This window comes from Podarcis melisellensis (assembly GCF_964234715.1).
Source record: "Podarcis melisellensis genome assembly, chromosome: 1".
Taxonomy (NCBI): domain Eukaryota; kingdom Metazoa; phylum Chordata; class Lepidosauria; order Squamata; family Lacertidae; genus Podarcis; species Podarcis melisellensis.
The window spans coordinates 38,504,238-38,636,082 of NC_138528.1; the positions used below are offsets into that span (position 1 = coordinate 38,504,238).

A 131,845-nucleotide genomic window follows, 5' to 3' on the forward strand; every position below is an offset into this window, starting at 1 on the left:
ATGGGGTGGGGAATGGAATACAATTAAATCTCTTTGAGAATCTGAGTTTTGTGGCCTCAGGAGGTAGGGGGGTGGGGAGACCTCAGGCAATTTTACTTGCTTTGTAAGAGGTTTCTGATTGGAAAAGTTTGTTTTTTTACTGAAATCAGAAGTGTTTTGTAAGGAGAAATGGAAGTAGGGGCAAGAGAGCTAAATAGGGGCATCAAAATAAGACCTGGGAACTAAGAGAACTTACAGAGCTTTGCAGGTAGTAGAAGCTCTAGTGATCATGCTTGGGATGGTGGGATTGTTTAATTTGGATTGGTAAAAAATATATATAAACAAACTCTCAAGAAGCACAAAACTCTTTTACCTATAAGACTGAGTACTCTTTTCTTTTTATGCTACCCATAGTCAAACCTTCCCTTCTGACTTACCTGTTTTGAGATTCTTAGACGCTTGCATCTTATTCTCAGCATAATACACAGACTCAAACACAGAAAGGTCTTTTAAATATTAAGAAAAGTTGATTAATGAAGGAAATTCAAAGAGTGAGTACCAGTATCATTCCTTCCTGGCTGGTCCCAGTCTCCAAGCTTGTTTATTTAGTGTCACCCATAGTCTGTCATGGCTGACCTAAAACTATCAGAAACAGCCACAATTGCAGCCAAGCATAAACAAAAATCTGAACTGAAGGTGCAGAGGGACTGCCGTTCTACAGATAAGATCTATTGCCGTAATAGCCCTTGATTATCATGACCAAAGGAAAAAAACACCAAATATACAGACACATTTCTGTTTATTTACACAGGAAGGGAGGGAAGCAAATCATTTACAAAGAGGAAGACATACAGGGAATAAGGTTGCAGTATATGTCACGGTTTCTCAAGAGTTTATAAAACAAGATTTTGTTAAGGATTGCTTTTGATTGTCGTTGGTCATCTTTTGACATTTTACAATGTGCTAAAATCACATATTATAAATAGAGATGTGGGGTGGGGGGAGAAAGTGGATAATAAAAGGGTTGTGTGTAGGTAGATTTTGGAGTGTGTATGTGTATATATAAAACCTACAATCACTTACAGAACAGAAGTTTTTCATAATGTACCGGTATATGGAGTTATATTATGTTAAACCTCACATTATGCTTGTTTCCCAGGTGTTTTTGAAGATGTGAATATACCAATTTTGAAAATCTTAATGCCAATAGTAGGCTGTTTGCATGGAAGGAGCAGTTTGCCTAAGAGCTGGTTTTGCCCCTAGTTTTCATAAAAGCCAATAAAGACTGGTTGCATTTAGATCATACAATTTTACATGTATGGTGAAAACACTGTGGAAGCTTTGATAAAGAGATGAAAACAAAGAAATAAAGCTGTGCTAAAAACTAAGGGGGGGGAAAATAAAGTTTGCATGAAAAATATGAATTAAAACTCCTCATAATTCATAAACATTTCAATGGACATAATACTTATCTATATTAAACTTGTAAAATGTTGCTCTTATTTTGAATGTTCAGGTATTGTGTGGAGTATGTTTGAATTGCATTGTAAGCTTCATAAACTTCGCAGGTTGAGAGCAAGTTAGCATAAAAACAAGTGGATTAGAAGTGGATTTTCATCATTTGGGGGTCAACATACCATGGTAAGGAATGGATTAAAAAATTTCACATAGGAATCAATAGAAATTGTCAGTTCATTATGCAAATGCTTGCCTAACACACAATTTCCTAAGAATGCATTGTGTTTGGATAGCAAGACCTGTGTGTATTAGCCTCAACCACCCATCAGCTTTGCCCATTGGCTGACTGGGGCTGATGGTAGCTGACATCCAACAACTTCTGGAGGGCATATGTGAATTCTGTGGCCAATCAACAGTGGCAGACAAACTCCTCTGGCTTGCTGCATCATTGAATAGCCCCCCCCCCCAATTTTCTTAGAGAATTCATGGGAAATTTCTTGCCTTCTTGAGGTTTTCCCTTTTCCTGAAAAAGAAGCCTCAGATAGCTTGTCTCCAGCATTCACCTACTCCTGTTTCTCCATGCAACTTTATTGTTTTTTCAATGAGGTGAAAGACTAGGTCCGTGATAGACCACATTCTTTGCATGCAGAAAATCCTAGGTTCAATCCATGGTATCTCCAGGTAGATTCCCTGAAACCCTGGAGAGCGGCTGCCAATCAGTTTAGACAATAATGAGGCAGATGGACCCATCATCTGATAAAGGAACTTGTGAAGAAATTGACCAGCCTGAGAGTTTTAGTTTTCTCTGCCTAGACTGGTCCAGTTCATTGAATTTGGAGGCATAGGAAAGTAAAACTCCTATGCATCGTAGCAGGAAATTATATTCCTGAATAATATGCTCAGGAACATCTAAGCCTTAAGGATGAGACTTACAAGGCTACATACATCTGCAGCAACCCTCCACCCCCACTGGTATCTCCCCTTATATACAAGGGTATCTAAGCTGATGTAGTGGTTGTGCTGGAGGAACAGACAAGAAAGATGGACTGGTGGCAAACTCAAAATGAGCTGGGCCCCAAGGTTGGAGCATTGGTGTGTGTATGTGTGTGTGTGTGTGAGTCCCCACATGTGAAATATTTGAACATTATTACCAATCACAGCTTTAAGAAGGTACCCACAAAGATAGTTATCTATGCACAGGAATGTTTCAGAATTGCATTGAACTGACAGCTTCAAACACAATATAGCTTACACAGTTTTCAAAGTATAAGATTGTTTCTATCTGTTGTAAAAATTGCGAACAGAGTTTATAATTTAAATACAGCATGGGGAAAATGCCTCAGGAACCAAGAAGAACATGTTATTTGAAACTGACACCATTATTTAGGGTAGATACCATCACCAAGACAAATTGTTGCTTGCAGTTCTCAGCAGGCATTTTAACATCACATTTCCCGGTGGATTCTTATGGCTAGTCAGAAAGCAGAGTTGAGAAGCAAAGGAACTGCCTACTCAGGAATAGCAGTGATGCAGATACTAGATGTGCTAATGCTCAGGTACATTATAAGGCTGGGGGCTGGACTCATCTACAGCCCTTGGTAACCCCAGTTCCTAATAGATGGACATCCTCAGGCCCGGGTCTCTATCTTGCCCTCAGGACTCTCCTCACATCACAGCCTCTCCTCAGCTGCATCCCCTATTCCCAGCCATGTCCTCACCAACCCACCTTTGCACCTTCTTTGAGTGTTTTTGTCTAACTGGAATGTGTCCCTCAACTCCAGTAATGCCTTTTGCTTGCCTGGACTGAGGCTAGTAAGATGTGTATAGAAAGTAGCCAACAGCAGAAAGGGGAAAATTGTATTTGTTGCTCCATCCACTTTTGCCTATGACCCCAGCTCTCCACTGGCCTGTGGCTTCTCAGAAGGTTACCCAGAAGGGAATGCTGCTCTTGGGGAAGAAGAAGAAGAAGAAGAAGAAGAAGAAGAAGAAGAAGAAGAAGAAGAAGAAGAAGAAGAAGAAGAAGAAGAAGAAGTAGTTCCCCATCCCTGCTTTAAAAGAACTGTCCACTTTCCTCCTCATATATACTTGGTGCGATTTAGTCCCACTAGGTGTGATGGTTCTCATCGGCTTCATCTGTGTATGTGTGTGTGTGCTTGTGCCAGTGAAGGGAAGGTTGCATGTGGCTGTTGTGCCTCACGGCAGTAGTCATGTTCATAGAAGCATAGAACTGTAGAGTTGAAGGGACCCCGAGGACCAACTAGTGCAACCCACTGGATTGCAGGAATCACAGCTAAAACAGCCCTTACAGATGGCCATCCAACTGAGGGAGCCTACTCCACTACCAAATAGCTCTCATCCTCGGAAAGTTCTTCCTAATGTTCAGTTGGAATCTCCTTTCTGGTAATTTGTTTTCTCTGTTCCAGGCTAAATATACCCAGCTCCCTCAACTGTTCCTAATAAGGTTTGGTTTCCAGACCCTTGATCATCTTGGTCGCCCTCCTCTGCACATGTTCCAGGTTGTCCATATCCTTCTTAAACTGTGGTGCCCAAAACTGGATATGGTATTTCAGGTGTGGTCTGACCAAGGCAAAATAGAGTGGGACTATTCCTTCACTTGGTTTTGAACACTATACTACTGTTGATGTGGCTTAGAGTTGCATTAGCTTTTCTTAACCTTGTGGTCTACAAAGACCCCATATGCTTTTTCACTTGCACTGCTGTCAAGCCAGGTGCCCCTCATCCTATATCTGTGCATCTGATTTTTCTTGCCTAAGTGTAGAACCTTATATTTGTCCCCAGCTACAAATCCATCTAAGAGTAACATTGTCCAACCCACCTATTACCATCTCCGCTGCAATAATATTATAGGGGACTTTGACCAAAGTTTTACTGAAATAATAATAATAATAATAATAATAATAATAATAATAATAATTTTTAATATCCCGCCCTCCCCAGCCGAAGCCGGGCTCAGGGCGGCTAACAACATTAAAACAGTACAAAGGTACAGCACAAACAACACTCTAAAATCATTCATTATAAAATTGATTCAAATCAAGCCACTGGCAACCATTGTGCCAGAGCTCCATGAAGATTGTCGATGGAGGGAGTCAGGCTGTGCCCTGGCCAAAGGCCTGGTGGAACAGCTCTGTCTTGCAGGCCTTGCGGAAAGATGTCAAGTCCCGCAGGGCCCTAGTCTCTAGTGACAGAGCGTTCCACCAGATCGGAGCCACAGCCGAAAAAGCCCTGGCTCTAGTTGAGGCCAGCCTAACTTCTCTGTGGCCTGGGACCTTCAAGATGTTTTTATTTGAAGACCGTAAGTTTCTCTGTGGGGCATACCCGAGAAACTTAGACATGATACATCCACAGCATTATGCGGATCCACTAAGCTTGTAACTCTATCAAAAAAGAAATAAGATTAGTCTGGCATGACTTGTTTTTGAGAAACCCATGCTGGCTCTAAGTAACCACAGCGTCCTTTTTAAGGCATTGCTCCCAATCAACAGAAAGCTGAACTTACTTGTCTCCACTGAATGCTGAGGTGAAGCAGCACCCATGAGGGAATGGAAGTTTGAGTATTCCACCCTTAGAGCCCACAATAATTGAAAATATACAGAGGAGGCACTGCCTTTGCTCCTCCCCAATCAGACAATTTAGTCCGTCTTGTGGAACTATATTGAGTCATAACAAATTTGCTCTCATGTGCACACCCCTATCCATCTGTTGCAGTTCAATTTCTTATCTAAGCTAGTATGTGACAAAGAGACAGCTTTTTGAGAACTGGATGTTAAAGACATAGAAAATGCATATTGTGATTTAACAGTTTAGTCTGCTATTATATAATATGCTTCTATATTCCTTATTTTGTTTACCCTCACACCAACTTTGTGAGGCAGGCATACCATTGTTTGCCTTTTTTCCAGAGACTGACAATGAAAACTGATAGGTGAATTACACAAGTATCTTTAGGGATGAACAATTATTTGATTGACACCAGATATCTGAGGTCGAAATCCAAATCCATAGTTGAGATTCCTGCATGGGGGGTGGTGGAGTAGATGACCCTCAGAGTCCCTTCTAACTCTACAATTCTATGATTCTATGTTTCAGATTGAACCTGGGATATTTAGCAACTCAAGTATGTGCTCTGTAGCCCAATGAATGCAGGTTATTTATCAGGGTGATCAAGGCCACCTTTTCCAAATCCCAACTGGAAGCCCAAATGAAAGATATCCAGACAATTAAAATTGATAATTCACTCAATGATTTCATAGAGTCATAGAGTTGGAAGGGACCATGAAGGCTATCTAGTCCAACCCCTGCAATGCAGGAATCTTTCGCCCAACATGGGACTTGAACCCACGACCCTAAGATTAAGAGTCTCATGCTCTACTGACTGAGCTATTCAGGGGTTGATGCATTAATAAAATCCTTACCTGACTAGCTTTCACTAGCCAACAAGGATGGAGCAGTAGACACTAAAGAGTTGTGTGTGTGTATGTGTTTGTGTGCCAAGTACTTTGTTCATATCATCAGCCTAAACTCATCCAATGAGGCTGTGGATGCTCCTCTTATACCTTCTGTCCCCAAAGTGTAGCCTGGTCAGTGTGCTGAGAATGGAGGGGAAGAGCTGTGGCTCAGTGGAAGAGCATCTGCTTTGCACACAGACGGTCCCAGGTTCAATTCCTGGCATCTCCAGGGAGGACTGAAAGACCCTCCTGTCCGATACATTGGAGAGCCAGTCAGTGTAGATGATTCTGAGCAAGATAGATGAATGGTCTGACTCAGTTATAAGGCAGATGCCTAAAAAAACACTTATTCTGTGCATTGGGCATTCTCCTGATGTCTTGGGGAAATGCTTGAGGGAGGGAAAGGGGAAAATGTATAACAGAATAATATTGCAGACAATTTAGGCAGACAGCCCTGCTGTCACTAGTCCATTGTAAGCTGTAGGAAGGGCCCTTCCAAGAAAGCCACCTCCAAGAGGGGGATGGTCTGCCATTCAGAGTGGATTCTTGCTGCTTTGCTATTTAGCATGCTTAAAACAGTTGGCAACTTGTACTAGCTAATGGCACACACTGCTCCTTTTCATAGCAGCGCTGAAATGAAACCAGCAGCGATTCCTTCCAGTTCATCCCATGGAATCTTGCCCTGACCAGCACAGTTCCTGGAGCAAAACATACATCTTCCAGCTTCCCTGCTGCCCTTGGCAATTCTGACTCCAGCAGTATTTGGCTTTAGTGTTCCAGCATATTCAAAAGCTCAAGAGGAATTTAGCAGGCGAGGTATTTAACATCAATGCTTCCATATTTTTTTTGTGCGCGCTGAGAATGCCGACGAGTACATAGAGATTTCAACAAATCACAGCCACACTATTAAGAATTTTCATTTGCTCCTCGAGTGTTAGAAACAGCAGGTTTAATTCAGTTAAGGCAAAATGCAATTAGAGGAAAGGATTGCCAGACCCTTCGGAGAAATGAATGGATGAACCCTTAAGTTGCTTTAGCTTCCAACTCTGGCAAACATTTCCCCTTTGGACATGTGTGGAATGAAAAGGGTCCAAGAAAACAAAACACACACACAAGTAAAAATGATAAATGGTGCCAGGACAAAAAAATATTTCTGCAAAGTGGTTTAGTGCAAGGCCCAGCTATTATTGTGCAGCCCTGGCAGTTTCAGCAAGGTCAGCTCACATCACCTCGGGGACATGTAGGTGATAGGCTTGCCTCCAGTCCCTGTTTTGAAACGGTCGTCTTTCAACTCAAGGGGCCGAGGTTGAATTAGTCAGAATGCATTAGGATCATAAGAAAATAGCCTTTCTAACAATCCAATTATTATGGAAGATCCTTTGAAGTCACTGTGATCTGGAATATTAGGGCCAAACTTGACATGAAGATAAATGAGTCACTTGCAACCACACCAGTGAAAAAATAATAAAAACAGCAGGTGAGGGAAGTTTTTTATTGAGAAAACAGTAAGAAGGGAAAGGGTTAAACTTCCCCTCCACACACATTGTGAACTTCATCAAAATCAGTTGCTCCCCATGACTGCTGCATGTGTGTGTGTGTGTGTGTGTGTGTTTATTTGTGTGTTTAGGATTGTTTTTGCTAGTATAGTTAGGCTCTAAATTAACAAGTTAGATGTCGGTGTTGCACCTTTGCCTCATCTGTAATGCTTATACAGAGGAAAGAGGAGCCATGTTGCTTAGGTGAAGATGTTTTCTTCCTGTACTAGCATGGCCTGTGGCAATATTGGCTTGGACCATACGGAAGTAACCTCCATGGTTTCCCATATCTGCCTAACTTTGAATGGTAAATGATTCCTACAACAACACACAGGTTGAAACAACTTAGGCAAAGGAAAATCGGGGGGGGGGGGGGACATATTTAGAGATCCACCTCAGCCCATCTCCTTCTCTCAGAGGCAGAGGAAGAAGGGGGATAATTGCAATAGGACTGAGAAAAGGAAGTAGGTTAGACTGGAAGAGGTGATGGTGGCTTATTCTTCCACTTAGGCCCTTACTGAATGCAAGTGAAGCCAAAGATACAAGGTAGGAGCCCACAAATGTTGGGAAGGGAAAGTGGAAGCTCAGGGAAAGAAGGACTGGAGGGGAGAAGGGTGCAGCTCAAGAGACCAAAAGAGAGAATTGCTGGTGTGTGCAAGCGGTTATAGACTTGAGGAGTTTGCAAAAGAAGGAGGAGAGTCTGTGGATGGGACTTCCCAGGCTAAATTAAAGAAACACCTTTGTCTTGGAGAGATGCGTAGGTGAGTCTACAAAGGAGTTCTGTTCTATTTAGGGTGTTGGGTTCAGAATTGTATGCAGTGCAAAGGGGTTGTGTGTACACCTTTTTGAGTGTGGGTCTTTGACCTTAATAGATGCTAATACATTCATGGTCCTGTTCTAGCTTCACTATGATTCCTATATGGTTTCTTCAACCTCTGGAAAAATACAACAGAGGTGCTGTGTGGCAATTAGATTGGAACTGAGGAAAGAGAGGGGGGAGTTCAACACATTCCAGAGTTCCCAAGCCTGCTGAATTAAAAGTGGAAAGGTCTAAAAGAGAGAAGCCCATGTATTCTTGCAATGCCTTCTGCCCCTGTTGATCAATGCTAGATTCAATCACATTCCCAAGTAGACTTCTTGCCACAAGTTGCCGCAATAACACACAAAGTAGCAAGGAAATGTGCTTCCTTGGCAACACCTGGCAGACTACACCGCGACTGATGCAGCAAATAAATAGTTATGCTTAAAGAGAAACCCTGATCCAGACCTTGCGATTCTGTTTCAGCTCTCTCCTTCTCTCCCCTATTCCTGTTGGTCTCTTGTTAGAAACTTAGGACATTCGTATCTATTTAAAGAAGATGGATTAAATGAGCAAATTAAGTTAATTAGGATATGCAGAAGATATTAAAAATAAATGTAAGGAAGTGCAGAAAGAAATGTTAAAATGATTGTGAAATTAGTGAAATGTATAAACCTGAAAAGTATAAATAATTTTTTTAAAAAAGAAAAGGAAAAAGAAACTTAGGACATTCTTTGCCTGCTCAGGAGCACCTCTTCCTCCTATAACTACCGCTTCAGTACCTTTCAGAAATCTAGCAAGCAGGAAGGGGGCATAGCTTGTGTGTGGGGTTGCAATACAATTTCCATTTGTGGACTCAGCTGGCTGCAGTATCCTTTTGATTCTTCTTCTGTTGCCTGGACTATTGCAGATCAGCACACACACACACACACACGAGGGAATCACTAAACCATCCCTATCAGCAAAAATCCTGCACAAGCATTTTCACCGGAGAAATGGGAATTTCCTTCCTACTCCCCTTGTGTCTCCCTGGAATCGTCTCAGGGTGTGGGGTTCAGGAGAAACCCCAGAAGAGCGCATAGGGAGAGGAGAGTGGGGACCATTCCATCTGGCAAGCTGCAATGCTTGAACATATCTGAAGAGCTCAGCATAGAATTCTACCCCCTGTGTCATGCATTGAATGTGTGGAATGGTCACGTTCAAGCCCTGGCAAAACCTCCATATACGGTACATATTTTCTGTTAAAGGCTATTCCACATATGCCTCTGCCAGCTCAACTGAAGTGAAACAGAACTGGAGGATCAAAGCTGTGGTTTTCTAATGGACTGAGTTTAGCAAGATGAGCGAGCACGTAAAGCAAGGAACTCATATATGACTTATCCATCCTGTCCTATGTCTACATTATATTTCGATAATCTGAGAGCCAGCTTTAGCCTGAGGAAAACTAGCTCCCCTTCTAGTTTTCATTTTTGCACTGTTTGGCACATTTATAGTTGTAAACAAGATAAACATATGGTTACATTTCTCATATGTGGTTTGTGGTTCATCAGATCAAGCCGGGAGAAAATCATTTTCGAAAAACAACAACAACCGAACAAAACTTGTGCTTTCCATTATAACCCTCTATTTGCAGGGGTTTATTACTCATCTGCAGGAGATGGGGGAAGATAGGGGAAGGCTTGAGGCTGAAACTCTGTAGACAAAGTCTCAGGCTAGGGGCAAACATTCTGTATGATATTTCAAACACATGGATAGCGTTGTCATAATCAAACGGTATCGTAAATCGTAAATAGAACCCACTTAGATTGAAATTCCTTGTCACACTGACATATTACTGCAAGAGTGTAATATAGTGGGAAAGTAATAACTTGATCCTCTGTCATGAATGGGGAATTGGTAGGTTTAAACTTCCTCCCTGTGTTTTAAAGCTGGGCACAGGCATGTCTAGGAAACAAGGATTAATCAGAGACTCGACTTATCAGAGCTTAGCCTTGGAACCTTTTCCTAGTGAAAGAGTTCAGTCTGCAGCTTCTGAAACCAACAGAGCTCTGGGACACTGCTTGTCGACACTTCTGCTTGTCCCATGCCTAGAAAGCTTGGGTCCAAGAGGTTTTCCACTCATCACATGCTTTCTAGGCATGGTCTGAGAGGTTTTGCCTTTGCCTCCCGCTGCTTTCCCCCGAGAATCCCATTCTTTAGGGCTAAATCGGAGCAAACGTCAATCTGGAGAAAACCCAATTGACCTTTGCTCTGATTCAGTGGTAAACAGCAGGTTTCCTTGAGGGAAAGCTGTGGGGAAAGTGAAGTATGGATGGCCCTAGAGTGTGTGCAGATGGCTCTCAGCTATTCTGAAACATTAGACAATAGAAAAATTGATTGCGATACATCAAACACACTAGTACTGCCACAGTCTACTCTGGAAATAGGTAAGGAAAATGGTTTATTTTACTTAAGTTCTGGATGTTTGGAACATGATCCAATCTCCAAATTGTTTCCAGAGCAGATCAGACCCTGAAATCTGCAGCAGCTGTTTCAGGGAGACATTCCTGCCACTTTGCCCCCACCCCAAATTTTCTCAAAATAAGCAAAGTAGAGGAGAGAATGGCTTTGGGGGAACTGCTGCTGTAGGGCTGAAGTCCCCCCAAAAATGCGTGCAGCTGATGGACCTACGTCATTTTTTGTTTTTCTGTGTTCTGCATAGAGGTGCATTGGGAATATGGGTAGAGAATTGATCCCTTTTGCACACATTCGAGTGTGCTTATGAGTGGAATGGGGGAGCTGCTGCAAATACATGCATTCAAGCGAGCATGGATGCATGCAAAGAGGCACAAGGCGTCAGTGTGTCTTGCTGTTAACCAGAAAGTTGGTGGTTTGAGCCAAACCAGGGATGGCAGTGGGCAGGATTCCTGCACTGCAGGGAGATGGACTAAATGACCGTTGGGGTCCCTTCCAACTCTACAATTCTATGTGTTGCCTCAAAATGGGTGTGTGTGTGTGTGTGTGTGCGCGCGTGCAGAAGCCCTGCCCTCAGTGTCCCTACACTTGCTCCACAACTGGGGACCCTGGAAGCATAGGAGGGTCACTGATAAAGCCAGCATTCACTGGGATGTTTGTGTGCTTGCCCCTACCTCACTTTAAGCTTACATCCATTTTCCAGAATGCCTCCATAAGGCTTTGGGCTTTTTACTAACTTGGGGGTTGGGGAGAAGAAATCACCATAGTTTGGGATTGTTGAGTGAACCAGCAGAGCTGCTGTTGTCGCATGCTGATCATGCGCTTTGTTGGTGCATATGGAAAAGAGACTGAATTGCCTTCTCATGCTCATTTCATGTCTCTTAGCTATTGGTTTTTGGTATATTGTCCACTACCAATTTGAAGTCCATATCATGATATCAGTTGCATAATTTTTGACCTGGTAATATATCGTGAATCATGATGTGTGTGCAAAAAACAATGACACAGGGGAAAACATGAAGCCAGCCAATGCATCTGCCTAACTCCATCCTTATTTCAGACATTGTGATATATCAGTATATTGTGATGTTTAGCTGGTGATATATCACCCCCGAGGATGTAGACAGGCTGCTTGGACGCGTGAAACCAACCACCTGTCTCCTTGATCCTTGCCCATCCTGGCTAATAAAAGCAAGCCGGGAAGGGCTGGGCGATGGGCTCTGCGGGGTGGTGAATGCTTCCCTCTGTGAGGGAACATTCCCAGATCCGCTGAAAGAGGCAGTGATTAAACCGCTTCTTAAAAAACCATCTTTAGACCCGGCCAGTATGGCCAACTATCGCCCAGTCTCAAATCTTCCATTCTTGGGCAAGGTGATTGAGCGTGTGGTTGCTGAACAACTCCAGGCACGCCTGGAGGATGCGGACCATTTGGATCCCTTCCAATCGGGGTTCAGGCCTCATCATGGGACTGAAACTGCCTTGGTCGCACTGGTTGATGATCTCCGGCGAGCTAGGGACAAAGGTGAGAGTTGTTTCCTAGTTCTGCTGGATCTCTCAGCGGCCTTTGATACAATCGACCATAACATCCTTCTGGACCGTCTAGAGGGGCTGGGAGCTGGGGGCACTGTTATACAGTGGTTTCGCTCCTTCCTCCTGGGCCGTGTTCAGAAAGTGGTGGTGGGGGATGAGTGTTCAGACCCTTGGGCCCTCACTTGTGGGGTACCTCAGGGTTCCGTCCTCTCCCCCATGCTTTTTAACATCTATATGAAGCCGCTGGGAGAGATCATCAGGGGGTTTGGACTGGGTGTCCATCAATATGCAGATGATACCCAGCTCTACCTCTCTTTCAAATCAGAACCAGTGAAGGCGGTGAAGGTCCTGTGTGAGTGCCTGGAGGCGGTTGGAGGATGGATGGCGGCTAATGGATTGAGCCTGAATCCTGACAAGACAGAAGTACTGTTTTGGGGGGACAGGGGGCGGGCTGGTGTGGAGGACTCCCTGGTCCTGAATAGGGTAACTGTGCCCCTGAAGGACCAGGTGCGTAGCCTGGGAGTCATTTTGGACTCACAGCTGTCCATGGAGGCGCAAGTCAATTCTGTATCCAGGGCAGCTGTCTACCAACTCCACCTGGTACGCAGGCTGAGACCCTACCTGCCCGTGGACTGTCTCGCCAGAGTGGTGCAGGCTCTAGTTATCTCCCGCTTGGACTACTGCAATGCGCTCTACGTGGGGCTACCTTTGAAGGTGACTCGGAAACTACAGCTAATCCAGAATGCGGCAGCTAGACTGGTGACTGGGGGCGGCCGCCGAGACCACATAACACCGGTCTTGAAAGACCTACATTGGCTCCCAGTACGTTTCCGAGCACAATTCAAAGTGTTGGTGTTGACCTTTAAAGCCCTAAACGGCCTCGGCCCAGTATACCTGAAGGAGCGTCTCCACCCCCATCGTTCTGCCCGGACGCTGAGGTCCAGTGCCGAGGGCCTTCTGGCGGTTCCCTCATTGCGAGAAGCAAAGCTACAGGGAACCAGGCAGAGGGCCTTTTCGGTAGTGGCGCCCGCCCTGTGGAACGCCCTCCCATCAGATGTCAAAACGATAAACAACTACTTGACATTCAGAAGACATCTTAAGGCAGCCCTGTTCAGGGAAGTTTTTAATGTATGATATTTTAGTGTTTTCTGGTTTCTATGGAAGCCGCCCAGAGTGGCTGGGGAAACCCAGCCAGATGGGCGGGGTACAAATAATAAATTATTATTATTATTATTATATCATGGTGTTGAAAACCAGTGCCAAATTTAGCAACATCTTAGTACAAATCTGCTGAAACACACTTTTTTGCAGATCTGTTCCCTCTAATATAATGCATTTTATTTTCACGAATATATGCATTTTTATGCGCATTTTATTCCAATAGATGCCTGTTTGTACACATTGTGTGCCTGCAAAATTCAAAGAAAAGCAAAGATAAGAAACCTGGATGTGCTTTAGTTTGTGTACTATTTTGGAAAGTGCACATTAGGTAGGTTCTCTTTAGATGCAAACTGAACCTAATGTCTCCCTTGTCCCTGTAGCTTGACGAACCTTATTGCTGCTCCATAGCAGTGAACACAGGTGTCCCCTCAGAAAGGACTGTCATGACGGAGCTCATCCATACTTCTGCTTTTCCCACACTTTCTAGGCACAGGTCTGAGAGGTTTATCATTTGCCCTGCTGTTCCCCCTGGGCAAACTCACTGTTTACCACTGAATTGCTAACTAACGCTAATTAGGTTTTCTGTGAATTGCAGTTTGTTCCAATTCAGCAGTAAACAGTGGGTTTTCCCAGGAAAGCAGACACATGCCTAGAAAGCATGGGGCAAGCAGAAGGAAGCATGGGGCAATCAGAAGTGTGAATGAGCCCTTGGCTAGGTTCAGTTATGCACCCACACATCTTGGCAGGGGGTTGGACTCGATGGCCTTTGTGGTTTCTTCCAACTCTATGATTCTATGATCTCTTACTGAGCATGTCTACACACACAGACGCAGACACTCTATTCTACTGGGGGGAGGGGAGAAATCCCTCTCACCCCTTCATAACTAGCTTAAAAATAATCATTCACCACCATTTAATAATCTTTTCATATCTATCCCCCACCCCTCCAAATTTTATGCTGCAGGCTGCTGTTTTGTTATAAATGCGTGTTTCCACAGCTTTCTATGATACTGTATCATTGTGAGGTAAAATGTCAATATGGGTAATGACACAGCACAGTGAAAACACAATTTAATATTCAAAGGATTTGTGTAATTGTAAATTAGGCAGTGCCACCCGATATCATAACGTATTTCATGAGAAAAAGATGCTAAATTTACTTGACCTACTTTCATCTACATGTTTAGGAAACAGGGTATGATAAGTAAACAAAGTAGTTGAGCCTCATATACGAAATGATTATTGTTTGAATTTATGATTCATGCCTTGAGCAAAATTTTGTTTGTGGCCTCATTTGCAACCCTAATTTACAACTTTTCTAGGGATAGGCTGTGTACTTGGGAGGCTATATATTAGACATGCTTTGTACTGGAACTGTTTTCTAGCTTTGGGTGTAGTATATTCTGTGTTTCTGTTAGCTATAAAAATTCTTGGCATAACATTTATTGTAGTAAATATGGAAATTCTTTTTAAAAATTGCATTCCCCTTAGGAATGTCCTATTGTATTTACATCAGCGTGCTTATTATGGCTAAATCTAACTGGTATTTAAAGGGATTGTTAATCCTATAAAAATCTGTGCACGAATGCAAGAAAAATAACCATTTCAGTATCTCCAGAAGTACCTGACACATGGATACTTAGTAAAAATCACTTTTTACATCATGAACTATCTGTATTTTAGGCTGTAGATGGCAATAGTAAACTATTATATATACATTAAAATCAAAGGATGTACTAGATACCTTTGGCTGATCCCTGCTTTAGAAAACTAGACAAAATAATAAATCTGGAAAGACAAACACTTGCAGAACATAGCACTTACACTTTTTAATACACGATATAGACTTATCCCTTGCATTTAAAACACTTCTCTTAAAACCACAAATTCATGTTGTCTCCCAATCACTTGTACTTCATTACGTGCTGATCGTGTGCAATCCCTGCCATGCACTAAATTGTATTAGTGTCTTCTGTTACACAACTGGAAATGGTTCTATGCATGGTTCAATGATTGAGGAATAAAAGATAGGTATAGCACATGTTTGGTGCATGCTGAAGGGGATTCATCATGGACTGGAACTTTCCCATGATCAACAGGCACTGAAATGCTCGCAAAAACCAGACTTAAGAACAGAAGTGATGCGCCAAATGTATTACAGGGTGTTGCACAGTAATAAAATAATATGAACTTGGGTCAAAAGTTTGTAGCATCTAATTAAAGCATCTAATTAAAGTTTGAGTCCCACATTGGGTGAAAGGTTCCTGTATTGCAGGGGGTTGGAATAGATGACCCCTGTGGTCCCTGACAACTCTACAAGTCTGCCTGTCTATCTGAAATATTTCACAGCTGAGAATAGGGATCATATCCTGGACCCCTGCTATCACACGTAGAAAGCTGCCTCATACCAGGTGAGGCTATTTATCCATCTGGCTAAGTGTTGTCGCCACATTCTCAGGCAGAGGACTTTCTACCTGTTATTCTTTTGAGTGGCTTACCAGGCAGTGGCACTGTGTGGGGGAAGGGCACAAAGGTGGTTGCCCCGGCTGCAAAATTATTAGGGGTGCAAAATATCAACACCCGTACTGCCTCAAGCTGTGTTCTTCTGTCATTGGGCTCCATTGAAAATGGCTTCTCCATGAGAACCAGGAAGTGACCTCCCCAGACATCAGAAGAACTCTTCTTATTTCTGTGGCTGCGATCTCCTGGGTGACACCAATGCCGTTGGGCAGTTGAATGCGCATGCGTACTCCGTCCATTCTCCTCTCTCCCCATGTCCCCTCCATGCAGCCCTGGGCACTGGCAACCCACTGGCATCTCAGAATAGAGTGATACCTGGAAAGAAGCACCATTGAAGTCAGTGGGACATGTATAGCATTCCTCTGTACATTTCTGTAGAGATTAGGTTGGGGGCTGAAATTTGGGAAATGGCAAATCTAGTGATCTGCATTAATAACATTTTAATAAGGGTAATGACAGCATTAGGAGAAAGATATAGTAGGGGAGATGGGCCAGAAAACAGGGACCAGTCCCTGGTAAGTAAGAATGTTGTGAAAGTTTTATCATCTAACTGCAGCCCCATACTCAGGACCATCCCACAGTTGTTCATCTTTTAACCATCTGTAACCCCTCTTTATTCCTGCCAACCTAGCAGTTCGAAAGCACGTCAAAGTGTAAGTAGATAAATAGGTACCACTCTGGCGGGAAGGTAAACGGCGTTTCCGTGCACTGCTCTGGTTCGCCAGAAGCGGCTTAGTCATGCTGGCCACATGACCCGGAAGCTGTCTGCGGTCAAACGCCGGCTCCCTTGGCCTATAGAGCGAGATGAGCACACAACCCCAGAGTCGGTCACGACTGGACCTAATGGTCAGGAGTCCCTTTACCTTTACCTTAACCCCCCTTTATATTGGGGCATGGGTGGTGCTGTGGTCTAAACCACTGAGCCTAGGGCTTCCCAATCAGAAGGTTGGCGGTTCAAATCCCCGCGGCGGGGTGAGCTCCATTGCTCAGTTGCAGCTCCTGCCAACCTAGCAGTTCGAAAGCACGTCAAAGTGCAAGTAGATAAATAGGTACCACTCTGGTGGGAAGTTAAACAGCATTTCCGTGTGCTGCTCTGGTTTCGCCACATGACCCAGAAAAACTGCGGACAAACGTCAGCTCCTTCGACCAGTAAAGTGAGATGAGCACTGCAACACAAGAGTCATTCACGACTAGACTTAACTGTCAGGGGTCCTTTACCTTTACCTTTTTAACCCCCTTTAATTAATTTAATTAATTAGCATGGAATATAAGGTCATGGTTTGGTGCATAGTGTGCATATAGCCGAGAGAAAGAACTGAAAGAACTTGAGATATTAAAAGGGCTAGCAAGTTGATAAACAGTGCATGTTGTCTACGATCCAAATGAGAGGCCCTTCTTTGTATTCCATTGGCCTCAAAATGGACAAGAGATGACTGCCCACAAACTCATTGGCACTAGTCACAACCAGCAAGTGCATCTGGTCTATGAAATAACCACTGTGGATATGCAAAAGATGATACGGTGATACTGTTGCAAGGATGTTTGCCCTTTCCTCTCCAACTCGCCACTAGGTAACAGATATTTAGAATGGTAACAGATATTTAGAATGGGAAGAAGTGGGTCATTTTACAGCAAGACCAAGGATGTTATATTTGGAACTCAACCTGTCCCAAGAGCCCAGAGTAAACTACAATGCAAGTCAGAGTAAATTACAATACAATGCTGCCTATCTTGGTATTCTTTTTTAAAAAATAAATAAATAAAATGGCTATAAATTCAGTTAGCATTGTGTTTGCACTGAAAGCAAAATGCCAGAATTATTTACAAAGAAAAGCATTTGCATTTTTTAACAAATACGTTTCTCGAAAGGGCGAATATGAGGAAACAGCAACATAACAATCAAAAGCATTAGATATAATCGCTGCCATTTCCTTTTAACAAAAGGAAATTGTGGCATTACCTTCAAAATGACAAGTATAACAGCTCAAGGTCAAAATATAAAATCCTGACTTTAGCAGAGAGCATAGTTGGCATCATACATGAAAGGCAGTTGCTGGTTCTGTGCCTTGGTCATGCAAGGAACTGGAAACTGGCAGAGGGACTGGGCTCTGATGGTTAATTTGCATCTCCAATATGGAACTTGCTGCAAACAGCATCTGTAGGTGTCAGGGTGAGTCTTAATGTTGTGTCAGCCACATGGGAACTGGCTAAAATAGATTCAGTGTGATGGCGACCAGCCATGCTCAGTACATGTAAGCCTAGCCATGTGCACCTTCTGTAGTGAGGTGAATAAAACTTTGCATGGTGTAGAGAAAGTGATCAGACAGAAGTTTTTCTCTGTGTCTCATAATACTAGAATCGGAGTCTTCCAATGAAGCTGAAGATTCAAGGCCAGGCAAAAGGAAGCTATAATCTTGATAGCTACAGACCCTCCAAGTGCCCCTAATTCCCAAGGATGTCCCTGATTAAGAGAAGTCGTCCCAGTTTCTGATTTGGTCCTGGAAGGTCCCACTTTTCCTTAGGATGTCCCTATTTTCATTGGAGAAATGTTGGAGGGTATGGAGTTATTTGGTCCCTGAGCCAGCTGAAGGCAATCCTGTATAGGGAAGTTTTGTTTTTTTTAATGTTTAATGTTTTATTATGTTTTTATATACATTGGAAGCTGCCCAGGGTGGCTGGGGCAACCTAGTCAGATGAGTGGGGTATAAATAGTAAAATTATCATTATGGATGGGACGTCCCTATTTTCATCGGGCAAATGTTGGAGGGTATGTGGCCATATTGCCTCCAGTATCACGACACATTGTGCCTCCAAGAATTAGTTGCTGGGCATTGTGCTGTTGCACTCAAGCTCCAGTTGTGGACTTTGCAGAAGCATCTGGTTGGCTACTGAGATAGGATGCTAGATGAACATAAGAGGCTCTTTATCTGTCTTGCACCTATTACATATGTATTGATTTATAATACCTGGAGAGGGCTATTGCTGAGAGAGATGCTGAGCAGGAGGAAGAGGATCTCATTCCTAGTTCATTAGATGCCGCAAAATCTCAAAGACATGACATGCCCAGTCCTGATGTAAGAACAATTTTGAAACTTGGTCCGGTGAAGAGGAAAGAGCTCCTCAGTACGGCTCTGTCAGTGACTGGGCAGAGGAGGAATGCTGGAGACCACCTCCCCAGCCTGACCCTTCCAGAGAAGAAGAAGACAGTTCAGAATTACAACAGGGGGTTGAGGGACACCACAGCTCAGAGGAAGATGAGGAAGTTGGGAAAAGGAGGAGGAGGCAGAGCCTGAGCAGCTGGCTGACACATTATCATTAGAAAGCATTTCAGACCCACCATCTCCCAGAACCTGGCCAGCCTTAAAAATAGGAGAGCAAAGGGCTCAGAAGCAAAGGGCCCTCAGTGCCAACTGTAGAAGGGATGACACATGAGAAGGGGAGGGGAGATTTACTAGGAGCAACACCATTACTCCAAGTGGCTGCATTCTAAGCCTCTCTCTGTGAATACTGAATAAAAAGCTTTGGTAAGAATTTTCCTTGTCTTATCCTTCCTGGCAACCTGCTGTGGGGGTTGGATCCTCTGATGCCTGACAGGTTCAGTCCCAAGAAGAAGAGGAGGAGGAGGAGGAGGAGGAGGAGGAAGAAGAAGAGGAGTTTGGATTTGATATCCTGCTTTATCACTACCCTAAGGAGTCTCAAAGCGGCTAACAGTCTCCTTTCCCTTCCTCCCCCACAACAAACACTCTGTGAGGTGAGTGAGGCTGAGAGACTTCAGAGAAGTGTGACTAGCCCAAGGTCACCCAACAGCTGCATGTGGAGGAGCGGGGAAGCGAACCCAGTTCACCAGATTACGAGTCCATCGCTCTTAACCACTACACCACACTGGCTCTCTAGACTCTCTAGACTCTGGCCAGGTAGATGATATACCCTTCCCAAGTATTCTACCTTCCTTGGGGCTTTGTGCTGGTTTCAGAACACGTTTCTTGCACCCTTATGTGGAAATGCAAGCAAACGGACTCACTGACTGTTCCAATGGATAACGTTGCAAATGGTCGCCCAGATATTATCTTGTGGCATTTCATCCATGAAGGATGGACAATAGAGTGACTAATAACATTGGCCAGTGCTCTGCTTTTCAGATGTATGAAACACTCACACGTGAAGTTAATAGTCTAGTCTGGGGGAAGCCTAGAGATAGGAGTGCATTAAAATAATACAGTTATGGAAGAGGCTGCTTAAGTGTGAGAATTCCTGTGCTTGGATCCTCTTCTCTTCTGACTAGGCTGTTCCTTCTGCCCCTACCCAGCTACAATTGTGACATTTTTCTTCTGAAAGGTTTTCCCTGCTGGACAAATGAGTCGGTGTGTTGGGTATCCAATTTGTATTTTTTTTTAAAAAAACACATCTGTTTTCATTGTACCTCTCCTTGAGATGCATGTGTGGAAGGCGAGAAATAAACACATGCAAACACATGCAGCTTTGTCTACTCTTTCATTAAGGCAGAAATGGCTTCAAAGCTGGGACTGGGCAGGACTCTTCTCTTGTCGTCTCTTTTTTGAAATGCCTACTACAAACACATGGCGGGAGGCTGGGCGAGTGGCACATTGAATGCCCCATGATCCATGGCTTCCAGGGAGAATGCACTCAACGGTGAGCCCCAGTTGGAGACAGGGCAGGTGAAATGTGGAAATTCCAGATTTATTGAGCTTTAGTTGTAGGTAGAGGCTCAGGCTGCCAATCTTGTCCTCCCTTCCTTAGGCAGTACAGTCCCAATGTCCCACGAGCTATTAGAGCAATAGCTATGTTCCTTCTCAGAAAGTTTACCTTGCCCATCAGTGCCTAGTTTCTCTCTGGTGACATTCACTATAGGATCCAAGAGAGGAGTGGTTCCCTGCAGCCTCTGTTCCCCTCTTTTCTTCTCCAGCAGCCCAGTTTCCTTCCTTCCCCTGCTTACTGCCTCATGGCTATTTAAGTTCTTGATGCCTTAGTGGTAGAATCTGCTCCCTGGCTTCTCTTCCTCTTTGCTGGCCTGACTGGGTTGCAGCAGCACTGGCTCCTGCCCAGGCAGATTGGGACTTTCTGAAAGGAGGATCTCCACATGGGAAGAAAGGTTCGCTCCCTCTTCTACATGCAGTAACACCCACTTTCCCAGCCACAATCATCTGAAGCACAAAAGTTTGTGCATCTTAAATCATCTGCATGAGACTAGGCATCTTATGCACCGATGCCAATTATGTTCTCTGGGGAGAGAAGAGGGAGGGAAAGAAAGAAAGGGGGAGATTGCATCAGTGATGGGGGCAATTTTCTATAGAAAGAATCTGCTTAATTGGACAAAAAGATCGATGAGTGATCTGGAATCATACAGCTCATAATTTCTATGGACTGCTATTTCATGATCATAATTAAATTATAGATGAGAGTCAAAGACCAAAACAGGCACTTCTCTTGGTTCACCTGATGAATTAACTGTTTACAAGCAAGCACCTGTATCTGTGAAGTCAATGCCGTTCTGTGCTTTTGTGTGTCAATGAAGGATGCACGACCGAAATATACATCGCTGTCCTTGCAGCATTTTCCCTACAGGTGGCAGCATTGTAAGGTTTTGCAGTTTGAAAACTAATGATTTTCCTCTGCTTCCAAGCCTCTCCTTCCTGCTCTCCCCCAATTGCTACATCATCAGGTCTTAGTTAACATCATTACATGACTGTCAGGTAACATAAAATGTATTAAAATATCATAACACTCGTGCTCACTTCAAATTAGTTTCTGTTCTCTTTAGCTTGCTTCTGATTATATTTTTGATAATCTGATATGTTTGCTATTCTGACCTGTGTGAGTCTGGCATTAAGGAGATCTTTCTGGCCGCGGTGTTAATCCGGTGGAAACCAGGGCTCTTCACAAAGACGACAAGGCATGGTATCAAATTTACACTTTGGGGGTCATGCAGTTCTTTTCAGAACAGTGCAGCCAGAAGCTTGCTTTCAGAAAGCAAGCATGAGTACACGCCGCAGAATTAATCTCATTTACTAAGCATGTACTGTATGCACAATCTGAATTAATTATAATTTTTGCTTAAAGCAGGTCAGGGCACATTGCTTCCACGTGCTGCTTAGTCCAGATTTTGCTGTGGACAGTCATTTCTGCATCTAGCTGTGGTTTGGCTCCTTGTGCCTTTTCCTATAGCAGATATGGTGTCAACAGAGAGTGGGAAGCAATGAATCTCCAGACATTGCTGGACTACAGCTCCCATCATTCCTGAACATTTTGATTGGGGCTGATGGGAGCTGCAGTCCAATAATATATTGATGGCCAAGGATTCTCCAGCCAGGGCTGGCCCAACTGTTAGCCAGAGTGAGGCAGCTGCTTCAGGCGGCTGGTTTTGAGTGTCACAAAAGGGCAGCAAACTATTGGTTATTATTGTTGTATTTTACTGTTCGGACGCGGGTGGTGCTGTGGTGTAAACCACTGAGCCTTGGGCTTGCTGATCGGAAAGTCGGCGGTTCAATTCCCCGCGACGGGGTGAGCTCCCATTAATGGTTCAGTCCCAGCTCCTGCCAACCTAGCAGTTTGAAAGCACGTCAAAGTGCAAGTAGATAAATAGGTACCGCTCCAGCGGGAAGGTAAACAGGGTTTCGTGTGCTGCTCTGGTTTTGCCAGAAGCGGCTTAGTCATGCTGGCCACATGACCTGGAAAAACTGTCTGCGGACAACAAACATTGGCTCTCTCAGCCAGTAAAATGAGATGAGCGCTGCAACCCCAGAGTCGTGCACGACTGGACTTAACTGTCAGGGGTCCTTTACTTTTACCTTTATTTTACTGTTATGGTGGAGATTTTGTGCCTTAGGTTTCAGAAAAACTTGACTGGCCATTTTATGCTTGACTTGCCCCAGCCCTGATCTGAACTTATATTTCATACCCTCCAACATTTGTCTGATGAAAATAGGGATGTTCAAAGGAAAAGCGAGACATTCTGGAATCAAATCAGGAAGCAGGATGCCTTCTGTAAATCTGGGACTGTCCCTGTAAAATGGGGAACATTGGAGGGTCTGATATTGGTGACTATAAGTAGGTGGAGAGGTATAGGATATTTTCAGGCATGGGTCCCCCAATGTAAAACTCCCTTCTTAGTATAGCTTGCCTGTTCTGTTCCTTTTTAATTTTCAGGAAAACAAGAATTTTAAATGTAATTTTAACTGAGAAGCCATTCTTTCTTGCAGTTTTTTTTATTATTAGTTTTCAATTTGCACTTTCATATTACTGGTTTATGCTGTATTTCTGTTATGCTGGCATACCAGAGTTATGCACCAAAGCTATGCACACGTACATGAAAGTCCCATTGAACCAATGGAGTTTAATTCCAAGTAGACATGAATAGGGCCTTTAGAGTGAATCGTGGGTTTTCTCCAGTCCTGTCCACCAACCACTTCAATCAGGTTTTATACCACATATAATAATCAGGCACTGCTGCTATTGTACATCTGACAACAGGTGCTGTTGCAGGATTGGCGGGCCTAGGGCGCTACTAGATGGGTGTTTAATATGAGACAGTTGCCTCTCCTGTGTGCAAGGTCTGGGGTCTCTCTCTCTCTCTCTCTCTCTCTCTCTCTCTCTCTCTCTCTCTCTTTGCAGTGCCCATGCAACATCATTAGCATCAAAACACTAGTCCATATTCCCCCATCCTCAGTTTTATTTGGATTTGTCCTCATCAGGAAAGATCTGATGAATGAATGAATGAATGAATAAATAAATAAATAACTGTTGCCAACTATATCTGAATGACCGCTATATCTGAATGATCGCTTCTCGGCCTTTTGGCTAAGATCAAGTGTAGTATCTGAATGACCCTTTGCAATATTAATAAGCACAAATAATGTGCACAATATCTGGAAACACACTCAGACCCTCCAAGTGTCCCTATTTTCCAGGGATGTCCCTGATGTAGAGAAGGCATCCTGGATTCTGATTTGATCCTTAGAATGTCCCTATTTTCACTAGAGAAATGTTGGAGGGTATGGCGTTATCCAACCCCTGAGCTGTCTGAAAGCAATCCTATATAGGGAAGGTTTCTTTTTAATGTTTAATGTTTTATTAAGTTTTTATACATGTTGGAAGCTGCCCAGAGTGGCGGGGGCAACCTAGTCAGATGTGTGGGATATAAATAGTAAAATTACCATTATGGAATGGGATGTCCCTATTTTCATCAGAGAAATGTTGGAGGGTATGCACACTTAATTTGTGCTTTTGCACGGGTTCAATGCTCTGGGTCAGTTTCTGATGCCCCAAGTTGTAACACATGCTGGTGCAGCAATCTTTGTGTTTAATCCAGGTGTTCCCAAGCTGTGGTCCTACCACCAGAGCTCCACAAAGTTCATTCAGCATTTCTGTCAAAATATAATTTAAAAATCATATAGCACCTAGCACAGTGCATTATAACTGCTACAACTGGCGCGGGGGGGGGGGGAATGAAGTGGTCTACCAGGACCCTCAGCATTTTCAAGTGGTCTGAGGAGGGGGAAGGAGTTAGGGAACCACTGGTTTAAACCTACATGCTGATTTGCTTGTGCAGCAACTTGTAAAATTTTGCCAATTTACTGAACTAGAGTAAAGTAGAGTTCAGTAAATTTATATAGTTTGCATTCTCAAACCGAAATCTGATCGAAGAAATAGATTACAAATGTCTCCAATTCTTGAAATAGAAACCTTTTGTCTCTTTTACTTCTTGGTTTTAGGACGAGAAACCCTGTGTACTTAATGCAAGTGGCAGTAACATTTGATAAACAATATAAATAAAGTGATTCTGTGAGTGAGGCTGTAACCTTATCTAGTCTTCCCTGCAAGTAAGCCCCACTGAACTCGGAGTTACACACACGGAGTACAAGATTGCTCTGTAAGTAAATGCTGCTGCCTACAGTGATGCATCGTTGCTGGTTTTGCTACGTTTATGATATCATAGACTTCATTGCCTCTTTTGTGATGTCATAAATAAAGACACCATGAGGTCACGTGCCTTCTGATACCCAGGGAGAAGCCAATCCTGAGGTAAGGAATTGACAAAATTGTTTAAGGATTATTGAAAATATAAACTAAAATTGTTTCCTCGATAAATATAATTAGCTGCATATATTGCATTTTCGAGTGGAAGCAGCGATGTTGGGACCAGCTCTTTAAATAAAATAGGACCTCAGTGGTCTCCAGAGAGAACATGCATAAAGCAAAGTAAATGATTTTCTGTCAACACTAAGTAGACAGGTGCTTACATTGAACAGCATTCTAATATGTCTCTGAATATTTATGTCTTCTTTTTCAAATGCATTGCCCATGAATGTCATAGCTGTCAAACGTCTGTATACAAGAAGATAAAAAATGAAATTAATAAAAGGCAGATCAACATTTTGTTTGTTTAGAACACTTTTTCTCCCTGCTGCCTCTTCCTTTTTCTTTTTTTCTTTTTAGGTTAGCAATATTTGGGTTTCTTAGTTTGTTACTCTGAAGGGGGAACATTTCCGACTATTCAATAACAGCAAGGAAAGTACAGTTAGTGTGGTAAGCAAAGGATGCCTGTAGTGCTAAACTGGTATGATCCAAATTCTCTGGTTTAACAGGTTTGTCACTTATTTAGCAGATGGCAAAAATCAGTGGCATCTCACATCAATCTAGGACCTCATGTTATTTCTGTGGTTTTACTTTGGGTTTGTTGTAATTCAGCCTTGTATTTAAGCACACCCACGATAGTCACTGGTGAAAAGAAATTGCATGCAAGTGAATGTCTCTCCCCTCACCTAAATGAAGAAACCAGGTGAGCTGCTAGAGGAAGGAAGTTCTTGTCTTTGCACCAGCTCTCTCCATCCCTTACCTGCCAACCCCAGCAGGCTAGTAGATATTTTTTTTTACAGGTTATTAACTTCTATGAGTTTGTTTTAAGGCCATTAGAATTGGATTACATATTTTATGTAAACTGATTTGAGTGTTTTGGAAAGGTAGCCTAGAAATGTTTAAAACCAGCAAATAATATAATGCAGTCAACGCCCTAGATCTCTTGAACATCTATCTTCCTTGACAATAGTTAAGGATATAACGCTACCTGCTCCTTGCTTCTGATAGGGAAGGTGACAATAACCCCTCTGCTGGGGCTCGCTCACCAAAGAGCACTTGTCCCAGACTTGAGTCTTGGCTGCCAGGATTCCAACACAAAACCTCAAATGTTGCAACTTCCTCATGCAAGAGCTGCTCCATGCCCTTGATCATTTCCCTTGCCCTGTTCTGAACCTTTTCTAGCTCTGCAGTGTCCTTTTGGAGGTGAGGCAACCAGAATTGTACACAGTATTCCAGGTGTGGTTGCAAGCACTGAAATGACATCACAGCCAATGCCCGCCTTATTTGAAAGCCAACTCGTTTGGCTTGGATGTAACTGAGAAACAGAGTTGGGATGTCAGCAATGTACTAATGACACCATTCTCCAAGTCCTGTAGGGGATTCTCCCAACAACTTCACGCAGATTATCATGATTATTTATTAAATTTGCAGATCCCAGAACGGTTCACAACACAATGATACAATATATAAAAGCCGCCCCCCCACAAAATACATAATAAAAACTGGAATAATTAAGTGAGAAAGATTTTTTTGGGGGGGGAGCAGGGCATGGTTGGTTACTTTCAGTTGACTGCAGTGAGTTTTGTTTGTGTGTGGGGAGAGGTGTTGTTGGGTCAAGTTAGCCATATTGATTTGTATGCTGTCGGTGGGTTCTTGTCTTGTTGCGCTGTAATAAAAACAAATGAAATGAAATGAAATGAAAGTACACAGTATGCTTCATGCATAGTGGTTTTGGTAAAGTAACTACAGCCACAAACTGCCCACTCAAAATTGTGCTCCCAGCCCCACCGACATGACTGCAAAGTTTAGAAAATTGTTCCCATTGGTTCCAATGCCATTCAGGGGGCAAGAATCGGAGGAGGGGTGTGTGGCTGGGCTAGGAAGGAAAAAAACCTCTCCCTGTGCCCTGAAATCCTAATAATAATTGGACACACATGCACATACACACAGAGCGGTAATTTAACAAAACTGAGACATATTTGTACCCGATGGATTAAGCAGAATGCGTAGTTTGTACTTGAATTCTCTGTCTGGATACAGTAGAGCACCTGGGGATTCTAGCACATGGGTCCGAAGAGCATCCTAGAAACAAAACAAAATTCGACTTCCAGTGTTGTTGTTTTTTAACTTTAGTCTTTGGCTAAATATGCTGTCACATTGGGACTGCTGAGTTTGCATTACCTACAGCCAAATACCAAACAAAGAGTAGTTTGTGTTCCGAAAGTGCTCCAAAGTTATACATGTTTATTTTTCATCCTTTTTCTTCACAACTACATGCCAAAAACTGGCTTCTGCATTAATAGGCACAGTGTAGTTTTTGAGGAAATTAGTCATAAGAACCCAATGAACCTTCTGCTATTCAACACTGAGGAAACTACGGAAATGGAAATTCCATCAAAGAGCAGAAAGAAGGGAGAAGAGTCAGCTCAATGTTATTTGTCCACTTTTAAAAACATGTCTCTTTTGTATGTCCATCCTGGGCAAACAACAACAACAACAAAAACCCTTTGAATCCTGTATCACAGAAACTCCATGCAAAATATTCCCCAAACGCCAAGTTCCTCTTTATTTGTGGCTATTGTGGTCATTCATAAATGTAACACTTCCTGGCAGCAACAAGAACTAAATCTCTCCATCACAAGGCAATTGCTTCCACACTTATAAGCCTGAACAGCAGTTTTCAACCATGTTTTTATTTAAATAGAAGCAGGAAATAATAGCATAGAGTTTCAACTGATTTTGTAGAATGATCTGCATCTACAAACGTGAAAAGGCCAGCATAGGTTTCTGTTTTGTTTTTAATGAACGACAACAGATCTTGTGGCACCTTAAAATGCTCACAAATTTGTTGTGGCATAAGCTTAAGGAGCCCCAAGAGTCTTTGTTGTTTTTGCTTCAACAGAGTCACAGCGCTACCCCTTTGGTACTTTCCGTACTGAACCTAAGCTTAGACTTCGTAAGGAGAAATTGCTCCTAGGCACACAGTTGATATGCAGCCTCTGATTATTTGGATTGCTGTTTGTACAGCCAAAGGGAAAAGGCATAGACTGGGGCCAAGGGACTCTGTTTTCACTACCAAAATACCTGGGGGTGAAGGAAGGCCTTGTGAGTCAATTTGAGATCTTTTATTTTGTTTGTGGCAGAGCCAAATACTGCTGTCTAAAGCACACACACACACACAGAGAGAGAGAGAGAGAGAGAGAGAGAGAGAGAGAGAGAGAGAGAGAGAGAGAGAGAGAGACTAGTCCTTCAACTGGTAGGTTCCCAGGGCATCAAACAAAGACTTAACTCTAAGAAAAAGTAGAAGTGTCCTGAGAACTTCTTGGATCTCAGCTCATGAATGACAGCTTGGGAGGGACAAAATTCTAAGTCAACTTGGATTTTTTTTTGTAGTAGGAAACAAGCAAATGCAATGCAATGCAATGCAATACAATACAATACAATACAATACAATACAATACAATACAATAAACAAGTAGACTTAGTAACATGTATTGCAGGAACAGAGAGGATCATGCAGTTGTAACAGAGTGTTGCCATTGAGCAAGACTACCTGCAAGGGAGGAAGGATGAAAGGGTGTAGTCTGGTGGCTGAAGAAGAGCACCCACTGGTAGGGGGCACTAAGTGGTGGTGAGTGCTGGGTCTGAGGCCAACACTGGGTGAGTTTGTACTTGTATTTCATTTGAATGATTCCTTAGAACACCCACATGTGAGAGAATGACAATGCTGCTGCTAACTCGCACCACAACTATTTACCCCCCCCTTCTTAGAGGTTAAGGAAGATAAGAGAATAAATTGCAGAAAGCTTTGCATATCCAGTTCCCGTTCTGCCATTTTCTCTCTTCCTGAAGCTGGGATGATGAGATTCTAGGATTTTCAGTATAAATTGGCCAAGATGAAAAAGCAGATGTTGGCGATGTTTGGCTATGATTAGGACTGGCTCGTGAATTCTAAGGTTCATAAGTTCATTTCAATTCAGACAAACATCCACATGTTTTGTTGCTTATTCAAATGTAACTATTCCTCTTTAAGTTGGATATATGGCTGGAAACATCATACTTCTTGATACGAGCCATGTCAGTAACACTCTTGCGAAGAGAAGTTCATCTGCTTCTGATTAACAAAACCAGAAAATACAGAAATGCATAAAAATGAGAGACTTCTCTGGATGGGCCTTATTATTTAATCCCTTTTTTCAATGCGGCGGCATATATGATTTTCCTTTTGATCCAAAAAATATGGCTATAGTTTGCAAAATGTGTTTGCCATATTAGGAGAACTGAAATGTAGAGGTAATGGGAAGGGTTTCTTTCCTTCTTTCTTTTTTAAAAAGATCCCTATAGACTCTTTGCCACAAACAATCCCTTGCTGTTAAGTGTAAATAGAAAGCTTTTGTGTGGTTTCTAACAGAACACAGCATAAAAATTAGGATTCCATTCTGTTCTTTGTTTCTACAGTATGTAAAAGTAATTCAGCAGAAATACTGATAGCTTGTTCCAACCCTAGGTAAAATCCCATTTGGCCTGAGCAAATTCCCCTGCAGGTGAATTTAAACCTAAATATAGGTTATGTGAAAATACTCTTAGATGACTATTTAAGAAGTTCTAGACATGGGTCTGCTGCCAAAAACACAGCACAGCTCTGTGTCTCATTCTCTCTCGAAAATATCTAGGTCTTACTTTTACCCCTAAGATATAAAGGGGGAGCCTGTGTTGCCCAGATGTTGTCACATTGCCCACTCCCATCATGCCTGACCTTTGATCATACTGGCTGAAGCTGAAGGGAGTTGGAGTCCCACAACATCTGGAAGACCACAGATTCTCCATCCCTGCCCTAAGATCTACTGCAACGTATTGTTTGACGTGACACTGTCATAGTGTGGACATTGTCACACTGGAGGGAACCTCCCACAGTGATAGTTTCATGCAAAGAGGTGGACTGTAGAAGATGTTACAATGGACAACCAAGACGAGGACAGCCTTGTGTAGTGGCAACCATACTTTGTTCTTCACACTTGAAAAAGGGAGGTGAGAAATGCAGCCTTTCTTCTCTGTGCTGGCATATCGCTGGATAATCGTGTTTCACTGACTTCTCATATATGTGTGTACAAGAATATGAGGAGTCTTGTATCTCGTTCAGAGGCCCTTGGCTCTCTGAAATGTGTGAGTCTCTCACCAGTGGCAACACTGCCTTGGGGGGGGGGCAGAAAGACGATGCCAGGGCAATATAAAGGCAAAGCTAAAATGATTGAGTCTAAGTGGCAGAACCTATATGTGTCTTTTAAGACATCTGACAGCCAAACTGCGCATCCCAAGTTATACTCAGGCACATAATTAGAGATGACAGAGAGGTTCTTTAGAGCCAGTCTAAGAGATCAACTCTGAGGGATGGTAAAGCCCCTATCAAACAAGAGAGAAACTTTTAAAGCCCTCAAATTATTTGCCTTCTCAGATCAAAATCTGAGCCGAAGAATTCTGAGTGTCATACCTATTGGATATTCTGTGTGTGAGACAATTATTTGTTCCCAAAACAGAGAAGAACAGAGAAGAAGTTTCAAGAAGCAGCAAAAGGCTGAGGTTGTTTTGTCTATGCAAGGACATTTCTGTGGGAACCGTTCTTTGGACATGCGCAGTGTGACAGGAAGTACTGATATCAGTGGTTCTGTGTAACTTGTTGCAGCTTGTTGTGAGTCTCTTGCTTGTGAGAGAAGCAGAGAGAGAGAGAGAGTCTTGGACTCTTGTTGGACTCTAAGCATGCCTTGACCATGACAGTCTGTATATATTTGCTTCCAATATGCTTTTGTGCTTGTCAAGTAAACCTCTACACTTGACTGAATCTTCATGGTGTCCATGAGTGTTTATTGCCTACTGCGTGTACCTTCAACCCCAAAGACCCTTCCAAGGAAGGAGCTGCATTGAGATGTAACTATGCTGAGTAGGGATACTGGCACACACACACACACAGCAAAAGTGACGCCAGACCCAATCCTTCTAAATCACCCACCAGAGGTTGATGGATTGATCCAGCAATACCACTCCCTGTTTGCTAGTCCTCACTATTCCCCCCAAACCCCCCACCCATGACCTCCAAAACACACTCTCCCCCCATACTTACATGAAAAGCAGTAATTGTGGGAATAGCTGTTGGTAGTGAATGGTGAGAGGAAGTAGATTTCTTTCCTTCCCACCCTTTTTATTTGTTGCCCTTATGCTCCTGATAGTACAGTACACAGGAAAACCTTCTGAGGACCATGGAATAACTCCATAGTTCCTAGACTTTGGGTTCTAGGGTTCTGTTACCAGTGCATGAGAGTTGCAGAGAGTGAGGGGGGGGAGAGAACAAACCTACCTTTTTGCTCTATGTGCTCCTAGCAAAACAACAACAAACAAACCTATGGTCACGTAAAGCATACTCAATAAACACACAAGACGTAACCGGCTGTGTTCTTAGATAAATAAGGTATACTATTCATAGTATCAAATCATAAATTTCAACAGAAGTAACGCATAAAAGTTCAACAAACGAACAAAGCAGAAGACTCAGATCATTCTCCAGTCAGTTCATGCATAAGGTCAATCCGTATAATAGTGTCTATTCCACCTGTCAGTTCATAAGGTCCTAACAAACCACATGTTGTTACAGTTCCACAGAATCCTTTCGCAGCCACTACTTCCAGGGAAGGGAGAATCTTCCTGATTCTCAATTTTCCTGATTCCCCCACCCCTGTAATCCCCCCCCCGAGTTAATCTAGTGAGAGATTTGGGGAGCTCACTCAGCTTTACACACATTGTACCTCCTTCCAATGGCTTCTATTGTTGGTAGGGATCATTAGGGCTGTACTTCCATTGGGAAACCACATATTGTGAAACTATGTGTGATGGCAGAGAGACTTCTGATTTACAGTACTTTATTTTTATTTTTATTTTATTAAATTTCTATGCTGCTTTTCATTCACGGATCATAACGCTCCATACCAAGGGTCATATTCAGATGTAAAACAGCCATGGTTTGGTGTGTTTTATTAATTTTTATTTATTTCACAAAATTTATATACCACTTGATAAAGCGGTTTGTAAACTGTGTTATCATTAAACTGCTAGTACCTTCAAAACCAATATTTGTCTTAAAAAATTTACGGTAATTTCAGTCTCTATATTGTAGGAGTCAGAGGATTGAGTGTGTGTGTGTGTGTGTCCCCGACTAGTGTAAAATACAAATGTGCTGAAAGGAAGCAAAGTTTGCAATATTTAGGAAATACTATAATTAATGCTGTCCCACCAGAGATCATGATGCAGTCTGTGTTTTGTCTTTTGTAAGACACCTTCTCTCTTCTGTGCACAGGAAGGACAAACAGGGAAGCAGAAGGTTGCACGGGCAACTATAAATCTGACATTTCCTGACTCAATCTGCAACCTAAACAACATCCTTTTAAAATAGGTGTGGAGCGTTTTATTTAACAGTAATAATATGTACCGCTTCCCCCTCCCCCCCCCGTTTTAATGGAACTCTGCCAGTTAATACCAGCTGATATGCCGGTCTTTTGATTTTTATTCCCAGAGGCCTCAACTATACACCAAAATTACTTCACCTGCCCCTGAACTGTGGACATTTCTGGTGTTGAATGAACATGGCACCTCTTTAACAGAGCATTTTGATGAATGTGGTCTATATGCTGTTCAATAGGTCAGGGGAGGAAAAGGAAGAGACGAGGTAGCCAAAACTACAGGGAAAATGTTATTACGTAGAATAGATCAACTCAGATTGGAATTCGTCCAGCATGCTGGGGACGGAGGCTGTTAAAACTATTAGCAGAATTGGTAAACTTCAGAAGTTGTAACATTATGTTGTTTATGTGCAGCCAGTTTTTAAACCATCATGTCCTTTCTTGTGCCCTTTTCTTCTATTGATGCTAAGTATTGTCCTTTGGTTTTGAAAGGTTTTCTTTAAGCTGTTTCTTTTTCCTGAAGAGTCAGCTTCCTCTCCTTATGGAAGAATTTAGCTCTCCTCCTTCACTGGTATAGTTGCCTTTGCCTTTTACAATTTGTTTATCCAGTGCATATAATAAACATGGACTTCATGGCTTTGCCATATGTGTCAATGCACTGCAGCAGCAGTTCATGGGATCTAGCATTCAACATGTTAAGCTAAAACTGACTAAAAGTTTGAAACTTGGCATTCATCCATACTTTAATATGGTGTCCATAAGCAATGCCCCTTCAAGGGCCAGCAAGGACAGTTAAGCCTAAAATTGCACATTTAAACAATTTTGGTATGGATCACAATAAGTAATGCTGCCTGGGCTGAGAGTGACATGTGCACATTTTTGTTCTTTGCTCACTATGCTTCAAGCCTGCGATGAACCTCTTGGTCTGCAGCGGCCGCTGCTATCTTTACACCACAGCCTTCAGCCTGCTATACACCACCTCCTCCTATCTGTATCCTGTTACAGTGATACCTCGGGTTAAGTACTTAATTCATTCCGGAAGTCCGTTCTTAACCTGAAACTGTTCTTAACCTGAAGCACCACTTTAGCTAATGGGGCCTCCTGCTGCCGCTGCGCTGCTAGAGCATGATTTCTGTTCTCATCCTGAAACAAAGTTCTTAACCTGAAGCACTATTTCTGGGTTAGCAGAGTCTGTAACCAAAAGCGTATGTAACCTGAAGCGTATGTAACTTGAGGTACCACTGTACTCTCAGCTGCAGCTCTTGTGCTCCACACATTGTAAAAGAGTCGAGATACAGGGCTGTGCTGAGTCCTCCTTTAGGAATGGTTTTGTGTTGCCTTCAGGGGTGTTTTCTATGAAAGAAGGTGCAGAAAGGGAAGGTGTTGGCCACACACCAAGAATTCTGCTTTGGGTGGTTTGTGGTGCACAAAACAAAGTACCCATTCTCTACAATACAAAATCAGGCCCATGAACAAGGAAACACCTTGTACACCTTGTTCATCTCTGGGAAAGACAAAAAGTGAGCTTGGGATGCATGGAACATCACAGATGCATTTCTGACATGGACAGAAGCACCAACATGCATGCTTGACAATACTATGATGCCTCTTGAAAGGTCTGTAGTCCTTCTGCATGATAGAACCAATGGATTGTGCAAAGTCAATGAGGCAAGGCACCATCTGTTTTCAAGAAGGTCACAATCCCCAGAGACTATTCCGCAGGTGGCTCTCAAATAGCACACACTGCATACAATCTGTTGAAGAGATCTAGGTTACCAAGTCTTGCAGTCTGGGGTTGGGAAAGGAAAGATGGATCTCAGGGGCTGGCAACCAAAGTGGACAATTCTTTTTTTTTATATATAAATATTTATTAGAGTTTTTAGAAAAAAAATACAATAGTAATAAACATTATTGCTTTGTTTTAACAAAATTTCATGATGTCCTTGAACTTCCTCACGTCTCCCGCTCCCATTTACATCTTTAATAAATTTTTGTCAAGCAAATTATCATCTTATTTCCAAATCTATAACCACTTGCTTAAATACCATAAGATAATTCTCGTACTAATTGTTTCTCTTAATCTCTCTTATCATCAATTCTTAATCTATTTTAATGTTGGCCAATTATTTATAACCAAGCATCCTTCTTAACATTCCACTAAGTCACAATATTTCTGCAGGTAGGTCTTGAATTTCTTCCAATCTTCTTCAATCCTTTCTTCTCCCAGGTCTTGGATTCTGCCAGTCATCTCCGCCAGTTGCATATAGTCCATCAGTCGCATCTGCCATTCTTCCAGTGTGGGTAAATCCTGAGTTTTCCAGTTCTTAGCAAGTAGTATCCTTGCTGCTGTTGTTGCGTACATGAAAAATGTTCTATCTTTCTTTGGCACCTTCTGGTCGACAATGCCCAGAAGAAAGGCCTCTGGTTTCTTGGTAAAGGTATACTTAAACACCTTTTTCAACTCATTATATATCATTTCCCAGAAGGCCTTCACTTTGGGGCAAGTCCACCAGAGGTGGAAGAATGTTCCTTCATTTTCTTTACATTTCCAACATTTATTATCAGACGAATGGTATATTTTGGCAAGTTTAACTGGGGTCATGTACCATCTGTATATCATTTTCATTACATTTTCTTTCAAAGCATTACATGCAGTGAAATTCAACCCAGTGGTCCACAACCTTTCCCAGTCCTCAAACATAATGTTATGCCCAATGTCCTGTGCCCATTTTATCATAGCCGACTTAACCATTTCGTCTTGCGTATTCCATTTCAGCAGCAAATTATACATTCTTGAAAGTACCTTAGTCTTAGGTTCTAACAGTTCTGTTTCCAACTTCGATTTCTCCACCTGGAATCCTAGCTTTTTGTCACTTTTAAAAATTTCCTTAATCTGAGCGTAATGTAACCAGTCTCGCACTTTATCCTTCATTTTCTCCATACTCTGCAATTTCCAATTATCCCCATCTTTTTCTAACAGTTCCCAATATTTTGGCCAGTAGGCTTCCATATTGGGTCTTTGCCAAGCCTTAGCTTCCAAGGGTGAAAGCCACCTCGGAGTTTTATTTTCCAATAAGTCTTTATATTTTGTCCAGACATTAAACACTGCTTTTCTGACAATATGGTTCTTAAAGGCCTTGTTTATCTTAGCTTTGTCATACCACAAATATGCGTGCCAACCAAAAGCGTTGTTATAACCTTCCAGATCTAACACGTCAGTGTCTTCGAGAAGTAGCCAATCTTTTAGCCAACAGAAAGCTGCGGCTTCATAGTACAGCCTTAAGCCCCCTCTTTCCTTTGCATCTGTTAATATCTTAAACTTGATTCAGGGCTTTTTGCCCTGCCAGACAAATTTAGAAATATCTCTCTGCCACCTCCGAAAACACTCCGTTTTGTCCACAATTTGCAATGTTTGAAACAAGAACAACATCTTTGGCAGCACATTCATCTTAATGGCAGCAATTCGGCCTAACAAAGAAAGTTTCAATTTTGCCCAACTTTCCAAGTCTCTCTTAATTTCAGACCAACATTTTTCATAATTGTCCTTAAATAGACTCAGATTCCTGGCTGTTATATTAACCCCTAGGTACTTTACCTTTTTCACCAATGATAATTCTGTTTCTCTCTGAAACCGTTCTGACTCTGTATCTGTCATATTTTTCCCTAACACCTTTGTTTTTTGTTTATTTAGCTTAAATCCTGCGACCTGTCCAAAATCATGTATCAGTTGTAAGACTCTTTTCGTACTAGATTCTGGCTCCTGCAATGTCAAAACTAGGTCATCTGCAAAAGCTTTAAGTTTATATTGTTTCGCTCCGACCTCAATCCCCTGCACCAGCCGGTCACCTCTAATCAAGTTCAGGAGCACCTCCAGGACTGAAATAAATAACAGAGGGGAAATCGGGCAGCCTTTTCGTGTTCCTTTTTCAATTTTAAATTCTTCCATTACCACATTGTTAACTATCAATTTGGCTTTTTGTTCTGAATATATTGTGCCAATCCCATTTTGAAAACCCCGCCCCGCTCCCATTTCTTTTAAATTTCCCTTCATGAATTTCCAAGAGATGTTGTCAAAGGCCTTCTCCGCGTCTATGAAGATCAAAACTGCTTTAGTGTTTATATTTGTTTGCAAAAGTTCCAAAATGTCTATAATGTTCCTTGTGTTTGCAAACATGTGTCTTCCTGGGAGAAAGCCAGCCTGATCCTTGTGAATTACTTCATTCAAAGCTCTTTTAAGTCTGCTTGCTAAAACATCAGCAAATATTTTGTAATCCACATTTAAAAGGGAGATGGGGCGGTAGTTCTTCAGTTGTGTCTTTTCAGTTTCTGATTTTGGTATCAGCGTGATAAAAGCTTCCTTCCACGATTCCGGCGCCTTCTTTCCCTCCAAAATTTCATTGCTGACCTCCATCAAAGGTTGAATCAGATAGTCACTCATTGTCTTATAATACTTGGAGGTCAGACCGTCTGGTCCTGGAGATTTGCCCAGCTTCATGTTCTGAATGGCATGTTCAATTTCTTGTCGTGTTATTTGACTATTCAGGAGTAGTCTATTTTCTTGTGTAAATTTTTTAAGACTATGTTTTTTCAAAAATTGTTCAATCTCAACTTCATTTTGCGGCCCTTGGGTATATAGTTTCTTGAAATATTTCTGGAAGGATTTTCTAATTTCCACAGGGTTCTGCATATTTCTTCCTTCAATTTCTAGATTTCTTACTATGTTCAACTTTTGTCTCTTCTTCAACTGCCAAGCCAGCAGTTTCCCACATTTATTTGCCGATTCAAATGTTTTTTGTTTCATTAACTTAATCTTCCATTCTATTTCCTGATTTATCAATTTAGAATATTGTGCCTGGTGAAGTTTAATTTCTCTCAAGATCGGCTGCGATTTCGGATTTACTCTTAACTTCCTTTCTAATTCTTTTATTTTTTCCAGGATCTTGTCTTTCTTTTCATTTTGTTTCCTTTTCTTAATAGCATTCTGTTGTATTAAGAACCCTCTCATCACAGCTTTACTTGCGTCCCAAATTATTCTTTTTTCCACCGTTGTATTCAGATTTATCTCAAAATAATCTTTCAATACTTTTTGGGCCTTTTTAATAATCTCCTGATCTCTGAATAAGTTGTCATTCATCTTCCATCGAAAGGAGCCGGTTGGTAACAATGTCAAGTCCATTTTCAAAGCGTTATGGTCGGAGCAGGTCTTTGGGCAGATTTCCACTTTTCTGACCTTAGGTGCCAGACCTCTAGTGATCCATATTTGGTCAATTCTTGTCCAAGTCAGATGGGCTTCAGAGAAGAATGTTCCTTCTTTTCCCAAGGGGTTTCTCATTCTCCAAATGTCAATCCAGTCCATATTGTCTGTCATTTCAAAAAAGGTCTTTGGTAGTCTGCCATCCTTGGTAACCTTTTGACCTTGCGACTTATCCATGTTAGTTGATACAATCCCATTCATATCTCCCATCATAATGATGTTATCAAAGTCCAGATGTTCCAGCATGCTCTCGTGCAACTTCTTATAAAATTCCGATTTCCCTTCATTTGGTGCATAAATTCCTAATAACATAATTTTTTCTCCTTGATATTGTATTTCAACTGCCAAAATTCTGCCATGTTCATCTTTGAATAATAATTTAGGTGAAAGGCTCTCCTTTGCATATATCACCACCCCTCTCTTCTTTACTTTGTCTGAAGATATAAATTCCTGGCCGAGTCTTTTGTTTACCAAAACTTTTCTATGGAGCCTAGTCACGTGTGTTTCTTGCAAGCAAATAATGTCCAATTGTTCCTTTTTTAATATATGAAAGATTTTCTTCCTTTTCTCGGGAATGTTGCAGCCATTTATGTTCCAGCTCAGAAGTTGGAGAGACATCCTGTAGAAATCTGGTTATTTTTCAGGGGGTGGTACTTTGTCCTCCGAGGGTGCCGGTTCCCTTGGTGCTCCAGGCTCCGGCAATGATCCAAGTCCTTTATGAAGGTCTTCTCCGTACTGGTTCAAAAATTTGTCTCTGTCTTCCAATGTTCTGATTTTGATCTTCCTCCCTCTAAAAGTAAACGATAATCCTTGGGGAAATTCCCACCTAAAGATAATTGAGTTGCTCCTCAATAGTTTTGCTAGTTCCAAATATTCTGATCTCAAATCCAGAAGCTGTCTAGGGATATCCTTATAAAATTCGATTCTTTTGTCCAAAATGTCCAGTGGGTTTTTGTAGTGTAGGCCCAAGATTCTATCCCTTTCCTCCTTTGATCTCACTGTAATCAGGCAATCTCTGGGCTTGTCTTTTCTTGTCAATCTTCCCAGCCTGAAGGCTGATGTAATTTTGAAATCTTTTTCTTCAAGTTTCCACTGCACGGAAAATATTTTAGTCAGGAACTCAGCCAGTTTATCTTCTTCCACCTCGGGTACAGATCTTATCCTTAAATTGGTCTCCCTATTTTTCAGTTCAATCATCGAAAGGTAGGTCTGGTGTTCACCTACTTGTTTGTTGAGTGGTCTTACCTCTTTTTCCAACTGTCCAAGTCTTTGGCTAGTGTCTTCAACCAATTTCCTGTTTTCCCCTGAAGCCTCCTCCAGCTTTGCAATCGATTGGGTGTTCTGTGCCACTTGCCCAGTTATTCTATTTAGGCATTCTGTGTTCTGGTCTATTTTCGCAGTTTGCTCATCAGCCTTTTTGTCCAAAGATTCCACTCTCTTGTCCAGAGATTCCAATTTTTCATAGATTTTTTCTAAAATAGAAGAAGCTGATCCTGAGGCCATATCCTCCAGTTGTAAATCCTCTGTCTCTCCACCCCCTGCCTGTGGCAAGGAGGCAGCTTCTTCCTCAGAGTGCGAAAGAGGCACAGACGATCTACGTTGCTGTAAAGTTGAGGCTAGAGTTGTTTGTCTCGTTCTTGGTCTTTGTTCTTTTTGCTCTTTTTCCTTGGTCTCTTTTTTCTTTGCGCCACTCATTCCAAACTTATCTAATAGTCAAGGTCAAGCTGAGTTGTTCCCATGAGAAAGAGACGGCCCAGGTGCAGCACTTCGCCAGCAGGCCGAGAAATAGAAAGTAAAACAATATCCCTGTTGCTAAGTCCAAAAACCTCTAGGGGGAGCCTAAAATGTCTTTCAGGAAGGATTACCACAAAATAAAAGTTAAAGTCCCAAAAACCTTCAAATGTTAAATCTTTAGCAGAGTTGGTGTTATAAAAACACAATGTCTCAGAACAGTGCTTACTGGTACTTCAGTTAATGTTATAAAGTAACCAAGTCCAAACCTCTCAAATTTTCCCAGTTTATGTATCCAAATGCTTGGGTCTGCAAGCTGATTGCTACTGTTGCCAGGCAGTTCCAGCCCTGGTTTCCTTCTTTAAATTGTAACTTCAGCAGAAGAAAGTTTCAAAGTCCATGCTAACACATAAATCCAATGCTTAAACTCCTTTTCTGTCTTTAAATACAGTTCAGTAGATGCTCAGATCCAAACAGTAAAAAAGTTACTTACAGCCTCCACTCCTCCAGCTCTTTGCGTTCAAGTTCAATGGCAGCGGAAGACAGACTTCCTTTTTCTTTTCGTCCTCCGCTTTCCGCCAAATTCAGTTTCTTTGGTCTCAAATTGGTCTCCAATTGATTAAAAGTCTCTGTTACTCACGGGTTGTTGTGTTTTAGATGCCAAATCCAGGAAGAAAGGTCGGCGCTCACCGGCAACGGCTTCGCGGCTTCTCTCCGCCGATTGCGGAACGACCCTCAGCGCCGCTGCCTCCTCCGCGATCCAGAGCCCCTTACGGGGTCCCTTCAACGTTTCGGGGGCAGCTTCTGGCGCCCGCCGGGTCCCAAGGCTGCAGGCTTCTGCCGCCTGCAGTTTTCCGGTGTGGGTCTCCGCTTCGCCGTAGCGGACGACCCGTTTTCGGACGGAGATCCCTTCCCAGTTAGGAAAGGGCAGCCATTACCCTTCGCGCCGCCTCCGGAAGTCCAAAGTGGACAATTCTTGACCAAGCTCAGAAAAGGTGGTATGAACTAATATTTCTTTATATATTGCTTGATTGTAATAAAACCTCTAAGCAGTTTATGATAAATATTAACATTATCAATAAAAGCAGCTAAACATAATTAAAAACGGAGGTAATTAAAATTAGCAGCAAAAAAGATTAAAACACTTTAACACCTGCATGTCTGGATAGACTTGCCTAAAACACTAATAATAATAATAATAATAATAATAATAATAATAATAATAATAATTTATACCTCTCTCATCTGGTTGGGTTTCTCAGCCACTCTGGGCAGCTTCCAACAAAATATTAAAAATACAATGAAACATCAAACATTAAAAACTTCTCTAAACAGGACTGCCTTCAGATGTTTTCTCAAAGTCAGATAGTTGTTTATTTCCTTGACAAGCCCTCTACCTGGTTCCCTGTAACCTCACTTCTCACAGTGAGGGAACCTCCAGAAGGCCCTCAGAACTGGACCACTGTGTCTGTGCTGAATGATGGGGGTGGAGACGCTCCTTCAGGTATACTTAAAATACTTTAAGCAGACAGCAAAATGATGAAAGCAAAGGCACCTGCCTGGTGTAACCAGGCAGGGAGTTTCAAAGAGTAGGTGCAACCACACTAAAATATGTATTTTTGGCTCCCGAAATGGGCCCAGTTCTGCAGATCAAAGTGCTCAGGTGTGCATAGATGTGGTAAGACTATCTCACAAGTAAACTTAACCAAGCTATTAAGGGCTTCATATACTACAGGTAACATCTTGAACTTGGCACAGTGCAGCTCTCAGATCAGAGGTGTTATATGCTGACAGGGTTTCCTGTTGGAGATTGTGCTGCAGGATTCTATACTAACTGCAGCATCCAGATCAAACACAAAGGTAGCTCCGTGCAGAGCGCATTACAGTAATACAATCTGGATGCTATAACGGCAGGAATAAGTGCTACAAGGCCAGCCTTAATTGCACTGCTCTTTATCACTGTGAACGAAACCATTTTCAGGAACGATTCAAGTTGAATCCACAGCAGCTACACATTCTTCACAAGAGTGTGCATTTGGCATAAACAGAACACATTTCTAGGTTTCTAGTCGATAAAATAGGTAAATGACTATATTTATATCATATTACACGGTATCGATCTATACACACAAAAAGTTTGTAAATTTATTTTTGGATTATGAATCTTTGGTATTAATATTAGCTTGGTGTTTAATATAAACTGGTTTTTCAGAAACGGTATCCAACCCGGTTTAGCCGTTTGTGTATATTTATTGTCTATGCACATCCATTTTGTATTTGTCATCCAAATATTTTCAGTCATGACTGATCACTGTTGGAGACATGTTCTTGGCACAGGGGATATTTGTTTATAAGTGAATTAAAACTCATATATGTCATGGTGGATCCATATCAGGAAACGTTTGGGCATTATCACGGCATGTCCATGATGCCCTATTTGATCAGAAATCCCAGCTGATCAGCTGCACTATATGTGCTAAATACAGACCAGCATTAGGATCCCACACTAGGAAGCAGTCGTTGACCTTGCTGTGCTGTGGTACAGGAGGGCCGCGCAAAAACTATTGCATCATACCATGAAAGCAAGTCATGTTGATTCCAGAGGTTTATAGATCTGGTTGTCACCAATTGCTTTGGCATTTGAGTACCTATGGACCTAACACTGTGATCTGAAAGAAACATCTGCGACCAAGAAAAGCCCAGTTTGGCTGAAATGGAAAATCTGTGGCTGATCTACAGACAGCAGATAGGGACTAATAAAATGGAGAATTTTGAGAGATCATTTGCTCACAACTCTGGTTTAGGATTAAATGTGTGCTGTTTAGGAGAAGGGGAGAAATGTGGATTGCTGTGCATTTTCATGTAAACGTACTGAATTTGAACTTAATGAAGCAATATGCAAAGCGAAACAAAATTATCTGAATTTCTGAGTGCTGTTCTGCTGCCAAAAATGTGTACCAGAATGAGTATATTAGAAGAAAGCATGCATACCAATGCATATATAAGGGGAAATAACACACAAAACTGCATTATATTTGACCAAATTGCAAAAATGTGCATGGTAAGAGGAATAGACACTAAATTGATGAATTTTCATGAGCAGTTAAAACATTGTAAACTGATGCAGAAAAGTGGAAAACTTAACTTAAGGTTTGGAAACTGAGAAACTAGAACTGAAAGATTTGTCCATCTCCAGCTACACTTATGGTATATTGGAGGCATCTATGTTTTCAGCAGATCTGGCTTAGAAACATATATTTATATAGTGAATTTCTACTTAAACAAAGTATGAGTTTTATGACATATATAATATATATGTCATAAATATAGTGAAAATATTGGAATCTATGAGAAGGATTAAAGTTGCCTAAGAAACAGGGCTGAAATTACACATTTTGTTAGCTCAGTCATCTTTAAGGTCTTCTGGTTTTGCCCAGCCACCTCCTGCCCCTTCGGCTGATAGTAAATATGAAGATAAACATTAATGCATTAATACAAATCAAAGGAAAATCCCCCCCCCCATTCTGATAAATATAGTATGATAGTTTTGTGACTGCCCTTTCTAGCATTTGTAAAACAACCAGACAAATCTAAATGATTTTAGCAAAGGTATTTCAGATGTAATATTTCTGTGTGGATGTAATATTTCTGTATGGATAATACCTGCTCGTTTTGTAATTATCATCAGATAATATGAAAATTACATTTTAAGAAACTCAACATGTTCTCAGTAAAAGGGCTGAATAAGGATGGTTTTTTTTTTTAAAAAAAAAAATCTTGACATCAAGCTAATTTGCATGGATTTTGTCTAATTCTCATCTTAAATCTCCCTCACCTGTTTCTGCTAAAAATATTCACCACGCTCTCATATTATATGCTTATTATTCTTATAATATTATATGCGTATTATACACATACACACCAGTTTTCCTAAAATAACAATCACATTAAGAGATACAACAATGCAGATATCTTTTAAAAAATACTTAATTATGCTGTGGAAATATAGCAGAGCATGGGGCATTGCTCTTTTATATGTATTATATGTATAAGTATAATATATGTAATTTTGCATGGTTAGATTTTTTTAAACCCCACAGCCAACAATGTACAAGTGGCTCCACATAAGTGGGTCCTTGAATAGTGATGATGATGATATTATTGTTGTTGTTGTTGTTGTTGTTGTTATCCCCAAGTATTGGCCATGCTGGCTGGGGCGGATGGAAGTTGGAGTCTAAGAACATCTGCAGGGCACCGGGTTGGGGAATGCTGCTTTGAATGATATCACAAGTCATTATGGGACTTGGATGCCATCACTGAAAGAAAAGAAGCTTGTGTTGTTATAAATTTAACAGGAAGTTTCCCTAAAGAAGAGTATACCAGAGACTCCTGTTCCAAGTATAGTAAGAAAATGGTAGGAGGATATATTGGAAAACAGTTGCTAGTTCCATTAATTCATTTATGTTGCTTGGCCTAGTTTACTTTTCAGTTTACTTTTCCTTAGGACTATTCTTTTAAAAATGCAGTACTTGTATCCTGGAAAGGTAGCAAACTAATATTGGACTTCCAGTTGGTAGAGCTAAAACCATATACCTTATACTCTTTCCTGCAATGTAAAGGTGGGGCAAAATTATTGTCACCTGAACTAGTGGTGTTTGCAGTTCCATGTTCTGAAGTATGATGAAAGAGCCATCTAGAGATCTGCTCCTAGGCTCATAAAAGAAATCCAGCTTCATGGAGCTTGGCTCCTTCAGTCTTAAAAGAAATCCCAATCACAAGTATTAGCTCCATTTCTCAGAAAATGGGCCAGGTGGCTGGGATTTCTAGGAGTCCTGGGGGATTGTAAGTCATCTGTAGCAACTAGGGAAAAGCATTGAGTCAGTGATCCATTTGGGATAAGAGAGTTCCCCCAGCCTGATAAGATGTGTCCCTCTTATTTGGTATAGAGCGGCAAGCAGTGGCTAACATGTAGTGCTTGTTAGTCATATGCTCATTTTAGAAATTACTACTATTTCTGAAGTGCTGTACAGGGAAAATAGCAGCAGATTGCTTAGCAATTTCTAAAAGAAAATCATGCAGTTAAAAATGAAACCTGAAAAGCAAAACGTATTATCTATTTAGTAAGTATTCCTGATTGTGCCTGTAGATGAAAAACCATTCAACTACAGTAACCAGCTGGCAAAACTCTGTATTTAATACTCTATAAAAAGTATCAAATGTCTCACAGACTGGATCTTCCACTAAGTAAATAAATGAATTTATATTTTCTCCCCATCTGCTTTATTTAACCCAAATGGCCATAACGTTTCAGTTGACCAGTCAGTCCAGCACTGCTCAGAAGAGCACTTTGAATTTCTTTCTTATTGAAATCAATGCAGTCTTTAATAGTGAACGCTATCTCTGAAAAATTTTGATATTGGATTGTATCCAAAGTTAGCCATTCTCAGAGTGGACCCGTTCAAATTAATGGACATGGCTAATTTAGGTCTATTAATCTCAGTGGGACTGCTTTAACTTAGTTGGATATAGCCATTGACACCCTCGTTTGACATTTTCACGCAAAGTGTTAGTGAGAGGAGCATGTAATAACCACCATTAAAAAAAATCCATTGAAAATATACATCTCTGTTTGAACAATGTAGGATAGCAGTAATGTAGAAAGGCAGTAATTCTTCCAAATATTGGAGACCACAGGAAGGGAGAGTGCCGTTGTGCTCAGATCATGCATATAAATGGCCTCGGTCCAGTATACCGGAAGGAGCATCTCCACCCCCATCGTTCTGCCCGGACACTGAGGTCCAGTGCTGAGGGCCTTCTGGCAGTTCCCTTGCTGCGAGAAGCCAAGTTACAGGGAACCAGGCAGAGGGCCTTCTGGGTAGTGGCACCCGCCCTGTGGAACACCCTCCCAAATGTCAAAGAGAAAAACAACTACCAGACTTTTAGAAGACATCTGAAGGCAGCCCTGTTTAGGGAAGCTTTTAATGTTTAATAGGTTATTGTATTTTAGTGTTCTGTTGGAAGCCACCCAGAGTGGCTGGGGAAACCCAGCCAGATGGGCAGGGTATAAATAAAAAATTATTATTATTATTATTATTATTATTATTATTATTATTATTATTATTATTATGCATCTAGTTGCCCACCCTGAGAACAGGATGCTGGACTAGATGGGCCATTGGCCTGATCCAGCTGGCTCATCTTAAGTTAAGTAACTTTCAACGACACGGTCCATTAAGAAATGGTTGGGGTGTCAAGATTTTCACTCTCCCCCTTATTGCAGAGTGTGTGTGTGACTACAAGATCACATGCTCTGTGTGTTGGCATTCCATTCTTTGGAAGCGTGGGAATGGAAGGAACTGTGCACCACTTCCGTCTTCTTTGTCCTTTGTTCTGTTCTGTTGTTCTGTCACGGAGGAGAAGAGACACGCCATAATGGCTCTGTTCTTTATTTCGATCCTGTAAATAAATCACCACACCCAGATAGTACATATCCTCAGTCTCACCTTCTACTAAGCTCTGCTGCTTGCTTGAATGTCTGGAAGAGTGAATGCTGTGTTATGCTTTCTGGATCGGTGCCGGGAGAAGGCCGTCTCCCACTGAGAAGCACCAACATGGATGGGTGGGTGGGAATATTGGAATTTGCCTCAGTGGACAAGCTGATATGCTACCTCAGAATGCAAAGCAAAGACAAGATACTTTTTTTGTAAGATAGATAGTTTATTAATTATAGTTGCAGAAAAAGGCTTGTACCAAACACAGGATATGGATTTGCAATTCTTTAAAAAAAAAAAAACTACTTAAGATGTAAATGTGGCTAATAAGATAAGATACTTCTAGGAATACCCTTATGTTTTCACATGTGAAGTATAAATTATCATTAGAATATGTTGAATTGTTACCTTGGGTTAAATACTTAATTTGTTCTGGAGATTGGTACTTAACCTGAAACTGTTCTTAACCTGAAGCACACTTTAGTTAATGGGACCTCCTGCTGCGCCGCCGGAGCACGATTTCTGTCCTCATCCTGAAGCAAAGTTCTTAACCTGAAGCACTATTTCTGGGTTAGCGGAGTCTGTAATCTGAAGCGTATGTAACCTGAAGCGTATGTAACCCGAGGTACCACTGTATTATGAGATTTTATGCTCAAACGTACAACCAACATTTCAATCTAATGCTTGTAGGTCAAAACTGTGTGGCTGTTCCACCTGATTTATTCATTTATTTTAGCAATTGACCATACAGTTTTTACCTAGGCACATTGGTAAAATGTACATGTGTAGGCCATATCAAGACACACTTCTTTGAAGTCTCTCAGCCCCACTTACCTCACAGAGTGTTTGTTGTGGGGGAGGAGGGGAAAGGAGAATATTAGCCGCTTTGAGACTCCTTCGGGTAGTGATAAATCTGGATATCAAATCCAAACAACAACAACAACAACAACAACAACAACAACTCTTCTTCTTCTTCTTCTTCTTCTTCTTCTTCTTCTTCTTCTTCTTCTTCTTCTTCTTCTTCTTCTTCTTCTGCAGCCTAAGCTGAACAGGATCCAGTAGGTTCTCTCTGCGATCTTGGTGTTATCAGCGCCATGCTCTAACCAACTGAGCTGTCCAGCTGTTCCCAGTGTTGCGTGACATGGTGAAGCCTTTGAACCATGCTAACTAAGGATGTTTCTACATATGCCTGGGAAGATGCAGAAGCTGCCTCAGACCAGTAATCTAGACTCTAGAACATGGCAGAAGGTTTAGAATGGAAAATATTGGAAAGCCCCCAAACTTTCTGCAGAGCAGCACTGCTGGTATTGCCCAACAATAGTTAATGTCCTTGGCTGTGTATAACAGAGGCAACCTGAAGGCTATTGAACACATGCTATGGGAACCTACAGGTATGTGTTTTAAAATAAATTTGTGTACATTGCTTCGTTTTAAACAGCTGTGTATTTCCAGATAAAAGCCACACACACCCATCCAGTCAAGCCTGCATACTTTTCATTATCTGCCTAAAACACTAACAAAATAATGTATCTTCTCCTCAGGACTTATATTGATTCATCCTGCTGTGAATACAAATTATGGGGCTTGACAATAAGATAATAAAACCGAGAGAGAGAGAGAGAGAGAGAGAGAGAGAGAGAGAAGGAGGAGGAGGAGGAGGAAAGTAGCATATATATATATATATATATATATATATATATATATATATATATATTTTCTTTGTTTGCAAATGTGGAGCATTAATTGCATTCCTGTGCGGCAATCTGGACTGAGCTTCTGCTAGGCAAATTAGATATAAACTGAAGGTGAGGGCAAAAGGGTCACCACAGCAAGGGAGCATCGAGTGACAGGCACAGGGACCTCCGATGCATGGCTTGCAGAGCAGATGTTCACAAGGATGCAGTGATTATTGAACTGGTAATAAAAAAGCATCAGCTTACAGGCAGCCACGATGGATGCTGGTAATTATAAAGCATCCCCTGGGAGGAAAATGACACAAGTCAGCCGCATCTCTGCAATCACAGGGGCATAATTAAAGCTCCAGTAACAGTTGTTAATAGGGTGCAAATAAAACAGGGGAAAAATTTGAACGCAGTCTTTTTTTAGACAGACGGCAAAGGGCAATGTAATTACAGGGACTGCACATTTTATAATTTTACTATAGGTAGTAAAACAAAGAGTTTTAATATATATTATGGATACGGCGATAGCAACACGTACAAACACACACATGCACAGTGTATAAACAATGCCAAAAGCATTTTGCTCTATGTCGTTTGGATGTAGAGAACAGATTTTTAAACAGAATGTTTATGTTTTTAATTCTTAGAATGAACTAAACAAAAACATAAAGAAAATAGAACATTCATAAATATTTGGCCATTGTATCTTCCAAGGAAGATCCATAAAGGTGCAATGTGCCAAGAGACATGAGCGCTGGCCATATAAATGAGCAGCCTTTGCTTAGGCCTTATTTAAATACGATGCAGAGAAAGCAGGAAGACTATACCCATTGCACAAGCCCCATTTAATCAATTGCTTTGCATGTGGGTACACTGCTGTCATAGCCAGGGTGGGCTGTGGCAACAGAATTATTGATAGCATGGGATGTTGTGTATGATATCATTTTTAATGTCAATAAATACTTCATTTTCTAACCTCAAGTAAGGAAATCAGCCCTGAGTGCTCACTGGAAGGACAGATCCTGAAGCTGAGACTCTAATACTTTGGCCACCTCATGAGAAGAGAAGACTCCCTGGAAAAGACCCTGATGCTGGGAAAGATGGAGGGCACAAGGAGAAGGGGATGACGGAGGACGAGATGGCTGGACGGTGTTCTTGAAGCTGCCAGCATGAGTCTGACCAAACTGTGGGAGGCAGTGGAAGACAGGGGTGCCTGGCGTACTCTGGTCCATAGGGTCACAAAGAGTCGGACACGACTAAACGACTGAACAACAACAACAAGAAGAAGTTAGAAAAGGTGGTGGTTCTTCCTTCATTAGAAGTTTTTAGTGGCCACCTTTCCGTGATGCTGTAGTAGTGGGCTTCCTGCATCAACAGGGGCTGGATTAGATCATAGAATAATAGAATTGTAGAGTTGGAAGGTACCCTGAGTGTCATCTAGTCCAACCCCTTGCAGTGAAGGAATTTTAACTAAAGCATCCATAACAGATGGCCATCCAAGCTCCGCTTAAAAACCTCCAAGGAAGGAGAGTCCACCACTTCTCATGGAAGTCTGTTCCACTGTCAAACAGCTCTTACCATCGGAAGGTTCTTCCTGATGTTTTGTCGGAATCCCCCCCTTTTGTAACTTGAATCCATTGGTTAGTGTCCTGCCCTACAGATCAGGAGAAAACTTGCGGGCTCCATCTTTCTTGTGACAGCCCTTTAGGTATTTGAAGATGGCTATCATATCTCCTATCTGTCTCATCTTTTGCAGGCGAAACATACCCAACACCCTCAGTAATTCCTCATAAAGCTTTCTTTCTAGACCCTTGATCAATTGGTTGGCCTCCTCTGTACACATTCATTGTCAATATACTTCTTAAATTGTGGCACCCCAAACTGGACACAATACTCCAGGTGTGGTCTGACCAAAGCAGAACAGAGTGGGTCTATTAATTCTATACTTTTGTTGATGCAATTTAGAATAACATTAGCTTTTTTTTGGCTGCTTGATCACACTATTGACCCATGTTAAGCTTGTGGTCCACTAAGATCCCTAGATCCTTTTCATATGTACTACTAAGCAAGCCAGGTGTCCCCCATCTTATATTTGTGCAACTGGTTCTTCCTACCTAAGTACATAACTTTACATTTGTCTCTTTTTTAAAAAAATAAATAAATTATACAATTTTATCCAAATTTTTAATAAATTAAATCTTTATGGACTTCCTTCAGCTGTTCTGGTAATCATCCATAGTTATTCTTCAGTACGCATTCCCTTCATTATATTGCCATTTGTCTTCCCTCCCTCTTCTATTTCTTTTTGACAATACATCTTAATTTTTACAGTGCTTCTTGAAACCCCACAAGCGTTGTTTGCACATCACACACATTTTTCAGATACTCTACAAACTTTTCCCAGTCTTTGGTAAATTTTTGGTTTCTTACATATCTAATTTTCCCAGTTAGTTTGTCCAATTCCGCATAGTCTGTCAGTTTCATTCTCCATTCTTGTATCATTGGTATTTCCTCTTGTTTCCATTTCTGGGCCAATAAAATTCTTGCTGCTGTAACTGCTTACAATCCTTTCTTCTTATTTCTTATTTCTTTTCCTGTAATCCATAAAAAAAGCTTCTGGTTTCTTTACAAAGGTATGAACTTTACATTTGTCTCTATTGAAATTCATTTTGTTAGTTTTGGCCCAGTTCTCCAATCTGTTAAGGCCATTTTGAATCCTGATTCTGTCCTCTGTGGCATTAGCTACCCTTCCCAGTTTGGTGTAACCAGAAGATTTGAGGATCATCCCCTCAATTCCTTCATCCAAGTCATTTATAAAGATGTTGAACTACACTGGCCCTAGGACAGAACCCTGCAGCACCCCACTTGTCACTTTTTCCTTTCCTATCTTGGGCTGCAGCTCCCTCCTTACATTGTTTATTATGTTATCATCAGGTTGGGCACTGCTTTCCTTTTTGGTGAAGAAAGGGGCAAAGTAGGTGTTGACCAGTTCTGTTTTCTCTCTGTCACCCTATAGGATTTCTCCATCATCTCCACGCAGAGGACCTAGCACTTGCTTGTTCTTACTCTTGCTTCAAACATAGTTGAAGAAAACTTTTCAGGTATTTTAAACCTCTCTTGCAAACCTGAGTTCCGTCTGAGCTTTAGCTTGTCTGACCTTGCTGCAACTGTTAGATAATGACTGTGGTGTCTTTAGGATATATGGTTTTATTAACACATATCTGCAACCTGAGTATATGATGGATGGTGTCACAGAATTAACACCCCGAAGATCTTGCTTCCTCATTCAGTTCCTATGGGGTCCCTGGTCCAACTCAGAGCAGGATATGTCTCTCCCCAGCTTCTTCCAGCCTGCTCTTACACACAACTCTCCATCCCAGCCTCCCTTTAGTCTTTTGTTCTCCATCACTTAGTTGTAGCTATTACAACCTTGCTCATTATTTTAGGAGCTGATGAGGCACTGACTGGATATTGTTTCTGTATGGTCCTTGAAGGGGATGAGTCTACAACCTTTAGCTCCTGATGCAGGGAGTCAGAGTTCTGAATATGCAGATTCAACCTAAAACTTACTTTCCTTTGATTGACATTTTCTCCCGGATACCATCTGTTTTTGTGAAGGGGATGGTGATTAAGACCTTGGGAAGGTCCCACAGTATGGAATTCACTTCTCCTTGACACTCGGCTGATTAAAGCAATTGTCTCACATATGTTTTGAGTGTGTCCTGCTACTTTCAGAGCAGAGTGACTACTAAATTGGTCTGGACATTGCCAAAGCATGTCATTTTGCCCATTTCCCATTAGCATTGGTTGCTATTCAAGATCAACATAGGAGTGAAGACAATGATAGTAGACAAAGACAGAAGCTCACCCGTGACAGTTTCATAATCACTATCCAGCATTTCTTTCCATTTGTTACATGCAAAGTCAAGCAGTCTTGAAAGCTGTGAGATCTCCAATAAGGAAAATGGAATTTATAGCAGTTAAGTTTCTCATCACTGAACAACTCACATGAAAATATCCATTGCAGGCAGAAGAAAACACCCATAACCTCTTCACCCCACACCCAGAGTCAAAGGTGTTGTTCATGCTAGCGTTCTCCTTCCTGAAGACGAATAAAGAGATAGCTGAATTTTCTCAGTGACATCTAATTTTATCATCCGGTTGATTTCAGCATCTCCTTGGTTCCCTAGTGCTAATGGGGCTTAAATGGCACATATATTTTTGGCAGCACATTTGGATCTATATAACATGATGTATTATATCCATAATGTATCCAAGCTCATTAAACACCTCATCAAATTCTTTAAGAATATCTTCTCCATTCTATTCAGGAGACATGTTATATATTCATTTGACCATTTCCAGCCTGCCCTTCAACCTAAGCAAACATGAAACTTCCTTTCCCAATATTTCACATACCACTGAGTGATATCGGTTCTTATATAAATATGCTATTAGAATTTTGCTAGTGGTCTCATTCGGAACCTCCTGCACGAAATAAGTTTAGTTTTATAAGTGAGGCACATAGGAGTAACTAATCTTCATTACAGTCTGCTTTCGTTCAATTTTGAAATTCACATTTCCTCTGTATCTGGTTTCACATGCTAATTCCAAGTTCCAAACTTCATTCTGCATATTTGTTGAAACCTAATAAAAATAATATCTCTGCCTCATCATCACCACAATCATCTTCAGTGGACTGTGTTTGATTTTTCTTTTTTGTGCTTTTGCAGAAGTAAATTGTGAAATGGTTGCTTTATAAAGGAAATCACTTTATAACTTGTACTGGGTATCCTATTTGCAACATGTACAATTCTTTTGCATTCATCCACTTGCCTTCTCCTTAGTGAAGTCAGGTAAATTTTCAGAAGGACCTCTCCTGATCAGATTATCAACTGCACAAGAATTCTGATATGTCACTTTCTAATTTCATGAGTACCAGTCTCAGCTGGCACTATTTTTTTTTTTTTTTGAGACAAATATAAAACTAAATGTATTCAGTTTTATCAACTGTTTTGGATGGTAAATCTAGTAAATTGAGTGGTAAATCTGTATTGCTTCTGGACTTGTAAAAAGGGATGCAGATGGGATATTTAATCATCACCAGTATGAAGGGGCAGGATAGCAGTGACCCTTGATACTTGTATAGCCCTGATCCAGCTAAAATCTGGTTTGACTAAACACAATGGAAAAGCATGGGACTAGAGTTATTTGCAATGAATTTATTTCATTGGTCTCAATGGGACATAGTCAGCACTTTGTATATCCAAAGCATCATCATCACCAGCCTTCAGCTGGCTTGCCTTCAGGTCAGAAGCTTCTAAAGTATTATTTTATTCATCACATCTCCAAAACTCTGCTTTTGTGTGGCTTCACCAAAAAATGGGAATCCCTTGAACAGATAAGAGTCACTAAAGTATAATCACATGACAACATGTGGTTACTTACCAATCTTTCTGGGTGGGGAGAGATGCTCAGTCCCCTCAGGACTATAACATGGATTTTGACTTAACTTTCTGTGATAGCCATACTCAAATAATAGATGCAGCATTCTCATAAAGATTTTGGTTGATGCCGACTTTCAGAATGCAAGATTTGTAGCAGCATAAGAAGAGCTCTTAACTGCATCTTTCTTCGTATTTATTACTTCTGTATTTTAATTTCAGGTTTAAATTAATAACTGATTTGCCTCATGGAAGTCCGGTGGACTGAGGGAATTACATTTCCGGTCTCTTCACAGGTAGCCTACCTAATTAAAATATGACTCAAGGTATTACAAGTTAGCTTCCTTTGAATTAAAATATTCTGTTTCTTTCCTTTGTTTGAAAAAGTATCCCCCCCCCCTCCCCGCTCCTACTGTAGGAGGATGCATGCGTTACCATAGACTCACATTTCATATGGGACTAATTGCCACTGGCTTAGGGCTGCTTGTCAAAATGCTCCCTCTGTATTCTCTCTCGTCTAAAGGCCAAATCATTGTGGGGGGACATGAGGTTAAGGCCTTCGCTGTATCATTGTTTAACCAAATGCTTGTTCTCAGTGGAAGTCCTTCATAATCCCTGCTTCTTACCAGCATTTTATGTGGCACGTCTGATGTTAACAGCATCATATTACCTCCAATTTGCTTTGTTTGATATCCTCGTTGCGAACAGCAATCTCTTCTTAGAGCCTAATTTCGATATACTAACCCACAGCAGGGAAGGCTAATGGCACTAGGTGACTTTAGTAGCTGTACTTTATTCCCCCCCTTCCCCTCTACGCTGCAACCAGTTCTCCTGCCAGGTTGGAACGGCTTTCCCCCAAATGCATAATGGTCACCACCCACTGAGATCTAAGTCAGCCCTCGCTTCCTTGGATCCTGGCCAGATTCACACTGCTGAGAGTGGCACTTTGCTTCTTCCTCTGATGTGGAAAAGGGACTTTTAACAGTCAGCAAATCTCCCTAAATTGACTCTCTTACAGTGGGATGCGAGTAGGAAACGTCCCTTAGAAGAAGAAATTGTTCGTATCTCTGTGTAAACGATATGTCAAAGCTGAGATCTAAAGGGAAATTTTCATAACCAGATTAATAATTCTTTGTAGTTTAATGGGCAGCTAAATTCCCAGTGTTCCACTGAGGCAGTTCTGTAAATAGTGGCTCCTCTGCCCCATCCTGTTCAAATAATATTTCAAAACTTATAATCTGGTGATGCACTGCACCTTGTCAGGAACTGTTCATAACCCCCCTGAAAGAGAAACAAATAGGCTGAAAAGGCATTGGGGTGGCTCAGGGGCACATGGGGGAGGGGGGCAGAGGGGAATCCCTATTGCCCTAGTTGGACTCAATGCACTGGCTCCAGCATTTGTTTAGTTGAACTTGGCACACTATTATTTTTATACTGCTCTTACCACATACATTTTATACCACTTAGTACCACCTACAGCAGTGGGATGGAGTTGGAATGGTGAGAACAAGGAATGAAAAGTGGGACTCGCAGCAAAACATTGCACTATGGATCATTGGGGGGCGGGGGGGGGGTGTTAGCCAGTCAGCCATGCCCTCTTCCAGGGCACACCATTTAATTCCATTCTCCCCCCAGTTGAGAATATTACCCTCCCTAGTTCCATCAGTGAGCCAGTATTGCATGGCCACTGAACATGTTTACTCTCTGTCATTGGACACTTTTGGGGGAGAGGGTCCCCTTTTAGGTTTTTCATGTGCTTTCCTCCAAGTTGCTGATACCTCCTCCTCCTTAGGCATGAGTGGTGACATTTGGTTACACAAGGGTAAACTTGGAAAATGACTTTGCTTATATATACTATATAGGATTTACTGTAACCAAATGGGGCTCTTCCGTCCCCTGTCTACCAGTGAGCCCCACATTCAGATTACAGTGGTACCTCGGGTTACAGACGCTTCAGGTTACAGACTCCACTAACCCAGAAATATTACCTCGGGTTAAGAACTTTGCTTCAGGATGAGAACAGAAATCGTGTGGCAGCGGCGCAGCAGCAGCAGGAGGCCCCATTAGCTAAAGTGGTGCTTCAGGTTAAGAACAGTTTCAGGTTAAGAACGGACCTCCGGAACGAATTAAGTTCATAACCAGAGGTACCACTGTACTCTTTCTGTGCAGCAGAAGCCAGCCTATAGTGGTTCTATGCAAGCACTCTAGAAAGGTTTCTGTGGCATAGAAAGTGTGTGTGTATTAGAATAGGAATGTGGTGTCCTTCTCTGACTTCATCTCTGCTAATACATCGCAAACAATAATAAAACCTGAAAGCTTCATTATCACCTCATTCACTGGCAAAAACAAGTGGTCCATCTATTACCTAGGTGCTCCAGCAGATGGAGGGGGGGAAAGGCGACACCTGTACTGAGTTGGGAATGCTCCTTTTACCACCATGTTGACAATGCTGCTCTTTGAGGATGGTTGGCTTCCAGAAGTTATCAGGGAAAATGGAAGCACCTAAGTCAGGCTTCCTCAACCTTGGCCCTCCAGATGTTTTGAGACTGCAATTCCCAGCATCCCTGACCACTGGTCCTGCTAGCTAGGGATCATGGGAGTTGTAGGCCAAAAACATCTGGAGGGCCAATGTTGAGGAAGCCTGACCTAAGTAAAGCCTAAGGAATTTGGGGGACTGGGGAGACTGAAGGGAGCAATAATTGTCAGTGCTAATGTGGGGCACAAATTTGCATGGTGACCACATTTTAGGTCCCCCCCATCTTCTGAGTCTCCATATGTCTGTTTATAAAATAGTCCTGTCAATTTAAAGAAACACAATAAACGCTTCCTCAGATTTGTGAGACTTTTCAGAGGGTCCCTGATTATGGCACAAATGGCAAAGCAATTATGAGGTGAATAAGCATTGTCCACCATTAATGACTTCAGAACACAAACCTTTTTATTTGCGTTCCCAGTTACGGAAGGGAGGCTTATGAAGCAAAATCACATTTTAACGAAGGAAAATAATGCATGGCCTCATTTTTTAAATTTATTTTTTATTTTTAGGGATTTAATCCCCTGGACATTGCTCCCTTGTGGCTCACAAAAATATGACAAGAAAGCTAAAAATTTCATTTGCAAAAGGAAGTACCTCAGGCAGACCTTGGAATTATACCTTTTAGAGCCTTCTGGAAACAAGTATCTTTTGTGGGGTCTTGAGTATTCTGTGGCAGTACTTTACCAGGCATTCTCTAAATGATTTTAATGTTGTTTTTACTCAGCTTTTACTGTCAGAAAGCAGCTTTCATCACTAGGCCGGGGCCCTCCGTTCAGCATTTTTAGAGCAGTCAGGGGTGAGGGTATGGAATTCCCTTGCTGTTCTTAATAAATTGCAAGTTGGCTGTTCAGGACTGTCCGTTGTTCCCTTTGCAGCAACAGATCATGGACTGATAGTAAATCAGAACCAGTATGTTTTCTTAATTTTACATTTGGGCTAAGTTAATCTATTTAATAGGAAAAACATCTGGCCTAGCTGTGCTTTTATTCTGTTCTTTACAGCAGGAACCTCACCACCATGGGACTAGTGGAGTCAGACAAGGTCAACATTTCGTAGTATACCTGCATTCAGTTAATAGTGAATATATGTGAGCAGTGCAGAGCTTACACACACACACACACACACACAGAGAGAGAGAGAGAGAGAGAGAGAGAGAGAGAGAGAGAGAGAGAGAGAGAGAGATTGAGATTTTATGGGCACCACATTAGTGATAAAAGGCTGCTCTCATAATCAGCTGCAGTAAATTCAGGCTTGGTAGAGAATCGGAAATCTGGGGGCATAAATTTGCCGATAGTTGATATAATATAAATAAGGTCATTGATAAAAGAATATAGGTGTTCAAGTACTGTAAATCATCTTAAATTTAAAATATTCAAATATCTGTGTCCAAGCTTGTACTCATACATCATACATAGTAAAACATGCATTGTGTGGAATTTTTCTCTTCTATCAGATTTAATATCCCGAAAACACCGCAGGAGATGTAAAAAATGTGTAAAGTGCTTTGTTCAATTTAGGATCCTTAAAACAGAGAAATATATCATTTATTGGACCAGTTATAGTGGTTTAAAGTGTTCTGAAAGCCTCTGAACTACACAAATCTCCAAAGGTATATATAAGCAAGTTTATACAGTATAAAGAAAATTCAGTAATGAAGATGATTTTTGTTATTTTTTCTGGAGTTTTTGTTTTTTAGCTGTTCAGCATTTCTCATCACTTGTGGGTCAAACAAACTAATTATAACCTCATACAGAAATATCACTGGAACAGAGCCATTGACAAAACTAGGTCTGTCCTACATTACTGTGTTTTGCCACCTTTTTTTTTACACAGAAAGCTTCAGAGAAAACACATTTTTCTTGGCCATCTTTCTGATATTGTGGTGATGTCCATATTCACAAGTTAGGTTTGCCAGGCAAACGCATGCAGGAAGCTGCTTGAGTCAGTTTGCATGAAGTTGTTAGAAGTACATCTGACTTTGTAGAAACCTGGGAATAAAAGATAATGTCTTTTGAGCATGTGCAGAGTAAAATCATTCATCCTGTGTTGAATGAATGCCCAGAACGTAAACCCTGTGCTAGTGGAGGGACGCCTGTATATCCCAACCAGACAAGCAAAGCAGTCCAGTGTTCCCCATGCTGCAGTTGGAGGGGTGGGCATTGCAATGAGCAATAGTGGGCGTCCTATTGCTCAGCATTCCCAGCTAAGCCAGATTCTCACCAGCTGCCACTGACTTCCCGCTTTTGCCTGCTCAGTGTGGACCCTGATTCCGTCTCACTGCCATGTGCGCAGCAGTCAACGTGGATGAGGTCCAACTATCCTGCCCACCTAGCCCACCTTCTGCAGTGTGGATGTGGCCGTGGTCCAATTGTTCTCGCTGCACCATCTTCTGCAGTTGCTGCGTGAGACAGGGCTGCAAATATGGCGGTGGCCGGAGGGTATGCTGGTGAGGAGAGGATGCGGAAGTCAGGCTCGTACCCTTAAAACCCAGCACTAACCTTTTCTGGAAAGATATGCCAACAGGAAACATGGGATGCTACAAATAACAGGTAAAGGTGGAGGACCCCTGGAAGGTTAAGTCCAGTCAAATTCGACTATGGGGTGCAGCGCTCATCTCTGCTTTCAGGCCAAGGGAGCCGGCGTTTGTCTGCAGAGAAGTTTTCTGGGTCATGTGGCCAGCATGACTAAACAGCTTCTGGCACACAGGACACCGTGGTGGAAGCCAGAGCACACAGAAACACCATTTACCTTCCTGCCGTAGTAGTACCTATTTATCTACTTGCACTGGTATGCTTTTGAACTGCTAGGTTTGCCAGAGCTAGGACTGGCAATGGGGGCTCATCCCATCACACAGATTCAAACTGCCGACCTTCCGATCAGCAAGCCCAAGAGGCTCGGTGGTTTAGACCACAGTTCCACCCGCATCCCACTACAAATAACAACAGCAGCAACAAAGATACTTGAACCTGAACAAACCTGAAAAGAAAGAAAAATGGAAAAGAAATATGAACTCCATGTCTCTGCCTTGATCAAACTTAGAGGAGTGTTATGGCATGAGACCTTCTCTGCTGTCAAAGCTATTCCTGCTTCCTCTGCTTAGCTTTTCAGATTCTGTGAACTTCATTCAGGGTTATCATGAGGCAATATGGGAAAGCAGAAATAAACTTTCATATAGCCTGGGGGCTTAAAAAGCCCTTCCCAAATCTGCAGTATGTTAGGGGACTTCTGCTCCCCAAAGTAATGTTACTGTTTATGCATTCCTAACTCAAAGTTCCTTTTAACTGGGTCTCAGGGAGGTGTGCATAAACAGCAGCATTATTTTAGTCAGCAGGAATTAATTATTGAAATCAATTATTGCTTCTTTCAGACTGCTGAAGTCAGTCCACAGTAAGCTGACTAAAAAAAAAACTTGCCTTGTTTGTTGCCTTCGTGCGCAAAGACAAAAATAAATGAAAAAACAACGGACGGAAGCTTCCGATGTTCACCCTCTTCCATCACATAGGTTCTTAAAAAGAAAAGGGGAAAAATGTTTTGTCTGATTCCTTGTTTGTATTGTCAGGAAATCAGGCCATAGACCTTTGATTAAGTTATTTTGCTCCAGGGTACATTTTTAGAATAAAAAACACACACTTCTGCTTTACTGAATAGGGGGTGATGAGACTGTGATCTCTGTAATGGGATATTATGTGCTTTTGACCCACACACTTGTCCCAGGTCAGTTGTCTTCCTAACAGCTGAAACATGAGCCCTGTTTACATGTTCCTTGTGTGCAAGGAATACGTAAGTAGAGAGAGGAGTGGGGCCAGACCTTTAGCCACACCCCAAGAGGCAGAGAAGCATTAAACAAGGATCCTGGGGTAGTTTTGAGATAGACTTACAGAATTGCAGAGTTGGAAGTGACCCAAAGGGCTGTGTAGTCCAGGCCCCTGCAATGCAAGAATCATAGAGCCAATGAAGGCAACAAAACTGAAATTCAGTCCATATAAGAAGAGTGGCCTTGCCCTTGCCCTGGTAGTGATGTGTGACACTGGGAACATGGATGAGCAATGCCATGTCAGTGGTACTGCCTGAGTAGTCCTGAGCCCTAAGTTCCACTTGAGAGGCCACTCAGGTTGATAAATTTAGCAGTAGCAGGGACTGGACCTTTTTTATGATGGCCCCAGACTTGCAGAATTCCCTACTTCAAGTTCTCTACTGACCCCCAACTCCTGCCATCTTTGAACAGTCCCTATATACTTTATTATCTTGCCAGGCATTTGCTGCTGGCCCTCTATATATGATTGCAGTAGCAGCTGGTAGGGAAGCATGGGCAGAGGGGTGTTGCCTACCTGGGTTCCCTATGCCACACGTCATGGCTGGTTACTGGGAGGGGCAAGGCAGTGCGGGTACAATGGCAGAGCCAATCCGGCTGCTGCACTCACACCAAGCTTCCTGCTGCCTTGCCCCTTCCCCTCTTGCTAACAGGAAGTGACGGGCACTAAATTGTGCTTTGTGCCAAATTGCGCAGAAGTGCCAAATTGTGACCCACACGTGTGCAGATGCGGTGCTGCGGGTTGCGAACACTGTGGGTTGCGAACGTGCCTCTCGAACGGATCACATTCACAACCTTAGCGTCCACTGTAATTGCATCTGTTGTTTTATGTGCATGTTCAACTGCTTGAACATATTTTTTTATTGTAAGTCACCTTGTGAGGGCTTATCCTAAAGTTGGGGTGGAAATAAAACAATATCAATACAAGTTCTTGATCAGTGACACACAAAAAAGCTGTAACCTATTTATTTATTTTTTTAAAAAACACATAACAAAATGCCTGTCATAATCATGGGCGATTTGAGTTTGTTTATGTGGAGGGTTTGTTTATTATGGGAAACCGGGTATGTGTGTCCTCTATGCACAGATATATAATGTACATCTTCCCCCCCTGGGCTTTTATCTGTGTTAGGGATGGAGGGCAGATTTTGCTCTCCACGCAACAATAACATTAGGTACAGATTTTGCATTTCCCCATAGGAGTTCCCAGAGGCGGAAAAAAATAAAGGAGTGCACTTGCAGATACAGTTGTTGATGGAGTAAGCACATTTCTGTCCTGATAACCCCAGCACTGAATAAAACCCTTTCCCCTAAAAATAGGTCCCTGCTTCAACAATGGCTGTTTCAAATCTGCTGCAGCCAGAATTTCCTTCAGCCACCAAAATATTCCTGTGAGTATTACTTGTTTAGGGTTTTTAGGTTACCTTAGGGCTTGAACTTGACATGAAGTGCAAGGAGTAACAACGCAGATGCTACCATCTTGGGAAATTTAAGAGATCAGACCTCCCTTAACACCTGGTCTCATAACCCCTGCATTCTATGAGAGGATTTTGTTGCAATGAATTTATTAGGCCTTGTTGCTGCACAGTGTTTGCTGAACAGATACAATATATGCGCTGGTACGGCAGCTATTTGTATGCAGTCAGGTGCTGCTTGCCCTGTGTATAAAGATGCCATAGTGGTCCGTTGTGTGTTAACTAGTTACTAACACACTAAATAGACATTCATTCATTGAAATATTCATTTAGTGATTCAGGTTTTTCTAATGTCTTGTCAATTTGTTTGTTCAGTGAGCAGTTTAATAGTATTTTAATATCATGAGCTAATGGATGCAGAATACTGAAATTAAAGGATAAATAAGGATCAATTCCCCCCACTAATCCTATCAATTCCTTTATAAATGTTCCCTCCCTTAAGATTTACATACAGATAATGATTTCAGAAAAAATTAAATATCTCTAAGTAAGCCTGACAAAGTAACTCTGAGATTGTTTAGTGTTAATCTTACATGTATTATAAGAACCTTTTGTTTCTGTATTTATTTTACGAACAGAAGTATGCTTCTCTGGAAGAAGCAACATAGTGATAAGGAAGACAGAAAATCTAAGAGTGTACAGAGTGAAATTTCTCTTGCCCCCACAGATGTCCCATTACACATGAAGGACATCACCTGGTTTCTTATTATTTGATATTTCACATTTGTTGTTGTTGTGGTTTAGTCGTTTAGTTGTGTCCGACTCTTTGTGACCCCATGGACCAGAGAACGCCAGGCACCTCTGTCCTCCACTGCCTCCTGCACATTAATGTGCACAAATGGGACATTCTGCAGTCTCATAATACTTAGCTGAGAGTAAGTCTAATTGAGTTCAATGTTTCTGGGTAAGCATATATATGATCATAACCATGCAGTGTAATCCTATATCTGTATCTATCCACACAGAACTTCTGTGGAACTCAGTGGGACATACTCCAAAGTAAGTGGGTTTAGAATTACAGCCTTGGTCACTTGTATATAATGAAGTGACCGCATTACAGTATTACATGCTAGCAATCACTTTCTAGTGACCAAGTGCATTTGTGAGTCCCGGCTTGTTACCAGATATATAGGATTAAGCAGCTGCATTTCTAGGTGCCAATGCAATTCTGGGCTGCATCAATAGGACTATAGCATCTAGATCAAGGGAAGTAATAGTGCCACTGTATTCTGCTCTGGTCAGACCTCACCTGGAGTACTGTGTCCAAGAAGGACACTGACAAACTGGAACGTGTCCAGAGGAGGGCAACCAAAATGGTCAAAGGCCTGGAAACGATGCCTTATGAGGAACGGCTAAGGGAGCTGGGCATGTTTAGCCTGGAGAAGAGGAGGATAAGGGGTGATATGATAGCCATGTTCAAATATATAAAAGGATGTCACATAGAGGAGGGAGAAAGGTTGTTTTCTGCTGCTCCAGAGAAGTGGACACGGAGCAATGGTTCCAAACTACAAGAAAGAAGATTGCACCTAAACATTAAGACAGTAAGAGCTGTTCGACAGTGGAATTTGCTGCCAAGGAGTGTGGTGGAGTCTCCTTCTTTGGAGGTCTTTAAGCAGAGGCTTGACAACCATATGTCAGGAGTGCTCTGATGGTGTTTCCTGCTTGGCAGGGGGTTGGACTCGATGGCCCTTGTGGTCTCTTCCAACTCTATGATTCTATGATTCTAGGTCAGATAGTATGTCTTCCAGATATATTTATCCCCACACTTTCAGAAATCAGCAAATGGGTAAGGAAAGTAAGCTTACATTCCTTCCTCTTTGTCCCCGCTTCAGCTATCCTCAGATTCAGTGTCGGCTTCAGATTTTGGAGGGTCTTTGGGCAAGACATTCTCCATGGGCTCCATTCCTCAATGAATTGGTCTCATCAGCAGGACTGGTGGGGTAGGGCAGTGGTGAGGACAAGGCTGTGTGACTGCACCAGCAGAGCTATCCAGCACTCCTACTGGGATGCCCATGCAGTCCTGATCTTGCTACCATCCTATCCCATCCCAGGTAAGCAGCAAAGATGCTGCTGTGGGGAGGGTGGCTCTGCAGGACCGCCCCACCCCACCAGCCAGGCCTGCTGCTCATTCCTGCAGCAAGTCTCTGGGGCTCTTTTCAGCTTGGCTCTTGCTGAAACATGGGTCCTTGGTAAATGTGCAACCATGCCGAGACTTGGTGACAGAATTAGCAATTGATAATGTAAATGTGTCTTGCCACTGAGTGAGAGAGAAGAGGGAGCAGTTTATCTTGAAAGAGCATCCATTTTCTGTCTTGTGTCTATCTAAACTGCCATGCAACTATTGTTTAACCCTTGTCTATGGTGTGTGTGTGTGTAAGGACATGAAACATTGAGTCTATGCCTTTTTTCCCTTTGCCTCTCAGTTTAATATTGTGTGTACACTGCCTTGCAGTTCACATTTGACAGTGTTGTAAGTAATTCATCTTCTGTTTTCTTGATAGATTACTTTACACCTGGTTTGTGCTTGCCCTGCCTTTGCTTCCTGTAGTTCTGCTAAAAGTACTGGATTAAACAAACATAATACATCATCTCCATACCATCTAACATTTGACAAGGGAAAATAGGTATGCTTGTTTTACATGAAGTGAACAAGGGATTCATAGTATAGCAGTTAGCAAATCAAAGGAGAAGGCCACTTCCATGGGGTTTAGTGGCAAACATTTGATGTGTTAACTTTAGATTATATATTTCCTTACACCTGAGAATCCACATCTGTACAATCAAATTTGCACATTTAAGGTCACAGTGCATAATGTTCAGAAGGGTTATGATATTTAGTTTCTGAGAATATTAGACAGTTTTGTGCCAGGTAAAACAGGTAGCTGACATATGAGATACTGCATTACTTAAATGTTCAGTAGATGCAAGTAACATGTACATAGAATGAGAAAATAGAGAATTGACACAGCTGGAAGGTATCTGTCCTCAACCTTTTCTGACCTATTACAACTTCAAAACTCATTCCCAAAGGACACACAAACTATTCTTCATACACTTACAGTTTTGCTGCACATAGAGAGTATCGATCATGCAAAATTCTTCATTTAATTTTACAAGATTTATAGACAAAAACCTCTAAACAGTTTCCCATAAAACAATATAAAATATTAACAATAAAATCAAACTTTGAATCATGGCATTGTAGATATGGGTGTGGCCAGGATTTATTTTAGGGGGGCAGAACCGAGATATCTGTGATGCAATTGGCTAATTAGTTGCCCCCTTGCCCCCCTGGCTACGCCCATGATTGTAAAGTTGGAAGGGATCCAAAGGATCATCTTCTCCAACACCCTGCAATGCAGGAATCACAGCTTAAGCATCTCCGACAGATTGCTATCCAGTCTCTGTTTAAAAAATCCACAATCTTCCAAGGTAGTCCATTCCACTGTTGAACAGCTCTTACCTTCAGAAAGTTCTTCCCAATGTATAGCTGGAATCTCCTTTATTGTAATTTGAATCCATTGGTTTGGAGCAACAGAAAATCCTTGAGATATCATATCATATCTCCTCTCACTCCCCTCTTTTCCAGGCTAAACACACCCAGCTCCCTCAACCACACATCATAAGGCTTGGTTTCCAGACCCTTTATCACCTTGGTTGCCCTCCTCTGCACACATTCCAGCTTGTCAATATGAGTCTCCCCTTCTCAGTCACGCTGAAAGCCCTGTTTTGTTTTGTACATTTTAAAATCTCTGATTAGAAAGTTTGAAGAGGAAGGAGCTCCAAGTTACTGCAGAGCATGGAACGTAGAGAAGAAATTCTCCCAAAGACCACAGTGATCTACTGGGTATATAAAGGGGAAGGTAGTCTCTCAAGTAATCTGCTCCCGAGCACCCCCAAATTATGCATCTGTTCTTTCAAGGAGAGTGTAACCTCAACCAGGACAGCAGTGTTCTGGCTTCCTGGGCTCAGGAACCGCGCACACACAGTGTCCGTTTTGCCAGAATTCGGATGTATTTTATTAGCCCACATTTAGCTCACCACTGCATCCACGCATCGGTCCAAAGGCCTTATCACCCTCTCCCAATTCAGATGTTACAGAGAAATGGTTATTACCAGTGTACTGATCTCACATGCCTCCAAAACTTCTAATGACTGCTCCGTCTTGCTGTAGATGTTAAATAGCATCGGTGACAGTATAATGCCCTCTGGCACCCAAGAAATGCCTGCAGCACATTTAGTGTACTGTTTATGCAGAAAGGGCAAATGACTGTTGATTTTCAAAAGTCCCCTTGGTTGTTACAAAATTTCAAAGGAAAAAGGAGGGAGTCAAGATGCCATTTCAAAAGTGCAGAAAAATAAGCATTTTATGACATGATATGTTTGTAAGATCCCCCCACTCCCCAGAGGCACTGGTGTACAACCCTGTTTTGAAATAACGGTGTAGGGTATAGTGCTTTACATCTAAGTCCCCCTGAGGAAGAATATCTCCAGGACGTGCTGGGCTGTTAAAATGTTTGCTTCTGTACACCTTTCAAATTCCATCTCTCTGTTTTCTCTGTCACATAATTGCATCTGTCTTAGAGGAGGAATCTGCTGTTTATACAAAAGCACCCTACCTGGCCCTGAGATCCCTGAGGGCCAATTCACATGACCACTTCTGTGCTATCATTAAGTACACAAGAAGCAAAAGTTCAGCGCATGGTTTGAAAGCATTGGCATAAGGTTTTTGTGAAGTCTGTTCACGAGTTGAAAGGTTCGCATTCATTTCTTTAATTCTTTTTACTTAGCCATGACCATCAGAGTTTAATTTCTGAGGTGTATTTTGGTTCAGACCATTTGAAACAGAAGTGGATGTTGTTTTCTCCCCTTTGCTTCCAAAGGACAGAGGCCAGACATTTCTGTCCTCTGAGGAAAAGCCAGAAGATGCCATTGGTGAAATGTCAGAAATAATTAAGAAGAATTCTACTGTTCAGTCTTACAGAAGAAATCTATCTTTTGGGAGAAAAAAACACAGATAAGGGAAATGAGGTGACAGCTTATTTGATGATATTTACAGTTGAATGTGACGTCAATTTGGAAGGGTAGCAGAGATCAATTTTAATGACAGGCAACTAAGCATGCTTATTGATTTGGAGGCCAGCTAGAGCACAAATGGCAATGGCCATTAATATAACCAGCATCACAGCCACTCATGCCACAGAAAAATAATTTATACCATTATATTTTTAAAAAGCAAATGGTTTATGACAGGGGCAACCAATGTGGTACTCCCCAGATATTGTTGCACTGCAGCTCCCATCAGCCCCAGTCACAATGGTCATGGATGATGAGAGTTGTAGTCCAGTAACAACCCTGATTTATGGACAAAATTTAGAAGGGAAATTTATAGATCTGCTGATTTTTTAAAATGGATATTATTAAGTATACTTTAAGGTGTCATTCCTAGCAATATCAACAAGACCCCATGTACAATTGTTTAATTATAAATTATGTGACCCATATATTGGGGCAGTGTAGGGTAGTGGTTAAAGTGTTTGGACTGCAGGGAGCCAAGTTCATTCATGAAATGCACTGAGTGATGTTGAGGCCATTCACTTCCACTTAGAATAACCTACCACATTGGGTTGTTATGGAGATTGCTGAGGAAGGGAGTCGTGTACGCAGATTTCCTTTCTTGGAGAAAAGGTGAACTATGAATGTAATAATGAATATAGGGCTTTTTTACAGATGAAGAATCTTTAGAATGAAACAAGAATATAGATGTAGCCAGCCTTTGTGGAAATGTCTATATTTTTATAACCAGATCTTCGCTAAAATAGCTTGAATAGCAAGCCACCAATGAAAAACCCTTTCCCCCTTTGCTATAACCAGAGGCTGGGGACAGGTTGTGCTGTTGGCTTCCTTTAAGTTTTATGGGGCACCACTAGAAAGAGAGCAGGCTAGCAGCCCTATCTAGGAAAAGTCCAACTAATCGGTTTAGCATAAATAATATAACATGTTGTTCAATGTGTAAACAATGTTTACAGAGGCACAAGAAGCCACCTTAGCTAGCAGTATGGAAGCTCCAGGCTGTGATAATAATTGGGCCTGCAAGATCTTCCCATTTGGCCCATAATGCCATTTTGGCTGACATTTGCGTGGACAGGCGGAGTCCCCAGATCCTGCGCGGTCCCCCCGTCATGTGGAATAACGACTCAAGACAACGTGCTATGGGATTAAATTGGCCACAACTTTATTAAATTTCAAATGTGGGTAGACCTTGGCTCAGGCATTGGGCGTTCTCCCTCCCCAGTCCCCAGCCGGGGACCTAGGGAGCATCAGGGTTATCCAGTGTGTGTGGGGGGGATGGGCCGGCTCTGGAGAACATATGTTCAAGCAGAGATAGCCGCCCCCGTAACGCCGCCGCCGCAGGGGAGAGCAATGACGACCTTCCGGCGTACGGTCAAAGCCTCCCTTCAGAAACCCCTTTAACGGGGAACCCTGGTATCGCTGCCGCAAAGAGGAAGATGGACAAAAGGATTCCGCCCAAGGCCTGATACTGCCAAAGTTGTGACGTTTTGCTACGGGAAAGGCGAAACCTGCCAATGCAGGGAAATTCCTTTCCGGCCCTTTAACAGCGACCTTAACGTAGCAGCGCCCGCATACCTGTGAAGAAAATTAACTTGCAAAACATGTGAGGAAAATTAACCTGCAACATAAGACATTGACTGAGGGTGGGTAGGGTGGGAGAAGCTCTGGAGCCAAGTGAGAATTCCCAGGTAAAATCCTCCCTCCTTTGTGTGGGCAGGTAATCCCTCCCCTACCTGGCCTGGTCTCCTTGGCAACTCTTTCCCCCAGGTGGGATTGGACAACTGACTGAGGTAGGCGGAGACCTCCAGGTATCCCACCTGAGGGATGGCATAGCCTAGCCTATGCTGTTGGAGCCGCTCCAGGTCTAGGGGCTGCACGCGTCCATGCAAAGGGCGCCCCCCGTTTTAAGCGGGGAGCGGTCATTGCGTGGACAGGCGGAGTCCCCAGATCCTGCGCGGTCCCCCCGTCATGTGGAATAACGACTCAAGACAACGTGCTATGGGATTAAATTGGCCACAACTTTATTAAATTTCAAATGTGGGTAGACCTTGGCTCAGGCATTGGGCGTTCTCCCTCCCCAGTCCCCAGCCGGGGACCTAGGGAGCATCAGGGTTATCCAGTGTGTGTGTGGGGGATGGGCCGGCTCTGGAGAACATATGTTCAAGCAGAGATAGCCGCCCCCGTAACGCCGCCGCCGCAGGGGAGAGCAATGACGACCTTCCGGCGTACGGTCAAAGCCTCCCTTCAGAAACCCCTTTAACGGGGAACCCTGGTATCGCCGCTGCAAAGAGGAAGATGGACAAAAGGATTCCGCCCAAGGCCTGATACCGCCACCCGAGACCGCAAAGATTGCGGTCTCGCCGCCAAGACTACCTACATCTGAAAAACGCCTTTGCCATCCTCCAACCAGTCAATCAGGCCATGCCTGATGTCGCTCAGCCAACGCTCGTTACCAAGGTCCGATAGGTGCACGCCATCGGGCCGAAATAGCTCCTGCATGTAAACTTTAAAGTTGGGGTGTTTCACGACCCGACCTCCCATGCGAGTGGTTGCAGAGCGCACTGCCCTATTGATTTTTTCCACCGTGTAATTCAGTCTAGTGGGTTTGATGTTGCCACGCCAATGCAAGCGTGGCAGAAGTTCGGACCAGAAAATTGTGATACTGGGGTGAGTGGCGTGTATGCTTTCCAGGTCTGCGATCGCTGTTTTGATCAGAATTATGCTTTTACGCACGACCAAGTCGTTTTCGCCGAGGTGGAGCACAACCGCGCTTGGCGGGTGGCGGAACGCAAGTTCGTGACGCAACCTAGGGAGCAGGGCATCCCACCGCATTCCCCGTTGTCCGAACCAGGAAATGGAGATCTTTGGCTGCAGACCCAGATGTTCTCCGCCTGGACCAGTAGTGGCATGGATGGCCGCCCAATGCACTATGCTGTGGCCGAAGATCCACACATGTTTGGGGGTTGGGCCTGAAAGAAAGGATTATATGGTATCTGTCAGTGCCTGCTGGTTGTATCTAATGTAGCCTTTGAAGGCAGCTGAACGCCACCGCCCCATTGTTTTTATGTGTTCGGCCGGGAGGCCGCTCGCAGCTGCCGTGGTTGCTGCACCGATACGAAAGGAATGCCCGGAAAATTGTGCCGGGTTGCCTCCACAAGCATGTATGGCCTTACGCAATATTGAGACAAATTGGCAACGGGTCATGGGGCGGCCTGATGCATGAATGAGGAGGGGGCCTGGTCCTGGAGGACGTACCTTCAGGAATTTGTGTGTGTCCGAGACAGGGCATGGTCCAGTGTGTGGGGAGGAGGCTAGACTTAGCGTGGAACCCCTACCTAGTTGATCGGTTTTGGAGGCTCGGATTTTTACTTGTATCATGCGCCTGTCAAGGTTGATATCAGCCACGGACAAGCCCCTGCGATAAGGTGACAATGTGCCCCCAACGCACTCTCCGATACGGAGCGCACCAAAGAAGGCCAGGGAGAAGGCCGCCCTGAAGAGCCTAACCTCATAATTGGACCAGCAGATGCTGGGGAGTGCATCCCATATCAGCCGGAGGATCTCAATGGTTACTGGCCTCCTCTTATCTGGAATGGGCGGGTGGGAGCGACGCCACCCCGCAATAAGTTTCCTTACGTGGAAAGTGTTACAGGGGTCTGGGAGCCAAAAACAGTTGCTGAAGTATGAGATAGCAGCTTTGTGCAGGCTGATGGTCTTAAGGGCCATGCCTCTACGCTTTAGGTGAACCAAATATTTTAGAACATCAGACTCCTTAGCTGTACGCCTGCGTCGTAAGCCAAACTTATCTCTGAACCCCTCAAATTGGGACCATGCTCTGGTGTAGGACCGCAGCGTTGATGGTGCAAGGGCGCTCAGAACTCCTGCTGTCACTTCTCCCGTCCAATTTCCCAGAGGTCCTCCGGAAAGGCTTCTGGGAGTTGATCGGCCTCGGGAGCTAGGTCGCGAAAGCGCTCCATCTGAAAGCGAGACAGGGCATCTGCGATGTCGTTATTGAGGCCCGGGATGAACCGTGCAGAAAAGGAGATGTTACCTTTCAGACATTCCAGCACAAAGAGACGGAGCACGCGAATTACCCTGTTGGACTTTGCGGATTGCTTCGCAATGATTCTTACCACCGCCTGGTTGTCCGACCAGAAGCACACCCTGGTGTCCTTGAGCAGGTGCCCCCAAACACGGAGAGCCACTAGGATTGGGAAGAACTCAAGAAAAGTTAAATCACGAGTAATGCCCTCCTCGTGCCAAGCTGTCGGCCAAGGCTGCGCGCACCAGTGGCCCCTGAAGTAGACGCCGAAGCCAAAGCGACCAGAGGCGTCAGAGTGCACCTGTAGCTGTTCCTTAGGCAGCAGCCAATCTTGCCAGAAGGACACCCCATTGTAACTTTCCAGGAAGGTTAGCCATATTTTGAGGTCTTCCCTTATGGTGTGGGTGATCCTGATGTGGTGATGGGGGGCAACACCGCCAGCCGTGAGACGGGCTAGGCGTGCGCAAAAGGCGCGGCCGGGCGAGATAACCCTGCATGCAAAGTTGAGGTGTCCTAAGAGTGTCTGGACCTGACGCAACGTGGTCTTTTGCCGGGCCATCATGTTAGTTATCAATTCCCTCAACGTGGCGAGTTTGGCCAGGGGCAGGCGAGAGGTTTGGCTGACAGAATCCAGTTCAATACCCAGATATGAGATGACAGTGGTTGGACCTTCGGTCTTGTCCACTGCCAACGGGATGCCCAATTCAGCTGCCAGCTGGATGAAGCATGCCAGCGCCCTAGCGCACGCGTCTGAGCCCGCTGGCTGGACGAGAAAGTAGTCGTCCAGGTAATGGGAAATGCGGTGGGACCCTGACCTGCGTTTCATGGCCCATTCCACGAATGTGCTGAAGGTTTCAAATGCAGCGCATGCGATGGAACAGCCCATGGGCATAGCTTTGTCAAAGTACCATTGGTCCTGGAATTTGAAACCTAGCAACCAGAAGTCCCTGGGGTGGACTGGTAACAGACGGAAGGCTGATTCGATGTCACACTTTGCCATGAGTGCACCCGGGCCACACTCCCTAACCAGCCTGATTGCCTGATCCAGAGATGCATATTTGACTGAGCATTGTTCTTGGGGAATGGCATCATTTACTGACCCACCCTTCGGGTAAGAAAGGTTATGTATTAATCGAAACTCGCCTGGGGCCTTCTTAGGTACAATACCTAGTGGAGACACTATGAGGTTAGGAAATGGAGGTCCCGTGAAGGGACCTGCCACCAGCAAGCGTTCTTTGGTGATCTTCTTCTCGGCGACGTGTGGCATATCTCGGACAGACTTTTGGTTGGGGGGATTGGTGCATGAGGGGGTGCCTACCACTGGGATGCGGAAGCCTTCCCTAAAGCCCTCCTCAATGTATTTTGCTGCCTCTTTATTGGGGTACTGGTGTAACAAAGGCAGCATTGCCGATAGAGATATGGGTGAAGGGGCTAGGGAAAAGAGAGCACTATTTGCGGGCATTGTTTTTGCTTTGCTGAGCGCCAGAGGAACCTGTAGAGGCTCCGGCCTCTCTTTTGTCTTGAGATGTGCCGGCGCCTGATCCGCGGGAGCCTCGAAAAAGCTTCTTCCCCCGAAAACATTTTATGGTGGGGGGGGAGGGGGAGGCCAAAGGCCCCAGGCTTACCTTTGGAGCGAGGAAGGCCAGCGATGTCCTTCCAGGAGAAGCTCTGGAGCCAAGTGAGAATTCCCAGGTAAAATCCTCCCTCCTTTGTGTGGGCAGGTAATCCCTCCCCTACCTGGCCTGGTCTCCTTGGCAACTCTTTCCCCCAGGTGGGATTGGACAACTGACTGAGGTAGGCGGAGACCTCCAGGTATCCCACCTGAGGGATGGCATAGCCTAGCCTATGCTGTTGGAGCCGCTCCAGGTCTAGGGGCTGCACGCGTCCACGCAAAGGGCGCCCCCCGTTTTAAGCGGGGAGTGGTCATTGCCCTACACCTGAAAGACCTGACTCAGCTGAATGGCACTGGATTCTGCACAGCGCTGTATGCTGAGCTTTACAAAGCCCAGTGATCAGTGGGTGGGTACAGTTCTGCAGAGGATTTGACAAGATTCAACCTTCAGCTGAACATTGGATCTTGTAAAGTCCCACACATAGTGGTTTGTAAGACCCTCCCAGCTGACTGTTAGATCTTTGCAGGCTATGCCTTTGCCTCCAGAGTTTGGTGTCATTGTGCAAGCAGAAGTTCTTCTACTCATGCAATTATTTAGCTGAATGCCACCCTGCATTGCCTGCTGTGAAGACTGATGCAGAAAATAATTTCAGCTTCTCTGCAATTTCTTCATCCTCCCTTAGCACACCTTAGACTCACTCCCTTGTCATCCAAAGGTCCAGCCACTTCCCTAGCCAGTCTTTTGAGGTATTTAAATAATTTTTGTTGTTGGCACTTCACCAAAGTTTGTTTCCCCTTTTTGTTCTCATTTGGACATGACTTCTGTTATCCAAAAGAAGCCTTCTTCCATTTAATAGTTTATCTGATTCTGCTCATTAACAGCTCTGGCATCCTCTTGGTCCTGGAGGTACCGTTCTTAATCTGCGACTCATTTGAATGGTCTGCTTGCCTTTGTGTGTACACTGTAGAGGATGAGAGGGGGAGTCAAAGGATATTGCAGTGGATACTTCTGGGAAAAGGGATTTTACATTTTGAGGTACATCTTCTGCATGTATCGCCTTGCATAAGTTGTCTCAGATTGTGTTTTTAGGTCCAGGAGACCACTTATATGAGCTTTTTAAATAATGTGTAGATCAGCTCAGACTGTTCTATTGGGCCTTACGTAGAAGGTTCTGGTTCACAGAAACACTGGGAGATGTTCTTTACCTACTACAGGCTCTAGATTCCCTGCCAGGGTTGCAGGGATTATACCTAATGCATCTACTCTGGAAACCAGGCACAAATATTTAGGACTGTGCTGGCTGATTCATTGTATTTCATCCGTTTAGTTCTAAAAACTCCAGTTTAATTTGCTGGCCTCTTTTCTAGATAGCCTTGCCCAGACAGGTGCATTATGTGACTCATGAGAGCAGCAAAATAACCAGAATGCACAACGGTGATGAGATAAAATCTGGCCATATCTCTCCAGGCAGGGCAAGGGCTGGCTTGGCATTGGGTCCTAGGATCAGTTCATCATTCCACAAGCTCCTTGTTGATGGAATGGATCCTCTGGGTTTGGATCACTCCAAACCTGTACAATGGGAGTCGGCCAGTGTTGAACCTTGCCGTGGTACAAGCAAGCAAGCAAAGTCTCACCAGGGTGCGGATTCCAACCAGGCAGATACCAAATCCATGCTTGGGTTTGTCATGGTCAATTCTCCCCTTATGGGGGTGGATATACTATGTTGACCCTGACCAATGCCATTTCCACCCTCATAAAAACAATGTTATTATGCCTAACAAAGGAAAGCTATAATTTCACTGGGGGAAGTCAGGAATAAAACCCCCAATCAAATGCCAATGAGAGAGAGAGAGAGAGAGAGAGAGAGAGAGAGAGAGAGAGAGAGAGAGAGAACTCTTTCCAGTCCTTTCAACCAGTGACCCAAAATTTCTCAGTGAAGACTAACCTGAGGGTGGGGCGGGCAGGAAGCTCTCAAAGCAAAAGGGCTGTGAGTTCCAGGGGATGCAGCCTTATAGACTTTTCCCTCCCTTCTGCAGCAAGGGATCATGAGACAGTTTTTCCCATCACACAGAGAAGATACTGAACAAAACCGTGCCCAGGATTCTTCTCCAATCTATGGACCACAATGCCTCTGGGCAATGGAGTCCCGTGCTTACTGGGCACAGAACAGGGCTTCTAGATCAGTTTGTCATGCTTATCAATCACCAACTATATCTATCTTTCTCTCTAGCTATCTACACACACACATTCTCCTATTTCCTATTTTCCACATCTTCTGTGGAAGAGAAAATGGCTTCATCTTATTTAATTTAGTGCCTTTATTATAATTGCTTTGTTTTTTTCCCAATCAGAACAGGTATCCTGTTTTAATATGGTGTTCAATACTCTCTGGTCTTGATAAACAGGCTAGAGCTTCCTCTTTTGGTTTATGTTGATCCAATCCCCCTTTTATTTTTCTCTCACTCTGAATTAATTTGCCTTGACTGCTTTTACCCACTCTCAATTAATATATTAATTTACAATAAATTAATTAATCCCCCCCTGACAACTGTTTTAGGGGCACCACAACTCATATTAATGGCGGACTGCCCATTCTAATTAAAATCAATACATAGCCCTTAATGCATTTACTCCTATCTTTACCATGAAAACTAGCTCACCAGGAAGAAGTCATTTAATCACTGGACTGGGTTGATACGTGTGATCTTGACGAAAGATTAGATGTTTGCATTTTGCAATGAAAGTACCAGCATGGCATTCACCATGGAAATATGAAATGAGTGTTTTATTTTTGCTGTAGCAGCCTTATGCAGACATTCTAATTTTTACATCCAGGTGCATTCCTACTCGTACTTGCATTTATTATGTACAGCAAGGACCACATTCATTGAAACATGTTGCCCTGCATAATACTTTCAAGAAGTGTTATCTTCTCCTCTGTACCACTTCCAGAGATCCCCATTCTTCTCCTGATTATGCTCTGTAAGTGTTGATTTTCTTGGCTTTAGGTAACATTTAGAAATACTCTTTTGACATTATTGTATTATTTCATGGTCTTGTACTTTATTATATGTTTGATGTATGGCTTACAAAACACCTTGAGTTTAAAAAGTAGTATGCAAGTATACATCTGAAGGCAGCCCTGTATAGGGAAACTTTTTAAGGTTTAATGTTTTTCTATATTTTTCTATATGCTGGAAGCTGCCCAGAGTGGCTGGGGCAACCCAGCCAGATGGGCAGGGTACAAAAATACATTATTATTATTATATTATTGTTATAAGTTTATTAAATAAATAAGCAAGACAGTTTCTTTTGACCACTGGATGACTTTTTCAAATAGATGTGTAGATCCGTAGGCCATTTTGCACACTTACCAGGCTGGCAAGAGTCTCTGAGGAGTCTCGGAGCAAGTGTGCTCCCTTCCACCATGCAAATAAAATCTTCCCTTGGGGTGAAGGCCAGTTTTAAAATGTAATAGTAGGTAGTCGTAATCATCATATGTGAGACGAGAGCTCTCTGGTGACACCCGGTTGTGCACACGTCCAAGGAATGTTTGTCGGGAGCTCCCGTGTTTTAGTCACAGATACTCTATATATGGTGGAGAAGTAGGTTTTTTTTTTTTTTGACCTGGTAAATGTTTGAACCTTGCTGCAGAATATATGAGAAGTTCATTATGGCTTACTCTCCTCTAGTTTTTAAGGATACTCAGAGTCTTCTGGTTTATGAGGACATTCTACTGCTTATTTTGTCTGATGCCCACCCCAAAGGTTATTATCCACCATCATTTATGCCATTTCCAGGGTTTTAGGTGCTGATAATTTTCAAAGGCTCCTAATAACTTTGAACGGCAATCATCTACTGAAAGAATTTCAACTCCAAACATCCCATTTTTCCATGTGGCGGCTGAGGGGTTGCTCTCTGGAGAGTTACATCAGGGGACACACACTCCCTAGGTGCTAATTGCTTCTCATTCATACTGATACCGTCCTTCATTTAAAAGCACGCAAGGAGTAATGGCCCAGTAAATCTGAAGGCCAGGCCAGTTGGTGCTTTGAGTGAGATATACTGAGGTAAGAAATCAACTTCTTAGGTTTAGGAGCCTCCTGAGCTTTTTCTTTTTAATCAGACTATTGATTTCCCTCCCAACATTCATTGTCTAAAACTTGATCACTGATATACTTTTCACCTTCCTACAATGAAACACTTGGGAAAGCTCCATAAAATACCTGGAAAATGCCCATTGAAAACACAAATCTACCATTTTTTAGCTGGGAAAAAAATAGCTCTCGTCTCATAGGTAAACTATGAGAATTGAGAAGTACATTGCTTTGACATTTATGGGTCCTTTTATGTTGCTGTTTACTACTACAAGCTGCGCAAAGCATAGGGGTCTAGCCATTTAAAATGTGCGGCTTGCCTGGTTTCTTATATAAGAATGTTAAAAGTTACACTAGTAAAGACCTGTGCTGAACAAAAAGTATTACGGAATTCTGTATACATAAATGACTTTTGCTCTCTCTAACAGTGGCTTTTAACTTTTAACAGAATTGTTCCTGCTTCTTGGTGGCTCCACTGGGGCACAAATGAACAACATAAATCATACGTGTGACATCAGCAAAGTTCTGGGCACTGAAAAGAAGTGAAACAATAATTTATTTATTCATCACCATTGTATGCCATGCCCAAGCAGCTTGGAGGAGCCACATACAGGGCTACTCATTCCCTGTGAGGAGGTAGGTTTGACAGGCAGAGAGTGTGAGTTACCCAAAGCCATGAAGTCAGCCTTGTGGCAGAGTGATAATTTGAGAACAGTTTCCTCTAGTTCAAGTATACTGCTGTATCTACTACACCACAGTGGCTGTTCAATTGTGGACAAATGCATGTCTAGAAATTTACAGGCATTTTGCGAGTGTTCAAAGAATGAGCAATCAAGCATGTGAGCATCACTGTGAACCTGGAAGTTGCAGGAAAGGTTTGTGGAACAGGGGTAGGGATGTAATAGAGAGTGCTTATGTGCACTCTGACAATGTGCATGATAACCTGGAACATAACCTGTACATGTGGCCATAATGTAAATGAAGCAGGTAACCCTGATAAACTAGCATTTATGTCTTTTGTATTTTTATGTTGTAAACCACCCTATGATCATCATATAAAGGGCAGTAAAGGTAAAAGGACCCCTGACCATTAGGTCCAGTCGCGGACGACTCTGGGGTTGCGGCACTCATCTCGTTTTACTGGACGAGGGAGCCGGCGTACAGCTTCCAGGTCATCTGGCCAGCATGACTAAGCCGCTTCTGGCGAACCAGAGCAGCACACGGAAACACCGTTTACCTTCCCGTCGGAGCAGTACCTATTTATCTATTTGCACTTTGACGTGCTTTCGAAATGCTAGGTTGGCAGGAACAGGGACTGAGCAACGGGAGCTCACCCCATCGCTGGGATTCGAACTGCCAACCTTCTGATCGGCAAGCCCTAGGCTCTGAGGTTTAACCCACAGTGCCACCCGCGTCTCTAAATAAAGGGTGGTATTTAAATATAATTTAGTAGTAGTAGTATTTGTAGGAGTAGGAACACTTAAAGCATGTTTACTCTTCCCTACACTTGAAAAAGTCTGCTAAACACAAAAGAAAAGTGATGCTTAGAGAGGAAGGGGGGGAAGCATTAGTTCTTCTTAATATATATTTGGTTAGCCCCCAGCAATCAAAACACCTCAGAAGAGACTGCCAAATGTTGACCTTACAGAGTGGATCTTCTCAGGCCTAGCAGAAATCTGCAGTCATCTCAGCAACCCTTTCATGGCAAGCAAGGCTGGGTTTGGGTGCAAGGCTGGGTTTGGGTGGGGACATGACAGCATCACACACACACACACACACACACACACACACACACACATACCCCGAGCTACTGCGGGGTGTGCATAGTTCAAAAATAAGGCTGCAATGGGATTTGTGAGCCAGTTAACTAAGTGCAACCTCCTGCCTGTGACTGGCATGTGCTGAGATCACTGCTGGATTGTACCATATATGGGGCTGTCTTTGGTTTACCACAATGCTGTGCTCCTTGCTCAAAATAAAGCCAAATAACATGCAGTTATGGGACATGTGCAGAGTAACAGTTGAACCATACTACATGGCTTCTCAATTTACCTGGAAGTGGCCTTCTGGAGCTTGTTGGTGACTTGTCCAGGTGTATTTCAGGGTAGCCTCACACAGTCACTCCCAGAAAAGATGACCCTGGTTCTCTTTTGCACAGGTTCTGATGGCCTTGGGAAGGAAAGAAAGGGGTGTTAGCCGCAGATAGTTGTAATGGTGGTTTGTCTTGCTTCCCATTGATTCTCTTTCTCACAGGACTGTTGGTAACAGTGACCTTTGGGAGGATGAATATCACACTTTTAAAAAAACACACACACATGCTTTGGACTAGCAATGGGGAAGAAGTGAAATTTGTTTTGCATTTTAATGCAAACCTCTGATATCTTCATTTTTCCAAATTTTGTGATGCAGCTTTCCAATCAAGTAGGCATCTACAAAAATATGTTTATTAGGGGAAACCGTGCATAAAAAAATCCATATATTAGAAAAAAGATTAAGTCATTATATAAGGAGGAATTGCTTTCTAAACTGTCCAAATTATGAAAATAGTGCACTGAAATGCTGATGAATTTTTAAGAGGGTATTCCCCGCCCCCCCCCCCAAATTGCAAACTGATACAGAAATGTGGAGACTTGAACTTCGGATTGGAAAGATATGAGAAACTGAAGCTGAAATTGACAAATCTGTTCAACCACAGTTGGACCTTGGTTTTCTTTTCTAAAATGCTGAGAAACCTTCACATGGCTTCACTAAACGAAGTCCTCTTTTGGGGAGACCCTTCCCCCCCTCTACCCCAGGCAAATAATAATATCCATATGAGGAAATGTAACCCCTCCAAAAGTATGTAATGTAGTTCCCGAGAATGTAGACTCATTCTGTTGAGTATTCAGTACTGAAAGCAGAGTGCTGCATATGCAGAAACTTTTACAAGAGGGATAGACTGTTCTCTTATTGGGTGTTTAGAATGATTTCAGAACACTAATGGCATGTGTCATCAGTTCACAAAAGGCATGGGGAATAAAGCTTTGGTAAAGAAAAATACATATTTACATTTCTTTTGGGCACATAAGTTGGGCACCTTTATTATGAAGAAATGGAGAATCACTAGATGGTAATGAGATTCCTAGAAGACAGAAAATGCCAATTTACCGAAGGAAAAGAGGCAGATGAAAGGAAGATGTAGTCTACTGGAAAAAAATACACATACATTAAAAATAAGGAATACAGAGGGACTGTCAGCCTGCACTGATCAGGTTAGACAGATAGAAATTAATTATATTTTGTCTAAGAGGCTGCCTCTGTAGCCTTGGTCCATTTTAAAAAGCACATTAGAAGATTTTTCAAACTTGCTTTCCAATTACCTTGGATGGCAGGCAAAGTGCTTTGAAACAAAACTCATTTTAAATTGGTAAATGCAACCAATCCCAACTGACAGCATTTTCAAAATTCATAACATTCTGCTACTGGTCAAACTAATTCTAAAGGGGATACACATTATAACAGTCCTTTATTAAGGAGAGCGCAAAGGGGCCAATAGTACAGAGACACGGCAGAAATTTTTAAGACAGATAAGTGTGGAAAGGAGAAATCGGTGGAACGTCTGCTGAGGAGGAAACTATTTTTGAGTCAGAAATAGGCACTGGGAAATTAAACATCTATGCACAGTCTAGGCTTATTTTGTTGGCAGTTATTTGGACTGCTTCTACTCCTTTTGTCCCCTCTGAACAAATATATGAAGAAATTGCAATATATGTATCTTTGAAAAAGATATACATGGCATTTCTGTCATGGAAGCCTTAGAAGACACACCAGTCAGTAGACAATAACAAATACAACTAATTCTAGTACCGAGTAGCGATTAAACTATACAGTGAAAATGATCCACACTTTCTAGTAAGACTATGTGGTAACTCCAAATGGGCCTTGAATCAATTGGGCCAATTCGGTTTGACCTAGGGTTTAGCTAGAATGGGTTCAGGAAGCCCCAGATTACCCTGGGTCAGATCAGGTCCACCCTGAGTGATCTGGGTATGTCAAGGGGGCTGTTGGGTGGTGAGCAGTGGTGGAAGAGATGCATATGGGCAGCCTACATATGTCTTCTTCTCCCATGTTTATTTGGGGTTTTAAACCCTAATTTAACACTGTGTGAGATGTAGGTGGCACTGTGGTCTAAATCACCGAGCCTCTTGGGCATGCCAATCGGAAGGTTGGCAGTTCGAATCCACATAACAGGGTGAGCTCCTGTTGCTTTGTCCCAGCTTCTGCCAACCTAATGGACCTACCCCACAACATAGGCCACTACTCCCTATCTGTTTATCAGAAGTTTCCAGTTGTGTTCAAGAGCTTTCCTCTTTAGTACAGTCTTATCTTGGTTGTCAAACGCCTTGCAACTCAAATGTCTTGGCTCCTGAACACCGCAAACCCAGAAATGAGTGTTCTGGTTTGTGAAAGTTCTTTGGAACCCAAATGTCTGACACTACTTCCACCGCTTCCAATTGAGTGCAGGAGGCTCCTGCAGCCAATCAGAAGCCGCATCTTGGTTTTTAAATGTTTTCAGAATCGAATGGACTTCTGGAATGGATTCCATTCAAGAACCAAGGTAGGACTGTAAGTTTGTTTAGGATTGCAACTTTAGAGTGGGAAGATGTACAGAAATCAGTAAGGATGGTTTTGTTACTTCCACTTGGGTGCTGTCATGTTTAAACTTAGATTATTTTAATACTCTTTGGATTTCCCTGCTTTTCTTTGTAACTTACCTCCTGGCTCAAAACACAAACTTTGCGATCCAGGGTTCCCTTTTATAGAATTGCCAGTAGGAAAAAATCAGAGAATTTGAAAGAATCATTAGCACAATGTACTTTAATAAGGTTGTAATTAAAGCTTACAGGCATTGGAATAATAGGCTGTGTACTGGTTTTACATGGCTGCCTTGAGAAATACATGCATTTATTAACTACTAATGGTGTGATTTACCATTGAGTTGTGTTGCTATTACTACTGCCTCTTTCTGAGCTCCCAGGGCATGCTGTAGGAGGAAGACATCAATCACATTTATGTCATACGGACTTAGATTGTATTGTCGTCTAGCCGCTTGGATTAAAGCTCATTGTCGAAAAGGTTCTGTTGCATTGTGATACTGCTTTATTTACATACTCAAGTGCCCCCTCCCTTCTGTTCCTCCCATTTTAGACACCGATCACAGTATTAAATTTATATTTTCTGTGATACATGTGTTGGTATTTAATATCCTATGTCATTTCACACTCTCTGGGGAATAAGGCTGGCCACAAAATAAATTTTCTGGGAAAGCAGCTATCAGGACAAAAAGATAGTGATTTGTTTTTATTAAACAGTTTTATTATATGCAACAGAGATCGGTCAACATTTAATTGCAAATCTTTTTAAAAAATAAAAATAAAAATCCCAGTGCTTCTTTAGCATGGCAGGGAGCTTATCTTGAAGCTTTGAAGACCCCATTTGTATGGTTGCAAAAGACAACATGCCTCCTTCCCTTTTAACAGTTGTGTAGAAGAGAGAAATTCAGCAGGTGTAGCTGGCATAACAAGTTTTCAAAGTTGCAGGAGAGCTGCTCTGTTTTGCGCTTGATTACCCAAACTACTTCTGCGAAGGTGCCACTGTGACGTTGTCAATTTGGCTATCAGGATGCAGGTGGGGAGGAAAACTGATACCCAGATGCAGATGCACAGCAGGGCCCACAGATTGGGGCCAAGGAGAGAAAGAGGTTAGTTTTTTCTTTTCTTTTTAGCTTTCCCTATTCAGCATGTCCTGCATGCCCCCACACCCCTGAAATTGATCAGGGTTTTCTGGGGGGTGGGAGCAGAGCAGGAGAGGGAGAGAGGAGGAGTACTATTCCATCTGGCAAGCAGAAGTCTTCATGAAACGAGGCCTCATTTGTTTACAGGGCTTTAAACACTAATGTGAGCACCTTGAATTGAGGCTGGAAACAAACTTGGCAATCAATGCAGCTGTTTTAAAATAGAGGTTATGTGATTTCTAAATGGAACCCCAGCCAGTAATCTGGATGCTGCATTTTGGGCCAGTTGAAGTTTCCGAGTCTTCTTCGAGGGCAGACCCATGTAGAGCATGTCACAATAAGCCAGTCTGGAAGTTACTAAAGCATGGAGTACAATGGCTGAATCATCTCTTGAAAGGGTCATAGCTGGTATATCAGTGGCAGTAATTCCTAGCCAGACATTCCTAGCCAATGTAGTTTCATGAGCCTCCAAAGGCCATATTGGATCCATTAGTATCCCCAGTCTATGGGCCTATTCCTTCTGTAACCTGGTCCAGAGCAAGCCATCTCCTCACCTCTTGAACTCAAGAAAGTCAGCCCCAGAAGGATTCAGCCAACTTTTTGACCTCATCTAGCCTCCTCATGCTCCAATGAAGCATTAATCACTCCCTTGACCTACCCAGGCAATCCTTTGACTAGCTCTAAGAAGTCAAGTTGAGCAAGAGTGAAGAATACAGGTGCTTGACTGCATCGCTGCAAGCACCTTGTCCGCATCCTCAAAAATGATCCAGCTCAGATAAACAGACAGTGCTCTGAATGCTTCTAAAGGACTTGCTCTGTAGCATCAAATTCTATCAGAATATGAGTGGGGTTTTATTACTGAAGTGCTCAAAATTTGTCCTAGAAGACTACCAAGGATGTCAGAGCAATGGTCTCCCAGCCAGAAGACAAGAGCAAATTCACCACTAAAAAATGGGAAGTGCATATGGGTTTTCTGACCTAAAATCTGTAATGCAGCTTCTAGAACAGGACATGTATAACATTGGTCAGACTGGGTTGTATCCAATGCTGTTCCTCCAATCATGTTCCAGTGGAAATCAGCAAAAATCTCCTTCCACACTTACATTCACAGAAGTTTTTTGCAGGGTTGAAGAGATTTCTGTGATGGAAGGGACTCAGTTAGATACAGTACACTGCCTTTAATGATTTTTGTTGGAGAGAGAGAAATCTGAATCCTCTACTTGCCATTCGCTTCCTTTAAATATGTGGTCTGCTCTCTCTCTGGCTCATGGGTCGAACTTTTCAGCCTTGTATAGAAAAGCACACACCACACCCATTTACCCTTGTTGGATTGAGACCATTGTGTTTGGAACAGGGGTAAAGTATTAAATTTTCACTTATATAGCACAATAGGGTTTTTTTTTAATTACCTATGTTTCAGTAGTTAATAGGACTCACTGAAAACAACCAGTTTTTCTTAATGTTAATTAAAGGAGAATTAAGGTCAACTCTATTTTATTTAACTGTCACTACCAAGAACCAACTCTTCTTCATTAATCCAAAACATCCAGGACAGCTTCCCCCCTATTAATATAGGTATATATATGAAGTGCTTATCATTTGTAACCAATCACTGCCTCCTCTAATGGATATTTGAAACCCTTATTGATTTGGTAGATTTGTTTCAACTAAGGTCAATAATGATAAATGACTCGCGTTCTGCATGAAGTGACTTGGGACTTTTGAATTAAATGATTGTAATTATCTGTAGTTACTCTGTAACTGCAACTGTTACTGGTAGTGACACGATGCCCATCTATTTGTAATGAGGACATTTTCTGACCTTTTACTGTTTCCAAGTTCCTTTAAGACTTTTGAAAGTTAGACAAGAGCCGACCAAACATTGGGTGCCTGGAAGGTCATGCCTACCTGGTGGTTATTTGTTGAGGTATTTTATACAGACAAATTTCACTTTACTGTTGGTCTTGACTATAAAATAGGTGTCTGGAGGACATGTCCTTCTGTCTTTGGTGATAAACTGGTTGATAGGCAATTTCTCTCCACAATTGTGATTCCCAGAAATTGTGATATTCAGAGGCACATTCCTTCCAACAGCGCAGGTAGAACATACCGTATTTTTCCGTGTATAAGACTAGGTTTTTCCCCCTTTAAAGGAATGTCCAAAATTATGGGGTGTCTTATGCACGGATAGTGACTCCCCCCATTTTCTTAAATCTGAGTCTTATACATGGGGGCATCTTATAGACAGAAAAATATGGTAACTATCATGGCTGGTAGCCATTGATAAGCTTATTCTTTATGACTAAGGAAGGCAGTTGGAAGTAGAGAAGCATTAACTGAGCAATAAGAAGGAATAATAATAATAATAATAATAATAATAATTTATTTATGCCCTGCCCATCTGGTTCAGTTTCCCCAGCTACTCTGGGCGGCTCCCAATCAAATATTAAAAACACAAAACAGCATTAAACATTAAAAACTTCCCTAAACAGGGCTGCCTTCAGATGCCTTTTAAAAGTAGAATAGTTGCTTATTTCCTTGACATCTGATGGGAGGGCGTTCCACAGGGCAGGTGCTACTACTGAGAAGGCCCTCTGCCTGGTTCCCTGTAACCTCACCTCTCACAGTGAGGGAACTGCCAGAAGGCCCTCGGCACTAGATCTCAGTGTCTGGGCTGAACAATGGGGGTGGAGACGCTCCTTCAGGTATACGCCAGAGTGGTGCATGCTCTAGTTATCTCCCGCTTGGACTACTGCAATGCGCTCTACGTGGGGCTACCTTTGAAGGTGACTCGGAAACTACAACTAATCCAGAATGCGGCAGCTAGACTGGTGACTGAGGGCGGCCGCCGAGACCACATAACACCAGTCTTGAAAGACCTACATTGGCTCCCAGTACATTTCCGAGCACAATTCAAAGTGCTGGTGTTGACCTTTAAAGCCCTAAACGGCCTTGGCCCAGTATACCTGAAGGAGCGTCTCCACCCCCATCGTTCTGCCCGGACGCTGAGGTCCAGCACCGAGGGCCTTCTGGCGGTTCCCTCATTGCGAGAAGCAAAGCTACAGGGAACCAGGCAGAGGGCCTTCTCGGTAGTGGCGCCCGCCCTGTGGAACGCCCTCCCATCAGATGTCAAAGCGATAAATAACTACCTGACATTCAGAAGACATCTTAAGGCAGCCCTGTTCAGGGAAGTTTTTAATCTGTGATATTTTACTGTATTTTGGGTTTCTATGGAAGCCGCCCAGAGTGGCTGGGGAAACCCAGCCAGATAGGCGGGGTACAAATAATAAATTATTATTATTATTATTATTATTATTATTATTATTATTATTATTACAGGGCCAAGGCAGTTTAGGGAAGAAGGTGAGAAAGAAGAACCTAGGCTAGCAATCTTCATATGTGCGTGAATTTGGTTGCTTCCATAACAGTTGAAAAAATATCTCTTTACCCAGGAATTTCCCCAACCATTAATACCAATTCCTGCCATTCCTGGTTACCGTGACTGATATTTTAACATTATTTTATTTTGACTGATATTTTATTTTGTGCTATTGAGTTGGTTTTATTCTCAAAAATAAAAGTTGGTATACACATTCCTTTGATAAATAAATGGAAAAAAAATGATTGCCCTTCTACGGTTTGGAAGCGTATACTATTAAATCAGAAGATTTGCTACAGGACTTCAGGTATATGTTGGTCATCAAACTGCAACTGTGCATAGTTGCTCACTTTGAAAGAATGTGTTCATTGATTGGCTGGTACAAGGACAGGCACCTCTCAAAACTATATTTGGAAGCCACTGTTTGTCTCAATCCATCACTTTCAGTGAGGCAGGGACAAAGTAAATCCATATCATTTAGATTATACATTTATGCTGCAATTATTCTGGTTCAACAAAAATAATATCCAGTGGGATTGCATGAACCAAGAAAGTGCATGCATTTAAATATAGTACATTTTGAACACAATGACATATGTCTGTCAGTATCAACTCACACCAATAAACTGCAAGTCACACTCCCTCCAATAGGCTTCAAACCTCTATTACAAGGCACACTTAATTTAATTAATCCACTTGGCTGTCTCTACTCAGCAGGAACCTTGTAATGAAATAACAAGCAATAACATATTCCTCAGTCCCAAGGGATAGAGTCCCTTTGGGTCAAGGTTGGAATCAGTGGAAAAGGAAGGCCAGGGAGGTTATGTTGAAATTCTTGCTATGCCATCAGATTGAACTTGGGTGTTTCTTAAATTCACATGGTAGCCTATTTTCTTTTACTTCTTCAAATGCTCATGCATTCTGTAGTCTTGCAGAGCAATTGTGAGCATGAAATAAAGAGTGCTGTGAGATAAAGAGACAAAGAAGTATATGTTTTTTAATTTTTGTGTACTTTTATTTTACAGTAATTCATGTGAATATGTGTTATGGCATCTTGTTGCTTAGGAAACATATTTTCTATTAATCCAGAGAATCACAAATGATTGAATTGTTTGCCTCCAGCTAAGGTCTTAAGATTGTGCTTGAAAACTTCATTGCAGTGAGTAGAATTAGGGTAATGCATTCTTCCTCCTTCCCCCTTCTTCTTTTTTTGAAAAAAGGTTTTTATTTAAAAGATTTTTACACACACAGAGAACAATAACCAACACACTTGTCTCCAAAGATCTAGAAACAGAAGAGTAATACATTCTGGAAACTGGATGCTGGTGTGTAAGATTTTACTTTTTTCCCTATACAGTGGTACCTCGGGTTACATATGCTTCAGGTTACAGACTCCACTAACCCAGAAATAGCACCTCGGGTTAAGAACTTTGCTTCAGCATAAGAACAGAAACCGTGCTCCGGCGGCACAGCGGCAGCAGGAGGCCCCATTAGCTAAAATGGTGCTTCAGGTTAAGAACAGTTTCAGGTTAAGAACGGACCTCCGGAACGAATTAAGCACTTAACCCAAGGTACCACTCTATTGTTTCCCTTTCTATGATGTCCCATCTTTCTTCCATTATGGAACCTAAAATGGTTCACAGATTGCACCCAAGAGGTCCTCCATCCAGACACTGACTAAAATCTGACCTGCTGACCTTCAGCAAGGTGGTAGTCTCATGAGTCTTTAGACAATGGGACTGAGTAGAATGGTGGGAAAGTAATGGAGAGGTGACAGCTCTGTCTCTCTTATAAATCTAGTTTGGCCCTATGTTGTTGGGGAAAATGGTGTTCCATCTCCTTGCAGGTTCCTTGAAGCATTGTGTTTTCTCAGACTTCTATGAGACTGTATTGATAACTAACCAGCATTCTTTAAAATGAAGTTCTGCTATCCTTAGTAATCTGCTACTTGAATGTTCTTCTTTCTTGTTTGGTTTATTGTGTTATACACGGTATTGAATATTTTATTGTATAAATATTGCTGAGAAAAAATCCTATATTTGTCTGTTCAGAAGTAAGTCCCACTGAGTTCTATGGACGTTCTCCCAAGTAAGTGTGTACAAGAAGGCAGCCTTTTGGCTTCACCACAATGATGGCTCTCTTTTTCCTTGGAAATCTGCCAGTGCTTGAACCACTTTCTAAAGCAGGTCTTTCACGGCCGGTGTTGAAGTTGTTAGCATTTGCTATATTTTTAATCTCCTTAATTAGATTTTATTTGAAGCTTAATGGAATCTTTTACATTTGCTTTTTAATTTTATTACTCCCTGTACCTAGCCCTCAAGGTATGGAGACCTAACCGTTCAAATAAATAAATAAATGGAATGAGATTGGACAATTTCAAATTCAAGTTATAAAAGTTAAATTTTTTGTTTAGCTTTGTTCAAACTATCAGCAAGCATTATGCGGTTGAGTACCCACACTTTCTGCTCTTTCACTCATTTTAGCTTCTCTCCCCCTCTTTCAAAAATTCTCCTCTAACTGGAGACTGGCTCCAATTTAGGGTAATTTTATACAACCCCAGTTTCATTTCAATTTATAGAAATAATTAGAGCAAATTAGATCATGGGGAAAGTTTAATTAACTGGGCATAGTTTTGAATTAAAGTCCATTTCGGTGGAAATTGGAAAAGCCTCAGTAATTCAGTACTTCATTATAGCATGATTTAGCATCCTAGATTATAGGGGGGGGGGCTATATGTCAGCATACATGAAGCAGCAGATTGAGTGGCTATACTTCTCTGTGACCCATAGCTTTAGGCGTTACACAGACCTACTGTGATACCTTAGGGATAGATTCCGCATGCACTCATTTCAAGTATTCTTGAACCAATTTCTTGACTTCCAAACACTCTTCCCAGCTTCATTAGCATACTTGGATAGTCCTATAAAGTGTGTATAGCATACTTATTACTTTTTCCATATAATTAAATATGTACTGAATTTACTGTCAATGCTGGGGATCGGGGTGGGAAATCTATTGCCCAAGAGATTTAATTCAGCAACGCTTTACAAAAGTTACTAATTATAGTTAATTCTATTGGTATTTGAAATTTCATTCAAATCCTTCACTTGCGTACAAAGTATCCAATCACTGAACGTCACTTTCAATGTTTCATTTGCATAATTATCTACAGTATCCCCCTGCTGGCCCAGGGTGAGAACTTCAGTACATAACAGTGGGCATTAAGACACTCGGACATGGAGTGCCCACAAGAACAGGCTAGATCAAAAGAATACACTTGATCCTGAATGCCAGCTTCAACTGGAGACATTATTGTAGGGCTTCCATTGATGTAAGTTTGCCTCTTAAGGCATTGCACATGCCATTTTTAAACACACACACACACACACACACACATTCCCTGGTCATTGAGTTGGATTTGCTTGCTTTTGTATTTTTTACACCATTCTGTCATTCAAAAATTGACAAGAACTGAAAGAACTGATGATGGGTCAAAGTGATATAATAGTATCATGGAGGGAAGAACCAGCAAGCTGAGCCAAGGGAAACAGACCTGCCCCCGCCTCCCCTCCCCGTTCTTTTTTTTAATTGAAAAAGTACAAACATAACAAAAAGAAAGAAAGAAAAGAATAAAAAATGTAAACCATAAAGCGCCACAGCCCAGCAATACAAAAATATAAAGATGCAGTGTAGATCCAAAGGGATAACAATGTATTAACTAATGCAAATATTCCCTTTATGGATAATAAATATTTATAAAAATATTCTCCTTTCTTTTCTTACTTTTACTGACTTGTAGGGCTGGCAAGAAGGAGGCCGCTACTCTAATTCATTTTGCTGATTTTTCACAGCACATTAACTTGGGAGTCAGTCTCATTTCAACTCTTGGATAGATATGCATAGACATACGCTGTTTTTTATTTTTGTTTTTATTGAATTTTACAAGCAAGAATTGTTGTTGTTTAGTCGTTTAGTCGTGTCTGACTCTTCGTGACCCCATGGACCAGAGCACGCCAGGCACTCCTGTCTTCCACTGCCGCAGTTTGGTCAAACTCATGTTCATAGCTTCGAGAATACTATCCAACCATCTCGTCCTCTGTCGTCCCCTTCTCCTTGTGCCCTCCATCTTTCCCAACATCAGGGTCTTTTCCAGGGAGTCTTCTCTTCTCACGAGGTGGCCAAAGTATTGGAGCCTCATCTTCAGGATCTGTCCTTCCAGTGAGCACTCAGGGCTGATTTCCTTAAGAATGGATAGGTTTGTTATCCTTGCAGTCCATGGGACTCTCAAGAGTCTCCTCCAGCACCATAATTCAAAAGCATCAATTCTTCGGCAATCAGCCTTCTTTATGGTCCAGCTCTCACTTCCATACATCACTACTGGGAAAACCATAGCTTTTACTATATGGACCTTTGTTGGCAAACAAACAAGAATAATGTTATACAAATAAGCATACCATTGGTTCCCCTTTATCACATACACAGCCCAATAAGACAACAACAAGAATCCCTCGACAGCATACAAATCACTCTGGCTAACCTGATTCAAAAATGCACACTCATAGGCCTGCACTGTTAATGTCTGATCCCTTGTCCCTCCCACCCCAACAGCTTAAGTTTTTCAAACCTCTGAGTAAAGCATACTTGATTTTTTGTTTTGTTTTTGCAAGGCATCATTATATTTTAAGGCACGTGGGTGGCACTGTGGTCTAAACCACAGAGCCTAGGGCTTGCTGATCGGAAAGTCAGCAGTTCGAATCCCCATGACGGGGTGAGCTCCTGTTGTTCGATCTCAGCTTCCGCCCACCTAGCAGTTTGAAAGCACATCAAGTGCAAGCAGATAAATAGGTACTGCTCCGGCGGGAAGGTAAACAGTGTTTCCATGCGCTGCTCTGGTTCGCCAGAAGCAGTTTAGTCATGCTGGCCACATGACCCGGAAGCTGTCTGCGGACAAACGCCGGCTCCCTCAGCCTATGGAGCGAGATGAGTGCGCAACCCCAGAGTCGTCTGCAACTGGACCTTACGGTCAGGGGTACCTTTATTATATTTTAAATATTCTGAAAATAAGTTTCCCCCCACTAGCTCATAATTAAAAATAGACGTGCATGCAACATCACACTGTAACTTTTTTCAGTCACTACCTTTTATTTTGAAGGGTTTTTAACATTGCACCTCTCAAATAAAATGAGGTGTTGGGTGAATGATTTATCCGTTCAGTAAAAGTGCGTGTTTCTCTGTAGCTATTCAATTGCTGTCCATTATAATTGCAGTCGTCATGGTGTGGCAAGGGATTTTTTTAAAAAAATGGTAACAGCCATTTTGTATTCTCCAAAATTTAAAAACACACACCTCTGAACAGGGCTCCTGAGGAAAAGAAAATGGCAGCTTCTCCAGTTTTGTCCCCCAGCCAAAAAAAGTTTGCCTCACCCCAAGGTATTAGCAAAACAAAGGAGCTGATTTCAAGGTGGGTGAAACAGCGGAGAAATAGCCATCAGTTCAGCACTGCTGACTTGTATAAAATAGTATCAGTGTTTCCAGAAGTTGACGGTTTCCTTTGCTAGTTTAGCTCCTCATCATGCTGAATGCATATCTCAAAGAAAATCCAATCATTTCTTTTAGTCTGGCCACACAGGTGACAAATATGACAAGTTTGGGCTTTAAAGCTGAAGAGTGTTTGGAATAGGGTGTGCAAAGTATCTAAACTCGTTTGGGATACAACCACACAGCACCACCGCAACAGGAACACTGAAATCAATTTTCCTTAAGTCCTTTGTGGAGCTTACTCTACATCTGAAGTATGTAGTCACTTAAAAAAAAACACACATACACAAAAAACCCTACTGATTAACTGGAAATATCAGGTACCCATGTTGAAGCCCAAGAGATACCTAATTGTATCATAATACAGTGTGGCTGTGCCATAGCGGATGGCTAGCGCAGCTGCCAACTGGAGCTATTCTGAATAAGTGGCAAATCATTAACTGCAAGTCTCTGGATCTCTGTGCACTAGGTGGTTACTTGCTGGAGGGGGGGAAAGACCAGACAAGGAACTGTACAGATCTGAGTAGGCAGACGCCGCTAGATTAATGACTGGCATTGTCAGTGCTCAGCTATGGGGATGACTAAAACAGCTTCAGAGTCTCATCCCTACTAGTGGGTGTTGCTATGGGTACCATCTCAGAAATGTCATATAAAACAGGGATGGGGAGAGAATGATGAACAACAAAAGGAAATAAAGGATATGCATGGCATAACAATATGAAGACACAGCCTTCCTACACAACAAAAATGTCTTACATTCTGTTACAGAAAATATGAAAAAAGGAGCAAGATAGAATTGTTGCATTCTCAACAAATTATATAAGGGAGATGGCACCACAGGATGTTTTAAAATGCATGGGTTTCAACATTGTTGCTCACAGATGAAAAGTATGTGGAGGCTGAGAACTGCCTGTCACCTTCAGAACAACAACAAGAAGAAGTTAAGACTTTCCAAGTATCAGTACAACGTACGGGAGAAAGCAATTTTATAAATATGTTTTAAATGGAAGGTGCAAAAGATCAATTAAATACCTGAACAGTTAAGCCTGTATATATTTTCCTCACTTTGGTGTATGCCATTTAAGCACATTTTTTTATTTTATTATAGCTGAAACAGCAATATATGCATAAAGTAATAATTTAAATGCAGTTTATAGCTGTCCATGAAAATGAATGGCAGTTTGAGGCCCATGTTCAAAGATAACTTTAGAGAGGTCACTCTGCGGGATTAATTCTCTTGTAAATACTCCGTCACATATTCCATTCAACAGCTAAGGTCCTGTTCTATATGTCTACTAGGAAACACATGTCTTCTCAGTGGTGGTGCCAAATTTGTGGAATGCCTTCACTAGGAAGCCTGCCAGACCCCATCACTGTATACTTTCAGTTTCTAGGCCAAAACCTGGTTTATGAAGACGGCCTTTGGGCTTAACTGAGTTTGCTTGTATAAGTGCTGGTTCCAAATTGCTGGGTGTCATTCTGTTATTCTAATTGTTGAACAGTTTCTAGTAAAGTTTCTGAATAATAATGAAAATGCTAGCTTAATATGGAAAAAATTAATACCACTGCCTGTGGTATATAATACAACCATTTATAACCGAGCCTTCATGAGCAGTTACCTTGTCTAGTAGTTTCAGTCGTCTAGTAGTTGTCCAGCCTAGTTTCAGCTAGATAGTTTTATGAATATAAATGTAATTTATTTATGGTCCACCAACCAGAAATAAAAAAAAATCCAGAATGTCCAGAATATAAAATACATAAATTCGTTAAAAGGAAGGAAATTTAGAAAGCCAACACAAATTGTCCAAGGATAATTGTCATGCTTAGTAATGTTCAATTGCTTAGTAATTAAAAAGTTAAAGTCCTCTAATAAAACAATCAAGAGAGCCTCTTTAAGATCATCCTGGGAGGGCCTGTGTAATGAGGTACTTCAGAGCTTATTTAGACCCCTGATAAAAAGTACATTTTAAAATAACATGTGGTACTGACTCCACCTCTTTGCTATTAAAGGACATCCTTTGCTATTAAAGGATGCTTTAGCTGAGATTCCTGTACTGAAGGAAGTTGGATTAGATGACCTTTGGGTACCTTCCAACTCTATGAGTCTATGATTCTATGACAGTATGTGTTAGGGGCGTGCATCACCTCTGGGCATGGGTCAAATAGCAAGGCAAATCAAGGTAATTAGGAAATCCTTTATTTTATTTTATTTTAATTAGTTTTTATGGGGAGGGTTGTGTTACAAAGCAAACAGATAAACACCATCCTTTGTTGAAGCCACAATGTTAATTCCTATCTCAAGCTAGATCAGAGCCCATACAAAGCTTCATGTTGCTCTGTTGTTTCTAATTCTAATTCTCTGTTTCTAATTCTTTCTGGCTATATAGTTCTCTGTTTTCCTAACTATCTCTATGTTTCTTGAGGTCTGTGAGCTTTGCCAGAAGTGAAACTGCCCAAAATGTTGCCTAAAACCTAGCACTAGAAAAGTCTGTATGAAGCTACAAAGTTTACTTGTACACGCAACTTGTTTGCCTCTTGATTTCAGTAGAGTGGATGGCTGGTCCCTCTGAACTTTTAAGTGGAAGTGTGAACTGGACTTTTTCCAGCTGGTTTAGAGCATGGCTCCCCCCCCCCCAAAAAAAGGCAGCCTGTTGTGGAATTCACCAGTCAGGGAGTCTTTGTCCAATGCCTAGCACCTCATTAGACCTTCTACTTTCCTTTTACTTTCCCCACAAACAGTCCCTGTAATTTGGCTAGTTTAATTTGTTCTTTAGGAGCTTCATTCTCTGAAAATTTCATCCATTTTGGTCCAAAGAGAAACAAAGAGCTTTGCTTCATTTAAATTTCCCCTTTATAGTGTGGGGAAGACTGTGCTTCGTTTTACAGTGTCTCACAACCCATACGCAGGTCAAAGCAGACATGGAACAGAGCAACTTGGAAACAGATTTATTTATTTATTAATGCAGAGATAGGCAAATCTTGGATCCCATGCACAGCCCTATAATCGGTTGATTAGAGGGATTTCATTACATCTCCCATCTAAAAGGTTTTGAAGGTTAGGCATTAAAATGTGCCAAAGAAAAGTCTTTTCTAGAAATGGATAGCAAGGTCAAATAAGGCATGTCCTACTTAGGACTGGAACCTGGCAAACCAAGAGATGAGTGAACAAGGTCCCCGAAACACACTATAATGCTCTTATAGATCAACATCCATTAATCTCTGTCGAACAATATGTTTGGCTTGCTCAAGTTTATGCATGAGAACGGGAAACTCCAACTGAAACAACTTTTTGCAGCAATTCCTCCATTCAGGGAGATGTATAAGAGTCTAAATCACCAGGAATCATAGAAACCTGCTCCTAGGGGCAAAGCAGTCTTTGCCCCCTCCTAAAATATCTGAGGGGGCTGGGCCCTCCAAAGTTGATGGGCATTGCCATTCAAATGGTGTGCATGCACTACACCATATGATCAATTATGTGGTGTGGGGCTTACCTTCCCTGTCCCCCAATCTTTTATTCAAGTTGGCACCACTGCCCAGAATCCAAGCTAATATCCAAGAATCTGTCAAGAATCCAAGCTGGCTAATATCCAAGCCAGGCAGCTCAAATAATTTAGACCACATTCCATATTAAGAGCAGCACCAGCAACCCATGCCATATAAATCTAAAACGTAGGCCTGAACTGCTTCTACAGTAAGGTTGCCAGGCGTCCCCATTTCCCGGGCACAGTCCACGGATTTACAAATCAGTCCCCTGACCAAATCCTATCATTCCTACTGTCCCCAGATTCATTGAAAAAAATCTGGTAACCTTATTCTACAGGGATTTTAAAACATGGAAACCAAAGCACTAAAAAATCTGGAATGTTGGCTTTAACAACAGAAATGGCTGCTGGAAGGTTGTTTTGAGAAGTTAAAGTGTAAAAAATCTATTTACTTTCCCTGAATTCCTGCCTTTTGCTTATCAAGATGATCATGACTGCTGTAGATTGACCAAGACTTATTGCTAAAGATCTGATCTAAAAGTCTGTTGACTACATCAGCTGGTATACTTGGACAATAACAGCTTGTGTGAATGATCAATTTAAGCAGTGTAACGCAAAATAAGGATGCACATGGAACTCCTAGCAGTAGCTTCTGTGAGTGAAGCATGCTGGGAATGAGGATGGGATAGGCTGGACCTGATGAGAGATGTAGTACAAAACATCTGGATGGCACCAGGTTGGGTACAGGCTGCAATGGCTTAATCTATGTGCCCAAATCCTAAATGGTGAATGATGAAGAAGAGAGCTCCAGTAATAGCACTCTGTTATACAATATGGTCTTGGCTGGCCTACATCCATTCCAGGACAGTCAAACAGCAGTGTTGTTGGTATTCAGCTTGATAAACTTCCATTGGAGATCACCAGATTGAACTTTGTAAAACTGGATATGTCTTTTGCCTTTTTTCTTCAACTTCATATTTATATTCACCAGTTTAGATAGCAGGTCACTGACGTCTCCTATTATTATTGCAATATCTAATGTAGCTGCTACTCTGATTTTTATTTGCATCTCAAGATAACCATCAAAGTTTTGGTTAGGAGGAATCGACAGGAGTATGCCCTCAGAACTATATTCCTTTTTTGGCTTGGAATTTCTACCCATAGTGTCGCTGTGAATAAATTTATTATTTCTCCATTTGAGATTTCTAATTTATTAGACTCTATCCCTTCTTTGACAAATAGGGCAACACCACCCCTGTATGACCTACCCTGTCTTCTGTAGATTTTATATCCAGAAAGGATTTTATCCAGGAAAAGGTTTTATATCCAGGAAGAGATTTATATTCAGGAAAAGCTGAACTTTATGTGAAAATTCAACCTCCCTTCAACAGTTTCTTTGTTTCAGCAGAAATGTTGATTTTTTTTTCCATTTCAAGCATGCCAAAGGCACTGAAAATTCCATTCCTATACAAAAAATGCTTGCTATAAAACAGTTCAGATTGCAATTTATACTAGAAAATAAAATAAAGGTTTATTTAGTGTATGTCAAAGGACATTTAAAACCAACTCAAGGCAATGGGCACAATCCAACACAAACTTAAGCACACCGTGTTGAATTGTGGTCAATATGTTTCAGGTGAACAACATCAGCAAAGGTTTTTTAGGAGTGGACAACTCCTAGACAGCACCTAGAGGAAAAGAGGACCTCAAGGTCAGACATGCTTTTAAGATGTTAGGACCCTTAGAGGGTGTCCCAACAGTCATAGCATTCATTGGATTGCCATCTCCAAGGGTGGAGAGAGAGGTAGGCCTTTGAACAGGGCAGTTTGACCTCTTTTGTCGCCTTTGTGAGGCTGTGGAACTTGACGCCTCTCTAGAGTTGGAGTTCTGACATTGGAGAGGGCAAAATATTTTCAGCTTTTATTTTAGCAGGAATGGGTTATGTTGGAGCTGCTCTTTTATACATAAGGTATATTGCCAAGCATTTTACGTTCTGTTTACTCTTGTTTTTGTACTTTGTTTTTAATGTTTGTTTTTGTAAGTTGCTTTGAGTTCACCAGGGTGGGAGTGGGGAACAACCTCTAAATGATGATGATGGCAATGATGCGATGCTCTGAGGGCATGTTGGGACTGTGTTGGGAAAGCCCCCCCCCCCTGTTTCCCTGCCCTGCCCCCAGAAAGGGTTGTGGAGATTTTTCATTATATATTTAAAAGACCCAGAACAGGAAACAGAACAATGGAAAACCACAAACCTCCATCTTCCACCATGCTGATGTGAGCCCAGCAGGGCATCGGAAAAGGTGGCTTTTCAGCCTTCTGTTCTGCTACTCCCCTTCTGCTTTTGGATTGTTCTGTAATTTTGGCACACCCTTCTCTAGCACACACCCCCTTTAATACAATGTTTACATGGTAAAGGCAAAGGTAAAGGGACCCCGACCATTAGGTCCAGTCGTGACTGACTCTGGGGTTGCGGTGCTCATCTCGTTTTATTGGCCGAGGGAGCCGGCGTACAGCTTCCGGGTCATGTGGCCAGCATGACTAAGCTGCTTCTGGTGAACCAGAGCATCACATGGAAACGCCATTTACCTTCCCACTGGAATGGTACCTATTTATCTACTTGCACTGGCATTCTTTCGAACTGCTAGGTTGGCAGGAACAGGGACCGAACAACAGGAGCTCATTCCATCGTGGGGATTCGAACCGCCAACCATCTGATTAGCAAGTCCTAGGCTCTGCGGTTTAACCCACAGTGCCACCCGCATCCCTGTTTACATGGTAGGGGCAGCTTATTCTTCATATATGAATGACCAGAGTTAGCTTGTGGAAAGGTTCCATACCAGCAGCTCCCACAAAGGAATGGTTCGGGAATGGAGGTTTTTCACTTCATAGGGCCCATTGGGTCAAGCTTACAACCTGAACCCTCACATGGAACCACTGCCGACTGGAAACTCTTTTAAGCAGTAGTAGTGCTGCTCATAACCATAACTGTGATAAGCACTTGCAGCCTCAAAACAGAACACTCTGGTACAGAACAGCATTTAGGGTGACATTTTCAGGACTTTGTTGCAAACGTTTTCCCAAGCGGAATAAGAGCAATCTCTCTGAGGGCATTGGCTCACCAGGAGGTTGATAGAAGCATAATGTTGGGTAACGTGACCCTAACCCAGGGATTATCAACTTTCTACTTGAGGCATACAGAAGTCTCCACTGGTGCCCACAAAGCCCCGCTCACCCCCCAGAGTTCGGCTTGTAAGAAGCATTCTGTTGTAGCCAGAGTAGGCTGTGGAATGTGCTTGGCTGCAGAGTGTGTGTGGTGCTCACAGTAGCTTATCCAGTTTGCAAGTGTGCCCACAGAACCAAAAAAGGCTGGCAAACCTTTGCCCTAAACCAAGTAAAACTTAGTGAATGGGTCTGATTCACCGTCAATATCTAATTGATTGCTATGTTTGCATTTGAGAAGAAATTATATCCAATTAGATGCATGCACCCCGCTCCGCCCAGTAGCACTTGACTCAGCTTTCCTGATTAAGTAACCATCCTGATTTATGCCACATTTAGTATGGATTGCATCCACTGATCTCTTGGGCAGGGATGTGGAGGGTTGTTGCCCTACGAGTGGCCACTTTGCCTCTTCCAGCATTTGTGATTCCCTATACCTATCTGCATAATCATTTTCCAAAGGAACCTGGCCCTGCATATTGAATATTCCCTCTCATTTCAAAGATGTTTTCATTTCCCCTTACATACAAATCTACCATCATGCTATATACCACACCAGTAAAATAACATAATAGATGGGGCTTTCCCACAAGCTATATAAAGGATGGACTGCACAAAATAGATTGCGGGGAACATATCACTGATAGCTTTTTGCAGCTGAGCATTGGGTTATAAAACACCCAAGTAGAGGTTGAAGGATTTTTTTTAACCGCCTCAATCCATTTCTAAGCTTTTTTTTAAACTCTGGCAAATAGGGTCATCTACATAACCACTGAGCTCTTAAAAAAACCCAAACAAACTATTTTCTTTATTGTGTCAAAGAAGGGGTGGAATCTGTGCATCTGTGTACATTGCTCAGAGTATGCAGTTCAAATTAAACCTGTGCACACACAAACACGAAAAAGAGCAAGCTGTACCTTGTATATCATGTGGTACTTTCAGCCATCACAGCAAGATGAGGGTGATAACAGACAAATCCCTCCGGCTACTGCATCTTCTCCTCCGCCTCCCTCCTCCAAACGAGAGACCATACAAGGGAACACAGCAGAACTGCAAATTACTGTACTGCGCAGTTCCTACTTAATAATGACATTCCATAAGTTAGCAAAAAATCTGCCAACATCTGCAAGCTCCTCCACACCGCTGTGAGCCAAAGTTAAAAATCATGTGTGACAGTGCTGTGGAAAATGCAATTGATTCCATTCTGATTGTGTCAGTTCCAAACACAGACAATATTGATGATGCTGTACAGTAATCTTATTGGGCTTGGACCCAACTGAACATTGGTCTTTGTCAACTCATTATTCCTCTATCAGAGGGATCTTGGTAGATTGATCTTGCCAGAAGCTCTTGATGTGTCTCACAAATCACTGTTCTGCTGTTGGCAGGCAGATTCGAGTGCTGCACGGTAATTGCTGTTTTTTTCCTTCCCCCAGAAGACTGTGACTACATATTGCGAGTCATTGTCATATGAGAGAATATAACTGTCCTAACAGATAATGTAGTTAGCTGTGTAGCCTTCAATCAGGCCAAGAGATGTGACCATGCTGTGGATGCTCCTGAACAAGGTGAACATTGTCTCCTCACCTACTTAATTAACACAGCTTGATTTGAGTGGGGAAATACATTTGTATTAAAGATGAAGCCCAAATCAATGGCCACATGCAAATACGCTTTTTACACACATGTTACTTTTAGGACAACTGTGAGCATTAGTGAACACTGGCACCAGCTTTCTAACATATGCAAACACCAAGCATAATATTGGCCTACGGATCATTAAGTGGCAGTCAACATTACGCAAATGTCCTGATGTGGACCACTGCTGTGCTAGCAGAGCTATCATTACATAGTATTAGGTTCCACCAGACGCAATAAGCTTTGCCAACTTGTTAGGCAACTCCAATGCTATCCAGAATGTGGCTATAGAAACAGCAAGTTGTAGTTTGCACAGGCAAAGATTACCACATGTAGTTCAACACAGCATAAGAAGAATTACACTATGGTGGTCCTGAGTATCTAGGAAGATGTAGCCTCCCAACAAACACTTTGTATGATTTCCTATTACCCACTTGGAGTCATTAAATTTATTACAATGCTCTACATCTTGTACATGACATGAATTGGGGAGGATTGGCTGGGAGCATCAGATGGTTCAAAAGCACTATCATTATTTAAACCTCAGTGGTGCATTTGTGCAATGCCTTTCTGGTGTTTCCTGATCCTGTCAAGGTGTCAGGAACGACAAGCTTCTGCACTGCTTGTTGGCTCCACTGCAGACCTCTTTACATGCGTTGTTTCACAAAGAAACTCATGAGCCAAGAAAAGGGCAATGGTTTTCAGAAGCTGCTCTAAACCATTCCCTGTACTGCAAAGATCAAATGTCAGAACTGAGGAAAATGACAGGAATGTGTGGGGTGAGAAAGATATTATGAGAATGCATCATAAAATGTTTTTAATATTTGCTGCAGAAATTCCAGACAGCAGACGTCTGCTCTGGTTTTCTTTAGAGCAGATTTACAGCAACTTTGAGATACATCCTCCCCAAACTTCAACTTATCAAAAGAAACACAATCATATCTTGTAGGCAACACAAGACCTCGAGTTTGTCTTCAGCTGGTAGATGTTAGACCACTATGCCCACACCATGACTACATGCATGTGAAATTGCTTTGAAAATCTTTACTTTTAATTTAACCCAGAGAAAATGTTTTCTTTCTACCAAGTGTTCTATCCTTCTTTCATGGCAAAAGAAGTGAGTTCTGCTTTGATCTACATAATGGATCTGTTGAAGTGTTTTCTGTTCCCCAGATGTGTGTCAGAGCCCTTTTGATAATGTCAAGGTCATTTGACTAGCAGGCTGGGCTTGAGGCATTCATGAGAAACCAAAGAAAAATATGTATCTTTAGAGGAAAGTTACATCGCTGAAAAACCCCTACCCCACTGATTTGCTGCTGCAAATATGCAAGACGAACTCACTCATTCTGAAAATACTACATTGCTCCTTGATATATGGCTATTTGTGGCATAACTGGGGATGACCTATAACTTTCAGTTCTCCTGGGAATCAGACAGTGTCAATGGAGTCTCTGAAAGCCACAGTAGCTTCCTAAGTTACTCAGTTCTGGTCCTTGGGTTAATCCATTTAATCTTTTTAATAACTTCACATAAGTTTTCCACACATATGATCACTGTTGCAAATCTATTGTATACCTGTCCTAATGTGCCTGTTCTGAAATGGATGACCCAACCTTTATGATAGGCATGGAGAACCCATGGCCCTCAAGATGTCTTTGTTCTCCAGCTCCTATCAGCTCTTGCCAGCAGAGCCAGTGGTCAGGGATGATGGGAGTTGTAGTCCAACAATATCTGGGAGACCAAAGGTTCTCCACCCTGCTGCATAGAATGCTCAATGCATGGTTAAACAATTGAGATATCACTATGGTGAGATTGGACAAGAGACAGTTATTAGATGATCAATCTATGGAAACACGTAATGAAGTTTGTTATTTTTGTGAGGAACAGGGTTGGTGCAATGAGGTGGAAGTGTTGAAATATGGTGTTTGGGAATATTTAAAGGAAGCTTATTGTGAAATTACGGGGGTATAAGAAGGTTCTAGTTTGTAGAAGTTCTCATGTGGATCCCTATAATTTTTAAAGACCAAGGGTATGACCACCTATGTGATATGTGGACAATCTAAAACTAACTGCAGGGCTTATGTGGAAGCAGGAAGTAACAGAAAGTGATGGAGAGAACTTGAAGAGACATATATCCAAATATGGATTTGTAGGAGGAGCTCCTAGTTTTTCTGGTAATGGGGGGGGGGGGGAATCTCAAACTTGTCTCAGCCACTTTCAGACACGGGGAGAACTATTTCTAGTGTTTCAAATGAAAGCAGGCACTGATTAGTTACGCTTGATGTTTGATAGATGAGCATTTCCTGGTTTCTCTACAACCAGTAACATTTGGCTATCTCATTTTTGCATTCAAAGAACTCTAAGAATGTTCACCATATCATTTTTGTTTTTACATTGATAGGTCAGATGTTTGTATTCCTTGCATTTCATTCCCCTCTGATCTTACTGCTACCATCTGGCCCCCTGCCCCCCCCCCCGTTTATATCTCAGCCAACTTAGGATGGCAATGTATGCATCTGGTGAAGTAGATTATGACCCATGAAAGCTTCTGCCATAATTAATTTGTTAGTCTTTAAGGTGTCACAAGACTCTCCACTGTTTACACTAGCTACAACTAGTCTTCCAGGGGTAATGAAAGACACTGGATTTTGGATGTGACTCATAAAGATTCAAGCAGCCCAGACTCGATGCACCTCAGCAATAGTATCCTTTTCAATGTTTCATCATGTTACATAAGAATCATTGGTGGGTGCCCTCCCAATAGTTGTGGCTGTGAGCTAGAGAGAGAAGTATATTTGGAAACTTCCCAACAGCTTGAAACTCTATCCTCTTGGGAACATAACCGAGTAGAGCCTGAGAGTCTGGGAAACTGGTAGAAGGTGAGGACATTCTGTTTCAATAGCCTATAAGATACCCCAAGGCACTTGGGCTCTCAAAATTACTGCAGAAGCAACATTATAATTCTCAGTGTAACTGACTAGAACAAGCTTCTAATACATGTTCTATAGGCTTTTGCACATACAAAAGCTAACAGCTCAGACTTCTGAATCTTTGTTCTGCAGCAGAGATGGAGAGGATCCCCCATCCTGGTGTTGTTGTACTCCAACTCCCATCAGTTCCAACCAGCATGGCTAATTGCCAGGATGATGGGAGTTGCAGTCCAATAACATTGAGAGCCAAAGGCTCCATATGCCTGCTCTGCAGGTTCCCATCTCCTCTAAATCCCTAGACCCAGTTTGTTACTTGGTTCTTTGTGCATCCCTCTCCTGACTGCTGACAACTGGTGTCACACACTAGGAATACTTACTTCCCTTTGACCCTTGACTTACACCCTGAATCCTGCCTCCAATTAGCTCTAGTTGTTAAGTTTCATCCTACTTCTGATCCCCTCAGAACCTACCTTGTCCTATAAGCAAGATTTGGGTGGAAGACACATAATTCAATCTGGCTTAGCTTTCTAATAGGGTTTGAGGCTGAATATTTGTTACATTCTGAAGCTGTTGAATTTTGGAATTTACATGGGAAAGAGTATTTGCCTGTTTGAGTTTTCAGAGCTGTGAACAGCTGGAAATTCTAATATATAAATAAAACAATGCCTTAAATTACAGTAAGGCTAAGATACGCGAGCTAAAGGAAATAAGAAGTCCAACAGTACGACAAGGGTGTGAAGCTTCTTTAATGCAAAATATCCTGAACTTGAAGTACAATTGCTCTCTGAAAGGTCTTACAATATTACTTTATCCAGCTGGGTCCCTGTTTGCAAGCACATAGCATTAAAGGTGAGGCTGGGAACTGGCGGTGTCAGGTTTCATAGAGAAAACTGGTTTATCTTTTACTAACAATCTTTAGCAATGTGCTGTGACCTGCCCTTGGAGTAGTGGTTTAACAACCTTTGCCCGAGCACACTGTGCCTCTTCTTATATCTTTAATAGTTTACTTGATGGACTATGAAGAACTGCTAGATGACAGTTCTATTTCATTTTTGTCACCACATGGCTCTCCGTTTTTCTCTGAGTCTTTTTCTCAAGGGCACAGTTCTATAAGTCAATGTGGCAATATTCAAGATGGGTATTGCTCTTTCTACTACTGTATTTTTGAGGCAGTATGTGGAAGTCAGGGACTTGCCAAGATTACAGGCCTTCTGGAGAAAAAATAATGAAACAGTTTTTGAATTCCAACACATTTCCACTGAAGAAAAATATTTTAAAAAGATTCTACATTTTTGGTTGGGAAAATTCTTAAAAGCATTTTTAAGAAGTCACTGATGGTGGTGGATAGCACAATCTAACTGTTATTATATGGCACTAAGGTGCAACTGACATATATCATAAAGCTGTTTATACATTATTAATCTCTAACGGTAATATTTATTTGCAATAAAAAAATACTCTTCCAACAAACCATAGCTTTGATCCTGTTGCAGACCCCGCTTCTGACACTTCTATTTTGGTAAGGCAGAGCAGTTCAATGGTAGAATACAAACTTTGCATGCAAAAGGTCTCAGAATCAGTCCCTGACATCTTAAAGTACAGCTGGGAAAGACTTCCATCTGAAAGAGCTGCTGCCAGTCAGTGTGTAGACATTACAGAGCTAGATGGATGAGTTGCCTGATCTGCACATGATACAAATAAGAGCATTTGCCAGAGAGAGTAGCCAAATTCTTCTCACTGGTCTTAAAAATAATACTTTGAGAACTAAGCACTTGATTTATTGCCGGCAGAAACAAAATTTGATTCTCCTATCATATGAGCTTCAAAGCTTTAAAGGCAAATAGCAAATGCTCAGATGTTTCATGAAGGGAGAGAGGGGAAAAACAAAGGAAGGAAATAATTTGCAACAGCACTTGGGCCATATTACAAAAAAGTCACCTAAAAATATCTATGTGGATATGGAAGGTGCTTTGCAGTTTAAGAAGTAGCTAAATAAAAAAAAAAATCCATACATCCAACAATTACTCAAATTGGTCAGGTTTCATATGACAGTGCCCTTGAAATTTTAAGGATAACAAAAACCACCAGATTAAGGGCCCCTTCTCACATTACTGGGGTGAAGTGGATTCCCCATCACTTTATTCTTCACTCCTCCAAAAACAGTTTAGGAGCGGGGAAAAGATTTACACTCACCACTGTTGATACTATCATGGGAAGAAAGCATGTCTTCCCCCTTTTTTATTTACAGATGGACCACATACAGATGGCCTGTTTGGGGGAGGGGGAGAACCACAGCTCAGTGGCAGAGCATCTACTTTGCATGCAGAAGGTCTCAGGTCTGGTCCTCAGCATCTCCACGTAGGGCTGCATTTTGAAGGAACATGAGCTCTGGCTCGCAGTTAAGGCCGCCAGTTCTGAGGGCCTTCTAGTGGTTCCCTCACTGAAAGAAGTGAAGTTACAGGAAACCAGACAGAGGGCCTTCTCGGTAGTGGTGCCTGCCCTGTAGAACACCTTCCTTTCAGTTAAACAACTGCACAACTTTCTGAAAACATCTGAAGGCAGCCCTGTATGGGGAAATTTTTAATGGTTGATGTCTCACGGTGTTTTTATATTATGTTGTAAGCTGCTCAGAGTGGCTGGGGCAACTCAGTTGGGTGGTTGGGATTCTTCTATCATCTATCTATCTATCTATCTATCTATCATCTATCTATCTATCTATCTATGTATCTATCTATCTATCTATCTATCATCTAATCTATCATCTATCTATCATCTATCTATCTATCTATCTATCATCTATCTATCTATCTATCTATCTATCTATCTATCTATCTATCTATATCTATCTATTTATCTATCTATCTATCATCTATCTATCTATCTATCTATCTATCTATCTATCTATCTATCATCTATTTCTATCTATCATCTATCTATCTATCTATCTATCTATCTATCTATCTATCTATCTATCATCTATCTATCATCTATCTATCTATCTATCTATCTATCTATCATCTATCTCTATCTATCATCTATCTATCTATCATCTATCTATCTATCATCTATCTATCTATCTATCTATCTATCATCATCATCTAATCTATCATCTATCTATCTATATCTATCATCTATCTATCTATCTATATCTATCTATCTATCTATCTATATCTATCTATCTATCTATCTATCTATCTATCTATCTATCTATCTATCATCTATATGTTGTGGGAGAGTACAGGAGCCCACAGCTTGCTTCTGTACACCATGTGTGTGGAAGGATTCCCTATGCTTCTATACTGCCTTTCATCTAACAAGATATCAAGGCTGTTTATGTTATGGGCAGAGGAGCTCCTTCAGATAACTGGGTCCTAAGCTGTTTAGCTCTCTATTTGCCAAAACCTGGCAGCCCAGTGACAAAAAAGCAGCCAGCACAGGCCTTTGAGAACTGGTGTTTTATGGTGTCCTGCAGAAATGCCCATCAACATTCAGGCTGTTGCATTCTGTACCATCCTCTGGGCCGTCTTCAAGGGCAGCCCCATGGAGAACAAGTAGCAGTAATCCAGCACAGCACTTTCTAATCTATATTATTAAACATCACAACAATTGTTGGCACTTGGGTCTCTAAGACTGCGACCCTTTGCACACTCATCCACCCTGAGGTGCACAGTGGGACTAAGTTTTCAGTAAACATGTGCAGGATTGTGCTTGCGCATTCCTTTGCAGATGCAATTCTTGTCAGAGCCCCTGTTTTAAAGGCATTTCTTCTTTAGCCTGCCTTAGACACTGAGCTTTTTAATGTTCATTCCCTGATGAGAACTATCAGTTTGAATCTAGCTTTTTATCTGCTCTGCATCTGAAATACAAGGAGGCAGGAAACTGCTCTTATTTGTATGCTCCCATTATAATACAGCTTCTGCTTTTGTAAAATGGGAATTATCGGCAGGTTGAGACTACTCTGTCTCAGTTATGCCTAATGTCAAGATAAAATGCAGAAATTGTTAGGAGTTTATATGTCAGGAGTGTTTTCTTGTTGTTGTTGTTTTTTAGCAGTGAAAAATAAAAATGGCTCAAAACCATATGAATCCTCAAATACCAGCTCAGTTTTGGCTTCTAATCCTGAGGCTTCAGAACTGATCTGGGATTTCAGGTTGTATGTTTGTGAGGGGGGAAATGAATAAGAAGCACTTGAACATGTAGTTCAAAAGGAGCACTGCAGGCAATGAAAGGAAGCACAGACACGCTTCTGGCTTATTCCCAATTACCCCAATTGATGCATGGAGCAGAGAGTCATGGCTTGACGAGAAGCCCTGGCACGACACTTGTAGAGAAATTTGGAGGGAGAGCACAAAAGAGCATCACATTTGTGGAGGACAATTTGTCAATATTAACTTATTTCCATATACATTTGATTATTTCCCCCTGAAAAGTTTTTCTGTTATTTATTTATTCGCAAGCAGTTAAAGGCCAGTGGGGCAGGGTGGCGTCAATGGGATGGTAGATAGGGCACCATCCAGAGCTTCCCTTTGTGGCTTTATTCTACTTCCACAGAATACCAGCTGCTGGTGAGGGGAACACTGTTGAGCTCAGGTCCTGCTCCTGGGCTTCACTTGGGCATCTAGTTGGCCGCTGTGAGAAAAGGACCCTGGACTAGATGGGCCTTTGGTCTGATATAACAGTGCTGTTTTTTTACATTCTTATGCACATAGCATGCCATCCCTCACCCTTCTTCTTCCAACCCATTCAGTATCACCCTTTGCCAACTTCTGCCCCCCAAAATTTGGGAAACATCATAGCCCTCATGGGCGTGCCAGTAGTGGGCACAAATGGGCAGAGCAATGAACGTGACTCTTCTTTTTATACACACATATATTCTGCACCCAGGTATCATGGGCTAGAAGTCAGCTTCACCTTCTGAATAGCCACCCTGAAGGGAGAGGAGAAGGCAGAGTGACTTCACCTGCAGCTGTTCAGCCTTCAGGGACACAGAGGAGAAGGCACTGGTGAGAACTAGATGGCTGGAGCCTTCTTCAGCAGAGCTTTCAGCAGCAGTCAGTTGCTGGTTACAGTGATTGGATTTCCTGGCCCTACCTTGCTGCTTCCTGCTTGTCTTGACCCCTGACCCCATGATCATTAGATTCCCTGACCCCTAGACTGTTTGACCACATGGATTGCTATTTGCCTGGCCCTAGGACTTTGGATGCTGCCTCTGCCTCTTGGAAAGTACACCTCAGAGACTCTTCTGGTTGGCTGGCTTCCCACTCTATTGAGCTCTGCACATCGTTGCTCAGCAATGAGACTACTACAATAGATGCACACAAACACACCTCAGCATCCTCCATCTGGGCAAGCAAGAGACATCAGGGCACATTCCAGACCTGGACCAAAGATCCAAGGACACACTCCAGCCATGCAAAATCCAGCAACAACAAGTGGACACAGAGCAGGTCTGGGAGGCGATATGGCCTGAAGACAGTCCTGAAGTGGCTAGAGAGGCCTGGAGGACCACATTTGGCTCCAGGTCCTGTGATTACCCAACCCTTCATCTTGATTTTCCAGTTGTTACTGCACTAGAACTCCAATCAACCTTGCCCATTGACCATGCTTGCTGGTTAGCGTTGTATTTCAGCAACATCTGGAGTGCCCTAGGTTTCCCCCTCCCCCAGTCAAGACCATAAAGGAATTCCAGTCCTGTGAGCAACTGCACTGAAGCATCAGCTTACAGGATACAGTATAATGGACCTGACTCCTAAGCTATGCTCTTGCCACATTGGCAGAACCATGTTATTATCTGGTATGTAGCTGTGCCACACATGCTGCCAGTGGCTTTGGAAGAGGTAAGAGTTTAGGGGAACTACCCTACTCATTGCTTTTTATGTACTTAAAAAGAAACTAGTTTGCAATTCAACACTATCCAAAAGTCCATCTAAAGGCACCTTTTGCAGCAAAATGGATCAGAACAATACTCACAGAATCATATATTTGGAAGGGACCCTGGACGTCATACAGTACAACCCTTTTAGACTTTATATTTTAGACTTTACTGATTGTGACCTTGACCTAGAATTTTATTTACAGTCATCATTTGATTCTTTAGGTTCACCATCACAACTGTGTTTTTAATTTAGAAACCATTTCTTAAGGATTCTCACTGATTGCCACGTAAGTTTGCCAAACTGTCTAGTAATCCACTTTGTACTGTGGCTGTATAGATGAAAAAGATTCCTCATGCCGCTATGATAAACTAATTGTGGATTGAGAGCCGTAGTATGGTTTGGATGTAGTTGAACATTCTCAGACTTCTGAAAACTTTTGCTTACAGATTATTTGTTTTTCCAGCTTTAAATATCAGGTTGTATGATATAACTTTATATCTCAGGTCAATCTGTACCACCAGGTGAGCTATGCACCTCCGTATTTTATTCCTCAGAACTTAACGTAACAATATTAAAATGGAGCCCTGGGGTGTATGATTGAAGATAAATAGCTTAAAGTGTTGTATGGAAGGTAGTGAGCCAAACTGAATTATGTGGGATGGAAGGGGTCTCCTACATAGAAGGTGAAGCAAAGAGAGAGATAAATGCCCATCACAGTAGTTTTAAAGTGTGGAACAATATATGCGAATGAAACTATTTATTCTCTTCTCTAAAGTCTACAATTTCTTCTGTGGTACCCAAAATATGTTAGAATCTGAATCCAAATAAGAACATGAAGAGAACCACTTGGATCAGGCCAATCTTGGTCAGCATTTCTGTTCTCACAGTGGCCACCCAGATGCCTATGGAAAGCTTGAACAGCACTTGTCATTTCCTGGAGCTAATATTCAGAGGCTTAATACTTCTGACAGTTGAGGTAGACGTTTCAAGAGCTACTGATATATATATATATATATATATATATATATATATATATATATATATTGGCATCTTCATATTTTCTGAAGCCAGGCAGATCTGAGCCAAAATAGGCACTTTCCAAATTGGTCCAAGTCGAATTGAGTCTTTTTCTGAGATACTGAATCAGGCCCTGGACTACTTATTGTGGTTGAAACACACCACTACAGGGCCACAGGTTCCCTGTGACTGCCATGAGAGATACATAAATATAATCTGAGGACTATGTTTCTGAAACCATTAGGAGCAGCAACAACAATGAAATCTTTCTTTAAATACGTCAGGAGCAGGAAACTAGCAAGGGAGATTGTTGGACTATTGGATGAATAGGGAGTAAAAGATGTGCTAAATAAAGGTAAGGAGACTGCAAGAAAGCTGAATGAATTACTTGTCCCTGTCTTCACTGCAGAAGATGTGGGCAAATAGTCATAACTTTCTCAGGAAGCCAGCATGAAAGCTTTAGTGCTGTAATGAGTATACAGTAGTACCTTGGTTCTTGAACTTAATCCGTTCAACACCCGAAACCATTCGAAAGCCAAGGCATGGTTTCTGACTGGCTGCAGGAGCATCCGTTCGGCTTCCAAAAAACATTCACAAAGCAGAACACTTACTTCCGGGTTTGCGGCATTCGGGAACTGATTTGTTCAGCAGCTAAGCTGTTTGAGAACAAAGGTACCACTGTATTCTTGTGTACCATTTTACATGCATACATGGGAAGAGACTGTAATCTCTTTGCAGGCAGAAAGTCCTGGGTTCAACCCTTGGCAACTCAGAGCCAGTGGATCAGAGCCAAATCTGATGAGTTGTAAGCTGTCTTGAGGCCCTGTTGAAATCTAAGGCAGGCTGTACATAGAAACGATAATAATGATCAGAAGACTTTGCAAAATATATATAAAAAAGTAAAATAAAATTGATACAAAAATTCACATTAACCAATATAGCAAGAATTAATTTATACTAATCTGAAGAGCAAGTTTAGAGCTATTTTCAGCAGAGGTACATTGCCATGAAAAGCTATAGAAGTTTATTAGTTTGTGGTTGCAAAACGCCCAATCCCTTGGCCTTAAAACATTGCATCACAGTTCATTTGATGCATTATTTTAATGAGTTCATAACTAATGGGTTGATAGAACGGAATATTCAAATTTGCATGTTGGCTTGTTTTATGTATAACAAAACTGTATCTGAGAAAACATGGCATGTCATAGGTACAGTGCATCTCTGCAGAGGGAGCTTCTTGAGGGAGGGCAAGAGAGTATTAGCATAATATGTATTTCCAGTGTACCTAGCTGACGGGGTAAATTTACAGCTAAAGTGTGTGGACTATAGCTCACAATCACTTGGTTCCACAGTGTTTTACATAACCCCTCAGGTGTCTGAGAACTACACTCCTCAGTCAATCACTCTTCATAATATATCGGGCACTACCCGACCTGATGGGGAGGAAGCAAAATTGAGCATGTAAAGTACAAAAATACATATTCATAATAGAAAATCCAACATGTTATTTCAGTTTGTTGATGTCTGTAAGGACGTGGTGGGTGAAAGATGGATAGGCCAAGTTAAGTGATGTTCTTGTAGATTCACCATGATGTGTATGATAAAAGAGACCCATTAAATAGTATATCTTATTTATGGAGCAGCAGAAGCAGCCCCTATGGATTGTCAAATACCCTATGAAATATCACCAGGCATGATAATGCGTTCTTGCTAATAGTCCCATTGTTTATCAGACCTCAGCAGCAAGACAGTTACTGAGAAGGTATTTTGAGGGTTTTTCCCCCCTTCTTCATTATTTCTATATATAACCCACCAAAACAGTTGCAGAGAGTGTTGGAAGGGGCTGATTGGAAGAAGAGGGAACAGAAACCCACAGACTGAGTTAAAGTCCCCATAGCATACCAAGGTGCCGGATATATGTATCCGGTAAGTGAATGTGAGACATGTTCCCAAAGGAACTTCCCTTCCATCTTTTTTCAGAGCTCTCTAAGCAGGCTGGATGGACTTACAGTTCTTTAAGTGAGTTAGTGTGTAGTAGTGTTTAGAGCATTGGAGGGGGACCAGGAGACTCAGGTTTAAGATCCCCACTGAGCCATGGCACTCATCACTAGGTGACACTTGGGCAGCCTATCAGCCTAACCTGCCACACAGGGCTGCTGAGAGCATACAATTGGTATGCTGCTTTGAGCTCCACATTTCAACTAGAACATGTCCCGGGTCAGCCTTCAGCATCACTTGGAATCCTTTGGACTGCGTTACTCCCTGAAGACAGACCATCCAAAAGGTCCACTGAGACTCCCCTCGGTCTGGCTGCTGCAATCTGTTCCATGCTGTATCAATGACAAAACTAAGGTGCCATCTCATGCAACTCTGTGACTCTGCATAATGAGATATGATGGATTTTTGAATCAGAAGATAATTTCAGTGTTCTTTGTTCCAGCATAGGGACTATATATCCATCTGTGATAATGGAGTGTTTTCAGTATCGATGTGGAGCCCTGCAGTATACATACTGGCAGAGAAGCAATCACACATTATGTTTCTCTGGAAGTTTAGGCACAGATATCACTCTCAATAGTGGTGTGTTGACTGACAAAAAGCAACATATGAATTGCAGAGCACTTAAAGTAAAAACTATAGTTTTTTTGCTATTGACTAAAATGGAGGGCTTCTGGGATTGAGCTCATGCCCTAAAGTAGAAGAAATTTCACTGTTCAAGGATATGACCATTGCATTCATTGAGTTCTTTGTATATTGAAGCATCAACATTGCTATTATTTATAACACTGAGCTTTTATGGGCATGGGCCATTGCCTTTACCCCTTGCTTCTGATTAATAGACTAGGCCCAAATCTCTGTGCAAAGTCATGCTAGAAGTTACACTCTCTGACCTCTTCCTTTTGTTGAAAACATATTGCACTGGAATTTTGCATATTGCGTTCTGTAAGCATAATGGTTCACTTTCCAAATCTGGCTGCTCTTGGGCAAATTCCTTTGTTCACTGGGACTACTGTTTAATTTAATGTCCCCAAATGTGACATTTATCCACCTAGATTTTGTTTTCCAGGATTTTGTTAGAGATGGGCTGAAACCGTGTGACATAGTTCATTAACCTATTGGACCCTCTCCCCAGGTTTTCATCAACACCAATTTTACGTGCCATGTGTGTCATAGAGACAGATTGGGAGCTACACTGTCCCCAGTTGAGATGCCAGCCCATATCTGGAATCATGGCGTGCAAGCACAGCAGACATGTGGCCAGATTTAAAATAGTAGTGTTATTCCACTTTATTAGAAGTGGGCAAACATTAGAAGACCCCTGCTTTCCCATCTAGTCCATCATCCTCTTTTACAGATGCCTCTAGGAAGCCTACAAATAGACTATGAAAGCAATAGCCCCATGACCCCTAGGCCTCAGTGGTGATGGCATGTAGCTAACATCCATTGATAGCCCCACACTCTGTGGATTTGTTTAATCCACTTGTAGAGCTGTCCGGCCGCCATCACATCTTATGAGAATGAATTCTGGAGATTCATTTTGTTTTGTGTGGAAGAAGGCCTTGCCTTTCTTTGCCTAGGATCTACCTCAGGTCACAGACGCTTCAGGTTACAGAATTCACTAACTCAGAAATAGTGCCTTGGGTTAAGAACTTTGCTTCAGGATGAGAATAGAAATTGTGCAGCGGCAGTGGGAGGCCCCATTAGCTAAAGTGGTACCTCAGGTTAAGAACAGTTTCAGGTTAAGAACGGACCTCCAGAACGAATTAAGTTCTTAACCTGAGGTACCACTATACTGCCAATCAATTGCACTGTTGGCCAAACCATACGCTACATTAAATATGTAGCATGCAGCTATATCAGTTTGTTTGCCTAAAAGAAAAATACCAAAAATGTGGGATTATATTCAAGAATGCAACATGAAGGGAGTGGAAGCTGCACCTTTCCCTACTGTTCTGTGACCCTGACAAAAACTGTTCCCATGTGGTTTAGCCTTTTCTTGTCAACAAGTTGCTTCAGCCCCTTAATCATCTTTGCCTTGCCAAGTCCTTACAATTCTTTAATGTGCCTTCAGAGCTTGAGATTCCAGTGGCATAGATACAAACTGAATCCGAGAGACAGTGATTTGTTCACCTTCACTAAATTGGACCCATTTTATTATTTATTTTTATCAATTAGATTTTTTTTTTGCCTGCCTCTCAGCCAAAGTTCTCAGGGTGATATACAGCACAAAGAAAACAATAAAATCATAAAATTTCAGTTGCCAAGTAGCATCAATGCAGACATTGCAGTTATTCAGCTGTGCTGCACTGACTCAAAAGTAGGGGTATGGAGTCAACCTTGCTACCTTTTATTTATGTATGCCAAAATGCAAAACTTCAAATCTATGAGTTGCCATCTTTTAGAATTAGACAGAGAATTCCCTGTGTAACTTTATGGCATCCCAATAGCAGTCATCTCATATTTTTCTCCATTCAGAATCTTCTAACGTATCTGCGCTTCCACTATTTCAGATTTTATTGAATGCTGCTCTGAATGAAGCTTTTGAGAACTTGAAGGGGAGCAGGCTGTCTTTTGTGTCTGAAATGGAGCTGAAAAAATCCACGAGAAAACATCCTATTGTACACACAAAGTCTCTCAGGAGAAACACAACACTAAAAAAGAGACATTCATGCTGCAAATTTTTCTGTTGAAATTTACGTGCCTGTCAGTCTCTCCATTGAAAGGGTTTCCGTTTTTGGCCTAATGCCGGGAGTTTGATATCCAAGGCTTTGGTGGCAAAGTGATTTGTTTCCTTTTGCTCGGGCCTTTTTGGTGGGTGAATTATATTTCAGTTAGCCGCTGTATCCATAGTTACAGTATTTTCCCCCTTTGACGCAGCAACCCTGCCAGGTGAAGTTTCTTCACTTCTCAGCCAACAAGCTTGCCTTAACTCTTTGGTTAAAGCTAATTGCTTTTAATACAGCAGCTCTTTTCCTCTCCCCATAGCATCCCTGGCCTTCCCAAAATCTGCATGATGCCAAGAAAGCTGTTCTGTAACCCCAGGGGAGAAATAAATACATGCATTTATAAACTGGGACCAATCAACAAAGCAAACTTTAATTTGAATGGAAGAACCAGACCCAGGAAAGGTGTCGCAGAAGTTTTCACCGTGCTCCTTATTAAGAAAAACCATAGAGTGGCTGTGCTGGTAACTGTATTGAGCGATGCAGTTCGCAACCTCCAGCATCCTGGGAAGACACTGTATTTAAACAAGGGATCTCTTTCTGCTCGGATTTGCTTATTAAGGGCATGGCCTTTAATTCTTCTTCTCCTTCCCCCACCCCCAGTGCTAATTGATTCTCATAGCATTTGAAAGAATCCATGATTAGCAGTCCTCAGGCTAACCAGTAGCATATTGAGTAGCATGCTAGCAAGCCTAGGTTGGGAATTGAGTCAGAATGGTCGGAGCAATGCCAGCTCCAAAGGCTAAATTGGTTACAGAGCTTGGGGAACGAGGAAATGGGAGGGAGAGGGATTTGCCAACTCACTGCCTGGGCTCTTAGCACCATCTGTTGTTGGCAACAAATCTGAGAGAACTCCTCATTTATCCCTCTCCATCAGCCTATAGGCCACAAGAGTGAGTGAATGGAGGTGCATTAGAAAAGTGGGAGTTAATTGGCATACATTGCCATCATATGTACATTGAAGCCTATCAAATTTTGTTAAGTACTAATGGATCCTCAATTAGGAATCTTTCTTATTAACCCAAGAGGAAATGGTGGTGCCTGCTTTTCTGTTCTTCCTGCTCCCCTGCCCAGTTGAAAGTTAAGGGGATATCTTAGGTATCCAGGGCCCTTTGATTTTACTAATATTATCATGATTCAGTACAGATGTGAAAAAGCATTTGTCATCCCATTTCAAAGCATACACTGGGTTTTGTCCAGAAACATGGGAGGTTGGGGATGTGGGGAGGCTCAGTAATAGTTCTTCAACAGTTTGTTTATTTTATTTTTTCATTTTTATATCCTGCTTTTTCATGAAAGTTATTGAATGCACTTAGGTATCAAATCCCCAAAGAGAAATACTAAAAATATCATCTTAAGACACTCTGCTTCATTTTAAGAGCAGGCTTCATTGATAGATCATGGAGTTCCAGTAAAAAATTAAGGGTAGTTCTGACAAATCTGTAGCCTGAATAGGGATGGATGAAGGCAGCGCTTTCCTTTCTGCCCTGTATTCATTGAATGTAGCACTGTTTCTCTTCCCCTGTAGTTCGCCTTCCACCAAAAACCACGTTATTTTGCTGTACCTTGTGGCAAAATTACAAGAGTAATTAATTCCATAAATCCTGTAAACTGTGTTTTTCATCATGTCCTTCCACCCCCATTCATTTCGCTGCAAGGGAAACGCAATGCCGATGGAGGCGGGTGGGGGCAACGTAACGGACTACGTATCATTCGCAGAATGAAAGCAACAGCAACTGCAAGTACCAATTGTGTTTGCTGGATTGCTTTCCATCCTGGGCATGGGAAAAATGAGCAAACACCAGCAATTTCTGATCCCTTTTCAGTTTTTGTCGCAATTCTTCAGCATCCCTAGGCATGTCCACCCATTTCTTACAGCATATATTATATATCTAAGTGGTATTCTGTGGCTGTGCTATTGGTATTCTGGTATAAGCTTGCATCTTGCTGTGTGTTCTCAATTGATGAACAATTTCCTCCTCAGCGTTTTGTTCAATATGTTTTTTCTGTGTATGCGGCTGAAGCAGGTCACTGATGCAACTGGCATCTTCAGCCTCCTTGGAGAATTAACAATGTTTCCCCCCCCCCCCCTCATACAATGGGCCATATATATATATATATATATATATATATATATATATATATATATATATATATGAGAGACACTCAGAAATGGGTTGTATGGATCAGAGGAGAAGTGTGGGGGGAAGGAGGGGGAGCAGTAGGAATGCAACCTCTTTAATATTAAATGATGTGAATTAATATTTAATGGAGTAAAAGACACATCTTGGTTTGTGTTACTGCTTACAGGAAAATGGGCTGTGTTAATCTGCGCCGAATTGTCCAGAGGATAGTCGAAGTGGTGGAAAGAACAAAGCTGAGAAATGTTGCAGCTCAAGCCTGACATACACTGTAGAGCCCCTTGCCACATCCGGTAGGACAAAATATAGAGTTTCTTCAGAGCTAGAAACACTCTGAGGTTCCGGGAGGGCAGGTGGTGGAATCGGAATCAGGACTTCTGGACTTTGCAGAAGGGCATGATAATATACGCTCGCCTTTATGAAAAAAAGGCAGCTGGGCTATTTGACAGAAAATGCCTACAATCAAATGTTTATGTAAGCTCAGGATGTTTTGTGGTGCGTGATTCATTTCAGCAAAAGGCCCTGTGCCGTTGCACTTGGTGTAGCCGTACCGAATCCAACAGTACGGGGTTAAGGGGAGACCAGAGTTAAGAAGCAGGAAATATTACGGTAGCATGAAGGTGTTAATGTAATCCAATCAGACATGAAGACATTCTGAACAGAGACAATCTCAAATACCCCCTACACTTAGCTCTCCTCTGCCTCCCCGTTACAAGACATATGGTCCTCTGACAGAGTCTCAGAGCAGCAGGTTAGTTTACATACCATATGTATGCAATTGGTCGGCTCGGCAGGGTTGCGTTAAGGTTACTGCATCTGCCCTAACTCAGAATTTCCTTGTACTTGTAGGTTTTGCATCAGGCAGTTCTGTTATTTTAGCAGCGATTCTGTTGGGTTTCAGTTTTGAAAATCAACACTGGGGTTTCCTTTATTTTCTTTTGATTAATTTTGACTTTGTAATGGTGCCTCCAGAGAGGTAAGAGTCCAGACCCATGGTACAGAAACTATTGTCAGAAACTCTATATTCATAGTAATATTTATCTGAGGGGCACAGGGGGAACCAGTCCTGACTCAATGTACAAGATTGCCTTTGATGCATCAGTATTACAGAGAGCTGATCAGTGTTTTCTCAAATGCAGATTGCTGATACAAGTTACTAAAAACAAAACACCCCCCCCCAGCATTTATCATTTAGTATTTATAATTACATTTTCTGAAGTAGTAAATGTAGTAAATTCCAGCTCTTATGACTAAAGCAGTCTTCCCCAACCAGGTGCCCTTGAGATGTTTTGGACTACGACTCCCATAAGACCATACCAAGCATTGCTAATGATCAGGGATGCCCATTGGGGAAGGCTGCACTAGAACATGTAGCTATACATGGCATACTCTTTGTGGCATACTCTTGTTTTTATACACAGTTGCACATCTAAACTTACTGTATTTTTCGCTCTATAGGACGCACTTTTTCCCCTCCAAAAATTAAGGGGAAATGTGTGTGCCTCCTTGGCTTCAGCAATAGCTCCCTCCGCGCTCCTTGGCTTCGTGTTGCTTTCGCTGAAGCCTAGAGCGTGAGAGGGGTCGGTGCGCACCGACCCCTCTCGCTCTCCAGGCTTCAGGTATAGCCACCTGAAGCCTTCGGAGTGCAGCGTGAGTTTCCGCTGCGCTCCGGAGGATTCGAGTTCCTTTTGCTGAAGCCGGGAGAGAAAGACTCTCCTGGCTTCAGCAGAGAGGGAGAGCTACACAGCGTCCCTTCAGCGAAGCGGGAGGAGAAATGGAAGGGGCTCCGTTTCTCCTGCCGCTTCGCTGAAGGGGCGCTGAGCAGAGAGGGGGAGAATTTTTTTTCTTGTTCTCCCCCTCTAAAACAAGGTGCGTCCTATGGTCGGATACGTCCTATAGAGCGAAAAATACGGTAAATTGGTAACTATTGTTGAATTAACATTGTTGCTGAATGACTCATTTGCTAGGACCCTTAGAAAAAGAAGCACAAAAGTGACTGGGAATCCTCAAAATATGTTTGGCCCAAATTCAGAAAAGTGCTTCTGTTCTCCAGTTCGCTTTTAAGTACTACGTACGTCCATACCTCTTGTTAGATGACTGGCATCTGGGCTCACATGGTGAATAGTTTATTAATCGCCTATCAAATGCTACTTGACTGGTCATTTGAATCTACCCCTTATGTGATTTAAATGGATGCAGATGTGATGGCCGCAAATATATTTGCATTTCCAGATGACTATAGGTACATTCTATATGCATTCTAATCTTTGCCCAGATGCTGGCTATTATTATATGACAACATGAACAACATTGAGGATACATCCAAATATCACTTTTTAGGCATGTACAGGAGAGTTCATCAAGTCAATCTGATTTTTTTTAAAAAAAATCACACATGCTGTTCATGCTCCCCCCCCCTTGTTTTTTTAAGGCTTAGAAAAGGTCTGCTGCAATAATGCACGTCACAGCAGTGAGGTGTATAGCTCCACAAAATATTGATCTATCTAGTGGGAGAATCAGTTTAAATTTAAAAAGGGTAGGGCTAGCCTTTAAGAAAGTAGCTCAGTTTCCCTAGGCTAAAAGGGTTAGGCATTTTTTGTAGGTGAAAAAATAGACTCGGCTGAAAGTTTCAGCTTTCAGTTCAGCCTGAAACCAGCTGAGAACTAGCCTCGTTCATCAAAGCTAGAGAGAAAGCAATGCCATAAAGCTGGGCTCAGAGAACCGCTGTCTGAAACCCTGGGCAGCTACTACTAATCAGTGTGGACAAGTCTGAGCTAGCAGACCCAAAGGTCTGATTTGGTGCAAGGCAGATTCCTGTGAATTCACGGGGCCCACCAACCACTTCTGTTTTTGTTTTCATTGTTGTTACCCATGAAGAAGCAATCCTAGTGAGATTTAACTTCTCAGCCAAACTGTCAGGTAAACTCACCACCATTCATCTGATTTCCTACAGCATAGTAGTAAATGTAGGTTCACTTCCAAATTAGGGATGACTTTGTATGCTACCACCTCCCCCTATCCAACCCACAATTTCTCATATCCATTTAGTTATGTGAATAAGCTCTGCAACACACATTGTATACGGATGAAGGATGAGTGCCTGTCGGTTATAGGCCAGGGACCTTCCAACTTTGGGGGTCAAAAGTCTGTTTCTGTAATGCTGTGTGTTTTGTTTCCTGTACAACTCATACAACCAGAATGCTGTTTGTATGGAAAATAGGGATACTTGCAGATCCTGGAGCGTGAAGGAATAGGTCTGCAGGAAGGAGTAAGGAAGTGGGATAGTGAAAGGCTGCTTGAGACAGATTTGCATTCAGGCAAATGAAATCTGTTTCCCCTTAGATAGATCACTTGTTTAAATGTCTGCACATCATAAGCAGATGACCACCTTGCACATTGTGTGTGTGTGTGTGTGTGTGTGTGTGTGTGTGAGAGAGAGAGAGAGAGAGAGAGAGAGATATGGATGGATAGGGACAGAGTCTAACTACAGATGATTCCTACAGAGGGGCAACAGCAGGGAAAACAATATTACTATTGTTAAAAAGCTTTTTCTCTTCTAAGGATCATATATCAGCTTAGGGCCACTTCACACAACCATTCTGCACAGGGCTAGCCATTCATTCTTCCAGTTTTGATTTTACCATGATTCAGGTTGTCTGTACCCTATATTAGGCGAGCATGCTACTCTTTTGCACAGTGCTCCTCACTCCACTTTAGAAAGGCTTGCTATAGTATGCACGATCACAAGGTATGCTTGCAATTAATGAGCTGGATGACCCTTTCTTACAAACATGAACACTGCCAAAGATTTCTCCATGCATATCTGGCAACGGCAGTCATATTTACACAAACACTGGAGACTGTGGGGAAAATCCATCTGGGCTAGCAAAGAACCATAGCTTCCATGAACTCATAACTCCAAGGTTATGAGAATGAGTCAACAGGGACATTAAGCAGGAACAGGTTCAGCAGAAATACAAATTTATAGAGAATGGTTCTGGAAAAGCTTAAAGGGCTGAGGGAAGACATGATGGGGAAACCCAGTCAGATGGGTGGAGTATGTATGTATAAATGTAATAATAATAATAATAATAATAATAATAATAATAATAATAATAATAATAATCATCATCATCTCCCAGTTATGCTACTGTAATGCACTCATTGTTGGGCTGCCCTTGACGATGGTCCAGAGGTTGCAAGGCAGTACAGAATGTGGCTTCAAGGTTGATAAGCTGGGCAACCTAATAGGACCAGTCCTGACAGCTTTGCACTGGCTGCCAGTGAGTTACTAGACCAAATTCAAGGTGTTAGTATTGGCATACGAAGCCCTAAATGGCTTTGGGGTCCAAGTCCCTAAAAGAGTGCCCTCCCCAATATCATCCAGATGAATTCCTGTTGGTGGTGTCACCTTGGGCTGCTGCCCAGTTGGTGTTGACTGTGACAGGGCATTCTCAGGGGCAGTTCCCTGTTTGTGGAGTGTTCTTCTTGGTGAAGTGTGTCTGTCTCCTTCATCAGCAAATTTCAGGAGAAATTGAAAAACATTTCCTATTTACCCAGGCATTTGATGGCTGAAAGAGACCAGTCATGGCAAACTTGAAATTAGTAACCATGAGGATATGTGATTGCTTTAAGTGTTGTTGTTGTTGTTTGAAATAGCCCCCTCCCCCAATAGTACAGTTGTACCTTGGAAGTCTAATGGAATCCGTTCTGGAAGTCCGTTCCACTTCCAAAATGTTTGGAAACCAAAGCACAGCTTCTGATGGGTTGCAGGAAGCTCCTCCAGCCAATCAGAAGCAGTGGAAGCCCCATTGGTTATTTGGGTTCCAAAGAATGTTCGCAAACCAGAACACTCACTTCTGAGTTTGTGGTGTTTTGGAGCTAAAACATCTGAATACCAAGGCATTCGGGATCTAAGGTACAACTGTACTATTCTACATTTTGTTATTTGCCAGCCTGGACTACTTTGGAAGGAAGAGTGGAATTGAAATTTTATAAACAATAGAAAAATATCCAGTGGTGTGGTGGGCTATGCCACATTGGAGGTCTTCAAGCAGAGTTTGGATAGTGATCTTTGTAGGATGCTGGGTTGCCTGCATTGGAAAGGAGTGTGGGAATTTGTGATACCCCCTTTCAGTTTTCCCCAACAGTTTTAAAGAGATCGTACCATTTGCAGGTTTGACATGGAAGAGACACACAGGAACAAGTGAGAGCCTGTGTGGTGTAGTGGTACAAGTGTTGGTTTAGGACCTTGGAGACCAGGGTTCAAATCCCCACCCTTGGGCCAGTCACTCACTCTTCAGTCTCACCTACCTCTCAGGGTTGTTTTGATGATAAAACTGGGAGGAGACCTATGTACGCCACCTTGATCTCCTAGGTAGAAAGGTAGGATATAAATGTAGTAAATATAAATGTAAGAAAATGAACCCTTCTGTTTCATACCAATGTTCCTCTAAGGATATGAAGAGCCCTGTTGGATCAGACCAGAGGCACATCTGGTCCAGTATCCTGCTTCCTGCAGTGGCCAACCAAATGCATATGGGGAAACCCACAAGAAGAACATGAGGAAAATCTCCCTCTCCTGCTATGGTTCCCAGGCAATTTGTATTGCAAGACATACTGCTTCTGAACTTAAAGATAGTATATAGCCATCATAACTAGTAGCTGTTATTATTCTCCATGAATTTGTCTAATTGTCTTTTAAAGGCACCTGAGTTGGTGGCAGCCAACAGTAACCCATGGAAGCAAATGTGACAGCCTAAGTATTTGCATTTGTTTTTCTCAAATCTTCCACCATTCATTGAAGGTGTGGAAGACTCCCTGGTCCTGAATGGAGTACCTGAAGGACCAGGTCAATTCTGTGTCCAGGGCATCTGATACGCAGGCTGAGACCCTACCTGCTTGGAGACTATCTTGCCAGAGTGGTGCATGCTTTGGTTATCTCCCGCTTGGACTACTGCAATGCGGGGACTACCTTTGAAAGTGACCCAGAAACTGCAACTAATCCAGAATGCAGCAGCTAGACTGGTGACTGAGACCATATCACACAGGTCCTGAAAGACCTACATTGGCTCCCAGTATGTTTCTGAGCACAATTCAAAGTGTTGGTGCCGACCTTTAAAGCCCTAAATGGCCTCAGCCCAGTATACCTGAAGGAGGGTCTCCACCCCCATCGCTCAGCACAGACACTGAGGTCCAGTTCCGAGGGCCTTCTGGCAGTTCACTCACTGTGAGAACTGAGGTTACAGAGAACCAGGCAGAGGGCCTTCTCAGTAGTGGCGCCCGCCCTGTGGAACTATCTGACTTTTAGAAGACATCTGAAGGCAGCCCTGTTTAGAGAAGTTTTTAATGTTTGATTCTATTTTTAATATTCGACTGGGAGCCGCCCAGAGTAGCTGGGGGAACCCAGCCAGATGGGCAGGGTATAAATAAATTACTACTATTACTACATTGTGTTCTAGCATTGTGAAAGAAGAAGAAACACCTTTCCATCTACTTTTTCCACCCCAAACATATTTTATACATTTCTGTTACACCACTTTGACTTACCCCCCCCCCTTTTTCATAAACTTAATAAATTCAAATGTTTAAACTTTTCTTAATTGGGCGTTTTTTCCAGCCCCTGGTCATTTTGGTTCTCCTTTACTGAATCAAGGCCATGTTCTATTCTGGTTTCTGAGACAGTGAATTAAGTGTGCACTGCCTCTTTGGGTACAGCTTAGTAACCTCTAGACTTTTCCCTGCCTTTTATCTCTTTTAGGAGAAACAGCAAGCAGGCCTGTGTAAAGAGCTCTTCCAGGGAACTGTATATAACCTTGTAAATAAGTCAGTTCAATTACTATCACCTGTGTGGAACCCAAATTCAATAGGGGAAGTTCAACAGACAACTCAAGGATGACTGTATAAGAGAACTCCCTGACACAACATCTCTGCAAACACCAAAGACAGCTAGGTGTGCAAACACAATCAAATCAAATCTAAAGTCAGACATAACTGTGAAGAGAAGCAAAAAAATTAATATTTCAGTACTTCCTGCTCTAAGAATGTAGTTTCCTTAAGTATTATCTGAATGTTTGCTGGTGGAATAGATATACTGACAGACACTCATTCATGCACACTTCAAAGAACGGGCAATCTACTGGAGGGAATAAGCCCCTTACACTGTGAAAGTTCATTGTCAGCCTGTCAGGCTGGCGCTTCATTACAATGCATTGCTAAATCTAAAAGTGTCTGCTATGGTCAGTTTCAAGCCTTGCAATAATATTGCCCCTCTGCTCCATTTGGAAATTCAAAAATGCTCTACAAGGAAGGAGCCAGTGGAGCTTGTAATGTTTAAGGTAATGCTCAGATGAGGGTCAATGCTTTACCGAGCTGTTCTGAGAGATTCTGAATCCAGGCGTAAGGATTTCTTTCTTTCCTTCTTCCTTCTTTCCTTCCTTCGTTTATTCTAAAGACTGCAAACAAGAGGTATTCAAATATCTTGATTTTATTTTAGAGGAAGTATTCTTTTCATCTTCTTTCTGAACTTCACCTGAAGACCAAAAGAGGCGCTTCAAAATTATATTTTATATTACTGTGTTTTCTTTTTAAGTCATAGAAGTAACAGAAGTAACAGAAGTAACATACCACTTGCACAACCATTCTTGATGAGGCAAAGTCTTAGTGTTGTTGTTGTTTTATCATGTTAAAAAATAAAATAAAATATTGAGCATACATAACCAAAACAATGCCATGTCACGTATAATTCCATTTTCACAAATACAGAGTGAATACTGTTTTCTGCATAGACGTTTTACCCCATGTACCTAATATGTGGAATCTCTTGGCGGAATCTCACAGATGAGCAAACCATCCCAAGGTGAGACGCCGCAGGCTTTCAGTAAGCAGTAGTGCCCCATGTGATGGCATAAAGGTAAAAGTAAAGGACTCCTGGACAGTTAAGTCCAGTCGAAGACGACTATGGGGTTGCGGTGCTCATCTCGCTTTCAGGCCGAGGGAGCCAGCGTTTGTCCACAGGCAGCTTTCCGGGTCATGTGGCCATCATGACTAAATCACTTCTGGCACAACAGATCACCGTGACGGAAACCAGAGCACATGGAAACACCGTTTACATTCCCGCCGCAGCGGTACCTATTTATCTACTTGCACTGGCGTGCTTTCAAATTGCTAGGTTGGCAGGAGCTGGGACGGAGCAACAGGACCCGTCACGGGGATTTGAACTGCCAACCTTCCATTCAGCAAGCCCAAGAGGCTCAGTGGTTCAGACCACAGCGCCACCCGTGTCCCTCATGTGATGGCATAGGTGGGATACCACTACTTTCTTGGCTTCCTAAGGTAGGGTATCACTGGTGTTAACCAGAAAAGGAGGTGCGAGGATCCCTGGACTCTGCAGGCATGTAACAACAAGTGTGTCACACATACCGGACAGCAACAAGCTCCCTGTACCTCACCCCTGCACACCTTGTAAGCACCCTGCTGTATTCAGAAGCTGTGAGAGCATCAGTGGCTTGCTTACACTGCCACATGGGTCACTACTGATGGTAAGTAACCATCTGAGTAACAACAGAGAGTTTAATGAATTTCATAGGGTACCTATTTTCCTGGATCCAGCACTGCCTATTCTCAGCTAAATATGCAACCTCAGTAATCAGTGACATGATTAATAGTATCCATTATCTAAAGAGCTGTCACGTGGAAGATAGAGCAAGCTTGTTTTCTCCTGCTCCAGAGGGTAGGGCCTAAGCCACTGGCTTCAAGTCACACAAAAAGGAGAATCCGACTAAACATCAGGAAGAACTTTCTGACAGTAAGAGTTATTCAACAGTGGAATGGTGGTGCACTCACCTACACTGGCGGTTTTTAAGCAGCTTGTATGGCCATCTGGAGGGATGTGGGTGGCGCTGTGGGTTAAGCCATGGAGCCTAGGACTTGCCGATCAGAAGGTTGGCAGTTCGAATCCCCGCGATGGGGTGAGCTCCCGTTGCTCAGTCCCTGCTCCTGCCAACCTAGCAGTTGAAAAGCATGTCAAAGTGCAAGTAAATAAATAGGTACCACTCCGGCGGGAAGGTAAACGGCGTTTCCGTGCGCTGCTCTGGTTCACCAGAAGCGGCTTAGTCATGCTGGCCACATGACCCGGAAGCTGTAGGCCGGCTCCCTCGGCCAATAAAGCGAGATGCGCACCGCAACTCCAGAGTCGGGCACGACTGGACCTAATGGTCAGGGGTCCCTTTACCTTTACCTTTATGGCCATCTGGCATGTATGAATCAGTTGAATTTCCTTCATTGCAAGAGGCTGGGGTGGTTGACCCTCAGGGTCCCTTTCAACTCTGCAGTTCTATGATTCTAATAGTTCCTGAATTTTAGACAGCTATCTTTCCTTTATTAATTATAATCTTGTATCAACCTTTCTTGCCTGAGGGAAAACCTTTCCCTTCTTCATGCCATAATATAGCATGTCTGTGCATCTTTCACTAGAAAACTAATATCAGTGATCAGCTAATAGCCTCTCCTGTAATGTGAAAATAGCATCTGAAGACATAGTATGTCCAGTCTAGGTTTAGAGTAAAACATTAGCACCTACTAATTGTATCTGGTTCCAAACTCCATGTTTCTGAATGACTACAATATACCAGCAGGAAGCCAGGACCTTGCTCACCTACATGGCAAATGAATAGAAAATCTGAGGGAATACATACAGTTTCCATTTCAATTTCTGAGACTGATAACGTGGGGAAAATATACTATTAAATATATATCAGTATGTTCATATGACAGCAATAGCTAATATTTCAGGATGGAGGCAAAGGACTATTATATTTCACCATGCCTTGAATCTTTTTCAGCCCTCGCCTATGGCAATGTGTTTTTAAACTGACCAAGTTAATTTTTTAATCTACTATATATTTTGGAAAGTTGTTTGTATGTATTTGGCACTTCTTCAGGCATTGTAACCAAATTTTGTATGATGGTTCCTGAGATTAAGGAGCAGGTTACCACCTATGTTTCAATACAATTGGCTGCGCTTTTGAATCAAGATGGCGGACTGAACTTTTCAAAACTGTGCTGTTTTAACTACTGTTTTCAAAGCGGATATATTGGTTTCTTAGAATTCCCAAGCTTTGGGGTATTTGGTTTTTATATTGTTGTTTTTACTGTATTTTTGTGGTTTTATTCTGGAAACTGCATCAGCGTTCTTTTGTGGAGCAAAAATGTAGGGTTGAATCTAAAATTCATAAATACATGTCAGGGTACTCAAGTTACAGTCCAGGATTTTTAATATACACTGCTTCATACATCTCCAGGATTATCTCATTAGAATTAAAGCAATGGAACAAGTCAACATGTTTCTGTGAGGTGTTTCACTATGTCCTTGTGTTGCAGAAATAAGTATCCTAGATAAACATCAGAACTTTGATATTTTATCCTCCTTCCATTATGCATTGATCCATTAACGTGACCCTTCTATAGTTGCCTAAATCGTCACTTGTCACTCGAGATTTTGAATAAAACCACTAATGTCTCAGAGATTGCCCTGGATTATAATACCTAAGGGTCCTCTGCCTTATAAATCATTAAATTGCACAAAATATTTGTTGATCCACCATCTTTCCACATATTTGCCTCTGCATAGGTTTTTTTGTTTTGTTTCTGTGACTGTTCAAACAAAATATGAAAATACAGCCTTCCTTGTATCTTTATTAATTTCTTTTTCTTCCTCTGTCCCCTATTTCACAAGCATTCCACCAGGATTGCCATCATAGGATGGCTGTGATGTCAGGCTGATATATATTTATTGGTTCGCACCGAAGACATTTCCTGGGGGCAGGAGGGGGTGGAGATACTTGTAGAAAACATATTGCAAGTCTGCTTTTAAATTCCTTGTTTTTATTTCTCACATATCTATTTAAATTAAGCTGGAATTCTTCCATAGTTTTGTTTTCTCTACTACATAGTTTTCAGAAGAGAGTTCAGAGATGCCTGGTATATGTACCAAAGAGAGAAATGTGTTAGTTTGGCATATATAGAAACATTGTGTATCCTGTAAGATAACATCACCACTGATTTTCTGAATCAAAGCTAGAATTTGTAAACTGACTATGATTAAACTGATCTTGCTGTAAAGGGAAGTTATTTCAGAACACTTCCTCTCTCTCCCTCCCCCTGCCCCACCCCACCCAAAAGAAGGGGGCTTAAGGGATCTTTTACAGAGATCATGTTCTTATTCTGTTTTTGTTTAGCCATCGTCTGCTGTCAAAGGTGTTCATGCAGGACTGAGCTATGAGTTGTGGCACTCTAGTAAACCATCTCCTTTGGAACATTTTTAGCAGTACTGCTTTGAAGATTTGGCCTTTAGCCTAGGAAGGTCAAAACACATTTGGGAGCTTATATTATTTGTCACCAGGGACAGTCAAGGGTAAACCTAGAAGCACATTTCTCTTCCGAATCCACATGCTTAAAATTAAAGTAGCCTGGCTCAGTATTTGTGCAGGGGGGAAATATCGTCTGGGTTTTCTTATGCCTCTTCATGCCAATCTAGTATGCAGCAGTGTGATTATACTGAAAATATGCAACTCAGGAATAATATATTATGCATGCACATTCAATAGATATATAAGAGTTTTGGGCCAATATAAAAGCACCCTAGTGCACTGCAGAACACAGCTGTCCATAGGTATGAAACACAGCTGTCTATAGGTTAAAATCACCTTGCATCTGAGCATACAAATTGTATAGTTACTTTCTTAGAAAGGTGGTGGTGGATTAGAATATGACATATTCCTGTGTTCCCTAAATGATGATCATAAGAAGATAAGAAGAGTCCCATCTACTCTGGCATTTTGTTCTCATGGTGGCCAACCAGAAAGTCTGCAAGCAGGACCTGAGAGGACCAGCATTCTTCCCACTTGGGAGTCTCAGTAACTGGTATTCAGACGTGTACTGCCTCTGACAGTGGACATGAGAACTCGATACCCTACTGGATCACTCCAGTGGCCCATCTAGTCCAGCTTCCTTGTCTCACACTGGTCAACCCGATGCCTCTGGGAAGCCCACAAGCAGGATATGAGTGCAACACCTGCCCACCTACCATTCCCAGCAACTGGTATTCAGAGATGTACTGCCTCTGACATTGGAGGTAGAACATAGTCATTGTGGCAGGCATAGGTTGATATCTCCCATTTATTTGTTTAATCCTCATTTAAAGCCATCCAAGGTGGTGACCATCACCACCTCTTGCAGTTGATGGTTCACAACCATGATATAAAACCATGAAGATCTAAAACCATCTGGTGGGATTGATTTGAAAATAAAATCCAGCACAAATGGAGGATTCAGATGGAAAGCCATGGCTGCAGCCAAACATTCCAAAGACTTTATTACATTACATATTTTTCTAAGACTGTAATACCTTGAAGGGATGCCTTTGTAAGAAATGCTGCAAAAATGGAAAGTTGCCAAATTGTGGTCTGAGGGTTGGCAGGAATGGAGAAGCACCGCAGCTCCTGAATCTGCTGGAAGTTTGATCACATTGACCATGATAGCAAAAGCACCAATCGTTTTGACCAGAAGTACTTTGGGAAGAAACGCTAATGACAGAATGTGCTTAATGATAAGGGAAATAACTGAGGAAATAGAAAAGATGGGTCACTGAAATAGCGTGAGAAAAGAGTATAATGATTCATTGAACTGTTATGACTTATTCCTGAAGATTGCTGAATGACCTCACAAAATTCCAGTTCACGGGGCTCATAAATGGAACTCAAGAAAGTAAAACCATTCTATTAACCATTATATAGTTGTAGGGTAGATGGACCAGTTAGAGCTTTAGTGACTGATGGGCCATGGAGAAGGGAAGCCAAGACACAACAGAGGGCTCGTTTGCACTTCTGCTTGTGCTGTGCCTAGAAGGTATGGGTCCGAGCAGTTTCCCCCTGGCCCCACTCCTTTCCCAGGGAAAACCTACTCTTTAGGTCTAAATCAGAACAAACAGCAATCTGCAGAAAACCGGAATTGCCATTTACTCCAATGGAATGAAGTGACAACGATGTCCAACAGGTGCCTTGTTTTCGGTGACAAGACTGTTCAGACTCATATTCAGTTGCTTATGCCTCCTGTTCAGCCTCCCACATTGACTGATCAAAGGCCTAATCAACCTCCACTGAGGCTCCTCTCTCCATAGGAGAGTCAGCAGGAAGAGCCAGCATCCCTCCTTTCTCTTTCAAAGTGGCAAAGTGGGGAGAAACCTTCCTCCAATCTAGGTTCTGCAGTTCAGGCCATCCCTTTCTTCCCCCACCATCTGGTCCTGCTATTCCAATCCCAACAGCATTCGTCCATGTCAAGGAGCATTGAGAGGGAACACTCCCCCTTTTCCCTAACACAGGTATCAGACAGAGCAACCAAGGCAGTCTCAGTGCTGAAACTCGGCCTAAAGCCCAATCAAAATGGATCTAGAGTAGCAGTTTTTGGATTCACTGGATATCACAAATTGCTTTTGAGAGTTTCAAATGCAAGTTTCCATCTGATAGAAAGGATAGGGGGCTGCTTTTGATAATCACAAAAGCCCCTTGTGCATTCAGAAATAGTTGCGTTTTTAAAATCCTGACCAGTAAAGAGAATCCAAAACATCAACAATTAAACAAAGGTTGTTGATGGGGGTAGGGACTAAAGCCCAAACTAAGTTTGTTTTTGAAAAATCTGCAAAAGAGCAAAAGACCAATGATTAATACCCAACTGGACACAGACAACTGATGCTTGAAGTTTGCAAAATCAATGGCATTTTCAACAAAAAAGGTTATGCAGCATTGATAACTTTGGTGTGAAATGAAAATTCAAGGCTTGCTAACAGATTGCTCATTGGATTCATGGTTTCTCTTCAATGAAGTAACGAACCTAAAATATCATTTCCCTCATCCTCTTCACCCTGCTTCTCCCCTTACTAACTTATTTTTTTAAAAGTGCAAATCTCAATTACACCTCTGGGAGAAAGGTCTAGTGTTCACACTTCATCAAAGGGGAATCAAATACTTTAAACTGTTCTTTTCTAAAGTTAATAGTTTCCAGATCATCATTAGCCATATTTTATTTCTGAAGTGAGGGAAGTCAAGGTTCTGAAAATAAAAGCCACATTCAAAAATTGTTGCTAAAATTGCACGCTCTACTTTGATCTAGTTATCTGATAAACTTAAAATGAGACTGGTAATGAGTCTGAATACTGGCACATTGACATGCTTTCATATACAGCTGCAGAGTTTCGTGGGAGTTCAGCATAGTTTTTCCTATTACAGCCTATGGAATGATGTAAGACTCTGTGTGATGTTATTCCATGACCAGCCGCTTCAGTCAAACCATGCTGACTTGGACAGCCCACTCATTTGAACTGAATGGCAATCCTAAACTGAGCATATTGAGGAGGAAGGGGAGTAGTCATAGAACGTCTTTACAAATATTATAGTTTGAGGATTTTGCTGCTAGGTCTGCTTCACAAAAGATTAACATCTGTTTTATGAATAATGAGTAACCTGCACATCGATAAATACGTTCAACAGTTGCACACAATTACTGTGCAATACATACACCTGGCTTTCCATCAAGATATGAGATATGACCATTTACATTTGGGAAACCTGCAATTTCCTACAAAGAAGTGCTGTCTGTGTAGAAAGTTTGTTCTATGTAAAGAAGTCCTTAGCATATCATTTTGCACAATGTAATGCCTGGATTTCACAGAGAAATAAACAGATTAAGTGTATAGATAATTTTAAAGTTTTTTTATTCCAGAAGAAAAGCTTCCCCTGTCCCTGCAAAATCCAAACTTCCATGGGTTTAAAATACAGCCTGAGTTTTTATCTATTTATTTATGTGTTTATAACGCACCCTTTCATAAAAATATAGCAAATGCACAATAAGTAAAAATAAAATTAGAGAATAGCATCCATAAAAACATCCATAAAATTTAAAGAAGCATGGATCAGTTAAAAAGAGAAAATTCATATTGCAAAAGCCTGGCTAAACAATATAGTTTTCAAAACATGTCTGAAAGGAGGGAGAGATGGTCCCTGCTGAGTCTTTTTTTAATAGGGAATTCCACAAGAAAGGGTCCACCACACTAAAGCTGTAGTCCCTAGTGAGTACCAACTGAACCTCAGGAACATGGAGAACCAGAAAAGGATCTTAGAACATAAGGAATCAGAGGGTCCTAAATGTACTTAGGGTGCAAGTTGTTTATCACTTTGTGAATTAACACGGGTACTTTGAACCTGGCCTGGTAGTAAATTGGCAACCAATGCAGTTCTCTCAGCAGCAGAGTAGCATGTTGTCAGTAATTTGTTCCAGTGAGCAAACTGGCCATTGCATTGTGTACTAGTTGAAATTTCCAGACACATATACAAGGGAAACCCCATATAAAGCACGTCACAGTAATCAAGCTTTGGGAATCTCAATATATGGCCCACTGTGGTTGAGCTGTTGTGGTCCAGGAACAGTAACAGATTACATGCTGGCTGCAGCTGATAAGAACCACTCCTGGCCACAGAGGTCACTTGGCCAGAGTGACAGAGATGGATTAAGGAGAACATGAGGAACTGCCCACAAGGCCTCTGTCTTGCCTGGATTCAAGCTCAGTTTATTGACCATCGTGCATTCTGCAACTTAGTCCAGCATCGTTCCATGGCTTGTACAACCTCTCCTGAATGAGATGTAATGGAGAAATAGAATTAGGTATCATTATATATTTTAGATCTCATGTCAATTAGAAATCTGCTGGCTAGCTTTGGTTGGCATCACTCTTTGCCCCCACCTGTAAAAAGGGACTAATAGAGTCTTACTCCAGAGGTTGATAGAAGAACTAAAATAAAATGAAGATTTTAAGTAATCATTAGGAACACCAGACAAATGACGGTACAGTGGTACCTCGGGTTACATACGCTTCAGGTTACATACGCTTCACATTACAGACTCCACTAACCCAGAAATCTAGCTATCTAGCTCAGTTGATAGAGCATGAGACTCTTAATCTCAGGGTTGTGGGTCTGAGTGCAATGCTGGCCAAAAAATCCCCACATTGCAAGGACTTGACCTAGATGACCCCTTTCAACTCTACAATTCTGTATAGTTCTGCATATACAAAATACACAGTAGCTGGTAATGGAGTATTGGGCTCTGAAATCCACTGGCCCACATGTTCTTCTGGTGATAGTATATTCTGTTTTCAACTAGCAAATAGGGAATAGGGTCCAATTCCAATTCAGTGGCAGCAAGTGCAGCTTCACTGAAGACAATAGAGGTACACCTACTGGGCCTGAATTTAGTTCACAGTAGGACTCGCTGTAAAGAGTATTGCGCTACTGATAGCTAGGGCAACACACTGTTTTTCCTGCATGACCTAAATGCAATCTCCACTCACACAAATGAATGTCTGACTACTCAAACAATGTTCTTAT

General features: G+C 42.1%; 4 long non-coding RNA genes across 8 annotated transcripts; 2 read left to right on the forward strand and 2 right to left on the reverse strand.

Moving 5' to 3' along the window:
• Positions 1-23,978: 23,978 nt before the first annotated feature.
• LOC309356562 lies at positions 23,979-26,430 on the reverse strand. The gene is made up of 3 exons (XR_014162840.1): positions 26,045-26,430; positions 25,163-25,247; positions 23,979-24,286 (listed from the first exon to the last, which is right to left on the reverse strand). It is a non-coding gene; the product is annotated as an uncharacterized lncRNA (long non-coding RNA).
• Positions 24,908-30,694, forward strand: LOC309356555. The gene is made up of 3 exons (XR_014162839.1): positions 24,908-24,944; positions 29,506-29,542; positions 30,533-30,694. It is a non-coding gene; the product is annotated as an uncharacterized lncRNA (long non-coding RNA).
• A 16,288-nt stretch (positions 30,695-46,982) lies between these two features.
• Positions 46,983-117,508, forward strand: LOC309356570. The gene is made up of 4 exons (XR_014162849.1): positions 46,983-47,310; positions 53,268-53,341; positions 115,579-115,702; positions 117,377-117,508. It is a non-coding gene; the product is annotated as an uncharacterized lncRNA (long non-coding RNA).
• LOC309356446 lies at positions 58,457-80,769 on the reverse strand. 5 transcript variants are annotated; one of them, XR_014162795.1, is made up of 3 exons: positions 78,741-78,762; positions 77,745-77,853; positions 58,457-59,086 (listed from the first exon to the last, which is right to left on the reverse strand). It is a non-coding gene; the product is annotated as an uncharacterized lncRNA (long non-coding RNA). The 5 variants fall into 5 exon arrangements; XR_014162796.1 differs by lacking the exon at positions 78,741-78,762 and adding an exon at positions 79,052-79,114 and having other exon boundaries at positions 58,458-59,086; XR_014162797.1 differs by lacking the exon at positions 78,741-78,762 and adding an exon at positions 80,050-80,769 and having other exon boundaries at positions 58,459-59,086.
• Positions 117,509-131,845: the final 14,337 nt, after the last annotated feature.